Genomic DNA, 144179 nt, shown 5'->3' with positions numbered 1-144179 from the left:
CTTGAGAGTCAGTCCTGGCAGCCTATGTTTTTCCCCAAATAAAGACTTCCATCTCTACCTCAGAGTGGTCTTTGTGGTCCTTGGTCACTCCTGAACCTTACAGTGATAATTTCATAATGTGCATCAGACTATCATCTTGTATACCTTCAGTATTGACAATAAGATTTTAAGAAATAAATCACTATGGGCTGGAGAGATGACTTAGCACTTAAGGCACTTCCTGCAAAGCTGAAGGACCCGGGTTCAATTCCCAGTATCCACGTAAGCCAGATGCCCAAGGTGGCATATGCATGTGCTAGCTCAGTCCAAGCAAAGCTCTTTCTCACCCTCATAAGCCAAACCTCACAGTCCATAGTTTTTTGCTACATTCAGATCTTTCAACTCTGACCAGAATAGTCTATCAAGCTGTACTTACAGCACTGCAAGGCATCTCTTAGGTCAAGGTTTCAAATCCTTCCACATTCCTCTTGAAAATTGCTCCAAAAGGCCAAAGCCACACAGTCAGGTGTCTAGCAGCAACCCCACTCTCGGTACCACTTTACTGTTGCAGTCAGGTTTGCATTTGCTAGTATAAATCACCTGACCAAGATCAGCTTGTGGGAAAAAGAGTTTAATTTTGGCTTACAGGCTCGAGGGGAAGCTCCACAATGGCAGGAGAAAACGATGACATGAGCAGAGGGTGGACATCATGCCCTGGCTCACATAAGGTGTTGCAGTCCGGTTCGCATTGCTGTTAGAAATCACCCAACCAAGAGCAGCTTCTGGGAAAAAGAGATTTATTTTGGCTTACAGGCTCGAGGGGAAGCTCCACGATGGCAGGGAAAAACGATGGCATGAGCAGAGGGTGGACATCACCCCCTGGCCAACGTAAGGTGGAACACAGCAACAGGAGGGTGTGCCAAACACTGGCATGGGAAAACTGGCTATAAAGCCCATAAGCCCGCCCCCAACAATACACTCCCACCAGGAGGCATCAATTCCCAAATATCCATCAGCTGGGAACTTAGCATTCAGAACACCTAAGTTTATGGGGGACACCTGAATCAAACCACCACATTCCGCCCCTGGCCCCCATAAACTGATATCCATACATGATGTAAAATGCAATGCATTCATCTCATTTTAAAAGTCCCCATAGTTTTTAATCAATCTCAATGATGTTCATACATCCCCATAGTTCAAGATCTTTTAACTGAGCCATAATACCAAAATATAACCTCAAAAAACCCAGAATGGCACAGAATAAATATTCACACTGCAATAGATGGCATTGGGCATAGCAAAGAAACATTCAACCAATACACGATTTAAAACAACCGGGGCAAACATCTGTAGCTTCAAGTCCAGCAACTCTAGCCAGTGACAAATCTTCAAGTCCGATAAGTTTAACCAGCAACAAGTCTCTTGCATTCCAATTCCGCCCCTCCAGCTAGGCTACTCACAGTCCTGGGAAACTTCACCGGGGCCGGCAGCTCCTCGGCAGCCATCTCATGGTCCCGGCATCTCCACTGGGTCTCCACTGCAAGCCACGGTTCATCCTCATGGCCCCATGGGGTCTCTATGCAGGCAACCAGCAAACCCGCTTCACACTGCCCATGGCCATTTCCAAAACACAAGATCGTGTTGCAAACTCAATGACCCTCTTTCCAGCATTTTATACTCCATGATACCAGGTAGGTGCCAATTTGTTAATCCAGGGGGGAATAAAGCAGACTTTGAAGAACAGGACACTCCTTGAGCACTCAGGCCCTTTCAAAAGAGTCTACATTCTTCTTGTTGCCCCAGCGCAGGTCAGCTAGCCCAGTCTCAAAAGTTGTTATCTCTCAGTTGCAGCTGAACGGGCAGCAGTTCACCCAAAGATTTTCCTTTCTGTGTCATATCCCTCTGCACACACCAGTTCATTTCTACGCAAAGCAACCCTGCACAACTTCTCAGGACATGGGCACAAGAGCAAGCTTCTCACACAAACTGCTAGCCCAGTCCAGGCAAAGCTTTTTCTCACCCTCATAAACCAAACCTCACAGTCCATAGTTCTTATTGCATTCAGGTCTTGCAGCTCAGACCAGAACAGTCCATCAAGCTGTACTTACAGCACTGCAAGGCATCTCTTAGGCCAGGTTTCAACTCCTTCCACATTCCTCTTGAGAATCAGCTCCAAAAGGCCAAAGCCACACAGTCAGGTGTCTAGCAGCAACCCCACTCCCGGTACCACTTTACTGTTGCAGTCCGGTTTGCATTGCTGTTAGAAATCACCCAACCAAGAGCAACTTCTGGGAAAAAGAGATTTATTTTGGCTTACAGGCTCGAGGGGAAGCTCCACGATGGCAGGGAAAAACGATGGCATGAGCAGAGGGTGGACATCACCCCCTGGCCAACGTAAGGTGGAACACAGCAACAGGAGGGTGTGCCAAACACTGGCATGGAAAACTGGCTATAAAGCCCATAAGCCCGCCCCCAACAATACACTCCCACCAGGAGGCATCAATTCCCAAATATCCATCAGCTGGGAACTTAGCATTCAGAACACCTAAGTTTATGGGGGACACCTGAATCAAACCACCACATAAGGTGTAGAACAGGAACAGGAAGGTGTGCCAAACACTAGCATGGGGAAACTGGCTATAGCACCTATATGCCTGCCCCCAACAATACACCGCCTCCAGGAGGTGTTAATTCCCAAATCTCCATCAGTTGGGAACCTAGCATTCAGAACACCTAAGTTTATGGGGGACACCTGAATCAAACCACCACAACACCCAAAATCCTACCCCCAACAATACACTGTCTCCAGAAGGCATTAATTCTCAAATCTCCATTAGCTGGGAACCTAGCATTCAGGACACCTAAGTTTGTGGGGGACACCTGAATCAAACCACCACAGACCCTGAGCCTTGGAAGATGTGATAGAGATATTTCAGTTCTGAGCACTCCTCTGTCACTTCTTCTCAGCACCATAGTGCCTTCTGAGTCATCCCTAGGTCACTGCCATTTGAAAAGAGAAGCTTCTCTAACCAAAAGTGAGAGTAGCATTAATATGTGAGTATGAATATTAAGAAAAGTGCTTACTGGGCAGTTTGGTGAGCATGGTATATGCATTTAGCCAGACACCAGCATACGTTATACCCCTAGGGCTCATGACTACTCCGGTTGTAGGTTTTAAGTATCAGGGGCATATTTCCTCCCATGGAGTGGGCCTCCAGTCTAATTAGAGAATGGTTGATTCCCTCCATAACTCCATAACATGCCACTGTTGCACCCATTGGCTCATTTGTCCTGGCTGGCCCAACTTAAGGCTTGCAGTGTCCTCTGTTGTTTATCTCCACTGACGACCTCTCTTTCTCTCATGGAGCTACAAGCAGCATAGCCTTTTCCAGCTTTCTGTCAGCTGGTCTACAAGGGAGGGTTTTAGCTCAGCTCTAGCTAGATTTAAAAAAAAAACCTTATTTTTATTTATTTATTCGAGATAGAAAAAGGCATACACACACACACACACACACACACAGAGCGAGTAAGTGAGAAAGAGAGAGAGAGAGAGACAGAGAGACAGAGAGAGCTAGAATGAGAATGGGCACACCAGGACCTCTAGTCACTGCAAACAAACTTCAGATGCATGCGCCACCTTATGCATTTGGCTTATGCGGGTCCTGGGGAATTGAACCTGGGTCCTTTGGCTTTTCAGGCAAGCACCTTAACCACTAGGCCATAGCTTCAGGCCTCTAGCAATATTTCTCAGTGATCTTGCAGTCCAAGCATGTGGAGTCTTCAGCCCTGGTTTTTCTTTGTTATTCTATTTCCTTATTTTTGTCTTGTTTTGACCTCCTTATTTCATTAAATTGGTTTCCTGTGTCTCTTTTGATTCCTTGAACATATTTATGATCATTCTTTTGAAATCCTTCTCAGGCATTTCCTCTAAATTAGTCTCAATGGAGGTCATTTCTGAAGCATTAATACTTTTTGGTGGATTTATAGTGTCTTGATGTTTTTTTTAAGCTTCAGGTATTTTCCTTTTATTTATTTATTTATTTATTTATTTGAGAGTGACAGAGAGAGAGAGAGAGAGAGAGAGAGAGAAAGAAAATGGGTGCACCAGGGCCTCTAGTTACTGTGAATGAACTCCAGACACATGTGCCCCCTTGTGCATCTGGCTAATGTGGGTCCTGGGGAGTCAAGCCTTGAACCGGGGTCCTTAGGCTTCACAGGCAAGCACTTAACCACTAAACCATCTCTCCAGCACTTGTCTTGTTTTTTTGTGTTTCTTATATTATCATGTAGAGAGTTTTTCATCTTGGATTAATTTAATGCTTAGATTTTCTAATTATCTGCAGTATTATTATATGTATCAATCAATCTGATGTTATATATCTTCAGGGTATATAGCAGACAGCTTCAAGTTTCCTGAGATGAACTTCCAGAGCAGGCACAGATGTGGAGTAAGGGATATTTATTGAAGCTTACAGATCCAGGGGAAGTTCCATAATGGCAGAAGAAGCTGGCCTGCTTTCACAGGTCCAAGAAGAGAGAGAGGAGCACAAGCCAAAAAGCCACAGCTACATAGCACAGCACACTTCAGGAACTCCAGCTAGGCACACTTTATATATCTTTAGATTGAAATCTTTACACCTTAAGATCCACCCAGTGACATTGCCTCCAGCCAGGTGGCTGCAGATGCAAAGTACAAAGTAATAAAACACTGAATATATTGGGGGGCATCTATTCAAACTACCACAGGTTAGGAGCTTAAGGTGCTAAATATGGCTTTTAAGTCTCTCAGAGTAATCACAAAAGTAATCCTAGGTATTGGGTTTGCCTGCTATGAGAGTATTCAAGTAGGCTGAGTAGAACAGAATACAGGAAAGTTCTAAAATTTAACTAAACAATGTACATATTCAATGAAAACCAGCACAGAGTATTTATGCAAGAGTAGGTATGAAAACCAGATCTTCTAACAAAGTCACAGTCCCTAAGGATGTGTGTTGCCCTATACCTTTAACCCTGTCGACTGAGAGGCTAAGATTTCTGGTCTTTAGAGGGTTCCAAGTCAGCTTATGACCAAGTGAGACCCTTCCCCAGTGAAGGACAGAAGAGGAAACAAAGGCACTATAAACCAGGAAGCAATAAATGACAAGCCCAAGATATAACTTATTTAATAATGGCAAATCTGACCATCCATCAGCTTTAATGTATAATGTACCCTGACATGGAAGGTGCAATTAGCACTTCTGATTCAATACCAGGCTTGTTTAGTGGGTACTGACCTGGTGTCATCCCAGTTATATTTTGGGATGGCTGTGGTCCCAATTATGCTGCACACCTGCTTGTGTCCCTCTTTGCTGTGCTGTGGGCTCAGGTAGGCTGGCTGGGTTGGTGGGTCACTGCTCTGATTGCCGGTGCTGGATTCTGTTCAGGTGAACTCCTCTCCCCCGATCTCTGGTGTTTGCAGGAGCTTGTGCTGGCAGTGGGGAAGGGAAGGCTGTGGATGGTGGCTGAAGTTTCCCCACTGGTCCTCTCAATCCTCTTCCTCACGAGTTGTTCTGTTCATCCCTGCTCCCTTCACATTTCTTGAGTTTGTGAGGAGGCCGGTATGAGTGGAAAGTCCCCTCACTTGCCTCTTCCTGTGTGTGGTTCAGGCCGAGCTTTGCAAATATGGCCATGCAGATCTGGCGCTGCTGCTGCTGGAGCCACTTCTGCCTGCTTCTGTGGGCTCTAGGTGCTCGGAATCTCTCCTACTTCTCTTCTGCAGTTGATAATTTCTTATATACCTTTCTTTTTAGTAGAAGAGTGTATTTTGCTGTTTATTTATTTATTTTTTTTGTCTTTTTCTTCCCTAAGCTGCTTTGGTGTGGTTCCTATGCTGCCATCTTAACCAGAAATCCCCCTGTTAGATTTTGAAAACCCTTCCCCCACAGTTCCTTTACTCAGTCTCTTCCCCTGATCTCACATAGGCCCTTCCACCAAGAGTAACCTGTTCTACTACTTACATATATACAATACCATCCCTTTAAATCCTTCTTTCTCCTCCCTTCCTTATAGCCCTTTCTAGTTTACTGGCTTCTGTTATTGAGTTTTATTCTAACTTACATACAAAGTCCAAACATTTGTAGCCAGGGTTGACATGTGAGAGAGAACATGTGCCACTTGGCTTTCTGGGCCTGGCTTACCTCACTAAGTATAATCCTTTTCAGGTCCATCCATTTCTCTGCAAATTTCATAATTCCATTTTTCTTTACCACTGAGTAGAACTCTATTGTATAAATGCACCACATCTTCATTATCAACTCATCAGTTGAGGGACATCTAGGCTGGCTCCATTTCCATTTTCATGTCTTCCTATTTAGTTTGTGTGTCTCTTTGTTGGACTATATTAGATATCACCTGGCTTCCAGTTTAGATATTCTGTCCTCTTCTTGATCCACTACTAGTGAGACTTTCTACAGAGTTTTCTATTTGACTTGCTCTGGTTTTCATTTCTAGTATTTCTTTCTTTCTTTCTTTTTTTTTTTTTTGAGGTAGGGTCTCACTCTAGCCCAGGCTGACCTGGAATTCACTATGGAGTTTCAGGGTGGCCTCGAACTCACAGCGATCCTCCTACCTCTGCCTCCCGAGTGCTGGGATTAAAGGCATGCACCACCACACCTGGCATTTCTAGTATTTGTGATTGGTACTTTTTTTATTATTTCCATTTCCTTACTCATGTCATGTATTCACTTCCTTACTTCATTCAGTTGGTTTCCTGTGTTCTCCTTCTGGAGTTTGATTCCTTTGATTTCTTCTTTGATATCTTTGAGCATAGATATAATCATGTTTTTTGAAAATCTTTTTCAGGCATTTCATCTAAAACAGTCTCACCGGAGATCATTTCTGGTGGATTTATAATTTTTTGGTGGGATTGTATTGCCTTGATTTTTTTGTGTTTCTTGTATTATAATGTAGAGATTTTTGTATCTTGACTTAGTTTGATGCTTGGGTTTTCTAATTATCTGCAGTGTTCTTAGCCATGTATATCTGAACTTAGATATCTTCAGTGTAGGAGTTTAAGGTGCCAGGTGTTGCTCTTATGCTCCAAGAGAAACAGCAGAAGTGACCCTAGGTGTTAAGTTTGCCTGCTATTCAAGTATTCTAGTAGACTGGATGGAGCAAAATACTGGCAAATTGCAAAATTCAACTGAACAACATATACATTCAATAAAAATGGGAATTAAAACATATAGATAATCTAATAAAGCCAGAGTCCCTAAGGGTTTGTGTTGCCCCACCCTTTTAATCCTATCAACTGGGAGGTTGAGATTTCTGGTCTGAAGTGGGTCAGCCTGAGGTGGAGTCAGACCCTGCCCCCAATGTTGGCAGAAGAAAAAGACAAAGGCCCTATAAATCATGAAGGAAAGGTAACAATAGTCGACACCAAAATACAGCTTATTTGAAATGGAAAAGCCAACCTAGAATAGATCAATGAGATGTAACACATACCCTGCCCTGGCAAGGCAAGAGTGACGAGCACCTCCAGTGCAGGCCTGGTACCTGGCTCTGTGTAAGGAGGCCCTGTGACCTTTTGGGATGGCTTCCAATCTCATCAGTGCCAAGTGCCCACCTTGATCCCCCTCTGTTGCACTGTGGATTCTGTTAGGCTGCTTGGGCTGCAGGATCTGATGTTCTGATCAGCTCTGTTAGATGCCATGCATCTGGGGGTGAGCGAGTTCACCAATGGTTCCACTGGCAATTGGGGGATGTGAGGCTGGGCAGGATACCTGGTGTTATACCAGAGCTGCTCAGCTGGACCCGGTTGTGTTCTCCTTCAGCAGCTGCTCAGCTGGTCCCTGCTGTCTTCCCCACCAGGTTTCTAAACTTTGTGAGGAGGGTGATGTGAGTGGAAAGTCCCTTCATGTGGTTTCTGCTCCTGCAGTTCTGTGATGGCTGGGCAGATAGGTGCAAGGCTCGGGGATGCTTCAGGCTTTGGTGGCTTTCCTCCTTTCTAGAAGTTCTGAATCTCTCTTGCTTCTCTGCTATGGTTGATAATAACTTATGCACCTTCAGTTTTTGGTAGAAGAGTGTATGTTGCTGTTTATCTGCTTATTTTCCTCCCTAGGCTGCTTTGGCATGGCTACTATGCTGCCATCTTCTCTGGCAGTCCCCCAAAATATTCTTAAAAAGATGTATAAAGCCAGGCATGGTGGCACATGCCTTTAATCTCAGCATTTGGGAGGCAGAGTTAGGAGGATTGCTGTAAGCTTGAGGCCACCCTGAGACTACATAGTGAATTCCAGGTCAGCCTGAATTCCAGTAGAGCGAGATCCTTCCTCGAAAAAAAAAAAACAAAAAAAGATGTATAAATTGGGCTGGGGCAAAGAGGTGGGTATGGTGGCACATGCCTTTAATCTCAGAACTTGGGAGGCAGAGGTAGGAGGATCTCCATGAGTTTGAGACCACCCTGAAACTATATAGTTAATTCCAGGTCAGCCTGGACCAGAGAAAGACCCTACCTTGAAAAAAAAAAAATTGTGCTAGGGAGATTGTTTAGCAGCTAAAGGTGCTTGCTTTGCTTGAAAAGCCTGCTGGCCTGTGTTCTATTTTCCAGCGTCCATGTAAAGCCAGATGCATGTATCTGGCATTCAAATGTAGCACCAAGAGGCCCTGGTGTGCCCATTCTCTCTCTCTTTCGCAGTTAGCCAATAAATAAAAAAAATTTAAAAAGTTTAAAAACTGTATAACTTACCTTGTCTGTTTTGTGTTTATTCAGGTATTATGTTATTACAATACACTAAAATGTTTCAAAATTTCTTCATTTTCATGGAGGGTTTTCTAATCTTTGAGAAACTTTATTAATTATTATTTTCTGCTGAATGGATAAAGTAATTGGCAGTTTCAATTGACCATCAGTTTAAGAATCCAGAATTTTGAACAATACTTTGACTCAATAATTTACTTCATCCCTCCTCAATTCATACTGCAAGTTGGAATCATCTGGCAGGTTGAAAGCAAAACAAAACTGTGCGTAGGCAAGGTACCATCCCAGACTAGTTACAACAAAGTCTCTAGGGTTGGGCAACAGAAAGAGAACAAGAGTAAAGAACACCTTTTCATGTTTTTTAGTTGGCCAGAGTCCAGTTGGGCTAAAGATTAACTTGCACCTCACAAATCTGTCATCCAGGTGCCAGAGAGGCTCCTTTTGAATGAACAGGGAATAGTATAAAAGCTTCGCAGTATATGCTTGAAGTTGTCTCCTTTGAGAAGTCTTCAAATGGATACAGTGGTGATCCTGGTGCTTGGTCTCTCCTGTCTGCTTCTGTTCTCACTCTGGAGACAGAGCTCTGGAAGAGGCAAGCTGCCACCTGGCCCCACTCCTCTCCCAATTATTGGAAATATTCTGCAGATAAATATTAAGGACATCAGCAAATCCTTTAACAATGTAAGTATGTCATGCCTCTCTAGAGGCTTTCAAAAGGTAATTAATCTTTGCTTTTAAATAAATTTATTGCTAGAGGGAAATTTTGATAGAGAAAAATTGTTTTATTGTAAAGCAAACATCCCCTGTGGATTGTTATATTTGGCATGCCTCTGTCAGAATCAGTGGAATGATACAGTACATATTTGCAATATAGAAATACTTAAATTGAGTCAGGAGGTGTGGTGACACATGCCTTTAGTTCCAGCATTCTGGAGGCAGAGGTAGGAGGATCATAGTGAGTTTGAAGGCCACCCTGAGATTATATAGTGAATTCTATTTCAGCCTGGGCTACAGTGAGACCCTATTTTGAATAAACAAACAAATGAACAAACAAACAAAGCCCACAAGAAATACCTAAATTGTTAGATAGTCTCAACATAGTACTGTCCCTTTCACAGGCATCATCTTTGATATTTTGCCTGCAGGTAAATGATTTTGGCAGTATTTTGAGATCAGAGCTTTTACTGAAGAATTCATTTACTATATGTATTGTATATTTTTAGATTAGCTATGAGATTTACATTTCTCCAAAGAAGCAAATGATAGCTGTGCATGGTGGTGCACACCTTTAATCCCAGCACTCTGGAGGCAGAGGTAGGAGGATCATTGTAAGTTTGAGGCCAGCCTGGGAGTACAGAGTGATTTCCAGGTCAGCCTGGCCTACGGTGAGACCCTACCTTGAAACAAACAAGCAAACAAACAAACAAACAAAAAAAGAAGCAAATTATGTTTATGCTGAGGAAGTATCTGTGATTCTTCAATACCCATATATGAATGGAAGGAAGGATTGCTGAGGGACAACTGGGTGGGTGCAGTGTTTCTGGGCTCTGCACAAAGCTGTTGCCAGTGACATATGCACGCTTAGCAGGAAGCAATTCTCCTGCCACGGGATGCTGCGTGTTCTGACACTTCCTGCCCTCTGTCTCTGAGTTAACACCACCAGAGGATCACAGACTGGAATAGCCAGAAGAATCACCTGGGGGATTTAAAATGATGTCATTTTCTAATATTTTTCACAGGCACTCCTAGGAATAGCTCAGGAGGAGATCAATGGCAACTAGTACTTTGTTTTGTGGGCACCAGGGACTGGTAAATTGCTCTGGTATCAGAGAGCCACTAAGAAGGTCTCAGATTTGGATATTCTGTTTATAATCCAGGAGTTATAGAAATGACTTTGAATTTCCTTGAACTTCAGCCTCCTTTCCTGTAAGACAGTGAGTAAACATGGCTTGAGGTATTGATTAGTTGTGACAGTGTGAATCATGTTTCTCTCATAATTTCCTGTCAAATAGGCGTCATCCTGTATGTCATTGGCTTGTCACTGTCAGAAATCATGGAATGATACAACATATATTTATAGGAGAGTAATATTTAAGTTGTAAGGCTCAAAGTGATAAAATACTGCTACCTCTTTTCTAGGCACTTTCTGTAACAATCACCATCTTGTCTGTTCATAAAATCCAGCAACTTTGGCAGTTGTGTTTGACAGAAAAACCAAACTGGTATAGTATCAGCGAGTGATGGTCAGCATGTGAGCAGAATGCTGACTTCCTTTGCTATTACTTACATCTTCTTCCCTGTTTCCAGTTCTCAAAAGTCTATGGCCCCGTGTTTACTCTCTATTTTGGTATGAAGCCCACTGTGGTGTTGCATGGTTATAAAGCAGTGAAGGAAGCTCTGATTGATCACGGGGAGGAGTTTTCTGGAAGAGGAAGCTTCCCAGTGGCTGAAAGAGTGAATAACGGTCTTGGTAAGCATGTGTGTGCAAACGTGTACATGTATGTGTGGGCCGTGCATTGGGTCATGGTCACAAGGATGAGATTTGAAGCTCTCCTTAAGCACATCTTGGCCATCCATGTGGCTGTCACTTGCCAGTTTCTCCTTCCTTATCTGTGATTTTCTTACTCATTTCTATTTCCCACTCTGACAGGAGTTATTTTCAGCAATGGAAAGAGCTGGAAGGAGATGCGACGCTTCTCTATCATGACCTTGCGCAATTTTGGCATGGGGAAGAGAAGCATTGAGGACTGTGTTCAAGAGGAAGCCCGGTGCCTTGTGGAGGAGTTGAGGAAAACCAATGGTAGGTACCTATTAATATCACTGACTGTTCTCTTCTCTAATGACATCCTGCAAAACATCTGAGGACTGGCCACGACTTGCATTGAGGTTAGCCATTGTTAGTCCTCTTGTGAGGGAGGGATGGTATGATACACAGAAGCATGGGAGCTTGTCTCTGCCTTTGGTGTTTGTACACCCACGTACAGTGAGGGTGTAGGCAGTCATCAATTCTAGTCTGTGCTTTGTTTGCAAACAATTATGTCATACAGAAAGAAGGATATAATCTCACTTTTCAAGTTGTTAAAGGGCAATGCTTTTCCTATAGCATAATTTTGGGCTCACTATTTCAGAACATTCCCCTGGAAAATGTCTGCCAGATGGAATGGATGTAATGACTCGCTACTCCCCTCTGGAACATGAAACAAATGATCCAGACTTTCATTTAATTGGTCTGTTTTTCAGCATTAGCCACGCTGGCTAACATGCCTGGTGATTCCTTCAAGGCCAGGCCTCCAGTTTTCACTAGCAATGGTGTTTAGCCCTAATGGGTTTTAGTCCGTAGGCACTGTTAATATTCCCTCAGCAATTATGATTTCCTTATTAATCAATAATTGTTTTTAAAATGTCAGCTGAAAAAAAAAACAATAAAAAAATAGAACTAGAAAGCTGGGTGTGGTGGCGCAAGCCTTTAATCCCAGCACTTGGGAGGCAGAGGTAGGAGGATTGCTGGGAGTTCAAGGCCACCCTGAGATTACATAGTGAATTCCAGGTCAGCCTGGGCTAGGGTGAGACACTGCCTTAAAAAAAAAAAAAAAAAAGAGAAAGAAAAACCACAAACAAAAACAAAAAACCCAAAATGTCAGCTGGAGATAGTTAATGCCACCCATTATACATACTATGTTATTTTACATATATGTTTGCATTTGTGTGTGAGGTCTATATATGTGTGTGCATCTGTTGTTCATATGTGTGTGAATACACAAGTTTTTGTGCATGTGGAGAACAGAGGTTGATATCATGTGTCTTATTTAATCACTTTACACTTTATTTACTTAGGTAGAGTCTGTCACTGAAAGCCAAAGCTTGTTAGGTGTCTGTCTTGTCTTGGAGGTCCCCTATTTCTGTTTCCCAAATGTTATGATTGCAGGTGGCTTGCCATGGCAGCATGGCGTTTACATGAGTGCTGGGAATCTGACTCTGCTTCCCAAATGTGGAGGTTTGATTCAGGTGTCCCCCATAAACTTAGGTATCTGAATGCTTGGGTCCCCAGCTGATGGCAATTTGGGAACTGAAACCTCCTGGAGGCCATGTATTGTTGGGGGCATGCTTATGGGTGTTATAGCCAGCTTCTCCTTGCTGGTGTTTGGCATACTCTCCTGTTGTTGTCCATCTGATGTTGGCTAGGAGGTGATGTCCACCCTTTGCTTATGCCATTTTTTCCTCTGCCATCATGGAGTTTCCCCTTGAGTCTGTAAGCCAAAATAAACCTTTCTTCCCCCACAAGTTGCTCTTGATCGAGTGTTTTCTGCCAGTAATGTGAACCTGACTGCAACATCATACTTGAGCAGCAAGCACTTCATCTATTCAGCCATTTCCCTAGCCACCTGTTGTACATATATTTATAAAAATATTTTCGCTGGGCGTGGTGGCAAACGCCTTTAATGCTAGCATTGGGAGGCAAAGGTAAGAAGATTGCCACCATAAATTCAAGGCCACCCTGAGACTACATAGTGAATTCAAGGTCAGCCTGGGCTAGAGAGAGAGCCTACCTCAAAAAACCCCCACAAAATCCAAAAAACCAAAAGAAATTTTTTTTTATTTGTTTACTTGTAAGGAGAGGGAGAGAGAGAAAGAGAGAGAGAGAATTGGTACACGGGGCTGTTGCCACTGCAAATGAATTCTAGACACATGTACCACTTTATGTATCTGGCTTTACATGGGCACTGGGGAACTGAACCCAGGTTGGCAGGCTTTGCAAACAAGTGCCTTTAATCACTGGGCCATCACTCAAGACCCTGTTTTAGATAGTTTAAGAAAACTTCTAAAATATCATAATCTTCCACATTCCAAATTAGGAAGTTATAAAGTGATTTCTTAAATTAAATTTCAACTATTTTAACTCTTTACACCAATCAAAAAATATTTATTTATTTATTTAAGACAGAGAGAGTGAAAGAGGCAGATAGAAAGAAAGAATGAATGTGCATGCCATGGCCTCCAGCCACTGCAAACAAAGCTGTACTTAGAATTGAAACATTAGTGATATTTTTTTTACTCCTTCCCTACTCTTGGTTTTATTCATCTATGAAGTGTTTTATTATAATAAGTGTAATTTTCAGCTTGGATTCTAATCATCCTGATACTTACATATCTCTTATAAATGAAGTGAAAGGCAAGATTGATCAGTCTTTTGCTGTGTACCTCACCCCCACTCACAAATTAATAAATCCAAATTATCTCCCAACTCCTAGGCTGGAAAGAATTTTCCCAAACATTTAGTACAAAAAAGAAGTGTGGCCTAAGTACAGTTAAGGCTTCTCTTGTGGGATTTCTCATAATTTCCACACAATATGCTTTCAAAATCAATAAATAGGTGGCCAGAATGGTGGAACATGCCTTTAATCCTAGCACTTGGGAAGCAGAATAGGAGGATCACTGTGAGTTTGAGACTACCCTGAGACTACATAGTTGTAGTGGTTTGATTCAGGTGTCCCCCATAAAATTAGGTGTTCTGGGTGCTAGGCTCCCAACTGATGAGGATTTGGGAATTGGTGCCTTCTTGAGGCAGTGTATTGTTGGGGATGGGCTTATGGGTATTATAGCCAGTTTCCCCATGCCAGTGCTTGGCACACTCTCCTATTGCTTTTTTCTACCTGTTGTTGGCGAGAGGGTGATGTCTGCTCTCTGCTCATGTTGTCGTTTCCCTCTGCCAATGTGGAGCTTCCTCTCGACTCTGTAAGCCAAAATAAACCTTTTTCCTCACAAGCTGCTCTTAGGTGATTTCTGCCAGCAATATGAACCTGACTGCAACAGTATAGTTGGTACCAAGAAATAGGGTTGCTGTTAGACACCTGACTATGTGCCTTTGGCCTTTTGGAGCTGATTTTCAAGAGGATTTAAAACCTTGGCCTAAGAGATGTCTTGCAGTGCTGCAAATATAGCTAGGTGGACTATTCTGGTCAGAGTTGCAAGACCTGAATGCAGTCCTGGAGAGTTGGATCCTTTGGCTTTGCAAGCAACCACCTCAACCACTAAACCATCTCTCCAGCCCTTTTTAGCTCTTTAGTTGTCATTCTTAATTACATCTGATGTGAATTTGTGTGCTTTTCACATTGAAATTTTATTAATGATTTAATTAGATCAATTTTGTTTAACATTGGCAAAAAAACACTTTCTCCGCTTTATTAAATTTTTTTTTTTTTTTTTGTTTTTCGAGGTAGGGTCTCACTCTGGCTCAGGCTGACCTGGAATTCACTATGTAGTCTCAGGGTGGCCTTGAACTCACGGCGATCTTCCTACCTCTGCCTCCCGAGTGCTGGGATTAAAGGCGTGCACCACCACGCCCGGCTTTTCGCTTTATTAAATTTTTATGAAGTGATAGAATTGACCAAAATGATAAACTAAAAAAACAGAGCTGAGGAGATAGCTCAGAGTTAAAGATGCTTGTTTGCAAAGACTGCAATCCCTAATTTGAGTTTCCAGTACCCATGTGAAAGCCAGATGTGGTGCATATGTCTGGAGTTCATTTGCAGTAGCAAGAGGCCCTGGTGCACCCATACACTGCTTTTATTTTTTTTGTATTTTTGAGCTAGGGTCTCTCTAGCCCAGGCTGCCCTGGAATTCACTCTGCAGTCTCAGGGTGGCCTCAAACTCACAGTGATCTTCCTAACTCTGTCTTTCAAGTATGCCACCACACTCAACTATATTTTGTTTCTCTTTATATATCTGTCTGTATCTCTCAGATAAATAAATAAATAAATTACAAAACATTTACAACAGTATTCTGCTCAGTTATGTACAGCAATAACCTATAATTCCACTAGAGAGCAGTCTGCATTCAAATAAATTAAAAGTAGGATCTGTTTAGTGATGATAATCACTATTTTCCTGTGGCATGAAATTCTTTATTTTTTTTTCTTTACAGTATTGAAATAAAGAAATGGAAGGACTCTATTTAATTTTTTTGTTTGCATTGTACATAGATTAAATAAGAAATAAACTTGTTTATTTAACTTTTAGGAAATCTATTTTCTAATAATTTATGGTCATTTTCATTTTTTCATGGCATTGAGAACTGAATCTACAGCCTTGCACATGCAAGGCAAATACTCTACCACTGAGCTGTATCCTCAGCCATGTCTTCACTTTTTTTTTTTTTTTTTTTTGCTCAAGGCAGGATCTCACTTTAGCCCAGGCTGATCTGGAACTCTGTAGCTCCAGGCTGGCCTTGAACTTAAAGCCATGCACAACCAAACTGGGCTCTGGCTTTACTTTTTATTTTGAGACAAGGTCCCCATAAGCTGTCCAAGCTGGACTTCAATTCACTCTATCCCAGGCAGGTCTTGAACCTGTAATCTTCTGCCTCAGCCTCCTGAGTCGCTGGGACTACAGGCTTGCACCACTAGAAATGGCTGTTTTTATTTTTATAAGTTTTAAACACATAATATTAATGGCTTCTTACATTTGTTCCAACAAGTACACAAATTTCCTGAGCCCTTTCTCTCTTTAGTCTTTAACTATTCATTATATATAAAAGGTTTTCAGGGTGCTATTTTGTTTCTTATATTAATTGTATAAAGCTTTCTAGAAAGGTATGATTCTATGTTTATAACTATTAATCATTAATTTTTTTTTTTTTTTTGAGACAAGGGCTTTGACATTAGTCCTGGCTAGGCTAGAACTCACTATGTAGTCAGACTGACCTAGAATTCTCAATACTCTTGCCTACCCCTGCCAAGTGCTGTGATTACAGAGGTGGGCCATTTTGCCTAGCAGTATTATGTGTTTTAAAATGGCACTCCTTCACATTTTTTCTCTTGCTCTCAGAAATAACAGTTACTTTGAGCCATAATTGTGCAAACAAAGGCAATGATGTTAACAGAGCATTTGAATCACCATTATAAACCAAAGTAGGATGGAATGATTATGTCAGATCTGAGAAGAGGGAGTGTGTTGATTTTCAGGATACTGAAGTTCTTGCCGAGAGGGAGTTTCCAGGTCATTATTACTATGGGGTTTTAAAATTACCTTTTCATGTGTTTGTCAAAGACAAAATGTTTTATGTGCATAGATTAACAGTAATTTTTAAAATCTGAAGTTTAAAATCTGAAGAGTCACGTTTCTCTTTGCTTCTGTGATGAACAGTAATTTTTAATATTTCCATTCTTTAGGCTCACCCTGTGATCCCACCTTTATCCTGGGCTGTGCTCCCTGCAATGTGATCTGCTCCATTATTTTCCATAAGCGTTTTGATTATAATGACCAGAATTTTCTCAACTTGATGGAAAAATTAAATGAAAACTTCAGACTCTTGAGCACTCCATGGATCCAGGTGAGGTCAAAGGCTCCCTTCCTAATGAAGGGATAGAGGGAGGGAAAATTACCTCCAGACTGGCTCTGTACCAGGATATATCTTACTATATTATTTTTACTTGCTGTTAAGCACAGCCTATAATTCTGCAGAGGCAAAAGCTTGAGGCATTTTCAAATCCTTACTTTTTTCTCTAGGTAGTTTCTCACTCTAGCTGAGGCTGGCCTGGAACTCACTCTGTTGTCTTTCTACCTCTCCAAGTGCTGGGATCAAAGGCACCGCACCTGGCTTTTCAGGGCTTTCCCAGCCTGTGGCCCATCTTAGACATGTTCATAGCTCTTTGAATATACCAGTATGAGTGGACATTTTTCAGGGCTCTGGGCTCCAGCTCAGGCTGCCCAAATTTCCTTAACCTCCTTCCTCATATGTAAGATGTAGATCATAGCAATTCATGCTTTCTGTAGTTTGATTGTAGGTAAAATGAGAGAGTAGACATAAAGGGACTTTAATACTCTAAAATTAACACTTGAATACAGAGTTCTTATCTTTGATCACATGATCAGTTTATTCCAGTCTCTGTCACCATGATGATCCCTTTATATTCATCATATACATTCCCTTGTTCCTCTTTAAGCTGGAGTCTTTTTTACAATTCACCCTATTATTTATTTATTTTCAAAATAGGGTCTCACTCTAGCCTAGGCTGACCTGGAATTCACTCTGTAGTCTCAGGCTGGTCTCAAACTCACAGTGATCCCTTTATCTCTGCCTCATGAGTGCTGGGATTAAGGGAGTGTACCACCATAATTTCGTTTTATTTTATCTTGTGTGGACAGGTACATGTGTTCATGTTGGGACAGAGGATAACTTTGAGTGTTATTTCTCCGAAGCCATCCACCTTCTTCCTTCCTTCCTTCCTTTTGTTCTTTCTTTCTTTTTCTCTCTCATTTTTAAAATTTTTATTTATTTATTTGAGTGTGTGTGAGTGAGAGAGAGCGAGAGAGAAACATAGAGTAAGAGACTGGGCATGTCAGGGCCTCCAGCCACTGCAAACAAACTCCAGATGCATGTGCCACCATGTGCATGTGGCTTACGTGGGTCTTGGGAAATCGAACTGAGGTCCTTAGGCTTTGCAGGCAAGTACCTTAACCACTTAGTCATCTCTCCAGCCCCCCTCTCTCTTTCTTTCCCTCTTTCCCTTCCTTCCTTTCTATCTTTCTCACTCTCTCATTCCTCCCTCTTTTTCTTCTTTCTTCTTTTGTTTTTAGACAGGGTTTCTCACTGGCCTGGAGCTTCCCAAGTAGGTTAGGCTAGCAGGGAAGTGAACCCCAGGGATCTGCCTGTCTCCTCCCTAGTGCTTGGATTACAGTGTTCATCACCATGCCTCGCTTAAAAAAAAAACAAACCTCTTTTATTGGCAATTTTCATACATGTGTATAACATATTTTGATCATAACCCCCTCCTGTTACCGCTTGTCCTCCATTCCCTGTTCCCTTCCATTGAGTCCCTTATTGGTGGGTCCAATATTTTGCAGGTCTTACACAGTAATGACAGACGTTATGAGGTTATGAATGCAACTTCTACTTCATGGCCAGAAGTCAGTGTTGCAAAGTGCTCCTCCCCGTCCTCTGGTTATCCTGGCTTTTACAATGTGGGTTCCAGGGAATTGGACTCAGGCAAGGCAAGCATTTTAGTGACTGAAGTATCTCCTCCATCCTCACTCCAGGTTTTTTTATTTTTTGATAGAACACAGATTTTTATTTTTTTAAAAACTTCTTATTGACAACTTCCATAAATATAGACAAGATTCCATGATCACAGTCCCTTACCACCACTCTCCCTTTCCCCTTCCCAAATCCCTCCTCCTCTGAATTTCTTCTTTCCAGCTAGTCTTTTTTTTTTCTTCTATTTTGATATTATCCCATTCCTCTGTATTATTCAGGTCTTGTGAAGGTAGCATCGGCCACTGAGGTTATGAATATCAAGGCCACTTTGTGTCCGAAAGACAGCATTCTTCCCCTTCCTTTGGTTCTTAAAATTTTTCTGCCACCTCTCCTACAATGGTCCCTAAGATTTGGATGGTGTGATACAGATGTCCCACTTTGTGCTTAACACTCCACTGTCACTTCTTCTCAGCACTATTGTGAGTTTTGGGTCACACTAATGGTCACTGCTATTGGAAAACAAAAGCTTCTTTAACACAAAGTGAGAGTTGCATTAATAAATGGGTATAAATGTAATTGCTTGGAGTGCAATTTTCTTTCTTTTTTTTTAAAATTTTTTTGTTTATTTTTATTTATTTAAGAGTGACAGAGAGAGAGAGAGAGAGAATGGGGGCGCCAGGGCCTCCAGCCACTGCAAATGAACTCCAGATGCATGCGCCCCTTTGTGCATCTGGCTTACATGGGTCCTGGGGAATTGAGCCTCGAACCGGGGTCCTTAGGCTTCACAGGCAAGTGCTTAACCGCTAAGCCATCTCTCTAGCCCTGGAGTGCAATTTTCTAATCCCAGTTTTTAACTAGCAGTGGCTTATAGTATTCACATGTCCTTATTAAATGTTTCAAATTTAATACACTTGTTTATGTTTTATTTATTTATTTGAGAGAGGGAAAGAGGCAGAGGCAGAGTGAGTGAGTGAGAGAGAGAGAGAAAGAGAGAGAGTGAGAAAGAATGGGTGCACCAGGGGGTCTCCAGCCACTGCAAATGAACTCCAGATGTATGTGCCCCCTTGTGCTTCTGGCTTATGTGGGTCCTAGGGAATCAAACTGAGGTCCTTTGGCTTTGTAGGCAAATGCCTTAACCACGAAGCAATCTCTCCAGCCCCAAATTAAATAAATGTTTTTTAATCTTTAAGGTCTGCCATGCTTTCCCTGTTATCATCAAATATTTACCAGGGACGCATAACACAATACTTAAAAATTTTGCCTGTATAAAAAGTTATGTTTTGGAGAAAGTAAAAGAGCACCAAGAATCCCTGGACACCAGTAATCCTCGGGACTTCATTGATAGCTTCCTGATCAAAATGGAACAGGTAACGTGTTAATTGTTAGCTTGCATTTGTTACTTTCTTACTGTGGATGTGCAGCAGGTCAGGAAAGAAACACTTGCTAAAGATTTTAATAACCTAGTGTGTGCATGGCTCTGGACTAACCACCGTGGAAGATTTAAAACTAAATGGTTAAATAGAATTAGTGCATACATGGGCATTTATTTTTAGATACTAACAGTTTATCCGAGAAGGAGAATACATATATCAGGTGAATTAGAAAGTTAACTTCTTATTTCAGATAAAGTTCAGCAGTTGACTGTGATTTAACAAGGCCTTCTCAGGGAGCAATGGCGTCCTTTGACTTCACCCTCTTCTTATGAGTGGATGATAGCTGAAAAGTCCCTGATGTGCTTTTCTCTTGTATTTTAGAAAGATTCTTGGATTTCTTTCACCCCCAGAGTTAGTGAATTTAGAGCCAAACTGTGAGGAGTCTCTAAGTTTGATGTTATAATTGTGATGGCAATCTTCTCTTCCTCTGAACATCGAGGATTCATTTCAGGTTGTGTGGCATAATGTTCAGAATAAGGTTAGGGCCCAGATGAGCAGCAGCTTTTCCCACCTGTCAGATGTGGATGCTTTCTCAGTTGGACACTATTTAGGGACCTCTTCTCTTGCTTCCGAATCTCTCTTAAAGGGAATCAGTATAGGAACAGATTTTTATCTGGTGTACACAATGGTGTGTGTGTGTGTGGGGGGGCGATAGGAATAGGGAGCACCTGAGTCTGTCACATTACTTATATTACACTCCAAGAATGGCACACTTCTCTTTCGTTACCTCCCTCCCTCCCTCCCTCCCTCCCTCCCTCCCTCCCTCCCTCCCTCCCTCCCTTCCTTCCTTCTTTCCTTCCTTCCTTTGTCTCTTTCTTTCTTTCTTTCCTTCTTTCTTTCTTTCTTTCTTTCTTTCTTTCTTTCTTTCTTTCTTTCTTTCTTTCTTTCTTTCTTTCTTTCTCTCTCTCTCTCTCTCTCTCTCTCTTTCTTTCTTTTCTGAGGTAGAGACTAACTCTAACCCAGGCTGACCTGGCATTCACTACATAGTCTCAGGCTGGCCTCAAACTCACAGTGATTTTTCTCCCTCTGCCTCCTGATTGCTGGGATTAAAGGTGTGTGCCACCATGCCTGGATTTTTTGGATTCTGAAGTATAACAACTTTTAAGGTTTTGCTCAAATTTACCCATGTATATTAAATCAAATTGTGTTTGTGTATCATTTGTATTAATTATAATTGTATGTGCATTCAACTAAAGCCCAGTTAGCACTGACTCTGCCATGTGGTGTATTTACTTATCTCACATGCAAGGTGTTTCATGTCCTTTAGCTTAGAGTTAGCACAGTAGTCTTGAAACATCATGGACTCAGGCACTTGTCATTTTTATCATTATGTTTGAAGACATGAATCATCATCTTATATATGTGCATGTATATGGTGCTGGGCTTTAAAGCCAGAGTCATATGTATGCTAGGCGAAATGCTTTACCTCAGAGATACATGTCTACCCTGATATTCATCTGCTTAAAATATTTTTTTTTTGAGGTGGGGTCTCATCTGTAGCCCAGGCTCATCAGGAACTCACTCTAGTTTGAGGTTGGCCTCCAACTCACAGTGATCCTATCTCTGCCTCCTGAGTGCTGGGACTAAAAGTGTGCACCTCCATGTTCAGCTTCTTAAAACATTTTTAACATTGTGTGTGTGTGTGTGTATGGGCATGCCAGAGTCTTACTTTTATTTATTTTTATTTATTTATGTGTATGTATGTGTGTGTGTGAGAGAGAGAGAGAGAGACAGAGAGAGAGAGAGAGACAGAGAGAGAGAGAGAGACAGAGAGAGAGAGAGACAGAGAGAGAGAAAATGGGTGCACCAGGACCTCTAGCCACTGCAAATGAATTCCAGACACATGTGTCACCTTGTGCCTGTGGCTTATGTGGGACCTGGAGAATCGAACTGGCTTCACAGGCATACGCCTCAACTGCTAAGTCATCTCTCCAGCCGCCCCCCCCCCCCCGAGTCTTGCCTTTCTTTTTTTATTTTTTTTTAATATTTTTTGTTCATTTTTATTTATTTATTTGAGAGTGACAGAGAGAGAGAGGGAGAGAGACAGATAGAGAATGGGCGCGCCAGGGCTTCCAGCCACTGCAAACGAACTCCAGACGCATGCGCCCCCTTGTGCATTTGACTAACGTGGGTCCTGGGGAATCGAGCCTCCAACCGGGGTCCTTAGGCTTCACAGGCAAGCACTTAACCGCTAAGCCATCTCTCCAGCCCGAGTCTTGCTTTTCTACAAACAAGTGCCTATCCACTTTTATGTGGGTGCTGGGGAATTGAACCTGGACCAACAGGCTTTGTAAAAAAGTGCCTTTAACCACTGAGCACTTCCCCATCCCCTGTTTCATCTTGACATTCAAATGCGCATGTTCCAAGGTGACATATCTCTACCACTTCTCTTGTAATGTAAGTGTTCAGAGTAGGATGACAGAAAACAGCATTAGTCTGTTACACATATATGTCATTGACAAGAAATAAATTGCACAGGCAACTTAGGCACAAATGTGACTAGAAAATGAACCCTTGAAGCAAGCAGGTGCTGAGGGAGACGGGAAATAAAGATTGGGTATATCCATAGCGAGCAGGAATATCCTGAGGCATGGCTCTCTGCTGCTTCACAGGACTGACTGAGGCCTTCATGATCCTTCAGTGAATACTGTAACCTCACTGAGGAGGGTCTCCAGGGTAACAGGAGTTGGGGCCAGCAGATAAAACAGAGTAACTTGCTATAATAAATATAAAATAAATTTTAATATTAAAAGAAAAGATTATATATAATATATAATATTATAATATATATAATATGTATATATATATATATAATATGTATATAACATTTTCTGTTATACTGTATAGTTGGTATATTTTTAAACTATAGTCTTGTGTATTTTTTAGCCTTTAAATTAAAAAAAATTGTTTATTTTTATTTATTTGAGAATGACAGAGAGAGAAAGAGGCAGATAGAGAGAGAGAGAGAGAGAGAGAGAGAGAGAGAGAATGGGCGCCCTAGGGTCTTCAGCCTCTGCAAACGAACTCCAGACGCGTGCGCCCCCTTGTGCATCTGGCTAACGTGGGTTTTGGGTAACTGAGCCCCGAACCACAGTCCTTAGTCTTCACAGGCCAGCGCTGAACTGCTACACCATCTCTCTGGCCCATTTTTTTTTTTTAATCTTTCAACCTAAGCTATTTTGTCATATATAGTTAAATATGCTGGCAAACTGAAATAATTAGAATGCTACATAATTTCTAGGAAAAGCACAATGGGCAGTCTGAGTTCACTATGGAGAGCTTGCTGGCTACAGTAACTGACACATTTGCAGCTGGCACGGAAACCACCAGCACCACCCTGCGCTACGGGCTCCTGCTCCTGCTGAAGCGCCCGCATGTCACAGGTATGTGAGAGAGAGAGAGAGAGAGAGAGAGAGAGAGAGAGAGAGAGAGAGAGAGAGAGAGAGAGAGAGGGAGAGGGAGAGAGAGAGAGAGGGAGAGGGAGAGGGAGAGGGAGAGAGAGAGAGAGAGAGAGGGAGAGAGGGAGAGAATGGGCACACCAGGACCTCTAGCCACTGCAAATGAATTCCAGACACATGTGTCACCTTGTGCCTGTGGCTTACGTGGGACCTGGAGAATCGAACTGGGGTCATTAGGCTTCACAGGCATATGCCTCAACTGCTAAGTCATCTCTCCAGCCCCCCAGAGTCTTGCTTTTCTTTTTTTTTTAAATATTTTTTGTTCATTTTTATTTATTTATTTGAGAGTGACACAGAGAGGGAGAGAGACAGAGAGAGAATGGGCGCGAGAGCAGCGAAGCCCACAGATGCTGGCAGATGCTACTGCTCCCCTCTCTCCTGGGCGCCTCAGAAAGCCCCATTGTTGAAATTTGTGTGCCCTTGGCTGTAATTCATGTAACTATGATAAAGAAATAAAAAATAAGACAAGTTCATCAAGGACATTAACTGCAGTTAATCTCCCCTCACTTCTACCTTACCTCCTTCTTTTCCTCCCTCCTTTCTCTCTCTCTCTCTCATCCTCATCTGCGTTTAGGTGTCAGTGGAATGCTGGCCACATAGAATGAGCCTGTAAGAATTCCTTCTTGTCATTTTTTTTTTTCCCCAAGAAGAATCATTAAGTGTCTTTTAGGTGTTTGGCATAACAGCATTGATGTCATCTAGCCCTGAGCTTTCCTTTGATGGAATATTATTTTTTAATGACTCAATCTGATTACTTGTTATTGGTCTGTTAAAATTTTTTGTTTGTTGGTTCGTTTTTGATTTTCAAGGTAGGATTTCACTCTAGCTCAGGCTGAACTGGAATACACTATATAGTCTCAGGGTGGCCTTGAACTCACAGCGATCCTCCTACCTCTTGCCTCCCGAGTGCTGGGATTAAAGACGTTTGCCACCATGCCCGGCTTGGTCTATTAAAGCTTTCTGCCTTTTCCATATTCAATCTTGGTGGGTTATATATTTTCTGGATAGTTATTTCTTCTAGATTATCAAATTTGTTGGCATATGATTATTCTTCATAATCTCTAATGATCTCTTGTATTCTGTGGCATCAGTTGCAATGTTTCCCTTTATCATTTTATTTATTTGTGTCTTCTAGAGTTTTAAAAAATTATTTATTTATTTATTTGAGAGAGAAGGAGAAAGAGGGAGAGAGAGAGAGAATGGGTTCATCAGGGCCTTCAGCTTCTGCATATAAACCACCTTGTGCATATGGCTTACATGGATCCTGGGGAATCAAACCTGGGTCCTTTGGCTTTGCAGGCTATTTCACTTACTTCTGATCTTTTATTATTACTTTCCTTCTAGTAATTATTCTTTTTTTTTCTAGTTCTTTTAGATGTAGCAGCAGGTTATTTAACATATTTTCTCTTCCTCTCCCTTCTCTTCCCTTCTCCTCCCTTTCCCTCCCCTCCCCTCCTCTCCCCTCCCCTCCTCCCCCTCCCCTCCTCTCTCCTCCCCTCCCTTCCTCTTCTCCTTCCCTTCCTCTTCTCCTTCCCTTCCTCTTCTCCTTCCCTTCCTCTTCTCCTTCCCTTCCTCTTCTCCTTCCCTTCCTCTTCTCCTTCCCTTCCTCTTCTCCTTCCCTTCCTCTTCTCCTTCCCTTCCTCTTCTCCTTCCCTTCCTCTTCTCCTTCCCTTCCTCTTCTCCTTCCCTTCCTCTTCTCCTTCCCTTCCTCTTCTCCTTCCCTTCCTCTTCTCCTTCCCTTCCTCTTCTCCTTCCCTTCCTCTTCTCCTTCCCTTCCTCTTCTCCTTCCCTTCCTCTTCTCCTTCCCTTCCTCTTCTCCTTCCCTTCCTCTTCTCCTTCCCTTCCTCTTCTCCTTCCCTTCCTCTTCTCCTTCCCTTCCTCTTCTCCTTCCCTTCCTCTTCTCCTTCCCTTCCTCTTCTCCTTCCCTTCCTCTTCTCCTTCCCTTCCTCTTCTCCTTCCCTTCCTCTTCTCCTTCCCTTCCTCTTCTCCTTCCCTTCCCTTCCCTCCCCTTCCCTTCCCTCCCCTTCCCTTCCCTCCCCTTCCCTTCCCTCCCCTCCCCTTCCCTCCCCTCCCCTCCCCTCCCCTCCCCTCCCCTCCCCTTTCCTTCCCTTCCTCTTCCCCTCCCCTCCCCTCTCCTCCTCTCTTCATCTTTCCGTTCTTCTCTCTCTCCTCACTGTTTCTAATTTTCTTTTTTTTTCTGGGGGGAGGTGGAATTTTGGGGATTGTACCCAGGGCAAGCACTCTACCACTGAGCTACACCTTCATGCATTTTTTTTTTTTTTTGCTTTTCTTATGTAGTTGGTTGCTATAAACTTCCATTTTTATTTATTTTACTTTATTTTTTTTTTGAGGTAGAATTTCACAGTACCTCCTCAGGCTGACCTGAGACTCAGTAGTCCCAGGCTGGCCTTGAATTGATCTCCTGAGTGAAGGGATTTATTTGACAGAGAGAAAGAGGGAGAGAAAGAGAGAGAATGGGCGTGCCAGGGCTCCAGTTACTGCAACTGAATTCCAGATGTGTGTGCCCCCTTGTGCATCTGACTTATGTGGCTTCTGGGGAATTGAATCTGGGTCCTTTGGCTTTGCCAACAAAAGCCTTAACTTCTAAGCCATCCCTCCAGCTCCCATTTCAATTTTTTATTTCACCTTCTACCCATTAATTGTTCAAGAATAAGTTCTCTCCCTTGCTTCCTCTTTTTTTTTTGTTTTTGGTTTTTCGAGGTAGGGTCTCACTCTAGCCCAGGCTGACCTGGAATTCACTATGGAGTCTCAGGGTGGCCTCGAACTCACAGTGATCCTCCTACCTCTGCCTCCCGAGTGCTGAGATTAAAGATGTGCGCCACCACACCCGGCTTTGCTTTCTCTTTCATTCTGGGTATCCTTGCACTTGTTAAGCCAGTATTCTACTACCACATTACATTCTCAGCCTATGATTTCAGGTTTTACAAATATGTTGAGATTTATTTTGTGACTAGTCACGTGACCTTTCCTGGTTAATTTTCCATGTGCTGATGAAAAGAATGTCTGTTTTTCAGATATGTTTTGTTAAGGTCTATTGGTATATTTGGTTTGGAGTGCAACTTAACCCTACTCTTCCTTTATTGGCTTTCTGTTTGGATGCTCCAGTGCTGAAAACAGGGTGTTAAAGTCTTCTACTATTGTGCTCTACTCTACCTCTCTCATATTTGTTTTATGTACTCAGGTACCTTGATTTGGGTGCATACATATTGGAGCTGTTATTTCCTCTTACTAAATTGTCCTCTTTATATTTGCATAATCATTTTCCTTGTCTCTTAGTTTATAACTTTTCTTTCTTTCCTTTTTTTTTTTTTTTTTCTCCTGAGGTAGGGTCTCACTCTAGCCCAGCCTGACCTGGAACTTACTCTATAGTCATAGGCTAGCCTTGAACTCACAGGGAAACTTCTACTCCTGAGTGCTGGGGTTAAAGACATCCACCACCACGCCAGGCTCTTTGTTATTTATTTATTTATTGGTTTTTTGAGGTAGGGTCTCACTGTGGCCCAGGCTGACCTGGAATTCACTATGTAGTCTCAGGGTGGCCTCAAACTTACAGTGATTCTCCTGCCTCTGCCTCCTGAGTGCTAGGATTAAAGGCATGCGCCACCACGCTCAGCTCTTTGTTATTTTTTAAATCTTTGTTATTTTATTATTTATTTGTAAATGGAGAGAGGAGAAACACAGAGAGAATGGGCGTGTCAGAGTCTCCAGCCACTGAAAATGAATACAGATGCATGCACAACCTTTTTCGTCTGGTTTATGTCAGTCCTAGGGAATTGAACTTGGGTCCTTTGACTTTGCAGGCAAGTGCCTTTAACTGCTAAGCCATCCCTCCAGCCCTGAATTTGGCTTTATGTGGGTACTTGGAAATAGAACTCAGGTCATCAGGCCCTGCAGGCAAATGTCTCAATCATTAAGCCATCTCTCTAGCCCAGATATATGTATGTATGTGTGTGTATATATTTATATCGGTTTTTTTGTTGTTGTTTTTTGAGGTAGAGTCTCACTCTGGCCCAGGCTGACCTAGAATTCACTATGTAGTCTCAGGGTAGCCTTGAACTCACAGCGATCCTCCTACCTCTGCCTCATGAGTGCTGGGATTAAAGGTGTGTGCCATCACGTCTGGCTTGCCCTAAAATATTTTAAAATAATATTTATTTATTTATTTATTTATTTGCAAACTGAGAGGAGGGAGAGAGAGAGAGAGAGAGAGAGAGAAAGAGAGAGAGAGAGAGAGAGAGAGAGAGAGAGAGAGAGAGAGAGACATGGTGTGCCAGGGCCTCTAGCCACTGCAAACAAACTCCAGACACATTTGCCACTTTGTGCATCTGGCTTTACGTGGGTACTGGGTAATTGATCCTGTAGTCAGGCTTTGCAGCCAAGTGCATTAAGCACTGAGCAATCTGTCAAGCCCAATTTTTTTATTTTTAAAAATATTTTTTAAGCTGGGCATGGTGGCGCACTTCTTTAATCACAGCACATGGGAGGAAGAATTAGGAGGATCACCAAGAGTTCGAGGCAACCCTGAGACTACATAATGAATTCCAGGTCAGCCTGGGCTAGAGTGAGACCCTACCTCAAAATACCAAAATATATATATTTTTTGCAAGGAGAGAGAGAGAGAGAGAGAGAGAGAGAGAGAGAGAGAGAGAATATACCAGGGCATCTTGGTGCTGTAAATGAATGCCAGATACATGTGCCACTTTGTTTATCTGACTTTATGAGGGTACTGGGGAATCAAACCCAGTGTGGAAAGCTATGCAAGAATGCACCTTTAACCACTGAGCCATCTCTCTAGCCCTTACCTCATCTTTCTGAATGCTAGGATTATAAGTGTGAAGTACCATGTCTGGCTCATTAGGGACCTTTAGAAATAGTCTATAAATGCTTCAATCAAGCATTAGAAATGCTCATTATTTACTAATGTGAACATAAATTGCCAAGAAACTTGGCATATTTGGAATATTTAAAAGTGAATGTCTTTGGCATATGAGGAAAATAAAGATACCATCGCAAATTGCACACACACACACACACACAGCAGAAACCCAAATATGCATGTAGCTTTTTTACTAAAATTTAATCCTGACATGTTATGCTAATTTAGTATGATATTCTTTTTTTTTTTATTTCTTTGAGAGTGACAGACACAGAGAGAAAGACAGATAGAGGGAGAGAGAGAGAATGGGCGCGCCAGGGCTTCCAGCCTCTGCAAACAAACTCCAGACGCGTGCGCCCCCTTGTGCATCTGGCTAACGTGGGATCTGGGGAACCAAGCCTCGAACCGGGGTGCTTAGGCTTCACAGGCAAGCGCTTAACCGCTAAACCATCTCTCCAGCCCTAGTATGATATTCTTATTTTCTGTTTTTTTCTAAAGGGAAAATAATTTCTTCAGTTCATATGTATAAAATTTTTATATAAGGAAGCATTTCATCACTTCTATGTGTATTGATGACATATTTGGATTATATATAATATATTTATATTAGTTGTAGGGGAGTTATATGTACCTATAGCAGGTCTATATGTGCTTGGGGCCTTAGTAGTGCTGTTGGGATTCCTTCATTGTGTTCCATGCAGTATTGAATTGATATACCACTTTTCTCTTATTCTATCATTTCTCATTATCTTATCAGCTAAAGTCCAGGAAGAGATCAGCCGTGTAGTTGGCAGAGACCGGAGTCCCTGCATGCAGGACAGGAGTCACATGCCCTACACAGATGCCGTAGTACATGAGATTCAGAGGTACATTGACCTTATTCCCATGAACCTGCCCCATTCAGTGACCTGTGATACTAAATTCAGAAACTACGTCATCCCCAAGGTAAGTGTGGTGGTTTGAATGTAATGTCTCTATAGCCTTAGGTATTTTTGATTAAGGTCAAGCTCCCTACTTAGTCTTCAGCAGGTGGAGCCTTGCTGGAGGAGGTCGCTGGGGTGGATCTGGAGTCCAGCCTTACTAGGTGTGGTGTGTCCTGACTCAGCTTGTGCTGGCTGGTACTGACTCTTTGTTTTATTTCTCCCTGCTGTGGTTGTTTGATGAAGTGAACCAGGTTATTCTGCCATGGTGATGCTTTTCCTAGAATCTGTAAATTTGAAATAAACCATTTCGTCCTATAATCTGCTTCTGGTTGAGTAGTTATCCCATCCATGAGAAGACAACTGTGACAGTAAGCTTGTTTCTTGTGCACTGCATCTCAGTGCACGTGAAGTTCCCAAATTCACAGTCTGGCTCCCCTCTACCAACATGAGGGGAGAGAAGTGGAAAACTTGTATGAATGCTATGTTAATGACATTGTACTGTTTTCACTTTGATGACAGCTTTTACATTTTGAATTCAGTTTTCTTGGTAAATAATCAAGAAATGTTTGGTTCCTTTAAATGTGTTGATTGGCCATTCATGAGTCTTATTTTATTGTGTGTCTGCTCAAATTACATGCTTATTTTTCATGATGGTAATATGCTCTGGTTGAATTATTTCTGTAATGTGTATGAAGTGCCTTTTTAAAACATCTCTTTTGATTACTTTTGGTTTAAAGTTGATTTTGTCAGAAACCAGTACAGCCACCCCTGCCTATTTATTGTTTCTGTTTGCTTGGAATATATTTTTTCCATCCTTTTATACTGGGTCTCTTTTATTTTACTTATTTTTTGTGTTTTTTTTGAGGTTGGATGTACCTTTAGTCCTGGCTTACCTGGAATTCAATATGTAGTTTCAGGCTGGCCTCAACTCACAGTAATCCTCCTACCTTTGCCTCCTCGCTGCTGGCATTAAAGGCGTGTGCCACCACATCTGACTTTATTTCTATTTTTATTGTTATAAATATAAATACATATTAAAAGATTATTTTAGGGCTAGAGAGATGACTCAGTGGTTAAACGCGCTTGCTAAAAAAGCCTGAAGGCTTGGATTCAATTCCCCAGTACCCACATAAAGCCAGCTGCATAAAGTGGCTCACACATCAGCAGTTCATTTGTAGTGGCTAGAGGCCTCAGTATGCCTATTCCATTCTTCCTCTCTCTTGCAGACATGCACATTCTCTCTCACATTTGCTCTACTTGCAAGTAAACAAAAATATATTTTAAAAAGATCATTAGTTGTGTGATATAATTATAGCTTTTACCATGTTATTATTTTTCTTCATAAATATCCATTTGTCCCAGAATCATTTGCTGAAAATATATCTTTGTTTGTATTTTGGAGTAACACTTAAATTTTATTTATTTATGTGCATGCATGTATGGGCATGCTAGGGTCCCTTGCTGCTGAAAACAATGACATTGAAAATTATTTTTTGATTTGAAAGGGAAAATGTGAGTGGAGAGGGAATTATCATGATTTATTGTCTATAATTGTGGAAGCTGTCAATAAAAACGTTAAAGAATTATTTATTGCTGGGTGTGGTGGCACATGCTTTTAATCTCAGCACTTGGGTAGCAGAGGTAGAAGGTTCACTTTGAGTTCCAGGCCAGCCTGAGACTACAGAGTGAATTTCAGGTCAGCCTGAGTTAGAGCAAGACCCTACCTTTAAAAAAAACACTAAAAGAAAGGGCTGGAGAGTGGCTTAGTGGTTAAGGCACTTGTCTGTGAAGCCTAAGGACTCATGTTGGACTTTCTAGATCCCACATAAGCCAGGTGCACATGGTAACACAATCACACAAGGTCATGCATGTGCACAAGATGGCACACACATCTGGAGTTTGATTGCAGTGGTTAGAGGCCCTGGCATGCCAATTCTCCCCACCCCCATAAAAATACAAAACAATCCAACAAAAATCATTTATTTGAGTGCATGTGTGCATGAGCATGCTAAGTTCATTTGCTGCTGATAACAAATTCCTCTCTCTAGCTTTATGTGAGTGGCTTGGGAATTGATCCTGGGCTGGCAGGTTTTGCAAGCAAGTGTCTGTAACTGCTAAGCCATCTCCCTAGCTCAACTTTTTTTTCAAATATTCAAGAAAAAATTTAAGCTAGTAATATGTAAAAGTGCTTTAAAATTAAATTGTACATCTTAAATATCACAAAGTTATAAGCAAGCTGTTTCTCTCCAACTTTTCATTAAGGATACTTTCATATACAATCAAAATATTTAAAATGGATATGTGTATATTCGTGAGTATATAGTATGTATATAATAAGTGAAATTGTTTATACCTAATATATCACATTTCATATCTAAATACTTTATAATGTATCTCCTAAGAACAAAAATTTCCTGCTATATATTAAGAACTGAGAGGCTAGAGGGATGGCTTAGTGGTTAAGGCGTTTGCCTGCAAAGCCAAAGGACCCAGGTTCAATTCCTCTGTAAGCCAGATATACAAGGGGGCTCATACATCCGGAATTCATTTGCAGTGGCTAGAGGCCCTGGTGCACCCATTCTCTCTTTTTCTCTTCTTTCTCTCTCTCTCTGCTTGCAAAAATAAATAAATAAATGAATAAAATTAAATAAAAAAAGACTGGAGGCTGGCAGGATGGCTTAGTGGTTAAGGCATTTGCCTGCAAAGCCAAAGGACACAGGCTCAATTCCCCAGGACCCATGTAAGCCAGATACACAAGGTGGTACATATGTCTGGAATTTGTTTGCAGTGGCTGGAGGTCCTGGCATGCCCATTCTCTCTGTCTCTCCTCTTCTATCTCTTCCTCTCTCTCCCAAATAAATAAATAAATAAATAAAAATAATAAAAAGTTGGTTGTCATAAAAAAAAAAAAAAAGAACTCTGAGAGATGCCTTGTAGTGGTGTAAGTACAGCTTGATGAACTATTGTGGTCCGAACTGAAAGACCTGAATGCAGTAAAAACTATGGACCGTGAGGTTTGGCTTATGAGGGTGAGAAAGAGCTTTGCTTGGACTGTGCTAAAAGCAGTTTTTGTGAGAGGCTTGCTGTTATGCTCATGTCCTGAGAACTTGTGAAGGGTTGCATTGCATAGAAATGGACTGGTGTGAGCAGAGGGATATGGCACAGAAAAAATGAAATCTTTGGGCCCAAACTGCTGCCTGTTCAGCTGCAATTGTATGAGAGATTACAACCATTGAGAACGGGCCAGCTGACCTGCAGTGGGACAACAGAAAGAATGGAGAGTCTTTTGAAGGGGCCTGAATGCTTAAGGAGTGTCCTATTCTTCAAGATCTGACAAATTGGCACCCTACCTGGTATGGTGAAGTATAAGAAATGCAGGAAAGAGAGGTTATTGAATTTGCAACACACTCTTGTGTTTTGGAAATGGCCCTGGGTCGTGGGAAGCAGGTTTGCTGGGTTGACTGCATGGAGACCCGATGAAGCTGTGAGGATGGACTGTGGGTTGCGGTGGAGACCTGGTGGAGATGCCAGGACTACGAGATGGCTACGAAGGAAAGCTTCTGGCCCCAGATGAAGTTTTTCAAGACTGTGAGTAGCCTAGCTGGAGGGGCAGAATTGGAACTCCAGAGACTTGTTGCTGTTTAGAATTAATGGACTTTAAGACTTGTCACTGGCTAGAGTTGTTGGACTTGGAGCTACAGAGTTTGATGTTTGCCCTGTTTAAAACTTGTATTAGGTGAATATTTCTTTGCTATGCCCAATGCCATCTTTTGCAGCGTGAGTGTTTATTCTGTGCCATCAAGGTTTTGTTTTTATTTATTTATGTGTGTATTATGGTTCAGTTAAAAGACCTTGGACTGGGCTGGAGAGATGGCTTAGTGGTTAAGCGCTTGCCTGTGAAGCCAAAGGACCCCAGTTCGAGGGTCAATTCCCCAGGACCCACGTTAGCCAGATGCACAAGAGGGTGCACACGTCTGGAGTTCATTTGAAGTGGCTGGAGGCACTGGTGCACCCATTCTCTCTCTGCCTCTTTCTCCCTCTGTCTGTCGCTCTCAAATAAATAAATAGATAGATAATAAACAAAATAAAAAAAATTTTCTCTAGATATTTTAAGATATATTTTATAGCATTTCTGGTGAGAACTTATAGTGAAATGAAGGAATAAGTCTTCAATTTAATTGCCATATCTCTTTATTTCTTCAAAAGAAATATATTCTCTTTGATTCATTTTGATATGCTGATACTTTTTATTTTATCATTATTTTTATTTCTGAGGTTGGGTCTTGCTCTAGCCCAGGCTGCCCTGAAATTCATTATGTAATCCCAGGCTGGCCTTGAACTCATAGTGATCCTTCTACTTCAGCCTTCCAAGTGCTGGGATTAAAGGTGTGTGCCACCATGCCTGGCATCAGATACTCTTTTTTTTCCCCAAAGACTCAATGGAACTGTCATGTGAACTTTTCCTATGTTTGTTTTTTTTTTTTGTGAAAAATTACCTTGGAGATTAGAATCCAATTATGTGATTTGCACAAGGACATTACATAGATGATATTCAATGTGTTACTTCAGGTTGTGGCTTGAGGCAACTTATTGTTCCACTGTTGATGCTTAGGTTCACATTTTGTACCCGAGTGTTTTCCAGATCATTCCGTTACTGAGACTCAATTTTCAGATGACATATATATGTATATATTAGAATGGAACTTGAAGTTATGAACATGCTATTTTTCGAAAAACTAAACTGGTTTTAGCATTGAAAAATCTTTGCCTAAGCATCCTATTTCCGAATAATTTACTTGAATTGTTCTGAAATTTTTTTTTAAGTTTTGTTTCTCCTGTGCTTTTAAGATAGGATTCATCTGTGATGATGTGTTCCCCATGTTATTTATTTATTTATTTATCTCAATTTTTATTAACATATTCCATGATTATAAAAAGTATCCCATGGCAATACCTTCCCTCAACCCACTTTCCCCTTTGAAATTTCATTCTCCATCACATCCCCGTTCCCCACATTTTTAAAATAAGTATTTTTTATTTGAGAGGGAGTGACAAGGAGGAGAGAATGGGTGCACCAGGGCCTCCTGTCACTGTAAACAATCTCCAGATGCATGTACCACTTTGTGCATCTTGCTTTACAAGCAAGTGGCTTTAACCACTGGGCATTCGCTTCAGTCCTTTAAATTATTTTTTCTGATTTTATTTTATTTATTTATTTGAGATGGTGGGGCGGGGTGGGCACACCAGGGCCTCTAGCTACTGCAAACAAACTCCAGATGCATGTGCCACCATGCACATCTGGCTTATGTGGGACCTGTAGAATTGAACCTGTGTCCTTAGGATTTGAAGGCAAGTGTCTTAACCAGTAAGCCATCTCTCTAGCCCAAGTCCTTTTTTTCTTTAAACATTTCCCCCACATTTTTAAATGATAGGAAGCATATATTACATCTCAATAAGTACTCAATAGGTATTAATCTACCTATTCATATTATTCCAGAAGTTGTCATTACTTACAAAAGATTTTCATATAACAAAAACTTAAATGAAAGTATTCTAAGTTCTCCCAACTTTTCAAGAGTGAACATAGGCTTTCATTTTTAACCATAATTGACATGAGTTGGGTGAAAACTGAGGTAATGAAATACAACAACAGGTGAGGATAGACCCCGGAGTCCAAGCTCAGTGATAACTCTAGTAAATTCAGAAAGTACAACACCAAATTTCCCAAGTGCTCAGTCCTTCAACTGCTAGCAGAAATCATGGTAGCCAAACCAGTGCTTCGGGCCTTAGCCTCATCTCTGTTATCACTCTGCCTAGTTGTGTGGAAATGTCACTGCTCTTCTTTGGACCCGGTAACCCTATCCAGAAATCACAGAGATTAGGCTGGGCAACCTCCAGTATGTCTCACAGTTTCTGTTTTGTCTGTCTGTCTATCCCTGCAGGGTACCACTGTAGTAACATCTCTGTCTTCTGTGCTGCACAATGACAAAGAATTCCCAAACCCAGAGGAGTTTGACCCTGGCCACTTTTTGGACAAGAGTGGCAACTTTAAGAAAAGTGACTACTTTTTGCCTTTCTCAGCAGGTAATATAGCAATTCATTTCTATTTGTACTTTGGAAGACAAAATAACTTCCATGTTGCCTTCTCTGGGGCTGCCGCGTTTGGGCTTTGCACATCATAGGGAGTACCACTTCCATGGCCCCGCACTTTACCTGACTGTGATCCATCCTATTTAGTTGACTACATTAAGGGAGCTTTGCATCGTGTGGATCACAGTTTTTCCAACTCGAGAAAGTCAAGCTGCAGTATATATAGATCGATTGAATTTGACCTCAAGATCTGTAACTAAGCTGTGCAGGTGCTCCTCTTAGAAGTGAACCTCATTTAGAGTTTCCTCACCTACATGACAAAGGTATCTAAGACTATTATTGAATATCCCCTGTGGAGTCCCTCATTCCAAGACAGCCCTGGGAATGCCAGTAACCTACAGAATGTCAGGCACTCTTAAGCGACTCACTCCTAAGTGAGAACACAGCTCACGGCAATCCGGTAGGTCTAGGACTGTGAGAGGAGCAAGTACGGGTTTCTGGGGAGCTCAGAGAGGAAAGTTGCTCACTTTCTTTTATTTATACTCAAATACATTCTAACAAGTTAAGGAAAGTTAACTGGCTCATAGGTAGCAGAGAGCAAGGAAAGCGAAAGCAAGGTACTTTATGGAAGAAATGGAGTACAGGAGAGAGGATATTTTCCATAGACATGGAAGTTCAGACCCTACAAACTACAAGCAGGCTGAGACAGACATTGGGCATGTGGAAGGACACTCTGCAGTGATTCCAGATCACCTCAATCTTCCTCTGCTAGTGACAATTCACCTTGTATTATTCAATCTCACTGCTAAATTGTATGTATTGAGTCTCTGCACACGGAGTCTGTCATCTTCTGCTATAGGGTTTGATTTTGATGTTGGATCTGGAGCTGTACTTATAAAGATGTGCACATGGAGCCTTTCCTTTAAAGAGCTCGTAGTTTAGCAGAGAGGCAAAATAAGTCAGGGCATAGGATTCATGCGATGATGTGAGAGCAGGGTGTGAGGAATGGAAGGTGGGATTGACGTCAGGCATGGAGCAAAATGTGAAGGTGTGTTCAGAACTTATTTCATAGGACAGGCAGGGATCTTGAGCTACAGTCTCAGGTACCCCAGGGTGATCTAAATTGATGATCAACTGCTTCAGGCAACCATGTGCTACCATATCCAGTTTCTGTTTAAAGTTTTCATGTGAGGGAGTGGCATGTGAAGACAGGTGATTCTGAAATACACTAGGGATAAAAAATGTGGCCATTTCTTATGCCAGAGGTACAAAGGACAATGATACCTGTGTCTCTTAAGCCCTGTTCCTTTAACCCGACAGACAAGCAATGTGGACTTATTTCTAGAAACAGGTTAAGGTCAACTTGGTAAGTGAGAAGAGCAGTTTTACTGTGGGGTGGTACTGAAGTTGTGACCAACAACTAACAAGGGTTTGGTGAGGGAAGGGTGCCAGGACATTGAATGATCTCCGGCACATCTCTCTGTCCAACCATCCTTCCAGCTGGGGTGGGGGCTTCCATCTACGTGCCTAGTTAATTACTCATCAACTGTTTATTGCATCTTTTCATTATGGTTCACAGTGTAATGCTTTAGGCATGAATCTGTATTTTTTTTTAATTTCAGGAAAGCGGATGTGTGCAGGAGAGGGCCTGGCTCGTGTGGAGTTGTTTTTGTTCCTCACCACCATTTTACAGAATTTTAGCCTGAAGCCTGTTATTGGTACAGAGAACATTGACATCACCCCAATTTTCAATGGGTTTGGCCATGTGCCACCTCTGTACCAGGTTCGCTTCATTCCTGTGTGAAAGGCAGAATGCCTATCTTGTCACCTGCGACTGTTTCTCCATGAGGACACTGTCCACCTCCTTCCTTGTATTATGAGTGCTTTCTCTCATGTGTCCCCATTCTCTCAATATCCACTGATTATCCAGTGCACATTAGGATGGTTCTGTTGGCCAACGCACAATTCTATCTGCTCTTCTTATATTTAGTAACACTTACTTTGAACACCCAAAGCTAATACTACCTGATGCCATGACTCTAGTATGTAATTTCTGTTAAGAAGCAAAAGGATTAGAATACGATAATTTAGTTATCCCTCTGTATGTTCTAAATAAAAGCCATCATTAATTACTGGGCCAGTTATTAGGCTTTTCTTCTTTTGAGTATAATGCAGGTAAGAAATAAGAGGAAATAGAGTCTCAGGAAGCCATGCTTGTTGTCATAATGATTCTATACATAGAATGGGATTAAGAAGAGAGGGCAGATCAGCTCTTCAGGCTGTCTCATTCAGTTCCTGGAGATGTGTATCTGAAGGAGAATAATTACATCCAGGAGCAGCCCCCGCCCAAGAAAGCACTAAGTGGATATCAGCCACAGGGAGGGTGAGCATTAGGCACCACAACTCATGCCTCTGCTTTGGTGTTGCCATGAACATATAGGGAAAACTTTGAATATTCTTTATTTATTTATTTTTGAGATAGAGTCTCACTGTATCCCAAGCTGACCTGTATCTCACTGTGCAGTCCCAGGCTGGCCTCAAACTCACAGCCATTTTCCTACCTCTGTCTCCCAAATGCTGTGATTGAGTATTTTTGTTGCTTTCTGTTCCAAATTTAGAATTAAGGGGAATTTGTGTGTCCATTGTGGTGATCAAGAGTTCTGAATATGCCAGGCATGGTGGCGCACACCTTTAATCCTAGCACTAAGGAGGCAGAGATGAGAGGATGGCTGTGAGGTCAAGGCCAACCTGGGAATACAGCATAAGTTCCAGGTCAGCCTGGGCGAGAGTGAGACCCTACCTTGAAAACACCAAAAAATAAAAAGAATTCTGAGCCAGGTGTGGTAGCGCATGCCTTTAATCCCAGCATTGGGAAGGCAGAGGTAGGAGGATTGCTGTGAGTTCGATGCCAGCCTAAGACTCCATAGTGAATTCCAGGTCAGCCTGGGCTAAAGAGAGACCTTACTTCAAATGATTGAAAAAAAGAATAAAAGAAAGAAATGGGCCATCAGCATGGCTAAGAAGATTTTTTAAAATACTTTTAAAATTTACAACCTCCATACATAAAGACAGAGTACCAAATCCTCTATCCACTGAATCCCTTGTCTCCAACTAGTAAAACAAAGAGTTCATATGTTATTCTTCTCTTCTAAAAAAGAACAAAATCTCCGAAAAGCCTCACCAAGTTCTATTATTTTTCTACTTCTACAACGTTGTTTAATTATTCAGCATAAATACGATGGCAGCTTGATGATGTGATTCTGAAGTCATGAGCCTCATGACATGTGTAGTGCACAGGTAATTGAACACCTTGTGCACATCAAATTTTAGTCATCTTTTTTCTTTATGCTTTCTTGAATTTTATGATACATGACTGACATTGCCTATTAAGATTTTCCATATCATCTTCCAGAGAAAGCCATTTCTTGCCATGTATTTATAAGATAAATATGTATATACATGGTACATATTCACATGTAATATGTCAAACATATACACCCAACATTACACATATTGGGTTTACAACTTTGATGTTTTAGTCTAAACAGTATTCCAGAAAAAATTCAGGCCACAAAAAAAAGAAACATGATTGATTCAACCATGGTGGTGCATGCCTATAATTTCAGTCTTGGAAGGACTGCAAATTGAGGACCAGCCTAGGCTATATGCTGAGATCTTGTCTCAACCAGGAAGGAGAGGGCAGGAGAGAAGGGAAAAGGACTTGACTTACAGAAGAAGACATAGGAAAACATCCTAAAATCATAGAGTAAAGATTCTATTAACTTCTTAAAAACCTTCCTGATTGGCAAGTGAAGGAATTTTAATATTTTAGATAAATGTGGACAAACAATGATTTACATTTTTCTAATATCTTGTTTCTAATTTCATTGATACAACTATAATCTTAGGAAAGAAATCAATACATATTTATTAGTGTCTTTTAGACTCTTTGAGCCTGACACAGCCAAAATGAGTAATATCAGTAATGAAAAAGATCTCAAAAATATTATAAGGGATGCCTATAAACTTGACATCAATAAATTTACAAAGCTGTGTTCCTTGAAATATTAAATCTAACAGAAATGACATAAGATGGGCTTGGGATATGGCTCAGAAGTCAAAGGTACTTGATTACAAAGCCTGCCTGTCTGGCTTCAATTCCCCAGCAAAGTGGCACATGCATACGTAATCCCCAAACTCCTATGACACTGGGAGGTGGGATAAGGAGAACTGAAGTTGCTAGGCCATCTAATCTGACAGTTTTCAGCCTGGCAGTTAGTTTGCAGTGGCAAGAGGCCCTATCTCAGAGAAGAAGCAAAGACACCTGAAGTGACCTCTGACCTCCACATGCTTGCTTTGGCACAAGCACACACATACAAACACTCTCACACACAAACAAATTTTAAAAAAAAGACACAAGAGCTGGAGAGATGACTCAGTGGTTAAAAATGATTGCTTGCAAAGCCATAAGGCCTCAGTTCCATTCTCCAGTGCCCACATAACATAAAGTCACTTGCACAAAGTGGTGCATGATTTGTAGTTTGAAGTCGTAGGAGGTCCTAGCACATCCATACTCACTTTCCTTCTCTGTCTGCCTCTCTCTTTCTCTCTAATATATATATATATATATATATATATATATATATATATATATATATATATGTATTTAAAAGACACAAGCCAGGAGTGGTGGCACATGCCTTTAATCCCAGAACTCAGGAAGCAAAGGTAGGATGATCACCATGAGTTCAAGGCCACCCTGAGACTACATAGTGAATCCCAGGTCAGCCTGGGTTAGAGTGAGACCCTACTTTGAAAAACCAAAACAAACAGACAAAAAAAGGCACAGGGACTGGAAAGATGGCTTAGTACTTAAGGTGCTTGTCTGCCAAGTCTAAGGACCCAGATTAAATTCCCCAGTTCCCATGTAAAGCCAGATGCACAAATAGTACATGCATCTGGAGTTCATTTGCAGTGGCTGGAGGCCCTAGTGTGTACATTCTCTCTCTTCTCTCTCTCACTCTGTCTCTATCTGATTACAAATAAATAAATTATATATATATGTACATATATACATACATATATACATATACATACATACATATATATATGTATATATATATATATATATATATATATATACACACATGTATATAATTAATTAATTAATTTTTTTGAGGCAGGAACTCACACTAGCCCAGGCTGACCTGGAATTTACTATGTAGTCTTAGGGTGGGCTTGAACTCATGGCGCTCCTCCTATCTCTGCCTCCCTCATTCCTGGCTAATAAAAAATATTTTTTAAGGGCTGGAGAGATGGCTTAGCAGTTAAGGTACTTGTTGGCAAAGCCTAAGGATCCAGGTTGGATTTCCAGACCTACATAAACCAGATGCACATGGTGGTGCCCACAGCTGGAGTTTGTTTGCAGTGACTAGAGGCCCTGGTGCACCTATTTTTTTCTCTCTCTCTAACAAACAAATAAAAAAATAAAATATTAACAATATTTTTTTTAAAAAAGAAGAAAAAAATGATGTTAGATGCCAGACATGGGGGTACAGGCCTTTCATCCTAGCACTTGGGAGGCAGGGGTAGGAGTTTGAGGCCAGCCTAGAGCTAAAGTGTGAATTCCAGGTCAACCTAGACTAGAGTGTGACCCTGCCTCGAAAAACCAAAAATAAAATAAAATAAAATAAAACAAAATAAAAATTGAATATTATGTAAACACTGTCATAAAAGAGAAACAAGAACATTTCCGGATGTCCTGGGCATTTTAGCATAATCCTAGCATCAAAATCTGCAAACGGGGCTCCATGATGCAGCTTCCATGACGTCATCGTCCATGCAGTTGTGGGACTTTGCAGTGATGCAGCAGCATTGCAGTCACCCATGCACATATATTTTGTTCTTGTTTTATTTGACATAGAGTCTCACTCTAGCCCAGGTTGCCCTCAACCTGACAGTGATCAGGCTCCTACCTCTGCCTCTCAAGTGCTGGTATAAAAGGCGTGCACCACTACACCCAGAAGAGTTTCTTTTTTCATATTTTTCATATATATATATATATATATATATATTTAAAAATTTAAGTCTTTTATTGACAACTTTTGTAATTGTAGACAATAACCTATGGTAATTCCCTCCCTCCCTCCCCACTTTCCCTTTTGAAGCTCCACTCTCCATTATACCCCTTCCCCCTCTCAATCAGTCTCCCTTTTATTTTTTTATTTTTTATTTTTTTAAAATTATTTATTTATTTATTTGAGAGTGACAGACACAGAGAGAAAAACAGATAGAGGGAGGGAGACAGAATGGGCGCGCCAGGGCTTCCAGCCTCTGCAAACGAACTCCAGATGCGTGCGCCCCCTTGTGCATCTGGCTAACGTGGGACCTGGGGAACCGAGCCTCGAACTGGAGTCCTTAGGCTTCACAGGCAAGCGCTTAACCGCTAAGCCATCTCTCCAGCCCCTCCCTTTTATTTTGATGTCATCATCGTTTCCTCCTATTATGATGGTCTTCAGTAGGTAGTGTCAGGCACTGTGAGGTCATGGATATCCAGGCCATTTTGTGTCTGGAGGAGCACGATGTAAGGAGTTCTACCTGTCCTTTGGCTCTTACATTTTTTCTGCCACCTCTTCTGCAATGGACCCTGAGCCTTGGAAGATGTGATAGAGATGTTTCAGTGCTGAGCACTCCTCTGTCACTTCTTCTCAGCATCATGGTGTCTGCTGAGTCATCCTAAGGTCACTACCATCTGAAAAGAGGAGCTTCTCTAACCAAAAGTGAGAGTAGCATTAATATATGGATATGAACATTAAGAGAAGTGCTTACCAGGCAGTTTGGTGAGTATAATAGATTCATTTAGCTAGACACCAGCATATATTATACCCCTAGGGCTCATGATTACCCCTGTTATAGGTTTTCAGTATCAGGGATGTATTCCCTCCCATGGAGTGGGCCTCCAGTCCAATTAGAGAATGGTTGGTTTCCCCCATAACAGACATGCCACTATTGCACCTTGTGGTGGTGTGATTCAGGAGTTCCCCCATAAACTTAGGAGTTCTGAATGTCAGGTTCCCAGCTGATGAGTATTTGGGAATTAATGCCTCCTGGAAACAGTGTACTATTGGGGGCAGGCTCATGGGTATTATAGCCAGTGTCCCCTTGCCAGTGTTTGGCACACTCTCCTTTTGCTATTGTCCAACTTATGTTGGCCAGGGGGTGATGTCCACCCTCAGGTAATGCCATTGTTTCCCCCTGCCATCATGGAGCTCCCCCCTTTAGTCTGTAAGCCAAAATAAACCTCTTTTTTCCCCCACAAACTGCTCTTGGTTGGGTGGTTTCTACCAGCAATGTGAACCCGACTGCAATGCACCCTTTGGCTCATTTGGCTTGGCTGGCTAAATTTAAGGCAGGGTCCACTGTTGAGTATCTCCACTGGTGATTTCTCTATCTCCTAATGAATTTCATGCGGTGTAGCTTTTTCCACCTTTCTGCCAGCTGGTCTACATGGAGGAGGTTTTCAGCTCAGCTCCAACAGAATTTCTCAGTGACCTTGCAGCCCACATATGTGGAGTCTTCAGCAATAGAGTCTTACCACATATTTATGGTGGAAAACCAAGAGCCTTGGCAATGGCCTATAGTGTTTTGAGGGTATCACTGACCTCCCTGGCCAACAACTCACTGGAAGGTATCCCATCCCTGGCACTGAAAATTTTCTAGTAACAATCTATGGCTTTTGGGTGTGCCATTGTCCAAAAAAGTACGTTTCCATATGACTTATTCATTCCTCTTAGATTTTTTTTTTTTTTTGAGGCAAAGATGGAAGTTTTTATTCAGGCAGGGAAAATACATGAGCTGCCAGGAATGACTCTCAAGAGTAGAGCAGTCAGCTTTGAGATTATAGTGAGCTATATAGGGCTCTTCAGTTGGGGGAAGGTGAAGAAGGTAAGGAACTCCCTTGTTCTTTATTTTAGCCATAGGGTGTGAGACCAGAAGTGATCAGGTGAGAGATAAGAGGGCAAGAAACCTATACCTGGGGCGTTGATAGGCAAGGAAGGGATAATGGCTGGACAGTTCCTTGAGGAATGTGGATTATCCACTTATGTCTCTGTCACCCTCCTACTCTAACTCCATTTTGTCCTGACCTAACATTTCAGCCATTTGTTACTTACAAGAAATGAAGGTTAATTCTTTCATGCTGACCATAAGGGTGATAAGTTTTTATGGGAGAGGCTGGATAATGCAGTTGATGGGTCTCTCCTCAGGGCAGATGAGGAGGAGGCAGTTTCATGGTAGCTAGAGGTGGCAGAGTGGTGAGACCAATAGTACCAGAGTAGCATGTTGTTCCAACTTGGTCCTGAATGAAACAGACTTCTCTCATACCACTCCTGTATTGAGCTGGCTTCAGGGCAGTCACTGGCAGACACTTGTTATAGAGAAGGTGAGGGAGATGGGTTCTGTGCACGCAAATGCTAGAAGTTCAAGTGTCCCATCATCTCCTGTGGCCTTTTGACATTCTTTCTGCCACCTCTTCTGCAATGGACCTGGTGCCTTGGAGGGTGTGATAGAGATGTTTCAGTCCTGTACTCTCCTTTGTCCCTTCTTCTCAGCACTATGTTGCCTTTGGGTCATCCCAGTGGTCATCGCCATCTTTCTTCTTGCTGTTTTTCACCATCTGAGGTAGAATCCTCTTGGTTTCTCTTTTACCTCCCCATAGGGCAGTTCCAATCTAGTAGCCAATGGAAATGTTTGACTGGTAAGTCCTTGCTGGGTAGTGGCGCGATAACAATGCAGCGGACTGGTACGGGACACACAGCATGCGCTTGACATAGTGCACCGCGTCTTGGCCACCGCCTCCCGTGAGCTCCTTGGGGTCTGGTCAACCCTCTCCCCCTCCCGCGGCTATAGCTGGGAAACCGCGTCTATGCAGGTCGGCTTCTCCCTTCCCCTCTTAGATTTTGATTAGCCCTCCCTCCACCTTTCCTTTACTCAATCTCTTCCCCTGACCTCATTTAGGCCTCTTTACCCCCATTAATCTGTTCTACTACTTACATATGTACAATACCATCCTATTAAGTTCCCCCTCCAGCCCTTTCTATTCCCTTTATATCCCCTTTCTAGTTTACTGGCCTCTGATACTTAGTTTTATTCCTATTCACACAGAAGCACAATCATCTGTAGCTAGGATCCATATATGAGATAGAACATGTGACATTCTGGGCCTGAGTTACCTCACTAAGTATACTCCTTTCCAGATCCACCCATTTTCCTGCAAATTTCATGATTTCATTTTTCTTTACCACTGAGTACAACTCCATTGTTTAAATGTGCCACATCTTCATTATCCACTCATCAGTTGAGGGACATATGGGCTGGTTCCATTTCCCAGCTATTGTGAATAGAGCGGCAATAAACATAGTTAAGCAAGTATCTCTAAGGTAATGAGACGAGTCCTTAGGATATATGCCCAGGAGTGCTATAGCTGGGTCATATGGTAGGTCTATTTTTAGCAGTCTCAGGAACCTTCACACTGATTTCCACAATGGCTGGACCAGATTGCATTCCCACCAACAGTGTAGAAGGGTTATTCTTTTTCTGCATTGTTGTAGTCAGGTTTGCAAATCACCTGACCAAGAGCAGCTTGTGGGAAAAAGAGTTTTATTTTGGCTTTCAGGCTTGAGGGGAAGCTCCACGATGGCAAGGGAAAATGATGGCATGAGCAGAGGGTGCACGTCACCTCCTGGCAAACATAAGATGGACAATAGCAACAGGAGAATATTCCAAACACTGGCAAGGGGAAACTGGCTGTAACACCCATAAGCCCGCCCCCAACAATACACTGCCTCCAGAAGGCATTAATTCTCAAATCTCCATCAGCTGGGAACCTAGCATTCAGAACACCTAAGTTTATGGGGGACACATGAATCAAACCATCATACTCAGCTTTAATATTTGCAAGTTATAAACATGCACTGCTCTATTGCCGTCACATATATAATGTCCCTGTTCTTATTTGTACACTGACAATGTTAAAGTGCTTACCACGCAGAGGCACAATGCCCTAATGCCCAAGTGTCAGCTGTAGGGTATACAAATGCTGCAGTGGGGCTGCTTCTCTGGGAACTTTTTATGGGTTCATCATCAAAACATCCCTTGTCAGGCTGCATATATGGCTTAGCAGTTAAAGCTACAACCTACAAAGTTTATGTGTGTGTGTGTGTGTGTGTGTGTGTGTGTGTGTGTGTGTGTGTGTGTACCAGAGTAGGCAGTTAGATTAATTAGGTGGGATCAGGGCAGCCCTTAAAGGAAGGGATCTTAAGACATCACACCCTCGCCACACCTCTCTCAGCTTGCCCCACCTGCTCCAACTATGGGATTTAGTGTTTTCCCATCTCACCCAGTTAGATCTCTCTCAAGTGCACACCCTGCCCAGGTATGGGTGGCTTTCTCCTCTAAGTCCAGGTCAGTTGGTTAGGACATCTGGTGTAGGTGTGTCCAGATGGGGTGTCTCAAATCCTATATCCCCTGGATCCATGGAGAAAGTGGGTCAAATTTTCCTCTTTCTAGAGCTGGCAGCAATGTAGTTTTGGGTCTTCAGACAGATAACAACTCTCTGTTACCCTGACAGCCATGCTGGGGTGGGAAGAGGCACTTTTTTCCTTTTATTACTGGCTTCATTTTTGACCTTTCTTTGAAGTGTATGTTTTTTAAAATCTCTTCCCATTTTTTCCCCTAAGATCCATGTTGGTTTACATGGGCTCCTGGGCTACATGTGGCCTACATGGGCTTTTGGGATCCACGTGGTGTACTTCTCTTCTCCCCACTTTATCTTCCCTTACCCCCAGTTTTCTCTCTTCCCCACTCCTTTGTAAGATCTGAATAAAATGTGGTATTTTAAAAATCATTTTCTTGAATATGGAATTGTCAATTCTTTGGTTAGTTTGCAGCTATGAAAGCATCCCAGAACTCCAATTCCCCCCACTGCATAAGGACCCAGGTTCAACTTCCAAGAACCCATACTTCCTTTGCCATATTTAGCAGACAGATGAGTCTTTTCTTATATTGTTGAGTTCCCCTTTCTGATCTTAACTCAACACATGACAAAGGATGCCTTCAAAACATTTTATTGTTATTTATTTATGAGAGTGAGGAAGAGAATGGGCAGGCTGGGGTCTTTGGCTGTTGGAGACAGACTAGCGATCCTGTGCCACCTTGTGCATCTGGCTTATATGGATTCTGGGGGATTGAACTTGGGTTCTTTGGCATTGCAGGCACAAGCAATTTCTCCAGCCTGAAGCCAGTTTCTCTTTAAAAATATTTTTATTAGCTGGGCGAGGTGGCACACACCTTTAATCCCAGTATTTGGGAGGCAGAGGTAGGAGGATCACTGTGAGTTTGAGGCCAACCTGAGACTACATAGTGAATTCCAGGTCAGCCTGGGCTATAGTGAGATCCTGCCTCGAAAAACAACAACAAAATATTTATTTGTAAGGAGGAGAGAGAGAGAGAGAGAGAGAGATGAAAGAATGGACACACTAGGGCCCTTTGCCATTGCAAACAAACTCCAGATGCATGTGCCTGGCTTGTCGTGTGCATGTGTGTCTGGCTTTGTGTGGGCAGTGAGGCTTTGCAAGTAATTTTGCCTTTAACCTCTGAGCCATCTCCCCAGCCCCCCCATAGCCACTCTCTAGCTGGGACTTATGACAGAAGCACTAATATGGACAGGAACAGAGAGGCTGCTGAGCTGCTGGCTCATCAAATGTGAGAAGGAAGCCACTCCTTACAAGAAGAACATGAAAAGATTCAGAATGAAGATATGGACTATCACTGATCAGCATGCTACTACTGAACACCCTGGGACTGAGCATGAACTAACATAAAAGCCCATATAGGGATTAAGGGTTCAGTGTGAAGGGTCAGTAAATGTCCTGGAGGAGGCAGAAGTGGGGCAAAGATGAGAGACAGAGAAAAGGATCAGTAGGTCAAGGCCTTCAGGAGTGATTGAATACACTCCTGAGCTCAAGCTATCCTCCATGAGTGATGATCTCATGGATCCTGAAAGAGCAATGACTAGAGGTTGCTTTAGAGGGGCTTGCCAGTGGAAGTGGTAAGTCCCACAGGGATATTGCCCAGGGGGTACACTCATGATCTTTCAGGATCCTGTAGTTTACCAAGCCTTAAGAAAACTACCAGCTCATGCATACTTTTATTTAGTTTCTTATGTATATTGTAATAAATTAGCCTAACCTAGATGGATTAAAGTAACCAATTTATTTTTTATATTTCTGGAGTTTGTAAGTCTGAAATCAGAGTTTCAGCCAGGCCAAACCTTTTCCAAATGCTCCAGAGTACAGCCTGTTGCTGGCATCTTTCAGCTTCTGCTGTTTATCAATGTTCCTTGGCTTGTGGTTACATTTCTAAAGTGTCTGTCTCCATGGACACTTTGTTGTTCCTCTTGTGTGGTTCTTTTCATTTGCATGTCTATCTTCAAACCCTTTTTGGCTCTTCCATATGGGGATGCATGTGACTGTACTTTGAGCCTACAATGTTCTGAATGCCTGTGTCCTCTTAAATTTTGTATGTAGAGATTCCAGTACCCACATTATGATATTAGGGGTTGGGAATTTTGGTAGATAATTACGCCATAGAAGGGAGCTCTATTGCATGGAATATATGCCCCTACTAAAGAGACCCCAGAGGATTCTTTTTTTTTTTTTTTTTTGAGGTAGGGTCTTACTCTAGCTCAGGGTGATCTGGAATTCACTATGTCATCTCAGGGTGGCCTCGACGTCTTGGCAATCCTCCTACCTCTGCCTCCCATGTGCTGGGATTAAAGGCATGAACCACCATGCATGGCCCAGAGAGTGCTTTTGTCCTCTTTCCACATTGTACAAATACAAAACTGAGCTGGTTGTGTGAGTTGGAGGGTTCTTCAGAACCTGAGCATGCTGGTACCTTGACCTTGAACTTTGAACTCCTAGAACTATGAGAAATAAATTTATGTTTTTAATAAGCAAACTAGTCTATGGTACATTGTTATAGCAGTCCAAAGTGGATAAGATAGGGCTCATTTATATAATCTAAGATGAACTCTCCTCCCCAAATCCTTAACTTAATCACATCACATATTAGATAACATTCACTGCTATTACTATATAAGAGCTATATTGTAATTTAAAAGTTTAGTGAGTGGATACATGTTCATGGACCCCCATTTAGCCCACTATAACATCTGCTACATAAAATTGTTCCAACTGGGTAGGTACAAACTGACTATTCTTATTCAGTTGTTGGCACTGGGAGGGGCAACTTGAGCCCTGTTCTTGTTTGGGAACATTTGTTATTTTGATCTTCCTGCTGGTTGTACCTGTAGCTCACAGATGATAGAGAGGGAATGTATATGGTTTATGCCATCTGATTACCCACTGTGTTCAACTCTATGCACTTTTTTTTTCTGTCCACAATGTACCTCTGGGTATCAACTGGTACAGTGACATGCATTCCATTCAGAGAGAAGGACATCCCACGTAAGAGGCTTAACTTAGAACACCAATACCACCCCTTCCTTAGGATGCCGAGCATCCAGGATTAACACATATTGCTGAGGGGAATGCAAATTCAGTTTTTATTAGACCGAAATATATGTTTTCCCTATCACCATCAACCATCTATCAAGTTAGTACACCACATCTACCAAAAGAGGTTTCATGAGGGCTTCTTCATCATTGCCAAACATTGCAAGCCACTCAAGTGTCCATTACTAATAAATTAGGTAAACTGCAGTGTATTTACACAAGATAATTCTACATAGCAATGAAAAAGTACAAATTACTGCTACATGTAACTGCATAAATAAATCTTCCAGACTTAATTTTGAATGAAAAAAAAGCAAGACATAGGATAGTACCTAATACTGCCCATATGGAGTCGATAAAGAACGTCAGTGCATTACGATAGCGTTTGCCTTTGGGAATATCAAGAAGGGAGTCCGACTTCCCTCAGACTCTCAGGGCGCTACCCCCAGCTTCTCTCTTCCTCACCATCCCATCATCTGACCCATTCTTCTCACTGTCTCCAATTCTCCACCAAAGAGCAATTCAATACTGGGCTTGGCGAACTTGATATATTTTATGTTCCAAAGCAGGCTGGTGGCTGTGGGTGCAATAAAGGAACAAAAGGAAGGTGAGGGGCATGTTGCTTCAAACAGAGAATTCGCAGACTGCCAAAAACGGGTTAGAGCAAGGGATATCATTCCACTTGCCATTTGACAAGATCACCACACAGTGTTCCACACTGTCAACGTTGTTGGGTTCACCCGTATTCCAATTAGTGTAGTGTTGTTCTGTTTCTGTTGTATCCACAAAGTGGCCTTCTTGCTTCTCATCTGTGATGCCCAGGAAGGCAACGTCTTTGGCCACATTCTGGATGGCTCTGTTTTCCTCAGCATTCTTGGGGGTGGCAACAGAGGCCTGAAAATTGGCACAGTGAGCCTTCACTTCGTCAAAGCTCATCTTTTTGCCACTGCTCAAGAAGAACTTCTTCCCAACTTCCTCACCTATAGAGAAGGACAACCCTAAAGTACAAAAGCATAGGTGATACTGGTTGATGGTGAGCCAGCACATATTTCTGAATAAAATAATTGCCACATAAAATGCAGATTGAGTTTGAATTTCAGATAAACAATGACTTTTTTTTCAAGGTAGGGTCTGACTCTAGTCCAGGTTGACTTGGAATTCACTATGAAGTCTCAGGGTGGCCTTGAACTCATGGCAATCCTCCTACCTCTGCCTGCCGAGTGCTGGGATTAAAGACATGCACCACCATACCTGGCTACAATGAATTTTTTTTCATGCACAAAAATTCCTGTGAAATATGCAGGGCATACTGATTCAAAATAAAGTTTATTTTTTAACCTTAAAAATCTAATTGGTATCTTACTTTTTTATTTGTTAAAAGTAATAGACAGGGGCTGGAGGGATAGTTTAGTGGTTAAGGCATTTGCCTGCAAAGCCAAAGGATCCAGGTTCAATTACCCAGGACTCACATTAGCCAGATGAACAAGGTAGTGGCACATTGTTTGCAGTGGCTGGAGGCCCTGGCATGCCCGTTCTCTGTCTCTCTCTCTCCACCCTCTTTCACTCTGTCAAATAAATAAATAAAATTCAACTATTTAAAAAAAGTAATAGACAGGCACAAAGCTTTTGTCTCTTTGGATCAGAATTCTATAAAACATATAATTTGGAGTTGTGAATTCTATTATAATGATAACTTGAGAGAACACAAAAATGTCTGACAATATTTGGCCACAGCCTGAAGAAACAAGTTTGGTTCCATTGCCAAACTTAGACATCAGCAGTACAGAGTAATGAAAAGACTGTTGGGAGGATTTCATGAAATCTGAATATGAGAAGTGCCTATTTAGGCAGTCAGAAATTATATGCATTCAATGACTATTTTTTGCTTTCTGCCATTCCCAAACTTTAAGCTGCCTGAAGCATAAGAGAGAAGCTTACACTTTTTGATGCGGTTCAGTTCCGATCGCAGAGCTGCTATTTCCAAGTCCGCCATGCTAGTATCACATTCTAGAAAGGGAAACAGCAAGAAGCCTTGTTAAGATGGAGTCCCAGAGTGGTACATGTTAGGAAGGAGGCTATCTTTTTCAGATAAAAAGTGGTTTACTGATATACCATAAAGGGGGACAAAATCCCTTTTCTAGCCTAAAATACCAATGTATCTGCTAACTGTATCTGAGACAAGCTTTTGGAAGCTGCTTTTGCTAAAAAGTGTTGTCTCCTTACTTGGGCCCACATGGTAGATAAAAAGAGGCTGAAATGCGTCTTTTCTGCCTTAACTTTGTGTTGGCCCCTACTGCTTTTTTTTTTTTTTTTTAATTTCTTCAAATTTGTTACAAAGCAAGTCAGAAGCCACAACCTTTTTTTGAGTTGCCCATTATTCAAGTGGAGAGGCAGGTAGGTGTTAAAATGACTATGATATGGTGTTGCTTCTCATTACGTTTTTTTCTACCCTCCTTGATTATGGGCTGGACTTGTTATGACCAATATAATATGACGCAGGTGACATCTTCAGGGGACCTTGAAGCTTTTGTTCTTAGGAATCCTCTAATTACTACTATGTGATCAAGCCTTGGGTGACCTGTGATATGATAAGAAACCCTTGGCTCAGAGGTTCCCACTTCTACAATAGTGGCATGATTGATATCAGGGTAACTAACTGCTCTCTGGATCTGAGACCTGCTCCATGGGCGAGAATACATGCCTAGTCCTGAAAACCTACTCAAAAGCCTATGGTTGCAAAGGTCACACTATGGGCTGACTAAATGAATATGCTCTGCTCATCTGATTGTCCTCGAAATATTTATGTTATGTTTATCCCCATAGGTTAGTGCTGATCACACCTTGGCCAGAGAATCTTCCTTTTGTACATGGAGGTGGCTACTGGGGAGGCTCAAAACTCCAAAGTGCTGAGAATAAGTTGAGAATAAGGTTGAGTGCTCAGTGCTAATTGAGGCATCTATAACCTCCCTTCCAAGATTCCAGAAACACTGCAGAAGAGCAGGTGGAAACAGTGTAAGAGCCAGAGGATGGGGAGGAGTACTTTGGTTGCTATGTTCCAGACATGAAGTGACCATTTTACATTACGATCCCATAATTGCTGTTGCTACCTCAATGATACTTCCACAAAATTGAGATGGTAAACATTTTGGCTTGGAAAATGGAGAAGGGTGGAAAATAAGTCATCAAAATAGAACAGGGTCTTGATTACCCACCAGAGGTTAATGGTAAGACTCTACTGCTGAAGACATCATACACTGTTGGCACAGATCATGAGAGACCTGGTTGGAATCTGGAAGAGAACCAGTCCCCAGGCAGTTGGCCCATCTGGTGCTGGAAGGCACTACATGAGTTACCAGGGGAAAGTGGCCAACATCTGTATGAGCAACTCAAAGTCTAAGTGACTCAGAAGCAAAGCATCTGACATGATGCTCACACAAGTGCAATAGTGGCACAGCCATGGTGGGTAACCAACTGCTCTTGGATTGGCTAAATGGATCTTCTCAGTGGAAAGTAAACCACATCTGGAACTGGGAACCAAGTCAGAATCATATCCATATAATGATTTTGCTTTCCAATGTCAAGCTCCCACTAATCTTGGGATAGAAGAGGGTCTGTGCCCTTTAAATTCTCTCTAAATTAATAAAGGTTATCCCATTTAACCAGTGCTGACTTCACTCTCCACTGGAGAATCTGCTTCTCTTTTTCAAATGGGAGTAAGACCTGAGGAGATAAATGGCCCATTGCACTCCACCCTGACCCCAGCTGAAACAACAGAGAAATTGGAGAAATTAGCAAGAGTGCTGCTTTTTAGGTGAACCTGATATCAGCACAAGGGTGAAGGAGATAAACACTGAGAACACTCAATACCTACCAAAGCAGAGAACCAGAGGCTCCTAAGAGCCCATCACTGAAGTAAACTTGAAATACACCCAACATGGCTCAGGGAATTTTGTGAAAGAGGGGGAGGAAAGATTGTTAGAGCCACAAGTTCAGACATTTTGCACAGACATTGCCTCTCCCTCATAAGTGACTGCTGTCCCTATAATGCATGACCCATAGTCCCCATGGGATTAATGTGCATCCCCAAGAAGGAGGACCTCTTTGGATAAGGGGCAGGGATAAGGGAAATGATGGTACCAACATGTGTTGTTTACATACTAAGTATGTCCATATCTAGTAAAAATAAATTAAAAAAAAGAGGATCTAGCTGGAAAGGAGTTTAGTGAAGAGGGTTTAGGGGAAACAGAAGAAGGTATTGGGAAGGGATTATGATCAAATTATATTATCTTCATGTGTGAAAATCATCAATACAAAAGTTAAAAAATAGAAATCTGTCAGGCCACCACCATACCTGAAACTGTGCTGACAGCAATTTGTGCAAAGCATAAATCAAGAATGTTTATTATGACAAAGCCAATAAACATTCGCCAATGCAAGTTTGGAACGCAGTGCCTCTTTCTCCAAGGCTGATGAGGAGTTTGTCCTTGTAGCTGCAGGTTGCAAAGCCCTGCTGGGTAACTTACTTCTTTCTCTGTCAACATCTGCTTTGTTTTAAAATAACACAGCAAGTCATCTTGTGAGAAAGTCCTCCTATGATAATCTATGCTAAACTAACAGTTAATAATTAATGAACTTTTGCAAGCTGAAGAATAGAAGCTTAGTGGACTAAGGCTCCAAGCTTCTGTCCTCTGACATAGAGGGCCCTGGTTCCCCCACTTTCAAATTAGCCAAAGTGTCTAGTGTGTTTTCTTAAACCTTGCAGTCAGTCCCCCTGCAGATTTCCTTGGGCCCTGCTGTGCAGGTAATAGCAGAAAACCTTGGCTTAATTACACCTTCTCACCCAAGTTTACACCCAAACAAAAGTCAAATATGTGAATGAGACTATTGGCAAGCCACAGACATAAGTATGACCTGGAAAAACAGAATTCCTATGGCTGTGACTCATGGAACTATATTTGAATAACTGGTTTTGTTTTTAACTTACTGAATTTGTATTGGTTTCTTATGAAGTGAAATATAACTGACATGCTATGTAAATACACTTTGAGTAAAACATACATAGTAAGCCCATGTTTAGATATGACAATTTCTTCTTGGGGCCAGAGCCTCAGCTGAAGATTGTCTCAGATAGGAACCTGTGTTTCCACCTTCTAGAGAGTACCTGGGAAAGAGAGGTCTTGAAGGTTTTGTAAGTCTTTACCTAGGCATTAATGGGAAACTTCCAAGGCTCCAAGTAACCAGAGAATATTTAGGGGCCTTGGTCAGGTAGCAGACTTGGGCATTGTCCCTTGTAGCTCTGAGAGCAAGGGCATATCCTATTTGGTATTCTAGGTTCCAGAGTCCTAGATGCCTTTAGCATAGATGTTCTGAGGTGATCTTCTTACCTGCGTTTTCCCCACTGTCTCCTTTTGGTCCCATTGCTCCTTTTGACCCAGGAATTCCTGGGGGTCCTGGAGGCCCCAACTTTCCAGGAGGCCCCTGCAAGCCTCTGAGTCCTACACCTGTTAGAAGACATAGGAAATATGAGTTAGTATCTGTGTTTGTGTTGTCCTCTTCTAAAAGCTTGATGTCTAATCCCATTCTAGAGAAAGGAGACACAGACCCAGGGCCAGCCTTTCTGAGCTATTGCTTCCAGTGACTCAGAGAAGAGATCATTCCCTTCTGCTCTATGGGACAGCCTAATGAAGGCCAAAACTTCCAGGTGAAAGTCTAGGATGCCAGAGAACCAGAGTTGAATCTTTCTTTTGAGTTATAATATGTAGCTGAGAAAAATGCAGCAAACCTAAGTAGGACATCTCTCTTCTTTCATGTGCAGCAGTTTCCTCTGGAAGGTAAAGATGCCCAGAGGCAGAACAATCCACTGAGTACCTGGCTCTCCCTTTTCTCCCTTGGTACCATCATGTCCATCTTTTCCTGGAAAGCCATTCAGGCCTGGACAACCGCAGGCAATCGTAGGGCAGGTATTTTCAACTTCTTTGGTTACAGTGCTTGCACAAGACGTTATTATACTCAGAAGGAGCAAAAATGGAAACAGGGACATGGTCCTCACCTTGATATAGGGAAACAAAAAAGATTATTTCATCTTTTTCAGTTAGTCACATGAACATGCCATGAGAGACCTTCAGGGGGAGGGACCTGTGTCCTGGCCTCTGGTGATGCTGCTGCTTGGTTGTGGACATGTTTCCCATGTCAGAGAGAGAAACAGGACTTTACGTCACTAGCTCCTTCATGCTCATGGCTGAGGTAGTGTGGCTAGGCAGAGACACAATGTTCTGAAGGAGATCTCTCTCCTGCCTAACCTTTGGCCTCCCATTTGCAACTCAAATCCTATTTTTCCACATCTGGGAAGATGATTTCTCTGTTCTCAAGCACAGCTAGCTATCATTCACTCAGCTTCAGGCACAGAGCTAACAGCTAGTGATTCAGAGGCTAAGAGTCAGATCCCAATCTCAGATGAAGTTTACAAGCTACTAGCTTAGCCCAGAGTTATCTAAAATATTCTTCCTCTTGGAGTTTTATTTCCTACTGCAAGACAGGCTGGTCCAAGAAATCATTTTCTCTGGAAATTTCTCAATTCTTTTGGCTCAGACAGGGACTTAGATCTCTATATATTTCCTGTCAGGTATCCCCCCATAATCTGTTTTCTATAAAACTATTAGCAATTATACAACCTACCTTGAATCCCTCTCCCATTTCTTTTTTTTTTTTAAAGAATTTTTAAAAATTATTTACTTATTTATTTGAGAGCGACAGACACAGAGAGAAAGACAGATAGAGGGAGAGAGAGAGAATGGGCACGTCAGGGCTTCCAGCCTCTGCAAACGAACTCCAGACGCGTGCGCCCCCTTGTGCATCTGGCTAACGTGGGACCTGGGGAACCGAGCCTCGAACCGGGGTCCTTAGGCTTCACAGGCAAGTGCTTAACCACTAAGCCATCTCTCCAGCCCCCCATTTCTTAGTTACAACATTTCAGCAGTATTTCAAGGCTTTCTTCCATCTATTCCTAGGAAATTTCTAGGCCATCTGAATAGCCTAGTCCCAGGAGTCCCATGTTCCATGTCTTGCTTCAGAAACTGTGCCCTTTGCAAATAGATAATTAAGGAAACTCTCAAGTGTGCCAGCAAGCAGAGGAAGAACACCACCAACATGATTTCTGCCTCTCATTTTTCTTTCTCCACCCATAGACTGCCTTCTCCAGGCCTCAGCATAAAGCCAGATCTCCAGACTCTGGATTGAGGAACTCACATCCATTCTCCAGAAATGACTTACAGGTCTTCCACACAGCAAGGATTCAGGGACATGAAAGTGGGCCCTCTAGCCTGGGATTCTGGCAGATGTCTCTGAGTGAGGGAGGAGGCCGAACCTGGTAGGAAGGGATAACACAGGCTGGCCTTCAACCCCAGATTAATAAATAACTCTTTTTTAGGAGTTTCTTAAGGGGAAACTCCATCATGGCAGAGAAAAACATGATATGAGAAAAGGCTAGACATCCCCTCCTGGCCAGCATCAGGTGGACAACAGCAGCAGGAGAGTGCTAAACACTGGCAAGGGGGAGCTGCACATAACACCCAAAGCCTGCCCCCAACAACACACCTCCAGCAAGGCTCTTATTCCCAAATTGTCATCAGTTGGGGATCAAGCAACCAGACCACAAAAGTTTATGGAACACACCTGAATCAAACCACTGCACTATTTATTTTCTATTATTTATCTATTTATTTTTGCCTTCATGAACCCACTCCTTGCCCTCAAAGATAGCTGCTACCTTGTGCTGAAAGGATGGATAAAGGTACTCCAAGTAAATGGAACTAACTAGTAAGCAAGACATCTCTGTTCTAACCAAACCAAAATTAGTCAGAAGAGGTAAAGAATATCACATCTTATTGATTAAGAAACAGTCTATTAAGAGGACATTATAAGGTGGTGCACACCTTTTAATCCCAGCACTTGGGAGGCTTGAGGTAGGAGGATCACTGCAAGTTTGAGGCCAGCCTAAAACTGCAGAGTGAGTTCCAGATAAACCTGGGCTGCAGTGAGACCCTACCTCAAAAAACCGAGAGAGAGAGAGAGAAAGAGAGAGAGAGAAGATATTACAATTCTAAACATATATACACTGAAAACAGCTACACCAAATTTTATAAAACAAATGCCAGTAGAAATGACACTACAGATTAGCTCCAAACAATAAAAATGGGTGATTTCAATACACTGCTCTCACCAGCAGGTAGGTCATTCTGATAAACAACAACAACAAAAACAATAACAACAACAAAAAACATAAGTTAAATGATATTATGGGTCAAATGGACCTAGTTATTATTTATAGACCATCCCATACAAATGGGAAATAGGTATTTTATCTGACCACATGGAATAAAACTAGAAATCAATAGCAAGAGAAACCAATAACAAGAGGAAATACACAAAGCCGTGGAGATTAAACAACACACTATTGAGTGATGGATGGGTCATTGAAAATGTCAAGAAAAGTTTAGGGCTAGAGAGATGGCTTAGTGGTTAAGCGCTTGCCTATGAAACCTGAAGACCCCAGTTAGAGGCTCGACTCCCCAGGACCCATGTTAGCCAGATGCACAAAGGGGCACACGCATCTGGAGTTCATTTGCAGTGGCTGGAGGCCCTGGCACGTCCATTCTCTCTCTCTCTCTCTCTCTCTCTCTGTCTCTCTCTTTCTCTCTGCGTCTGTTGCTCTTAAATAAATAAATAAATAAGTAAAAATAACTTAAAAAAAAAAAGAAAAGTTTAATCCCAGCACTTGGGAAGCTGAAGTAGAAAGATTACTATGAGTTCAAGGCCAGCCTGAGACTACATAGTGAAGTCCAGGTAAGCCTGTGCAAGACCTGACCTCAAAAACAAAAACCAGGGCTGGAGAGATGGCTTAGCGGTTAAGTGCTTGCCTGTGAAGCCTAAGGACCCCGGTTCGAGGCTCGGTTCCCCAGGTCCCACGTTAGCCAGATGCACAAGGGGGCGCACGCGTCTGGAGTTCGTTTGCAGAGGCTGGAAGCCCTGGCGCGCCTGTTCTCTCTCTCCCTCTATCTGTCTTTCTCTCTGTGTCTGTCGCTCTCAAATAAAAAAAAAAAAAAAAAAAAAAAAAACCAAACCAAAACCAAACCAAACCAAACCAAACCAAACAAAGAGTCAATAAAAAGAAAAAAATATATATAATTGATTGAAAATGAAAACACAATCTACTGAAAGTTATGGGAAATGAGAACAATTGTAAAAGAAATATTAAAACTATCAGGGCACACATTAAAAAAAAGACAGATTTCAGACAAACAACAGTGTAACTAATAGCTTTGGAAAAATAAGAACAAACCAAACAAGCCAAGTAGGAGCAAAGGAATAGTTAAGATGAGGGACATAAGTTAAGGTAATACAAATAAAAAAGTCATAAAGAGGGTTGGGAAGATAGCTCAGTTGGTACAAAGCTTGTCTTGTAAGCACGATTACCTGTGTTCAATTCCCTAGAGCTCATGTAAAAAAAAGCTGGGGTGTGGTGGCACACGATTGTAACCTCTGTGCTGGGAGGCCAAGACAGGAGCACCCCTGGGGCTTGCTGGTCAGCCGGAAACTTGACAAGTTGCAGGCCAGGAGAGATCATGTATCCCAAAAGGTAATCCTGAGGAATGACACTGGAGACTGTCCTTGGAATTCCGTATGCATGCATACTCATGTGGACATATGCACACACATGCACATGTGTGAACACACACACAAACACAAGGAATCAATGAAAGGAATAGTTGGTTCTTTGAGAAGATAAATAAGATTGAGATACCTTTTTTCAAACCAAGTGAAAGAGGGATTAAAACCTACATTAACAAAACTAGACAAGAAGAGGGAGATATTACAACTGACACTAATGAAAGTAGCAAATCATAAGGACATACCTTAAAAGCTTATATTGCATTAAATTGGAAAATCTGAAAAAAAATGATAAATTTCTAAATGTATATGTCCTCCTCCAGCAATTACATTCTTGCCTGCTGGGACAAAATGCCTGACCATAAGCAGTTTATGGAAGGACAGGATTTGTTTTAGCTTACTGTTTCCAGAGGAAGATTCATCATGGCAGGGATAAGTATCGCAGAGCAGAGTCTGGGAATCTCATCTTGTCAAATTAACAGGGAATTTTCACCAACAGGACTGATAAATCTCAAGGTCTGCTCCCATCCACATAATGACACACTTCCTCCATTAAGGCTCTACTAGCTGGGGACTGAGTATGAGGCTGAATCACAAACACATGAGGCTAGGAGCAAATTTCACATTCAAACCACCACACCTACAAAAGTTATAGACAATTCAAGCAGTAATAAAACAAAAATTCCCAACTAGGGCTGGAGGGGTTGCTTAGTGGTTAAGGCACTACCCTGTGAAGCCTAAGGTCTAAGGTTCAATTCCCTAGAGTTCACATGAGCCAAATGCACAATGTGGCACAAGCATCTGGAGTTTGTTTGCAGTGGCTGGAGGCCCTGGCATACCCATTCTTTCTCTATCTGCTTCTTCCTCTCTCTCTGTCTCTCAAATACAAACATACGTAAATAAATAAATAAATAAGATATTTGGGGCTGGGTGTGGTGGCACACGCCTTCAATCGCAGCACTTGGCAGGAAGAGGTAGAAGGGTCACCATGAGTTCAAGGCCACCCTGAGACTACATAGTGAATTCCAGGTCAGCCTGAGCTAGAGTGAGATCCTACCTTGAAAAAAAAAAATTCAAAAAAACCTCACAATTGAAAAAGGCTGTGCCCAGATAGATTCACTGCAGAATTTCACTAAATCTTTAAAGAAGAAACTCAACATCAATACTTCTCAAATTATTTCATGAAGTAGCAAGGGGAAAAACATTTTCAAATTCTTTTTATCAAGCCAGTATTACCCTAATATCAAAACTATCTAAAGGGGCTGGAGAGATGGCTCAGCAGTTAAAGGCACTTGCTTATTAAGTCTAACAGCCTGGGTTTGATTCCCCAGTTTCCACATCATACCAGAAGCACAAAATGTCACATATATCTAGAGTTTGTTTGCAGTAGCAATACGTCCTGGTGTATCCATTTTCTCTCTCTCTCTCTCCCTTCCTCACTTCCTTTCTCTTTTTCTTTCTCTCTCTTCCCTTGCTAATAAATATTTAAAAAACTATTTAAGGCTATAAAAAAGAAAATTATAAATCAATCTTCCTGAAGAACATTGATATGAAAATTCTCAACAGAATATGTACAAACCAAATACAAGAACACATCAAAAAATTATTCACCATGATCAGATGGGCTTCATTCAAGAGATGCATGGATGGTTCAATATCTGAATATCAATAAATGTAATGTGTCACATAAGTGGATTCAAGGAGAGAAATCACATGACCTCCTCTATAGACAAAAAACTTTAAAAAAATATTTTATTTTTATTTATTTATTTGACAGAGAAAGAGGGAGAGAGAATGGACATGCCAGGGCTTCAAGCCACTGCAAACGAACTCCAGATGTGTGCACTCCCTTGTGCATCTGGCTTACATGGATCCTGGGGAATCGAACCTGGGTCCTTTGGTCTTGCAGGCAAATGCCTTAACCGCTAAGCCATCCCTCCAGCCCAAGAAAAAGCTTTTGACAAAATGCAACATTCCTTCATGAAGAGACTAGGAATGGAAGGACCACCACAAAATAATTGCCTATATATGACAAAACTATCATAAGCCCTGCAGTAAATGGAGAAATAAAACCTCAAAAAATTTCCCTAAGATCAGGAATAAGACAAGAGTGTCGACTCTCCCCACTTTTGTTCACTATTTTGTTAACTTTTAGCTAGAGAAATAAGATAAGAGAAGGAAATAAAAGGGATACAAACAGGAAAGAATGAAGTCAAAGTATCCTAATTTGCAAATGATGTAATTCTATACATAAGAAACCCTAAAAACTCCATCAGAAAACAGTTAGTATTGATAAACACTTTCAGTAAAGTTTTAGGATCCAAAATTAACATACAAAATCAGTCCTTCTCATACTGACAGATATGCTAAGGAAGAAATCACATTCAATCTCACAACTACCTCAAAGAAAATAACACACTTTGGAATAAACCTAACTAAGAAAAAGAAGAAGATAGTAGAAGATGGAAAAAACCTCCTATGCTCATGAATTGGAAGAAATAATATTGTCAAAATTGCCATCCTACCCAAAGCAATATACAGATTCAATGCAATCCCAATCACAGTTCTAACACTAATCTATATTGAAATAGTAAGAACAACCTTCAATTTACTACTAGAACACAAAAGTCCAAGCAATCCTGTTCAAAAAGAGTAATACTGGATGTATCACCATAGCTGATTTCAAATGGTTCCAAAGAGCCATAGCAACAAAAACAGCCTGGTCCTAGCACAGAAACAGACACATAGATCAACAGAATCAAAATCCAGGTATAAACCCACACAGCTACAGTCACCTGACTTCTTTTATTAAGATGCTGTCATGGTGTCCCCCATAAACTTAGGTGTTCTGAATGCTGGGTTCCCAGCTAATAGGAATTTGGGAATTAATGCCTCCTGGAGGCAGTGCATTGTTAGGGTGGGCTTATGGGTATTATAGTCACTTTCCCCTTGCCAGTGTTTGGCACACTCTACTTTTGCTATTGTCCACCTGATGCAAGGGGTTGATGTCCACTCTTTGCTAATGTCATTGTTTTCCCCTGCCATGATGGAGCTTTTCTTTGAGTCTGTAAGCCAAAATAATCCCCTCTGGGTTTTTTTTTTTTTTTTTTTTTTTGGTTTTTCACTCTAGCCCAGGCTGACCTGGAATTCACTCTGTATTCTCAGGCTGGCCTTGAACTCACAGTGATCCTCCTACCTTTGCCTCTTGAGTGCTGGGATTAAAAGGCGTGACCCACCACGCCAAGCCAAAACAAACCTTTTGTCCCAAAAACTTTTCTTGGTCTGGTGATTTCTATCAGTAATGCAAACCTGATTGCAACAGATACCAAAACTATACACTGAAGAAAAGATAGCTTCTTTGAAAAATGATGATGGGAAAACTGGATGTCCATATGTAGAAGAATTAAAGTAAATCCACATCTCTCTCATTTTGCACAAAATCAACTTCAAGTGGATCAAAGATCTTAACAAAAGACTTGAAATTATAAAACTGTTAAAGGAAAAAGTAGGGAAAGCACTTTAAGATATAGGCATAGGCAAGAACTTTCTCAATAGAAATCCATTCATCATGAAATAAGGCCAACAATTGACAAATGGGACCTCATAAAATTGCAGACAACAAATATATGTTTTCTCTCATCTGAGGTTCCTACATTTTAAAATTTATTTATTTATTTATTTATTTGAGAGCGACAGACACAGAGAGAAAGACAGATAGAGGGAGAGAGAGAGAATGGGCGCGCCAGGGCTTCCAGCCTCTGCAAACAAACTCCAGACGTGTGTGCCCCCTTGTGCATCTGGCTAACGTGGGACCTGGGGAACCGAGCCTTGAACCGGGGTCCTTAGGCTTCACAGGCAAGCACTTAACCGCTAAGCCATCTCTCCAGCCCGTTCCTACATTTTATATAGATAGATAAAATTGTATTATAAATACATTTATTTTTAAATTTTTTTAAATTTATTTTATTTTTATTTATTTATTTGAGAGCGACAGACATAGAGAGAAAGACAGATAGAGGGAGAGAGAGAATGGGCGTGCCAGGGCTTCCAGCCACTGCAAACGAACTCCAGACGCGTGCGCCCCCTTGTGCATCTGGCTAACGTGGGACCTGGGGAACCGAGCCTTGAACCGGGGTCCTTAGGCTTCACAGGCAAGCGCTTAACTGCTAAGCCATCTCTCCAGCCCCTATAAATACATTTTATATATAACATAATAGTAGAAGTAATACTGTCTAGGGCAAAAAGCACTAATGGGAGGGGTGGGGGGGCATGGAGGGGAACATACTGAACATATATACATGTATGAAAAAATTTAAAAAAATATAGTAAAAATTTTAAAAAGATCCTTAGTTCCAATAGAGAAGCATACAGATACACATGAATATATACCTGTGATCTGTGCACATTAACTCTCTACACAGCTACTCATGTGTGCACAGATAGTCATGTATGAAGCCTCGGTAGACCTCTTCCTGCTACTCACATGTGAAGACTGTCCCTTTCTCAGATTCTACATTTAACACCCTGACCATGACATCCCCGCTGTCTGGCATACTTCTAGATTGCTCTTTCTCTTCTATTTGAAGCTTCCTGTTTCAGAGAAACCTTTTGAGATCTTATCAAAATTGTCCAACCCTGTCCTTCTACCTTAGGCTATATTTGTTCATATTAATTGCATGTCATTGTATTACAGCCACATGTAAAATACATATGACATAAAATCTACCATTTTTCTTTTTTTAAATACTATTTATTTATTTGAGAGAGAGCATGAAAGAGAAAGAGGGAAGAAGAGAGACTGGCGAAAGAAAGAGGGAGAGAGAGAGGTCCTCCAGCCCCTGCAAACGAATTGCACACTCATGTGCCACCTTGTGTATCTGTCTTTACTTGGGTACTAGGGAACTGAATTGGGGTTCTTAGGCTCTACAGGCAAGCACCCTAACTGCTGAGCCATCTCCCCAGCCCCATTTTGCACACTATTATGCATACACATCAGTGAGAGTATTCATATTGTCGGGAAACTACTTCATCTCCAGCTATATTTTATCCTTCGACCACTGGTAATTCCAGTTCCGCTTTCTGTTTCTACAAGGTTGTGTGCGTGCGTGAGCTGTGAGCTCTTGGAATCTCTGGTTTCTTCTCTCCTACCGGGACTGGCCTTACAGGGGCGAAGGGCTCCATCCTGCTGTTTATTGGTTCAATTCCAGCCGTCTCGCAAGTCTCCTCAGGCTCTCATGCTTGACTGCTGAGCCATCTCTCTAGCCCAAAGTTAACTACTTGGATGCCTCTCTTCGTTGCAATCTTGCAATAACCAACCATCTTTTGTGTCTGGCTTATTTTGTGTAGTGGAGTGCCTTTAGGTTTCATCTAGGTTGCAGCAGCTTTCATAATTTCATCCCATTTTGAGGACGAATCACTTCCCTCTGCATGTACATAGTATAGTTTGGAAGCTTCAGTTGCTTCCAACTGTGGGATGCGTTTGCCAGCAGAGGCCCAAGTCAAGCGTTGGGTGTCCTTTCAACCCTTCTGCCCGTTCTTACTTGAGCCGCAGTTTCTCATCCCCCAGCTTGCCATTCTTCTGAGTGCTGGAGGTTCTCATGTATCTGCTTCCCTTTGGGATTGGGTTTACAACGTGTGTGACCATGCCCAGCTGTTTATGTGGGTCCTGGTGAAGTAGAGTGGTCTCTCAGGCCTCCTTGGCCCAGGAAATGCTCTGAATTGCTGAGCCATCTCTCCAGCCTGTGTATGGGAACTGTAGTATGTTTTTCAACTTCTGTGTGAGACTAAGATTATCTTAAGAGAAAAAAGTTTTAAATGGGGACAGAATTATCATGATTTATTGTCTATGTTTATAGAAAGTGTCAATAAAAAGTTTTTAAAAAATTAAAGGAAAAGGTTCTAAAAAGAGGTCTCAAGAAAAGTTAGTGAGTGTTTCAAAGACTAACCATGCTGGTCTGGGCTCAGTTAGTAAAGTGCTTATCACACAAGATTAAGGGCATATCTTCTGATCTTCATCATGGTGGTACATGCCTGTAATCCCAGAACTGGGGAGCAGAGACTGGAGGATTCTAGGGGTCTACAGACTAAATAATGTCACCAAATTCGTGAGCTCCAAAGTTCAGTGAGAGACTCTGTCTCAAACAATAAGGTAGAGAGTGATGGAGGAAGACACTGATGTCAATCTCTGGCCTCCACACATACATACACATATGCATGCACACTCACATTCACATATGTATCCACATATACATGAGTATGCATGCACACCCCACTCACATATATATGCAAAAAACAGGCCATCCATGCTTCCTTTAGAGTTTTGTCCAAGTTTCACAGAGTGAGTAACCTGTCCAATTGTTTGAAGGTGGGGAAAAGCCAGAGTGCCATTAGACCAGCCTGCACTCACAGTGAGAGACCATGGGGCATAAGCCCATTCATAGCAAGACCTTGTAAAGAGAGAGATGATGACATTTGAAGTTTGTAAGTATTGTTCTGACTACAATGTGGAGAAAGACTGAGGGAAGAGAACTGGTCAAAAGTAGCACTCAAGGAAAAACTGGCAGATGAAGGCAGCCAGGATTGGGGTAATGGTAGGTAAATTCAGAAAGAAGCACCTAGAAGGTATACGTGCCTAAACTTGGAATTGGTTAGTTGTGAAGTGTAAATGAGGAGATGTTTTAATGGGCATTTGTGTTCCTGAGTTGAATATCTAAGATTTAATGGAAATAGAAAACATAGGCCTAAAGAACAGCATCTGGGGAAGAAGATGAATGTCTTATGGTAAATGGCTTGAATCATGTTCCAGTGGTCAGTGGGACAGTATAGATGAGATGGAGCAATGCTTTTAGAAGCACAGTCCATTCAGTTATGAACTACATTTCTAATGTAGCTGCTTTTCTTGGTTAGCCGGCTTTCCACTATACTGATAACATTCTTAAGATAGTTGAGTTATAAAGAGGAAAAATTTATAATGGCTAGTTGTTTTGGACATTTTAGTCTGTAGTCTGTTTGTTGTCCCTGTTGCTTTCGTGCCGGCAGTGAGGCAATACCTCATGGCAGGAGCTTGTAGTGGAAGAAGACCGTTCACCTCCTGGCCAAGGGTGATAACAAGAGGAAAAGACCAGTGTCCCCCTTGAGAGCATTCCTCCAGGTACCTCAGACTCCCCATCTCGACTTCTTGATGTTTTTGCCATTTCCCAGTGTTGCCATAGGCTGGAGACAGCCTTACATAAGGGCCTTTGGGATACATTCCAGATCTAATTATAGCAGCTGTCATAAAATTGTCTTGTGTGCTTCAAGTACTGAGAAAGCCCCACACGAACTTCACATGGAAGACTCGAGGGCCATGTATCGGATGCGTTGTAGTACCCTCAGACGCCGGAAGGAATAAGAGCGAGGTGCCCATCTAGGCCCCTTTCAACCAGACCTTCTTTAGCTTGTGAAGGGCCTGGTTTCTTCATTTCCTGCCGACTCATTTGTGTATCTGTCACAACGTCCAGGGAGGTCACAGCCACATGGCAAGGGCAGATGATGGCTGTTGCTCCAGGGCATGGAAGAGGCAGCAAGCCCTGGCTGATTTCCTCAGCCCTCTTTCATCTCTCCAGAGCCGCTTTCCCCTGCTCTCGGTCTGCTGACAGCTGGTAAGGTCAGTAATGCCAGGTCACACTGGAGGTGCGGTCTTTGACCTTTGTTTGGTTTTTCACTTTTATTGTGTACTTACTCCCGAGGTCAGGAAACTGACCTCTAGACTCTGACCCTGGAACTGGGCTGTGATTGGGTGGGTGTGTGGATGGGAAGTCAGTATGACAGTTAATGCACAGATGTGAACGCTGGTGCGGCAGGAGCCCAGTTCTGCTCTCCACCTTTTCTGAGAGCCTGGGCTCTTCTCTATATAAACAAGCCCCTGGTTACACTGCGCTCTACACTCACAGATAGGTGACTCCCATGTAGGGTGCATGTGTTCGAAGTTTTAGGACCTTCTCAACACTGCTTCCACTGTGGCAGCCCCACCAAAAATCCATCTCACTTCACTGGGCCACACAGACAATGGTCTTCTGGCCTGCTCCTCACCCCTTTTCTGTATTAAGGCGTGGCATCCCAGCTCTGCAACTTCTTGATTGTGTGACCTGGTTCAAGTTCCCCTGCCCTCATATAGTCACTTCCCTTCCTTTTGGGTCCTCATTCACAGCACATGGCACAGCTCAGGATGACAGCTTGCTTACAGGTGGCCCTTTACCCTCTCCAGGATGATTAAACAGTGCTCTTCTCACTGAGGAAGCACTGTTAACTGACAAGTCATTGGAAAGACACCGCTTGAGATTTGGAATCAGAGGCTTGTTTTTGTTGTTGTTACTTGTTTTTGACTTTTGAAACTCAGTTAACTTTCTGAATAAAAAATTTCTCAAAACTGCACTTAGAATCATGATCCTTTTGTTACAAAAATCACCAGCAGTATTTAACAATACAAATTAAAAATTTTTATTTTAATTTTATAAAAGATTAAACTCTAGATCCCCTCACCTCCCCCCACCCCATACCATACGCCCTTTTCCTGAGGGCCCTCTTCAGTGGGGTTGTTGGTATTCCCTGTGGGGTCATGAAGGCCTCATTTTGTGTGGGATACTGTGCCTCAGGATATTCCTACCCACACTGTAGCTCTTAAAATCTCTCTGCCTCTCTTCTGCAATGTACCCTGAGCCATGGTAGCCTGTTAGCAGTCTGATTTAGTGTTGAGTTTTCTGTGGCCTTTGGGTTTCTGCTTTGATGGGTTTTTTTTTTTTAATTTTAATTCATTTATTTTTGCTTATTTATGAAAGAGATAGAGAGAACAGTTGTGCCAGGGCATCTAGCCACTGAAAATGAACTCCAGATGCATGTGCCAGCATGTGCATCTGGCTTACATGGGTTATGGGGAATCGAACTTGGGTTTGTTAGACTTCACAGGCAAGTGCCTTAACCACTAAGCAATCTCTCCAGCCTATCAATGGTTTTTTTGTAAAGGCATGAAAGATGGGGACTAATGGGGAAGAATGATTATTATGTGATGGAGAGAAGGATATAAGAGGGTAACTATGGAGAAAAATATTAAAATATATCATATATATGACTGGAGGCCCTCTCCATGGGAGGGAATAGATCCCTGATACTGAAAACCTACAACAGGGTATTCATGAGCCCTAGAGGTATAACGTCTGCTGCTGTTTGCCTAAATGTATATACTATGCTCACCAAACTGCCCAGAAAGCACTTCTCTTAATGTTCATACCCTTATATTAATGCTACTCTCACTTTTGGTTCTCTTTTTTTTTTGTGGGAAAAACGAGGTTTATTTTGGCTTACAGGCTTGAGGGGGAAGCTCCACGATGGCAGGGGAAAACGATGGCATGAGCAGAGGGTGGACATCACCCCCTGGCCAACATAAGGTGGACCATAGCAACAGGAGAGTGTGCCAAACACTGGCATGGGGACACTGGCTGTAATACCCATAAGCCTGCCCCCAACAATACACTGCCTCCAGGAAGCGTTAATTTCCAACTGCCATCAGCTGGGGAACCTAGCGTCCAGAACAGCTAAGTTTACGGGGGACACCTGCCTCAAACCACCCCACAGTCATTCCATCGGGCCATCGTTGTTGGAAGAGGACTTCACTGTGGAGGCTAAGCATGGAGGGGAGTGAACTGTTGCTTGCTAATATCAGAACTGGATTCAAACTCAGTGTTTGATGGGTTTTGATTGGCCATTCTGTCGCCATCTTCCTGGTGCTGGTTGTTGAACTAGCAGTGAGAGCAGTATTTATGCTTCTGCTTCCTCTGCAGTGTCTCCTGGGCCACGGGTGATGTGTTAGATGTGTTGTGTGGGCAGTCAGCTATCTTTTCTTGTTGTATTGGTGGATCTTGGATGGCCTCAGTATTCTTTGCCATTTAAAATAAAACAGATTCCCCAACCAAGAGTGACAGCAGCTTGGATTAAAGGGGATATGCAGTTATTTGAGAGACTTTATGGTCTGTGTGCTCACTCTTGATATTCAGAGAGCAGTGGTGAATTTTCTCTGGAGTCTTAGTTTCCTGGCCATGGGATACTGCCCAGGTATGAGTTCTCACCCTCTGTGCATTCATGTTCAATCATAGAGCAGTTGGTTACCCACACAGGCTGTGTGCTGCTTTGCACAGGTGTGTATTCTTGGTTTGTAGCTTGTAGGGCCCCCTGCTTATTTTGCTGTGGGTAGCCATTGTTTCCTGGCAGCTCCCATAGCACTTTCTAGTGCCCTGAGGTCAAGCCAGGAGGGAACTGGCTACCCTTTCAGTTGTAGGATGATGACTCCATGTTCTGTTGCCACAGCCTGTGGTGTCTTCAGCAATAGGGAACAAGACCAGTTTTGACTTTGGGTTTTATTCTTTAAATATATTATAGAGAATACAGAGAAAATAGATTACCTACAGAAAGCAGTATCTGTGCATGTGCTCAGAGGTACAAATATACAGAAAATATACAGAAAAGACTTCAGAATATGTTCCATTCCCAAGTTCTCCATTTCCAGAAAATCTCATTCCCTATTTTGTACAGGGCGTTACAGCAGCATCTGTAATATGGCTGAGGTCTCAGCATATATGTGTGTTTCACCAAAAGGACTCTTACACAGCTGTCCTCATGTTCTGGAATCCAAATCCATTAACTTCATTTCATAATCTGAAACTTTCTCCTGAATTGGTGCTTTAAATACTGGTACCAAGGTATTTGTATTATCTTCAGCCCTTAGCGTAATGATGTCTTGGCATGTTAATACCTTGGACAGTCTAATGAGATTCATGCCTATGGCCAGGTTGTGGTCACAGCAGTAGGTTTGAAGCTTCTGGGGAGCAGGGTGAGCTACACCAAGATGGTATTGAAAGAGTCCATGCTCTGCAGGTTCACTTGAGCTGATGTCTCAGTGGTCCTTGCTGATGAGGTCCTTGGGTACCTCCAGAACCTCCTTCAGTATGGACCCCTGGAGTGGGCATACCCTGAACATGGTCATGGAAGCACGATGAGGGCTACAGACTGGTAAGAAGGAGCAAGGCCTTGTCAGCTTAGGTGTCCCAGGTCTCTAGACAAGTGCAGCTGTGAGGACCTAAGGCTGGAGATGACAGCCAGATTGCTGCGCCTGAAGCCTTTTAACGCTGCACCAGAAGGCTTGCTTTAACTCAACTGAGAGTTTAGACAAGCTGCGTGTGCTGGCAGAACTTCAGTTTTTACATGTGTGAAATAAGATTATGACCCTCATTCTCTTCCATAAGGCTGTTGTACACAGGACAAAGGCAAAGCATGGTGGTCTCATTGCCCTTCTGGTAAAGATCATCAAGATCACATGTGTGCTTAAGCAGTTACTTACCTTTTAATCTTTTTAAAATTTTAAATATTTTTATTTATTTACTTATTTAACAGAGAAAGAGGGAGATTGAGAGAGAGAGAGAGAGAGAGAGAATGGGCAGGCCAGGGCTCCAGCCACTGCAAACAAACTCCAGACATGTGCGCCCCCTTGTGCATCTGGCTAATGTGGGTCCTGGGGAATTGAACCTGTCTCCTTTGGCTTTGCAGGCAAACACCTTAATCACTAAGCTATCCCTCCAGCCCTTTTACTCTTTAAAAAATATTTTTTAAAAATATTTTATTTATTTATTTATTTATTCATGTGTGTGTGTATGTGAGAGAAAGAGAGGGAAAGGGAGATAGAGGGAGAGGGAGATAGAGATAGGCAGCTAAAGAATGGGCACACCAGGGCCTCCAGACACTGCAAACAAACTCCAGATGCATGTGCCACCTTGTGCATCTGGCTTATGTGGGTACTGGGGACTTGAACCTGGATCCTTAGGCTTCATAGGCAAGTGCCTTAACCACTAAGCCATCTCTCCAGCACTAAAATTTTATTTATTTATTTTCAAGGAGAGAGAGAGGAAGAGAAAGGGAGAAAATGATCACACCAGGGCTTCTAACTGCTGCAAACAAACTCCAGACTCATGTGCCACTTTGCACATCTGGCTTTATGTGGGTACTAGGGAATTGGACCTTGATTGTTAGGCTGTGCAGGCAAGTGCCTTAACCACTGAGCAACCAACCTCCAGCCCCTTACTTGTCTTCTAATTTGGTTTTTAGTTTTTTTTATTTTCCCCACTTGATGTAATAGGGACATTGCACATAATGGTATACAATAGGACTTCTCAGCAACAAATGTCAAGAAATGATTTTTATAAAATTTGGGTTTGTGTTAGGTGATTTTAGGTGTAAATTTAAGGAATGGAAGTCTATTCTGAATTGGTACTGAATGGCTGGGTAACTATGGTCTAATATCTAAATTTTATTATAGACTAGCTGTACTGGTGAACTGTGTATTCAGTGAGAGATCCTGTCTCAAGAAATAAGGTGAATTCAAAATTTGGATTTAAACATTTGAAGGCAACTTTCCTACCCTGTCTACTGTTGGCCTGCTACTAAACAAATTTTGATTTTTCTGTGAAGTTAATGATTTACCAAGATGACTTGAGTAAACTATTTTCTTCCATTTTTCTCTTGTGCAGTGTGATTGGGTGGTCCATATCACAATGCAAAAGGGTTCAATACTGTCATAAGCCTCTCCCAAATGTTTAAATCCATTTCATATTAATTTAATTTGAATCTAAATAAGCAAATTCAATAAGTGAATCAAGCCTGCCTACTGGTATGCTACTTCTGTTAGTTTTATCTTCTAGCCATTTTGCTAGAGAAAAATCTACTGGTCAGTTTCCCTTTGGACTCATTTTTCAGATTTTTAGATCAGAACTCTTCTATCTTTGAACTCTGCTAATATTTTTTTAAGTGAATTTTTACACATTCATGTAAACCTCAGCACAGGACTACTGCTTATCTCCTCTTTGGAGGAATAAACTTATTTTAAGTGAAAGGCAAAATTTTTTATTTGTAATTCATTTTACCTACTAATACTCAAGGGTTCTATAAAGATACATCTATAAAGATACAGTACCTTAGAAAGAACTGTAGGGGAGTCCTCAGTATAAGAAAGAAAGTTTGTGTTCTGATGAATGCCCTTCCATATTTTAAAACATAACCAATTAGTGAGTAGTTCTGGGCAATAATAACAAATATAAAGTAATAATGGTGACAATTTCCTATATCTCATTGTCAACTGAGGTACTGTATATTACTTAATTTATTGAGGATACTTATTTATGTCTTTTGGACATTATTGTTTATAAACTATGTTTAAGCCTATACTTGTTTATTTTTCATTATGTCAAAATCAATATATTTTTGTGATTACCTCTATGAATGATGTTGTAAAAAATTAAAACAGATTATTAGAGGGCTGGAGAGATGGCTTAGCGGTTAAGCACTTGCCTGTGAAGCCTAAGGACCCCGGTTCGAGGCTCGGTTCTCCAGGTCCCACGTTAGCCAGATGCACAAGGGGGCGCACGCGTCTGGAGTTCGTTTGCAGAGGCTGGAAGCCCTGGTGCGCCCATTCTCTCTCTCTCCCTCTATCTGTCTTTCTCTCTGTGTCTGTCGCTCTCAAAATAAATAAATAAAAATTAAAAAAAAAGAGATTATTTGTTTCATGAGGAAAATTTTAAGAAACTGATCTGCTGTAGTGAGATGTGTAAGGTTAGAATGAATGTTCTTATACTTTACCTCTGTGTCAGACCACAGAAAATACTGTCTCACTTAAAAATTTTTAAATTTGGGCTAGAGAGTTGGCTTAGTGGTTAAGGCGCTTGCCTGCAAAGCCAAGGGATTCCAGTTCGACTCTCCAGGACCCATGTTAGCCATATGCACAAGGGGACACATGCATCAGGAGTTCATTTGTAGTGGCTGGAAGTCCTGGCCATTTTCTCTCTCTCTCAAATAAATAAATAAAATCTATTTAAAAAATTTAAATTTATTTGTTTATTTAAGAAAGAGTGGGCACACCAGGGCCTCTAACCACTGCAAACAAACTCCAGATGCATGTGCTACCTTGTGCTTCTGGCTTATGTGGGATCTGGAGAATCAAATCTGGGTCCTTAGACTTCACAGGCAAGTGCCTTAGATGGCTAAGACATCTTTTCAGCCCAACACTGTCTCATTGACCTGAACGTGCCACAATGATGGTTTTTAACTCATTTTTGTAGGGCTCGTGAATGCTTTATTAATTCATTCAGACTTAATTTATTGAGAAAATATTATGTGTAAAACACTAGGAATATTTCGTAAATAACTGAAAAATGTGTGTCATAGGAAGATAAAGGACAAATCAATTTGATTAAAGGGAAGTTGCTAAGGGAAACATTTAAAATTTTGTACTAAAAAGGTATAAGATTAAGAAATAGTCAACATTGGGAAAGATTGTATAAAAAATGTTAATTATACATTTGCTAAACAGACAAAGTTGGTTTAATCTGCTGTGTTCAGAATTCAGGCTGTGTTCGTGAATATTTCAGTACCTCAGACAAATGTGTATTTAAATTAACTTATGTAAACTACAAGTCTTGAAACAAATGGTTGTTTATTTTTATACTATTTCAGAATTGAAGAATCTTTTCTAAAAATACATTTTGACTATTTATAAAAAAAAAGAAATAAGGTGAAGAACAATAAAGAGAGACACTCAATACTTGTCTCTGGCCTCTACACACATGTGCGCACACACACACACACACACACACACACACACACACACACACAGCATGTACATATGCACGCATATAAATTGGGCTGGGGAAATGCATCAGCTGTTAAAGGCACTTATTTGCTTGCAGTGCCTTCCAGCCTGGGTTTGATTTCCAGTACCTTCATAAAGCCATATGCAAAAAGTGATGCCATCTGGAGTTTGCCTTGGCAAGAGGCCATGGCCTGCTCATACTCTTTCTCTCCCCCTCAAATAAATATATTAAAATATTTAAGAAACATCCCCAAACCAAAATAAATCACTGTAGGTTATAAGAATATTTTTCTGTGGGCCATATCTCACTGGAAATGGTGTAGTTGAAACCACGTGGATGGCCAAGAATTGCACTGTTTTTCTGGGGAGGAGTGACTCTGAAGTCACGGGACAAGCTGGAGTCAAAGGAACGCAGGGCAGGCAACCTGAAGCCCGTGGCCACAGTGACTGCTCACTGGGACACAGGTGCAGCGGGAGGCCTGGAGGGCAGCTTGCGTTGCCGGAGACCACGGGGAAGTGGCATGAGCAGAGAAATCACAGGCAGTGTGCCAGCAGGAAGCTTTAGGCTGTCACCTTCTTGCAAGGACTAAAGAAAGGTCCTGATGAGACCAGGCCACTGCTGCAGAGAGACTCCCCCGTTGGATCTGAGTTCCAGCTGGTGCTTCACAGGGCACTGTCACCCCACAGGCAAACTCCCCTTCGCCTACCATTCGGAAACTGCGGCAGTGTCATGCATTCACTAGCGCCCTCTATTGGAAAGTTTGTGACGGTGCTCACTCGACAAAGGAATTCTGTGTTCATCAGGGAGCACTTATTGAAGGGGACATTTGCGATCCAGCTAGCCCTCTCCAATATATCCAAGTGGTTGCCCAACCACCAGACTCTCAATCAGAGGAGAGAGGGAGGACAAGGGAAAGAAAATTACACATATCTGATTCTGATAGAGGACAGGAGGGATAGATGGGTACTTCATTAATAGCTTAGCACTAAACATTGTTAATGGTTTGCTCTGAGTTACCCTCCCCGCCCCCCACCTCCCCGCAAACCCCTGGAGGAGAACAAGGTTGAGAGATTGTAAAGGGATATGATGGGTATGAAAAATTTCTGAAAATTATCATAATTTCTAGAAACATGATAAGTGTCACTGTGGGGTTTGGAATTTAGAAAACGGTGGAGACCGCTTCTTTTTGGATCTGTTGTTAGGAGAAAAGCAAGAAAGAATGAGAGGCAAGTCACGGTTGACAGCAGAGACAGGCTTTCTTTGGGAAAACCTGAGAAGGGCTCTGGCCAGGCAACTTCTCTTACAGACTAAAGGATACTTGTAGGGCGGAGAACATTGGAATTCTTTGGTTGCAGGTGATCCACCTTGCCTCTGGGCTTGGGCCACTTCAGGGAAATAATGATGGGACAGATGGTGTGGGTCAATCCAGGAAAGGGATAATTTGGAAGGGTGGTTTGGCTTGCAGAGTCCAAAACTGGAGACATTCTGGATTCTAACATTCTGAATGTTCTAACATACCCAACTATGTCATTACATGGAAAGCTGGGGTAGAAATGTTACAGAGGCAAGTTCTAGTAACAAGGTGTTTTTTTTTTTTAGTTTATTTTTATTTATTTATTTGAGAGAGACAGACAAACAGAAAGAGAAAGAGGCAGATAGAGAATGGGTACGCCAGGGCCTCCAGCCACTGCAAATGAACTCCAGATGCTTGTTCCATCCTGTGCATCTGATTTATCTGGGTCCTGGGGAATCGAGCCTCAAACTGGGGTCCTTAGGCTTCACAGGCAAGTGCTTAACTGCTAAGCTATCTCTTCAGCCTCACAAGGTTTTTTTTTCTAAAATTTTATTTTTATTTATTGATTTATTAGAGACAGAGATGGAGAGAGAGAAAGAGAGAGAGAGAGAGAGAGAGAGAGAGAGAGAGAGAGAGAGAATGGGCACACTAGGGCCTCTAACCACTGCAAATAAACTCCAGATGCCTGTGCCACCATATGTATCTGGTTTACATGGGACTTGGAGAATCAAACCTGGGTTCCTAGACTTTGCAGGCATGCACCTTAACTGCTAAGCCATCTCTGCAGCCCAGGTCACATGGTTTTGATCATGGGGGTGGAGGTGGATGTGTATCTCAGTGCGACTGCAGCAGAAGCATGGGTTCAATCTTATCCCAAGCGGTGGCTCTGGAGGTAAAAATATACTGAAAGGCAGCTGGGCATGGTGGTGCATGCCTTTAATCCCAGTACTCAGGAGGTGGAGGTAGGAGGATCACTATGAGTTTGAGGCCAGCCTGAGACTACAGAGTGAATTCCAGATCAGCCTGGGCTAGAAGTGAGACACTACTTCAAAAAACCAAGAAAAGCAAAATAAAATAGTAAGTCTTAAAGCCGGGTTAGGTTGTGCATGCCTTTAATCCCAGAACTTGGGAGGCAGAGGTAGGAGGATTGCCGAGAGTTCGAGGCCTCCCAGACAGTACATAGTGAATTCCAGGTTAGCCTGAGCTAGAGTGAGACCCTACCTCAAAAAACCAAAAAGAAAAAAAGGAAGGCTTATTCAGAGCTGGAGAGATGGCTCAGTGGTTAAGGCGCTTGCCTGCAAATTCTAACTAACTGGGTTCAGTGGAACAGAACCGAGGACCCAGACGTTAAAGCAGGCAGCTACAACCCTCTGATTTTTGACAAAAATGCCAAAAATATTCATTGTAGAAAAGTCAGCCTCTTCAACAAATGATGTTGGGAAAACTGGGTATTTATATGTAAAAGGATGGAAATTGACCCTTGTCTTTATCCATGGACAAGAGTCATGCCCAAATGGACAGGGACCTTAATATCAGACCTGAAACTCTGAAATTGCTAGAGGAAAAGGGAGGAGAAACTCTTCAACATGCTGGCATAGGCAATGACTTTCTGAATATAACCCCAATTGCTCAGGAAATAAAACCACTAATTAACCAATGGGATCTTAGGAAATTACAAAGCTTACAGCAAAGGACGCTGTGGATAGAGCACAGAGACAACCTACAGAATGGGAGAAAATCTTTGCCAGCTTTACATCTGACAGAGGATTAATATCCAGAATATACAAAGAACTTAAAACAATAAGAAATCAAACAACCCAATTAAGAAAATGGGCTATGTAACTAAACAGAGACTTCTCAATGGAAGAAATACTGATGGCATATAAACATCTAAAAAAGTGTTCTACATCCTTAGCCATCAAGGAAATGCAAGTTAAAACTACTTTGAGATTCCATCTCACTCCTGTCAGAGTGGCTGTCATCAAGAAAACAAATGACAATAAATATTGGTGAGAATGCAGAAAAAGGGGAACCATTCTACATTGTTGGTGGGAATGCAGTCTGGTACAGCCATTGTGGAAATCAATGTGGAGGTTCTTGAGACATCTATAGCACTCCTAGGCATATATTCTAATGACTCTTCTCACTACCTTAGAGATACTTGCACAACCATGTTTATTGCTGCTCTCTTCACAATAGCTAGGAGATGGAACCAGATTAGATGTTCCTCAACAGGTGAATGGATAATAAAGATGTGGTGCATTTACACAATGGAGTTCTATTCAGCAGTGAAGAAAAATGAAATTATGAAATTTACAAGGATATATGGATCTGAAAAGGATTATACTAAGTGAGGTAACCCAGGCCCAGAAAACCAAACGTTGCATGTTCTCTCTTTATATATGGATCCTAGCTACAAATGTTTAGACTTGTGTGTGAGCTGGAACCAAAAATTGGTAGCAGAGGCCCATAAGCTGGAGAAGGCTGTAAGGGATGGAAGAAAGGAAAGGGCTTTAGGGGATGGTATTGTATGTATGTAAGTAGAAGAACTGATTTCAGGGAGGGAAAGGCCTAAGCAAGGCCATGGGAAGAGATTGAGTAAGAGAAGGGTGGGGGAGGGTCAATCAAAATTCAAGATATTCTGAGTAAGACATATGAAAGCCTACTTTTTTGGATAATGGCTCGTCCAGAAGCCATAGATTGCAGTAGAAAATTTTAAGTTCCAGGGATGGGATACCTTCCAGTGAGTTGTTGGCTAGACATGTCCCTGTTGCTTCCAAAACATTACAGACTATTGCCAAGGCCCTTGGTTTCCCATGAAAAGCAGATGGTAAGGCCCTATTGCTGAAGACTTCATATGCCTGTGTGGCAAGGTCCCTGAGAAATCAAGCCTGGGCTGAGCTGAAAACCTTCTCCCTGTCTACCATCCAACTGAAAGCTGGAAAAGCTGCACTGCATGCAGTCCTATGGGGGACAGAAGTCATCAGCGGTGAAAATAGTGGACACTGGAAGCCTCAAATGAGTGCAGTAGTGGCATGTCTGCTATATTGGAGGGAATATATGCCTCATACTGAAAACCTAATCAAAACCTTATGGCAGGGAAAGCCATGAATCTAAGGGGTATAAAGCCTGCTCTTGTCTGGCTAATTGCATATATTATTCTCACCAAACTACCCTATAAGCACTACACTTCATATTCATATTCATATATTAATACTACTCTTACTTTTGATTAGAGAAGCTTCTCTTTTCAGATGGTGGTGACCACTGGGATGACCCAAAGGTAACATAGCGCTGAGAAGAAGTGACAGAGGAGTGTCTGGGACTGCAACATCCTCCAAGGCTCAGGGCCCATTGTGGAAGAGGTGGAGGAAAGAATGTAAGGGTCAAAGGAAGGGTTCCCCTCCTTAAAATGCTGCTGTCCAGAGAGAAATTGCCCTTGATATCCATGAGCTTGCAGTGTTTAACAATACCTTCCCAAGACCCTCATAATAGGAGAAAAAGACAATGACATCAAATTAAAAGAGAGACTAATTGAGAGAGGGAGGGGATATGATGGATAATGGAGTTGTGAAGGGGAAAGTGGAGGAGGGGAGGGAATTATCATAGTTTATTGTCTGTAAATGTAGAAGTTGTTAATAAAAAAAAGAGTGAAAATGGCTGGGGAGATGGCTTAGTGGTTAGGCTGCTTGTCTACAAAGCCAAAGGACCTTGATTAATTCCCCAGGGCCCATGTAAGCCATATGTACAAGGTAGCTCATGTGTCTGGAGTTTGTTTGCAGTGGCTAGAGGCTCTTTCATGCCCATTCTCTCTCTCTCTCTGTCGCTACAAAACAAAAATAAGCCAATATCAAGCTACCATCAATCATGGGGTACAAGAGGGCCTACACCTATTAAATTCTCTATAAAAAAGTAAGGGTTATCTCATTTGTCCTGGTGCTAACTTGCTCTCTGTTGGAGAATCTGCTTCTCTTTTTCAGATAGATGTAGATCCTAAGGAGAGAGCCACCCCATCATACCTCAAAAGGGCCCTGGCTGAAACTAAGGAAAATTGGAGAAACAAGCAAGGGTGCTGTTTTCCTGATGAGCCAAATACCAGCACAAGGGGGAAGGAGACCAACACAGAGAAAAATCAACTCCTACCAAATCAGAGAGCCAGAGCCCCAGAGGCCTCCAACACCTCATCACTGAAGCAGACCAGAAATGAACCAACATGGCTCAGGGAAATTTTGCGGAAGAGGGGATGGAAAGAATGTCAGAGCCACATGTTGGGTCATGATACGCAGAGACATTTATCGTACCAATAACTGTGGGCTAACTCCACAATGCACGACCCATATACCTCAACAAGGAGGGGCCAATGGGGAGAGGGTAGGTCACGGATGAGCCTAATAATGGTACCAAACTGGCTGTATTTGCTGAATACAAAACTAATTAATAAAAAAAAAATTAAAAAATAAAGGCAATGGGACTAAGAAAATAAAAACAAATAAAAATAAGAAATTTAAAAAAGAAAAGAAAATGAATATAAGAACTATAACCTGGAGCAACAGGTGTCTCAGCTAGTCACAGAGATGTCAAGTCATATACAGAAAAAGACAAAGAGCTGCCTATTTACAAAGGCCAACATAACCCAAAATAATTTTGTCTCTGGCCAGGTAACATTGTGAAGAAAGCAGCAATAAACATGGTTGTGCAAGTATCTATAAGGAAGTGAGAAGAGTCATTAAGATATATGCCTAGGAGTGCTCTTGCTGGATCATATGGCAAATCTATTTTTAGCTATCTCAAGAACCTCCACACTGAATTCCACAATGGCTGTACCAGATTACATTCCCACCAACAGTGTAGAAGGGTTACCCTTTTTCTGCATCCTCACTAACATTTATTGTCATTTGTTTTCTTGATGGTAGCCATTCTGACAGGAGAGAGATGGAATCTCAAGGTAGTTTTAATTTGCATTTCCCTTATGGCTAAGGACGTAGAACACTTTTTTAGATGTTTATATGCCATCTATATTTCTTCTGATGAGAATACCACTTAGTTCCATAGCCCATTTTTTGATTGGGTTGTTTGATTTCTTATTGTTCTGTTTTTTGAGTTCTTTGTATATTCTGGATATTAATCCTCTGTCAGATGTGTAGCTGGCAAAGATATTCTCCCATTCTGTAGGTTGTCTCTTAATTCACAGTGTCCTTTGCTGTGTAAAAGCTTTGTAATTTCATGAGATCCCAGTAGTTGATTAGTGGTTTTATTTTCTGGGCAATTGGGGTTATATTCAGAAAGTCATTACCTATTCCAATATGTTGAAGGGTTTCCCCTATCTTTTCCTTTAGCAATTTCAGTTCCAGGTCTTATATTAAGGTCCCTGATCCACTTGGATTTGATTCACATGGCTAAAGACAAGGATTTATTTTTATCTTTCTACATATAGATATCAAGTTTTCCCAACACCATTTGTTGACGAGGCTGTCTTTTCTTAAATGGTTTATCTCATCTTGATTTAACTTTGGTAGGTAATATAAATTAAGGAAATCATCCATTTCTTTCAGATTTTCTAACTTAGAAGCATATATATTCTTGAAGTATGTCCTTATAATTTTCTGAATTTCTTTGATATCTGTTGTAATGTGCCTTTTCATCTGTAATTTTATAAATTTTTGTCTCTTCTCTCTTTCTTCTGGTCAGATTTGCTAAGGGTTTATCAATTTTGTTTATCCTTTCAGAGAACCAACTCTTTTGTTTAACTGATAATTGGAATTATTATTATTATTATTTTTGGTTTCTATTTCATTAGTGTCTGCCCTAATCTTTATTATTTCTTCCCATCTACTGATTTTCTGTTTGCCTTGTTCTTCTTTTTTCAAGGCTTTAAGATGAACCATTAAGTTGTTTACTTTCTAATTTCTTAATATAGGCACTTGAAGCTATAAATTTCCTTTATAGGACTGCCTCCATTGTGTCCCAAAGGTTTTGGAATGTTGTGTTCTCATCATTTGGCTCTGTGAACTCTTTGATTTCCTCATTGACCCATTCATCATTAGTAGTGTATTGTTTAGTTTCCATGATTTTGCATATGCTCTATAGCTCTTCTTGCTATTGATTTGTAGTTTGATCCCATCGTGATCAGATAGAGTGCAAGGAATTATTTAAGTTTTCCTGTATTTGTTAAGATTTGCTTTGTGTCTTAATATATGGTCTGTTTTAGAGAATGTTCCATGTGCTGCTGAAAAAAATGTATTCTGCAGCATTTGGATCTAAGTTCCATGTATATATCTGTTAGGAGGTTCATTTGTTCTATGGTGTCATTTAATCCAGGTGCATCTCTGTTTATTTTTTGCTGGGATGACCTGTCAATTGATGGCAGTGGGGTGTTAAAGTCACCCACTACAACTGTGTTTGGTTATCTGTGACCTTAGGTCAAATAGTGTTTGTTTGATGAAGTTGGGAGCTCCATGTGAGGTGCATATGTGTTTAGGATTGTAATATCCTTCTCTTGGAGTGTGCATTTAAGCAATATATAGTGACCTTCCTTATCTTTCCTAACTAATGTTGGACTGAAACCTACATTGTCAGATATTAGGATAGTGAACCCTGCTTGTTTTCGGGCCCATTTGCTTGAAACACTGTTTTCCAGCCTTTCACCCTAAGATAGTGTCAAGGTGAGTTTCTTGGAGGCAACAAATTGAAAGATCCTGCTCTTTTTTTTTTTTTTTTTTTTGGTTTTTCGAGGTAGGATCTTACTCTAGCTCAGGCTGACCTGAAATTCACTCTGTATTCTCAAGGTGGCCTTGAACTCACGGCGATCCATCTACCTCTGCCTCCCGAGTGCTGGGATTAAAGGCATGCACTACCATGCCCTGCTAAGGATCCTGCTTTTTAACCCAGTCTGCAGACCTATGTATTTTGGTTGGGGAATTGAGACCATTGATGTTAAAAGTTATTATTGAAAGGTGTGTATTTATTTTTACCATTTTTCTTGTTTTGTAGTTCTTCCGGTTTTACCTTTGCTCTCTTGTATTAACTAGTATGTGAGTATGGTTTGTTTTTTCCAGTGTCTTTATATGTGTGCTTTTCTTTCTCTTTAGCATGGAGGATCCTGTCAATATTTTATGTAGAGCTGGTTTTTGTCTTAAAATATTCCTTTAGCCTGCTTTTGTTGTGAAATGTCCTTATTTCTCTGTGTATTTGAATGGATAGCTTTGCAGGATAAGGTAACCTTGGTGGACAGTTGTTATCTTTCAGAACTTGGAATACATCGTTCCAAGCTTTCCTGGCTTTTAAAGTTTGTGTTGAGTAATCTGCTATGAGGCTGATGGGCTTGCCTTTGTATGTGACTTGATTTTTCTCTCTAACTGCTTTCAATATGGTTTCTTTGGTTTGTATGTTTGGTAATTTAATTATAATATGGTGAGAAGAGGTTCTTTCCAGGTTTTGTCTGTGTTCTAAAGGCTTCCTGTATCTGAATTAGCATCTCTTTCCCAATTTGGGGGAAGTTTTATTCTCTGATTTTGTTAAAAATGCCTACTATGCTTTTGGAGTGAAATTCTTCTCCTTCTACTATACCCTGAATTCTTATGTTTGATCTTTTCATAGTGTCCTGAATATCATGAAATTTCCATTCATACTTTCCTATTAGTTTGTCTTTCTCTTTGTTGGACTGTATTAGATCTGCCACCTGGTCTTCTAGTTTAGATATTCTGTCCTCTCCTTCATCCATTGTACTAGTGATATTTTCTAGAGTTGTTTTTTTTTTTTTTTTAAATTGAACTGACTTTATTCTTCATTGCTAGTATTTCTGACTGGTTTTTCTTTATTATTTCTATTTCCTTATTTATGTCTTGTATTGACCTCCTTATTTCATTAAATTGCTTTCCTGTATTTTATTTGATTCCTTTGATTTCCTCTTTAGTTTCTTTGAACACATTTATAATCATTTTTTGAAATCTTTCTTAGCCATTTCATCTATATCAGTCTTATTGTAGGTCATTTCTAATGTACTAATACTTTTTGGTGGATTTATATTGTCTTGATTTTTTGTGTTTCTTGTATTATAATGTAGTGCTTTTTGCCCCTTGGGTTAATGTAATGCTCGGATTTTCTAAGTATCTGCAGTATTATTAGATGTATCAATCAATCTGATGTTATGTATCTTAAGGATGGGATCTTAAGGTGCTAGTTCTGGTACTTAAGACCCTCAGAGTATCTACAAAAGTGACCCTGGATGTTGGGTTTGCCTGCTATGAGAGTATTCAAGTAGTCTGAGTAGAAAAAAATACAGGCAGATTCTAAAATTTAACTAAACAATGTACACATTCAATGAAAAATAGCACAGAGTATTTATGCAAGAGTAGGTATTATGACAACCAGATCCTCTAACAAAGTCACAGTCCCTAAGGATGTGTGTTTCCCCACACCCTTAATCCTGTCAACTGGTCTTTAGAGAGTCCCAAGTCAGCTTGTGACCAAGTGAGACCCTTCCCTAACTGAATGTCAGAGGAAACAAAGGCAGTATAAATCAGGAAGCAACAAATGACAAGCCCCAAATAGAGCTTATTTAATAATGGAAAATTTGACCATCCATCAGATTTAACATATAATTTACATGGAAGGTGCAATTAGTACTTCTGATTCAAGCCTATATACCAGGCTTATTTGGTGGCAGGTACTGACCTGGTATAATCCCAGTTACCTCTCAGGATAGTTTTGGACTCAATTATCCTACCCTCCTGCTTGGGTCCATCTTTGCTTCACTGTGGGCTCATGTAGGCTGGCTGATGTGAGTGGAAATATCCTGACTTGGTTCTTCTTGTGGCTCAGGCCGAGCCTTGTGGCTGTGGCCATACAGACTTGGTTCTGCCACTGCTGGAGCCACTTCTGTCTGCTTCTGTGGGATCTAGACTCTCTGAATCTCTCCTACTTCTCTGCTGCCATTGATAATTTCTTATACACCTCACTTTTTATTCAAAGTGTGTATTTTGCTGTTTATTTTTATTTTTGGACTTTTCTCCCCTAGGCTGCTTTGGCATGGTTCTTATGCTGCCATCTTAACCAGATCTATTTATTTATACTTATTATTTATATTTAATAGCAATCCTAAGTGGGGTGATCTGGACTCTCAGTGTAGTTTTGATTTTCTCTATAATGAAACGTATTAAGAATATTTTTTTTTAAATTTTCTTTTGTTTTTTATTTGAGAGCGACAGACAAAGAGAGAAAGACAGATAGAGGGAGAGAGAGAGAATGGGCGCGCCAGGGCTTCCAGCCTCTGCAAACGAACTCCAGACGCGTGCACCCCCTTGTGCATCTGGCTAACGTGGGACCTGGGGAACCGAGCCTCGAACCGGGGTCCTTAGGCTTCACAGGCAAGCACTTAACCGCTAAGCCATCTCTCCAGCCCAAGAATATTTTCAAACATATATTTGTATGAATATGTCTTCTTTGAGAAAGGTCTATTCTGGTCTTTTGCCTAACTTTTATTGGATTACTTGTTATTTGTGTTTAAGTTTATGGATTGTTTACTTATATTCTCTGGTTTAGTACTGTGTTAGATGAACAAGTAAAAAAATTTCTCCTCCCATTGTAAAGGTTGTTCCTTCATTGTGTTGATTGTTTCTTGAGATGTAGAAAAGCTTTGCATTTTGGAATAATCCTATTTGACATTTCTTTATTTTGAGCAGTTAGATTCCTATCCAGGACATTATTACCTATGTCAGTATGTTGCAATGTTTTTCATCTTCTTCCTTCAAGTAGCTTCAGTTTCAGGTCTTTCAGGAAGGTCTTTGATCCGTTGATCAGTCAGTCTATTGTTTGATTCATTTGATTTTCACAGAGTAAAGATAGGAGTGTGTGTCCGTTTTTTACATAGAGATGTCCAGAATATTGTGGGAAAAGGAACACACATAAACACACAGTGATTTTTTAAAAAGGATAAAAGAAATAGAAATAAAAAGAAAAATTTAAAGGGGGAAAATGAAAACAGCAAGAAAATTTGAATTAAAGAATAAAAATACAATGAAAGACAATTAATGAATGAAATAATAACAGTAAAAAAAAAAAGGAGTCAGATGTTCCTCCACCAGGCTTCTTTTAGTGCGCTATTGATTCCCAAGGTTCTTGACAGCTACTTCCCTCCGTGAGCCACTACATATGTGTTGCTTTATTTCTGTACTGTAGAGGAGAAAACTCATGTTTAGTGTTGAGATCTTCTTGAGCTTTTATACAAATATATATTATGTATTTGTTAATATTAGACACGGGGAACAAATATATTCATCTTCTGTCCATTTATCAATTCAGCTGTCCATTCATCCACCCACCCAAACATTTATCAAAGTTATTATACATTCTCTTTGTGACAGTTAAAAACACAGTGCTTGGGCTGGAGAGGTGGCTTAACAGTTAAAGCCCTTGCCTGAGACGCCTAAGAACCCATGTTCAAACTCTCTCCAGGTCCCATGTAAGCCACAGCACAAAGGTGAGGCAAGCACAAGGATGCACATGCACACGAGAAGACACAAGCATCTGGAGTTCAATTAAGTTGCTGAGGCCCTGGCATGCTAATTCTCTCTGTCTCTCTAAAAAAGAAAAGAAGAAAGAAAGAAAACAGAGCTGGGGAAATGGCTTAACAGTTAAGGTGCTTGCCTGCAAAGCCAAAGGACTCAGGTTCAATTCCCCAGGACCCACATAAGCCAGATGCATAAGGTGGCACATGTGTCTGGAGTTCATTTGCGGTGCTGGAGGCCCTAGCACACCCATTTTCTCTCTCTCTCCTCCCCACCCCCGTCTCTCTCTTTGTCATCTTTCTATCACTTGTCATCTATGTCACAAATAAATAAATAAAAATAAAATACAAATAATTTAAAAATATTTAAAATAATAATAATAAAAAAGAAAATACACACACACAGTGCTTATCAAGTCATATACAAGGGGTTAATTATGCTTTTCTTCTCTTTCATTTGCAGGAACATGTATTTGTGTGGGAGAGGGCCTGGCCTGAACAGAACTGTTTTTATTCCTGACTACCATTATACAGAGCTTTAACCTGGAATCTCTAATTACCCCAGTTGTCAATGGGTTTGTTTCTCTTTCCCCCAAGTACCGGCTCTGCTTCATGGCTGTCTGGAAGTCACCAGCCAGCTCTCTGCATGGCGTTGTGTTTGCATCTGCAAACCCTTCCCCAGGGCATCCACCACCTTGCATGATCAGGTGCACCTTCTTTGACTCTTATTGACTCTTATTATGACTTCTTATTTCCTGAAGTTTCAGGGAGCACTCATCCTCATCTTGGAGAATTTTCTAAGTCACTGCACAAATGTGTCTGCAATTACCTATATTGCAATGATTTATTGACATGTTAATGGCTAATTCTTATCAAATGCTGAATTCCTAACATATAATTACTGTGGTACAGCACAATTATTAAAATGTGAAAATTCATCATAATCTATGTTTTGCATAGTCTAAATAAAATATTATTAATTCTGGGTCTGTTTTCTCCCTTTCTCTCTTTCTCCTTTTTCCTTTCCTCCTCTTTTTCCTCCTCTTTGTTTTTGAGACAAAGTCTAATGTATACCAGTCTGGTCTCAAACTTGCTATGTAGCCAATGATAACCTTGAATTTCCAATCCTCCTGCCTCCACCTCTACGTGCTGACATTATAAGAGTGTGCCATTATGCCCTTTTGACTTTCCTCTTTTGTTCATAATGCACTTAGAAAGGAATTAATATAATGTCTGAAGATGATATTTTGGTCTTCCTGATGATAATGTACAAAGAAACTAAAGGATAAGGTCTAGGAAGGAGCTTTCACTGAGCATCACCGAGAATTACTGGAAATTTGGATGTGAATGAGAGAAATGATGTTCTAAATGAAAATATTGAAAGGCTCCACCGTAGGGAGGAATGGGTGTTAAGTATTATAACTCATGCCCCTGCTCTGGTGCTGCTATTGACACCAAATAACCATTTATGAAGACCTTTACAAAGAACCAAGCATGAATCTATCATGAATATGTGCTTTCATATTGGAAATCATTGTTCTGAACATTTTCTGAATGTTATCCTTCTCTCCCAAAACAAGAGCCATGTTCTTGGAAATTTCACCAGGTTATTTTATTTTTCTAATTCTGACATTCTGTTTTATAGTCAACATAAATAAAATAGCAATTTATTGCTATGTCCCAAAAGTCATTCTTTATTTGATCTCAGAATATACACAAGTTTACATCAAATACTCATCAAATTCTGATCCATGTTCTTCCTTCTTTCCATATTAAAGTGTATAAAATGAAAAGCGACATTTCTCTTTAGCCCTTTTAACTTCATTTCCCAGAGGAAGTCACTTGACATATATTTTAATCTAATGTATTAATGATACATATGGGTATGTAGTTACACATTCATATGTAACATATTATAAATGCATGTGTGCACATGTGCATATATATGGAATTAAATAAGATTGTCAAATTGGGCTCACTAGCATGTATTTTCTACAATTTACTATTTCTTCTACTAATCAGTATGTCAGGAAAACCCTCAAGATAATGGAATGAAGGGAAATTATTTTAAAGGACAGGCATAAAATTAATTTGAAATGCTTATTAAATAAAAATCTTAAGGGCTGGAGATATGGCTTAGTGGTTAAGACACATGCCTGCAAAGCCTACAGACCCAGGTTCGATTCTCCAGGTCCCACACATGCCAGATGCCCATGATGGCACATGTGTCTGGAGTTTGTTGTGGTGGCTAGAGGCCCTGGCACGCCCATTCTCAGTCTCTTTCCCTCTCTCTGTCTCTAATAAATAAATAAATAAAAATAAATCTTTTTAAAAATCTTAAGAGTTAAAAATTAAAGCTTATATTACAAACATTTTAAACTGTTGTGATTGAAAAATGAATATATAGTAAGGCAAGTATTGGCAAATGTACAGTTGAAGCACAAAAGTAGTCAGTTCCCAGTGGAGCTGTGTGAATACGCCATTAAAACTTGGATTCTCCCCTTCAGTAAAACTGCTCCAATGACTTTTCGCAACTGCATTTGCTGTTTTTAAAAGTTATTTGGTCTTATAAACCTAGGAAGATAATAGAATTGTCATTAGTTCCCTTGACTGCTATAAAATTAGCAGAAGTTCACTGGCATAAAACAATTCAGATGAATGTTTTATAAATTTGACATCTAAAAGTTTGATATTAATTAACTGGGTTAAAGGCACATGTGGTTCCTTTGGAAGGCTCTAGAAGAAAATTTACTTCCCTGACTTTCTGCTTCCCCTGACTGTCAGCGTTCCTGAGCTCATGACTTATTTCACATCACTAAAAGGTCTTTCTTGAAATAGTACAGAATCTGTTATTGACTGATCCTCATCTCTCTTGCAAGCAATGTGTAAGGGTCCCTGTTCTTTGAAGCCATTATCAACACTTTTTGTAAATTTTACATATATTAAACCAAATCTCATGAATGTGAGTGGATATTTCATTGTGGGTTGTGTTGCATTTCCTTAAATACCAGTGTTAATAAGCATCTTTTCATATACTATCTCCCATTTGTATATCTTCTTCAGAGAAACATTATTCAAGAATTTTTCACTATTTAAATTTTGTTGTTGTTGTTGTTCATTTTTTATTTATTTATTTGAGAGCTATAACAGAGTGAGAAAGGCAGATAGATATATATATAGAGAGAATGGGCGAGCCAGGGCATCCAGCCATTGCAAACGAACTCCAGATGTGTGTGCCCCCTTGTGCATCTGGCTAACATGGGTCCTGGGTAATCGAACCTCGAACCGGGGTCCTTAGGCTTCACAGGCAAATGCTTAACTGCTAAGCTATCTCTCCAGCCCATTTTTCACTATTTTAAAATTAGATTGCTTGTGTTGTTGTTGAACCATAAAAATTGTTTTTGTATTCTGGTCATTAAATGATTCTTTTAAAAATATATGACACTGGGCTTAGTGGTTAAGGTAGCAGAGTGGTAGGTAGGCTGGCCGATAACTTTAGAGAGGAATGAAGCAGAGCTGGTAATAGGGTGGCAAAGAAGCTAATCCATTCGCAACTGGGGTTGTATTGAGGTCCTTTGGGTCAATCATTGGTTTCAGTTTAAAGTTTTGCAAAATGGTGGTCAGGAATAGAAACAGCTCCATGCAAGCCAGACCCTCTCCTGCACAAATTCGTTTTCCTGCAAACAAAAAAATCCAATCATGTAATTACCCCTTATTCATAAGTGTGCATGTGAGATGTAATGTGATGAATATGAGCAATTGATGAATCACTGGAAGGATCACTGACTTAATGGAAAGTAAAGCTAGTTGGATAAATAGACAAGCAGCAGACAGCTGATAACCAACCTCACATATGATGTTAATAAATATAGCATTCAAAATATTTCTAAGTCAGGTGTGTTGCCATCAACCTGCAATCAGAATACCAGGGAGGATAAGGGAGATTATGAATTGGATAACAAAATCACATCATCAATGAAGAAGTCTCATTGGTTAGAGACACAGCATATACACTTCATGTATGGAGCTCAAATATTCAAAATATATGATTCTGAATGGTAGAAGATCAGCGTACCCTGCAATCAATTCACTAAATCCTTCCACTTTCACAATTTATATATTTATCTGTCAGGTTTCTTTCTTTCTTTCTTTCTTCCTTTCTTCCTTCCCTCCTTCCTTCCTTCCTTCCTTCCTTCCTTCCTTCCTTCCTTCCTTCCTTCCTTCCTTCCTTCCTTCCTTTCTTCCCTCCCTCCCTCCCTCCCTCCCTCCCTCCCTCCCTCCCTCCCTCCCTCCCTCCCTCCCTCCCTCCCTCCCTCCCTCCCTCCCTCCCTCCCTCCCTCCCTTCTTTCTTTCTTTCTTTCTTTCTTTCTTTCTTTCTTTCTTTCTTTCTTTCTTTCTTTCTTTCTTTCTTTAGAGAGATAGAGATAGAGAGAAGGAGAGAGAATTGGTACCAGTGCCTCAACCACTGAAATTGAATTCCAGATGCTTGCATCATCTAGTGGGCATGTGCGACCTTGCACCTGTGTCACTTTTGTGAGTCTGGGTTACATGGGATCTGGAAAGTCAAACTTGGGTCCTTAGGCTTCATAGGCAAGTGCCCTAACCACTGAGCAATCTCTCCAGCCCCTGTCAAGTTGTTTTGATATGCATAACTGAGAGAACATGTCAAGCTCCACTGATACCTTACTTTACTAAGATTGCGTGGCATTAACATTTTCTATGCTTTAGTAGTCAACTCCTTTGGATCACCTAAAATACCATTTTTATTAGAATTTTACTTATATATTTTACATTTAAGGCTGAGGTATGAAGGAGAAACGGTGGTAGTTATTTGTTTCCAAAACCTGCTTTCTCAGTGAAATTCTTTCACCACACTAATCCTACTGTATTACCAGGAGTTATTACTCATCTGATTTCTGAAGTGGGCTTGGGGCCCTTTAGTGTTTTCTTTGTTTTGGGAAACTTGTGTCTGCGTTAGCTGAGACTGGCAGTGACACAGTAAGATGCTATGGCATCAGATTATGATGAGCTCACCTTTTTCATGGTGAAGAAGGTCTGAATAAAGTTTTCTTCCTAGGAATAAATCATTGGTGTTGCTGCAATGTATTTGAAAAATAATGCAAATAGCCAATACTTTAGCTTTTTTAATTTGGAATAAATGGGTGAAGAACTAAAGCTTTGTTTTTAGGACTAACATGGAGGTTGCCTGATTAACAAGGAAAGTGCATGGGCATTAGAAGTGGTACGCCTGATGATGTAAACTGAGCAAATCTTGCAGCCCCACCGAAGCCCATGTGTTGTTAGTTCTTAACTTGATGGAAGAAAACATTAAAACCCTCCAAAGAGATAGTGAAGTTTTGTCCTCCTGATTAATTTTTTCTGTCTTATCTTCCAGGTCAGAGGTTCTGTCTTCCACATGAGTAACTCTGTTGGTGAGTGGTTATAGAGAGGTTTTCATAAATTCTATTTTATTTTTGTTTTCTATTGTGTTGTTTTGTATAATGTCCATCTATTTTTTGAAGTATGATTTCAATTTGAATTCTGATTTTCTTGATGCTTCTTGCAGTTCCTTCTTGCATTTGATCAATTCTTCATTAAGCTTAATCAACCGGTTGTTGAGGTCTTCCATTTCTTCACTTACATTCAATTCATTCATATCTCTTTGGAGGGTTCTAATGTTTTCTTCCATCAAGTTAAGACTACTGTCAAAAGCTGAATACTCTAGGAGATTATTCTGTTCAATTTCATTGATATTGTCTGTTCTTTGATAGTTTGCTTCAAGTTCAGCAATTTTTTTTTTTAAATTAGGGTCTCATTGGTTGTTGGGTTTTCATTTTATAATTTTTTTTATTAATTAGTTTTGTATTCAGAAAATACAGTCAGTTTGGTACCATTATTAGGCTCATCTGTGACCTACCCCCTCCCCATTGGCCCCTCCTTGTTGAGGTATATGGGTCATGCATTGTGGACTTAGCCCACAGTTATTGGTACAATAAATGTCTCTGTATGTCATGATCCAACATGTGGCTCTGACATTCTTTCCATCCCCTCTTCCGCAAAATTTCCCTGAGCCATGTTGGGTTCACTTTTGGTATGCTTCAGTGATGAGGTGTTGGGGGCCTCTGAGGCTCTGGCTCTCTAATTTGGTAGGAGTTGATTTTTCTCTGTGTTGGTCTCCTTCCCCCTTGTGCTGGTATCTGATTCATCAAGAAAACAGCACCCTTGCTTGTTTCACCAATTTTCCTTAGTTTCATCCAGGGCCCTTTTGAGGTATGATGGGGTGGCTCTTTCCTTAGGATCTACATCTATCTGAAAAAGAGAAGCAGATTCTCTAATGGAGAGTAAGTTAGCACCAGGACAAATGAGATAACCCTTACTTTTTTTTTTTATTGAGAATTTAATAGGTGTAGGCCCTCTTGTAGCCCATGATTGATGGTGGCTTGATATTGGAGAGTGGGCTAATGTTTGGATATGGTTCTGACTTGTTTCCCAGCTCCAGCTATGGATCCCATACCACTGAGGGGATCAGTTAGCCAAATCAAGAGCAGTTGGTTCCCCACCATGGCTGTGTGCCACTATTGCACTTTCTGGGCATCACACCAGGTTATTTGCTGCTATGTAGGTTAGACCATGAGTTGCTTGGACAGATATTGATCATTTTCTCCGGTTGCCCATTGTATTAGTCAGGGTTCTCTAGAGGAACAGAACTGCTAAAATGAATTATTTAAAAAGGGGATTTATTGGATAAGCTTACAGTAGTTCAATAGCAGCTGCAGGCCCGAGAATCACCGAACCTGGTAGCTGCTCAGTCCTCGTGTCCAGAAGCCTCAGCAGTCCCAACCTGGCACTGCAGATGGTGCTGGAAAGCCTGGAGGCTTCCTGAGGAGCCACTGGGTTTCAATCCATGCAGGTCTTCAGTTGATGCTGGTCTTCAGTCCGCACTGGTCTTCAATCAACGCTGGAAGGTAGCGAGCAGCTCCAGCAGCCAAGTGGAAGGGAGGAAGGAAGGAACTCTTTTTACCCAGAGCTTCCTTATATCAAGTTCCCCTCTGAGCGGGGCCATCTACTCTGGGGGAAGGGCTCACCCTGGGGGAAAGACTTCTTCCTTTAGTTGATCCTTCCTAGAAGCAACCTGTGGATTACTAAACAGATCAAGTTGACAACACCTTAACTATCACACCCATGTAGCACCTTCTGGCACTAGACTTGCTGAGTGTCTGGGGACTGACTCTCTTCTAGCTTCCAGCCATTCCATTCCATTTTACGTGTCAACTGCATATGGTGTCTTCAGCAGTAGGGTCTTACCACTAACCTTTGGTGGGTCATCAAGTACTCTGACAGAAATCTGTCTGTCTTTTAGGAAACCTTGTAGGTCTCTCTGATCAAAAGCTCATTATGGATGATAGCCCCATACTGGTACTGGGAGTTACAGGTCAGTGCCTACTAAGAAAATGAGGAAAAAGATAACTAATATATAAGAGTTAGAGAGAAGAGAGAGAGGGGGGTGGGTAGAGGGAGAGGGAGGGAAGATGTAGAAGATTAAGTTTAGCCTTGATCCTACCCTTTCCAGTGTCTATAGGATACCAACAGACCCAGTTATTCCCTTATTTGGCATCTACCCTAAAACCTTCAAACCACAGGCCAGAGAGATTTGTTCAACCATGTTTGTAGTGGCTCAATTTGTAATAGCTAAGAGCTGGAATCAACCCAGATGCCCATCACTAGAAGAATGGATAACTAAGATGTGGTATATCTACACAATGGAATTCTATACAGCAGTAAGAAAAAATGACACAATGAAATTTGAGGAAAAATGGTTGAACCTGGAACAGATCAGTCTCAGTGAACTTACCCAATCACAGAAAAAAAATTGCCACATAGTCTCACTCATCTACAGCACCTAACCTGAAACTACCCAAGATACCTTACATATCCAGCAAGCATCTCATGGACTAGACACTAGGATGGATGGGAAGGGAGGGGAGGGCATTAAAGGGGTGGGAAACACAAATCTAGACCCAAACAGCAATGGTACCATAAAATTCTATTTCCTAAAAGGCAGACCAAATGGCTGAACCTTCACCAGTCCCTTACAGGGAACACCTGAACCACAAGACACTGTGTTTTTATTTTGAGAGTGAATTTCTGTTGATTTCTCCATGATTTCATTGGAGGCTTCCATAGTAGGAGTAGGCATACTTGGTAGAGACCTCTGTATTCTGATTTTCACGGTTTTGCCATTTTGTCTAAAATTTCCCTAAAATGGGAAGACTATTTTATTGAAGAGGAAGCAAGTTTGTGTCCTTTGGCCTGTTTATCCTCTGACTCAGGTGAACAGGGATGTTGGTACTTAGTGTCCAGTCAAGATACCAGAGGAAAAGGCCTGATTCCACAGCTTACATAGGGGCCAGGCCTCCTTGAGCAAGGCACAATGGGACCTTCCAGGACCAGGGGACTAGTAAGGGTAAGGGAACAGGGATCTGGCTTACTTCATGCTTCCAGGACATACATCAGTGCAGGCAACCCAGACTTGGGAGGTGGGAGGAGCCCAGATACAGGGGTCTGGTCCACTCACTGATGTGCAAGGAACTCAGTCTTTGGTGGTGGAAGGAGTCCAGATATTGGTCTGGCCTACTCATTCCAGACTGCTGTGCCTGCCCACACACCGACCACACAAGGGATTCAGACCTGGAAGGAGGTGGGAGGAGCTCAGAAATGGGTCTGGCCTACTCACTCCAGACGGATGTGTCTGCCCACACACTGACTACACAAGGAACTCAGACCTGGGATGACAAATAATAAAATATTTTTAAAAAATCAAATTATGGGTATACTTAAACATGTGCTTTATTGAATAATTAAATAATAATAAAATGCTGAATTTATGCCTTGTTCCTAAGTGAATATATCTTTCTCACCAATATCAGACTGGATGGAGACTCTCTCAGACAAACTCAGTTAGGATTTCTAAATACTTTATACTTCAGTGAGGGAAGCTTCCTTTATACTAGGTTGAATTATGAGGATGAGGAAACAAAACTGCAAGAATTTATCTTCTACAAAAACCTGCCTTGGGGAATAATATGAGTATCTCACCCCAGACCTATTTGTGTGGGCCATGCCTGCCACAGCTCATCTCTCAGGAAAATCAGACACTGGTCCAGAATTTATATCTTTCACTACAGCCATGGTCTAATGAAACATAAGTTTAGTGCTGGGCATGGTGGCACATGCCTTGATCCCAGCACTTAGGAGGCAGAGGTAGGTGGATCACTGTGAGGTTGAGACCACCCTGAGACTACACAGTGAATTCTAGGTCAGCCTGGGCTACAGTAAGACCCTACCTTGAAAAACGAAAAAAGAAAAAAAAAAAAAACACCAAAAAACCAAAACCAAAACAAAAGCACAAAACACGCACACACAAAACCCGTAAGTTTAAGTGGTGAGACTTCTCTCAGACGAACGCGACGCAGGACACCGGCAGCGTATTTCCCACATCTCCCTGCAATTCTGCCCTCACCGTCTGTGGCCGTACCTGTGACATGTGGGTGCTTCAGCAGCAGCAGAAGACCGTATCTCAGGGTCGTGCTTGTTGTCTCTGTCCCCGCGGCAAACAAATCAAATACAGTGATTGTCAGATTTTCATGAGAAAATTCCACCTGTTGACTGGGCTTTTCCTAAGAATGATTTGGTGCAATTATCTAATGAATTCCTTGCCAGTGTAATAGATCATGGTGAATCTATGCTATTTCACAGTTATATAAAGTTTAACAACACAGAATCTGAACAGTACACCATGAAGACAAAGTTATATAGCTTTTCAGAGACTGTAGGTCAGCGGATCCAACTTTTATTTCCTGCACCCCTATATCTTGCTTGCTTAAGTATTGGATAAGTGAGAATCTGTATACTTATGTGTGCAATGCAGTATTTTCAATTTATTAAAAGACATAAATAGAAAAGTATTTTATACTTTTACCTTAATCAAAACACATATGAAGGGCTGTTAATGTGCTTGCCTGCAATGCCAAAGAACCCAGGTTTTATTCCCTACGATCCACATAAGTCAGATGCACAAAGTGGCTCATGTGTCTGGCATTCACTTGCAGTGATTAGAGGCCCTGGCACACCCATTTTTCTCTCTCTATCTGCCTCTTCCTCTCTCTCAAATAAGTAAATAAAAATAAAAAAATATATATGAAGAAATAGGCATGGTATTTAATATCTTGCAATATACCATTTCATTTATAAAAGTGAACATTTAGCCAGGTGTGGTGGCACATGTTTTTAATCCCAGCACTTGGGCGGCAGAAGTAGGAGGATCACTGTGAGTTCGAGGCCACCCTGAGACTACATAGTTAATTCCAGGTCAGCCTCGGCCAGAGTGAGACCCTACCTTAAAAAACCAAAAAAAAAAAAAAAAAAAAAAGAACAATTACACAATTAATATAGCACAGAAAAGTACAAGTCATTCTATTGTGTACTCCAAATAGGAGACCACTAGAAACCAGACCTAGGGGCCGAGCGTAGGCATCAGTAGGATGTACAAACTAAGGAGAACCCAAATCATGAAGCCAAGAAACTGACACAGTTCTGAAGTGGAAAAGGAGAGAGCCAGGGTCAAGCAGGCATAAATCTAAGGTATAAGGCTGAGCTGATGATGGGAAATAGAACTGCTAAGTAGGTTGTAGTTTCAATCATTCAGTGTAGAAAAGATGTATAGAATATGTATTGCTTTCTCAATACTTCCTGAGCAAGAATTAAATTGATCATTCTTTTATAATCTATAGGTGCCCTGTAGTGTGTCTAATCAACTCTATTAAAAGATTACCCTTGACCATGTTTGCATTTCTTAAATATTTTTTATTACCTTGTGTCTGTTGGCCACACGCCTTCCCTCTCTCAGCCCCACCACTGTATGTGTTGGACCTGTCCACACTGTGTCTGTTGGTGACCCCCACGCACTGCGTCTGTCAGTGGTCAGTGTCTTCCCAGTCTCCCAGAGGTCCTGCCCCCACTGCTTCTGACCCACGCCTGGTTCCCTCAGGCTGCACCTACTGAGCCCACAGCCCACCGGCCATGCTCCCCTGTCTTGCATCCTTGGTGGGTTGGCCTGAAGGTTGCCTGGGCTCCCCCAATGGAAGACCCTCAACACCTGTGCTGTCTACTGGCACCCTTGTGTGTGTCCCTTGGCCAATGCCGCTGTCTCTCCCATATCAGCCAACTCCCTGATCTGGCCAGGGCCGTGGAACCCAGCAACCCCCACCACCTCTCCAACATGCCATCTCAATCACAGTGACTACTTGGGACTCCACATCAGCCCCAGAAGGGGAATACAGGAAGACCAGGCAACCATCCACCTAGGGAAACCAGTGAGTCTTTCATAACCTGCCCATCTGGGTTCAGTAGGAGAGCAAGGGCTCACTATGGCCCCAGAGACATAAGGAAAGATACAGCTGAGACCAGGTCAAAAGGATCCCAGACCTCCAAACCCACCTTTGGTATTAAGCAACAGCCCAGAGCAGCTGGTGAGCTTATGCCCTTCACAACCTGTGCATCCCAAAATACAAAAACCATCACTAGCCTATTGTATTCAGACATAAAACAGGACACTCCCTGAAGACACCACAAGGGCAAACTCTTGTTTCCTCCTTAATTAAATAAGATTCCCACACTATGATGGGCAGACCGCAATGCAATAGGTAGGCGGTCTCTTGGTGAGCGCCACCAAGCTCTGTTAGAGGGTCTTTAATGGGCATCTGCTGTTTGAAACAGAGCTCAGATGAACCTAACCGCCTTCAGCTTTTGTCAAGCACCCCCTGGAGGCGTGCCATCTGTGTACTCCTATGACCCAGAGGACCTGACAAACCTCAAGGCAATTAACCTGGCTTTTGCAGCTCAGCCAGCCACAGATATACGTAATAAAATCCAAAGGATAGATGGATTTGCAGGTGTTTGACAATAGAGACAGCAAAGATGATCTGCTGATAAAGGAAGTAAATTGGGCCACGATGGCTGCAATGCACACTCCTGACATTTCCAATTCTGGACAAACACATGTCACATACAACAAAAATAGGAAGCTCCTGCTGCCAAACCAGTGTGCTTCCTGCAGAGAACTGGACACTGGAAAATGAATGCCCCTGTTTACGGCCACAGCTGGGGCTGCAGGTCTAGTAAAAGAAGCAGGCGAGCTTACTTTGGGGCAGACTTTAGCCATAACTGCCTCTCATGCAATGGAGGCCCTACTAAGGGATGTCGCCACCCGCTGAGTATCAAATGCCCATCTCCCCCGATACCAGGCTCTGCAAGGACGGACTGACCTTTGGCAGATCCACGGCAGTCAATCTTTCCACCTTGCTGCCTGATGACAACCCTGAAAACGTAGTTCATGACTGCTTGGGGATGTTGGACATCATCCAAGGTACCCAACCAGACCTGACAGGCATGCCTCTCGCTGTCAGAGCTGCAGACTGTACAGGGAGGGCAGCATTTTGTCCGGGATGCAATAAGATACGCAGGGGCAGTAGTAGTTATGGGCCAAAAAGGAATTATTTGGGTGCAGGCTTTGCCCAGGGGCTCACCAGCCCAATAGCAGAGATCATTGTTCTGACACAAACATTAAGGTGGGAAGAAGGCAAACAAGGGAGCATCTACACAGAGAGCCACTGTGCTTTTACTGGAACACATGTACATGGACAGATACATAAACATATGGAAAGACCACCAAACAAAACCAGGAAATCATTCAATGGCTAGAGGCTGTCTGGTTACCAAATAAATTAGTCATTTTCTGCTGTCCCAAACAACATAAAGGCCCAAGGTAAGAATTTGGCTGACCAAACAGCCAGGGATATAGCCCTCGGAGAAGAGACGAACTTCTACTCCTTAATGAGAGCTCAACAAAACCGTCAAGGCTGGTGGATTCTGTCAGGTGGGAAAATTTACAGACTAAAACTATTGGGGGCGGGGGGAGAGTTAACTGACTGTCATCAAACAATGCATTTATCCCCCAAGAAGACTTCAGAACTCATCTCACCCCATGTCTGGCTCCCCGGACATCGAGAGGCACTCCAAGACATCTCAGACCATTGTATGACCTGTGCACGGGCAAGTGCCAAGAAAAATCTCCTTCCACAGGGAAACAGAAGTTAAGGTGCTGTGCCTGCTAAATTTTGGGAACTGGACTGTACTGAAATTAAACCAGGACTATATGGATATAAATACTTGCTGGTTTTTGTCGACCCTGTTTCAGGCTGGGCAAAAGCCTTTCCAACCCGAATGGAGACGACTACTCAGATAGTAGCTAAGAAAGTATTAAAGAGATTATTTTCAGATTTACCCTCCCTTAATTTTGAGGTCTGACAATGGCCTGCCCTTCGTGGCTAAAATGTCTCAATTAATTTCAAAGGTTCTTAACATAAATTTGAAACTATGGTGCATGTACCATCCTCAGAGCTCAGGAAAAGCAGAGAGGATGAATAGAACACTAAAGGAAACTGTGACTATACTTATCCTTGATGTTGGTGGTAAGGTGTCAGTCTTCTGCCTTTTGTCCCATTGAGGAAGGCACCCAAAGAGACCATGGGAGAAGAACTCTGTTGCCAGGGATGGAAAGTAACTTTTAAAATTAAGATTTCTAAGGTTTAATGTTTTGCTACTAATCTCTCTCTTGTAGCATTGTCACAAGCTATTGCTGATACTTGCTCCCTGTCCAGCCCAAATTAGGTGATATACAGGGACAAGAACTATGTATCATGTCCAACCTTTCTAATAACTTGAGATCTCTTTATTCAGATAATTGTGCTTCCATTATACAAAATCTACCTGCCAAGGTAACGAGGAGAAACAATTGTTTCTCCTGGCCCCCTCTGATGCCTGGTGGACAGGCACTGATGGTATTATACAATGCCTGTCAATCTCTTATATTGCACATAGAACATATCCATGGTTCTATATCCTTACTCTCATTCTTCCTCAAGTTTATGTTTATGACAGAAATGCAGGCCACTTACATTCACGATCACATCAGACCACCCCTGATTCGAGCGAGTTCCCATTCTAGTTCTGCTGTTGGTGGGTGCAAAAATAACAGGGTCAGCAGCCTTAAACACATCAGCACTAGTTCTGCAAGACCAAGGGTTCAAAACCCTAAGGTCTCAAGTTAAACAAGATCTAGGATTTTTAGAAAACTCAGTCTCTAGGCTGGAAAGACAGGTAGACTCTTTGGCAAAAGCAGTGTTACAGAGTAAGAGAGGCCTTGACTTTTCATGAAACAAGGAGGGCTATGTGTGGTTTCAGAAAAAAACCTGAGGTTTCTATCAATCACTGTTTAACTGGTCCCCTGGGTAACTACAGTTATTTCAGCTGCTAAGGTCTCCTAATACTCCTCTTGATGTTACTCACAATTTGACCTGTGTTTTCTGATGTGTTACATATTTTTTTCTTGCCAAATAGAAAATGCTAAAATATTTGCTCTCCACCAGCACTAGCAACCTATACAATAGGCAGAAGAACTACCTGTTCCCTATTAAAGATTTGAAGGGGACACATAAGACAAGGGTGGAATGATGAACCAGTCTGAATCTGTTTTAGAGTTAGGGGCCACTTTTTTGTTAAATCAAAATAAGTTTTTTCTCTGCTTACTATGAAACTTAAGTTTCTGTTAGGTCTAACTGCACCTTGACTACCTGCCCAGAACTCCCCACCCTTGGAGTTTCCTGGAACCTGAGTTACTCCTCACTCTGGCAATGCCTTGCCTCATACTCTCCCAAGATGTCATGTCAAGTAATTGTGAACTGCTATTTCCTTCTGTCTTTTGCTTGCCAAGTTCATTATTGGAAATCTCTCAACCTTACAGTTTGTGAATTGTAACAACCTGCCTTCTCTCTTGCTCAGGGCTGCTGTCTTGAGCTCTGCCTTTGGGTGAGACAGCCAGCGGGCCAACTTCTGGGTTCACCATACAACTTGCTTCAGTTAGACCAAATATTTAAGTCTGTGCTCTCTTCTTTGCATCGTGGGTTTAACGATGGGGAACAGTCTTTGAAATAAACTGTACAGTAACTACACAGTTCATGCTGACTGTAGACATCCATTCCCAACCTGCTATTTGTGCAAATGCATTTGAAGCTACACTCAATTAGGGCTTCATGATTTCACCTACCTTTCCCACAGTGCTTCTCTACTTAGACCACTCAGTCCACCTGCAATTCCCTCTCTTAACTACCACTGCAAGCGCTCTCAGGGCAACTGTAATCTATAGGACATGCAAGGAAGCCACGCTGGTTACTTTTCTTTTCCATTCTGCCACAGTGTGTAATGATGACGTCAGTCTTCATATTAGCATAGGATAGGTTATGATTTGTGACTAGTTCGATAATCACTCTCATTTTACCTGTGTACTGTATTTGGATTCATGTACTATATTTTTAATTTAAACATTAGACTATTGTGTCCTAATTATTAGATTAACTTTATATTCCAGGATATATAGTACAGATCAACTCACTTAACAGATACTTGTAGAGACTTTCAAGCATTACTGCCCTATTGAGACATTTTCCTAAGTCTATAACAATTTAATGAACCATGAATCTCAAGAAATCAAATAAATGAGATGATATTTGAATTTTACCTGCATTCCTTTCATTAAGAAATATTCAATAAAGTCCCAGGGATTTTTAGTATCCAGGGATTCTTTGTGTTCTTTTATTTTCTTCAAAACATAATTTTTAATATAATCATAATTTTTAATTACTGTGTTACGACTTCCTGGAAAGTAATCAATGAGAGAAGAGAAATTATTGCAGACCTACAAGATAAAAAAAAAAGATAGCTTATTAAATGAGAAATGCATCTATAATCTATTATAATCCTGATTTGTATTTATAGCTCTAGGTATGAATGTAAAATGTAATCCACCTTAAGAAAGAAGGTTTTGGCTAGGCTTGGTGGTGCATGCCTTTAATCCCAGCACTCAGGAGGCAGAGGTAGGAGAATCGCCATGAGTTTGAGGCCACCCTGAGGCTCCATAGTGAATTCCAGGTCAGCCTGGGCTAGAGTGAGACCCTACCTCGAAAAATCAAAAAAAAAAAAAAAATGAGAGAAGGTTTTGGGCTAGAGAGATGGCTTAGTGGTTAAGGCATTTTCCTGCAAAGCCAAAGGACCCAGGTTAGATTCCCCAGGACCCATGTGAGCATATGCACAAGGTGGCACATGCATCTGGAGTTGGTTTGCAGGGGCTGGAGGCCCTGGCATGCCCATTCTGTCTATTTCTCTTTCTCTCTCCCTCTCAAATAAATAAAATAAAAAATTTTTTAAATAGAACGAAGGTTTTATTGTTTTTACGTAGCAATTCTCACACTATTAAAAGGATTCAAGGGGGGGAATTCTACCAACATAGTAAAATATGATGATTTTCATACTCATGCATCAATTTTGTAGTATAATTCAGGTTATGCCATCATTTTTATAAATTCTCACCAACATGCTTGAAATATAAATGTTATAAAGTACTGCTATTCCAAATTTGGGGATGACAGCAAAAGTTCCTTGAATAACCTGACTCAGAGCAGAAGGCATTATCTGCAACCAGCTTCTGATTAAGCATGAGTATTTTGGAAGTGGGGGGGGCTCACAGATGCCTTGAAACCAATCCTGCACCAGGGTAGTATAGCAGACAGCTTCAGGTTTGCTGAGATGAACTTCCAGACCAGGCACAGTTATGGAGGAAGGGTTTATTGAAACTTACAGATCTAGGGGAAATTCCATAATGGTAGAAGAAGTTGGCCTCTCCTTAAAGGACCAGACAAAGAGAGAAAAAGCCAAAAGCCATGCAGCACAGCACACTTCATGAACTCCAGCTAGGCACACTTTGCATATATTTAGACTGAAATCTCCAATCCACCACCACACCTTAAGATCTGCTCAGTGACACTTCCTCCAGCCAGGTGGCTGCAGATGCAAATGACAAACTAATAAAAAAGTGAATGTAATGAGTATGTTCAAACTACCTGTGGTATTCATGATCAGAAAATTTAATATTTAGGTGGAGAACAGGAGATACCAATTTAGCATGGGAACAAACTGCAGTTTTTATTGTTCACACATTATAAAACCCATCATTTTGCCTAACACAATTACCTCATCAACTAGGATCCCAGCTGAAGCATCAAACACCCTGAAGTACACAGAGAGACCTGTAACCTTTCATTGCTCCAAATATTCTTTATCCTAAAGGAAAATATCCACTTCCCAGTCCAAGGTATGACTGCCAGGTAAAATGATGATGTGTGTAGGAGTTGACAGGAAAACAAGCCTGTGATTAGTGGATGGCATCCTTCTGGAAGTGAATAAAGAACTTTGTACAAAAAGTCCCATGGGAGTCAATGGGGCAACCAATGGATAGGGAACTAATGGACTTAAACCAACCCAGTATTTGAGCACTTCTATTGCCCTAGTTGTAAAGCAAAGGGCTTAATCATTTTTCCTAGATATTTCTCCCTAATGGTACAGGCAGGATTGTGCTGTCCAATACATGGTCCAGGTAGAATTTGGACTTGTCAGAAAAAAAAGACTGTATTTTCTCAAAAAAAAGGGGGTGCTGAAGAGATGGATTGGTAGTTAAGGAACTTGCCTGTGAACCTAAGGACCCAAGTTTGATTTTGTCCCACATAAGCCAAATACACAAGGGGCACATGTGTCTGGAGTTCATTTGCAGTGGCTAGAGGCCCTGGCATGCCTGTTTTCTCTCTGTTTGCCTCACTTCTCTCTTCTCTGCTTGCAAATAAATAAATAAATAAATAGTTTCATAATTTAAAAAATAGACATTCATATCACCTGAATCCATGCAGAGCTCATAATTTGGCATTCTCATTTAATTTTGGCATCAGCTTAAGAAAATCCTGGTCTTTATAATCATAACGGTTCTGGAAAATCATGGAACAGATCACGTTGCAAAGAGCACAGCTCAGGATAAAGGTAGGGTCAAAGGGTGAGCCTGAAGAGTGGAAAACAGTTTTAAAATGTCATTAGCATATATTGTGAAGGCCTTTTTCTTTTTTATTAAGAAAAAGTACTTTAGAAAACTTAAGCAATATCTCACACACAAATCTCTGTAACAGCCAAATATTTAATATTTAGAATCATCAGGTTGACCTACAACTTGAGTTGGTCTACAATATAACTAGTTAAATATTCATTATATACATTTATTATATTAACTTATATGCCATTCACATCAGCTTCTTGCTATATTTTAAGAGAAAGAAGATGGTTATATGGTTAAATTTCAAGATTTGAGAGCAGAATTGCTTCACCTGCAAAGCCTGTGGACTATATAACCTTGAGATAGAAATGAAGAGATTATTGAAGGCCTGGAAGTTCTTTACACATAATGACCAACTGAAAGAATCACATATTGAACCAGTAAAGGGAAACTAAAAGGAGGCATTGGGACTGTACTCAAGTACTTGAGAGAACAAATGTGAAAAATAGAATGCTTGTGGAAAACATAATGTCGAGAACAATAAGCACCATGTGGATTAGTTTATATAAATCAATAACAGCATTTAAAATGTAAGTTCCATTGGAGCAAAGAAAACCAGCGATATGGTAAATGGAGACTGCCTATTCTTATTTTAATGTGTAAAATTGATTAGTTAGAAAATATATAGTTCTAATTTTTAATGTATGTAGGACATGGAAGTAGAAGCAAATCTCTGTGGGGTAATGAACGTCAGTAATAGGAGGGTGACAGGAAATGAGGGAAGGCAGCTATAGTCAATGTAAATGATATACTTATGAAGAATATCTTTTTTTTTTTCTTTTCACAACTTTGGTCTTTTTCTCCCCTAGGCTGCTTTGGCATGGTACCTACTCTGCCATCTTAACCAGAAGTCTCCTCTGCATTGCCCTTCTTTTACACAATTTCTTCCCCTGGACTCTCTTAGGGCTTTCCCCTCCCTATAATCTGTTCTTCTACTTATATATATTCAACACTATCTCCTTAAGTCCTTCCCATTTCTCCCTCCATTATAGCCTTTTTCTAGCTTACTGGCCTCTGATACAGATTTTTGGCTTCCTCTCACACACAATCTATACATTTGTAGCTAGGATCCACATATGAGGTAGGACATGCAACGCTTAGTTTTCTGGGCTTGGGTTACCTCACTTAGTATAATCCTTTTCAGATCAATCAATTTCCCTGAAAATTTCATTTTTATAACCAAAGAATAGAACTCCATTGTGTAAATGTACCACAACATTATTATCCATTCATCTGTAGAGGAACATCTAGGTGGTTCCATTTCCTAGCTATTGTGAATAGAGCAGCAATAAAGATGGTTGTATCTCTATAGTAGTGAGAAGAGTCGTTAGGATATATGCCTAGGAGAGCTATAAGTGGATCATATAGTAAGTTTATTTTCAGGTATCTCAAAGCCTCTGTACTTATTTCCACAATGGTGTACCAGATTACATTCCTACCAACAGTGTAAAAGGGTTCCCTTTTTTTCTGTATCCTCACCAACATTTGTTGTTATTTCTTATCTTTTAAAAATTTTTTTTTTGTTTTTATTTTTATTTATTTGAGAGCAACAGACAGAGAGAGAAAGAGGCAGAGAGAGAGGGAGAATGAGCACCCCAGGACCTCCAGCCACTGCAAACAAACTCCAGACACGTGCGCCCCCTTGTGCATCTGGTTAATGTGGGTCCTGGGGAATTGAGCCTCGAACCGGGGTCCTTAGGCTTCACAGGCAAGCGCTTAACCGTTAAGCCATCTCTCCAGGCGTTATTTCTTGTCTTGATGGTAGCCATTCTGACAGGAGTGAGATAGCATCTCATAATAGTTTTAATTTGCATTTCCCTGATGGCTAAGGATGTCGAACACTTTTTTAGATGTTTATATGCCATCTGTATTTCTTCTTATGAGAACTCTCTATTTAGTTCCATAGCCCATTTTTAATTGGGTTGTTTGGTTTTTTTGAGTTCCTTTTATATTCTGGGTATTAATCCTATGTCAGATATGTAGCTGGATAAGATTTTCTCCCATTCTGTAGGTTGTCTCTTTGCTCTATTCACAGTGTCCTTCCTCTACAATGGTTTTGTAATTTCATGAGATCCCATTGGTTGATTAGTAGTTTTATTTCCTGAGCAACTGGGATTATATTTGAAAAGTCACTGCCTATGCCAATATGTTGTAGGGTTTCCCCTACCTTTTCCTCTAGCAATTTCAGAGACTCAGGTCTGATATTAAGGTCCTTGATCCACTTGGACTTGATTCTTCTGCATGGAAAACAACAAGGATGTATTTTCATCCTTCTACTTATAGATACCCAGTTTTCCCAGCACCCCTTAATGAAGAGGCTGTCTTTTCTCTAGTGAATATTTTTGGCATTTTTTGTCAAAAATCAGATTGATGTAGCTGTCTGGATTAACTTTTTTTTTAAATTTAATTTATTAGTTTTCTTTTCAGTAAATACAGGCAGTTTGGTACCATTATTTAGGCTCATCTGTGATCTACCCCTACCCATTAGACCCTCCTTGTTAATGAAAATGGGTCGTGCATTGTGGCGTTTGAGTCCTCTATTCTGTTCCATTCATGTACATATCTGTCTTTGTGCCAATACCATGCTGTTTTTGTTACTAAGGCTTTGTAATAAAGCTTAAAATTGGGTATAGTGATACCACTAGCCTTATTTTTGTTGCTCAAAATTGTTTTGGCTATTCAATGATTTTTTTGCTTCCAAATGAATTTGAGGATTGTTTTTCTATTTCTATGAAGAATGCCATTAGAATTTTAATGGGGGTTGCATTAAATGTGTAGATTGCTTTTGGTAAGATTGACATTTTCAAAAAATTGATTCTTTCAATCCAAGGACAAGGGATGTCTTCCCATTTCCTTGTGTTTTCTGCAATTTCTCACTTGAGAGTTTTAAAGTTTTCATTGTAGAGATCCTTCACTTCCTTGGTTAAGTTTATTCCAAGGTACTTTTTTTTTTTTTAAAGCAATTGTGAATGGGAGAGATTACTTGATTTCATACTTCTCATGTTTGTTGTTAGTATATAGAAAAGCTACTGATTTCTGTGTGTATATTTTTCATCCTGCTACATTGCTAAAAGTGTTTACCAGCACTTAACAATTTTCTGGTAGAGTAATTTGGGTCCTTTCTGTATAGAATCATACCATCTGCAAATAATGATAGTTTGATCCCTTCCTTTCCAATTTTTGTCCTTTTTATGAGTGTCTCTTGCCTTATTGCTATAACTAAGACTTCAAGTACTATATTAAATAAAAGTAGGAACAGTGGACACCCTTATCTTGTTCCTGAATTTAGTGGAAAAGCTTCAAGTGTTTCCCCATTTAGTATTATATTGGCTGTAGGTTTCTCATAAACAGCTTTTATTATGTTGGGATATGTTCCTTCCATTCCCAGTTTCTGTAATACTTTTACCATGCAGGGATGTTATATTTTGCTGAATGTCTTTTCTGCATCTATTGAGATGATCAGTGATTTTTGTCCTTCAGACCATTTATTTATATTATATATTACATTTATCAATTCACATATGTTGAACCATCCCTGCATCCCTGGGATAAAGCCAACTTGGTCAGGTTGAATAATCTTTCTGATATATTCATGAATTATTTTCCAATATTTTGTTCAGGATTTTTGCATTTATGTTCATGATGGAGATTGGTCTGTAATTTTTTCTTTCTTTTGCTCATCTTTATCTGGTTTTGGTATCAGGGTGATCTTGGCTTCATAGAAGGAGCTCAGTAGAATTCCTTCCTTTTCTATTTTATAGAAAAGTTTGACAGTGTTGTTAGTTCTTCCATGAAGGTTTGGGAAAATTCACCAGTGAATCTATTTGGGTCTGGACTTTTTTGAGTTGGGAGATTTTTTTTCTTTTATAACTCTGAGGATCTCCATACTTTTATTAGTCTATTTAAATGGTTTATCGCATCTTGACTTAATTTTGGTAGGTCATATAAATCAAGGATGTCATCCATTTCTTTCATATTTTTCAACTTAGAGGCATATATTTTTAAAGTATGCCCTATGATTTTCTGAATTTATTTGGTATCTTTTGTAATGGTGCCTTTTTTCATCTCTTATTTTATTAGTTTTTGTCTATTCTCTCTTTCTTCTGGTCAGATTTGCCAAGCATTTATCAATCTTGTTTATCCTTTAAAAAACCCAATTCCTTTGCTTCATTGATTGGATTTTGGGGGGGTTTCTATTTCATTAATTTCTGCCCTAATCCTTGTTATTTCTTCCCATCTACTGATTTTTTTTGCCTTGTTTTTCTTTTTCCAAGGCCTTAAGGTAAAGTATTAAATTTTTTCCTTGTGAATTCTTGAGTTTCTTTCTTTCTTCTTCTTTTTTTTTTCGAGGTAGGGTCTCACCCTAGCCCAGGCTGACCTGGAATTCACTATAGAGTTTCAGTGTGGCCTCAAACTCATGGCAATCCTCCTACCTCTGCCCCCCAAGTGCTGGGAGTAAAGGCGTGCGCCACCACGCCCGGCTTCTAATTTCTTAATATAAGCACTTAGAGCTATAAATTTCCCTCTTAGAACCACCTTCATTGTGTCCCAAAGGTTTTGGTATGTTGTTTTCTCATCATCATTTGAGTCCATAAATTTATTGATTTCCTTTTTCATTTCTTCAATGACCCATTCATCATTCAATAGTGTACTGCTTAGTCCCCATTAATTTCTGTGTGCTCTATAATTTTTGTTGTTGTTGATTTGCAGTTTAATTCTGTTGTGGTCAGATAGAATACAAGGGATTATTTCAATTTTCCTGTATTTGTTGAGATTGGCTTTGGTCCTAATATATGCTCTATTTTAGAGAATATTCCACTATGCTTCTGAGAAAAGTGTATTCTGCAGCATTTGGATGGAATGTTCTGTATATATCTGTTAGGTCCGTTTGTTCCATGACATCATTTAATCCAGATGTCTCTCTGTTTATTTTTTCCCCATGATGACCTGTCAATTGATTAGAGTGGGGTATTGAAGTACTACACTACAACGGTATTTGTTGCTATCTGTGACCTTAAGTCTAATGGTGTTTGTTCGATGAAACTGGGAGCTCTCATGCTAGGTGCATATACATTTATTATTATAATGTCTTCCTGTTGTAGTGCTCCCTTAATCAGTATAAAATGACATTATTTATCTTTCCTCACTAATGTTAGCTTGAAGTCTATCCTGTCAGATATTAGGATAGCATCCCCTGCTTGTTTCCTAGGCCCATTTGCTTGAAATATCATTTTCCATCCTTTCATCCTAAGACAGTGTCTATCTTTTAATTGAGAGATGAATTTCCTGGAGGCAACAAACAGCAGGATCCTGCCTTTTAATCCAGTTTGCAAGCCTGTGTCTTTTGGTTGGGACATTGAGACCTTTGATATTAAGAGTTATTACAGAAAGGTATGCATTTACTCTTGCCATTCTTCTTATTTTGTAGGGCCTCCTGTTTTCCCTTTACTCACTTGTATTAACTGTTTATTCTTATCTATTTCCTCTTGTGTGTGTTTTGCTTTCTCTTCAGTGTGAAGGATTCCTTCAAGCATTTCCAGCATTTTCTATAGAGCTGGTTTAGTCATCATAAATTCCTTTAGCCTGTCTCTGTTGTGGAATGCCCTTATTTCTCCATCAGTTTGGACATATAGCTTTGCAGGATAAAGTAATCTTGGTTGACAGTTCTTATCTTTGAGAACTTGGAATACATATTTCCAAGCCCTTCTGGCTTGTAAAGTTTGTGTTGAGTAATCTGCTGTTATTCTGATAAGCTTGCCTTTGTAGGTGACTTGCTTTTTCTCTCTAACTGCTTTCAGTATATTTTCTTTGGTTTGAGTGTTTAGTAGTTAAATTATAACATGGCAAGGAGAGGTTCTTTCCAGGTTTTGTCTGCTTGATGTTCTAAAGGCCTGGAGTTACTCGTGCAGTCCTGCCTATAACCCTTTCAGTTGCTCCTTAGTTGATCTCAGATGTCTTTCCTTCAGATTTCTTGACCTTGCAAGGAGGGTGATGAGCTTGGAAAATACCCTTGTTTGGTCTCTGCTGCTGCCACTTGGCATGCCCAGCAGGCAGGTAGTGCCAGGCAGGTGAGCAGATTGTACAGATCAGAAGGCCACGAGCTCCTCAGTGGGTTTCTGGATGTTTTCCTCTTTTTAGTGTATCTTGGTCTCTCCTGCTTCTCCACTATGTCTGAGAATAACCTATGCTCCTTCACTTTTAGAAGAAGAGTATATTTTGCTTAAATTCCTTCCTACGATGGTTTGCTATGTCTCCTATGCTGCCATCTTAACCATAAGTCCTCACCTCATTGCTTTTGATAGTTCCATATTCACAGTATAATTCTAGTCCTCTGTCAACACAAGGGAAGAGAAAGACATAATTCTATCACAGAGTGTTTCCTCTTTTATATCTCAAGAAATCTGACATGGTATGCAAACTTCATGTAAAAATTCTGCTATGTCATTCACTCAATTATTTAAATTTTAATTTTTACACTTACCAGAACATACGATCTTGTCTGGGTAAATCATTACTGTTATTTGGGAATGATTTCATCAACTCTGAATCAGAAGATTGAATTATGTACTTTTCCATTGCTTCTCTGAGTGCCATGAGTTCTTCATAATTTGGCTGTCTGTGTCTCTTGTTTCTAGGGCACAACTATAATAACATCACTGTCATCAGTGCTGCACAATGACACAGAATTCTCCGACCCAAAGACCTTTGACCCGAGTCACTTTCTGGATAAGAGTGGCAACTTTAAGAAAAGTGATTTCTTTATGCCTTTTTCAACAGGTAATTAAAATTGATTTTCAAGCCGGGCGTGGTGGCGCACGCCTTTAGTCCCAGCACTCAGGAGGCAGAGGTAGGAGGATCGCCGTGAGTTCGAGGCCACCCTGAGACTCCACAGTGAATTCCAGGTCAGCCTGGGCTAGAGTGAGACCTTAACTCGAAAAAAAAAATTGATTTTCATGCCAAAAGGTGTCTTTTGGGAAGGAGTTGAAACTTATATGATGCCTCCCCTTGGGCTGGTAGACTAGCTCTTTAGATGTGGTTAGGAGCAACCCTCATGATGTCCATGCACTTTCCATGTTCATGAGACATCCTCAGGTTGGTTCAGGTTAGTGGGACTTTAGGAAGCTGGCCTATCTTTTTTACAAATAGGCAAAGCTAGGCCATGGGCTAGCTGAATTATGTCAAGAGACCACAAAATTCCTTCTGGAAGGTAAATTACCTTACATGGCATGAATAAGGCAGCTTGCTTATTGGTATTGCTCAGCCCCTGGGCTCAGCTGTGGGGATCAGAGTCTTCCCAAGCATAGACTGTGCAGCAAAAGGCATCATACCCAGTGATGGAAGCAGGTGCGCAAATAGTCCATTGTACTCCCAGTGCATTAGTGCTGTGAAGGAAGGAAGCACAAGTTGCTAGAGGAAGGGAAGTGGAAGTTATGGGGCATAAAGTACCCATTTCTTGTTTCTCATATTCCACCTTGAAGCATAAAATAGAGTAAGCAACATTTGAATAGCAGAAGATATGCTTGAGCTACCTTAAAGGGCAAAGAGAGAATAAAAAAAAACCCAAAAAACAAATGCACAGTATTTGAAAAGAATGAATCAACAGCAGGATTTCTGGCCTCACTCATGGAGTGTCAGAACCTCTGCCAAATAACCATGTGGATGTGAAAATATTAGGGACGTGGTGGGATACACTGTGATGTTCATAGAATACCTCTGGCTACCTTACCTCCAGTCATGATCATGTGTCTTAAATCTTCGATCTCCACACCTGAGGCATGTGTCATCTCCAGTCATGGAACTCCCTTCCTTGACATTGGCTTTGGATGTCTACTTTATATCTATGGCTGTAGATAACATGAAAACAAATACCAAAGCCTCTCTTTACAAGTGCAAATTTTGACACAATTGAAAAATAAACAGGGCTGGAGTGATGACTCAGTAGTTAAAGGCACTTGCTTGCAAATCCTGCCAGCCTAGGTTTAATTTTCCACTACTAGCATAAAACCAGATGGACAAAGTGACACATGCATTTGGAGTTTATTTGCAGCGGCAGGAGGCCCTATTGTGCCCATACTCACTCACTGTCTCTCAAATAAATTAATAACTTTTTAAAAAAATAAATAAAATAGAGCATTCTAATTCCAGGTTATTCTTGCTCCAATGAAAGCATGACTATAGTTATGATTTGGAGGAAACCCAGAGAGGACAAGATTTTATTTATTCTGCAGATAAGCAGAGTATAGAAAGGAAAGGAAATTTGGCCACTTTTTGAATGTAGTAAAGGTATCTAATTTCAAAAAGTAACAATACAGAAATAGTGAGTACTCATAGCCTTTTGGAGAGCAATGAAGAGTGTGTATAATGGAGCTGATAATAGAAAGTGTGATGAATAGAAGAAAATATCACAGGAAATACAAGCAACATGAGTATATTTCTAGATAAAAATTGTCAGAAACCTAAAATGTCAAGGATAGTTATAATGTGGATGAATGTAACCCAGTGTTTTGAATAAGGCTAATAATCAATAACATATTATGTTATTTTATGTTTATTAACATTGTTAACTGCAGAATAGGGTTCACAGTAACATTTCCAATATACATTGATCAAATTCACCCTACCTTATTTCTTTTCCTCTAGCCTCTGTTATCCCTCCCTTTAGTCCATGTCTTGGTTTCTAATAACCGTCTACTTTTATGTCATCTTTTATTTCTTCATAAATGATACTTATCACTAGGGTCTAGCATGTTGTTTTATCCATTATCCTTCAAATTATAAATCATCATTTTCAAGTTGGGTACTCCGTTGTCTGTGTGCTTCATCTGTTGGTTGATTCAGTTGATTTTCATGGAGTAAAAGGTAGGTGTCTGTGCCCATTTTTTACATGTAGATATCCAGCATATTGTGGGAAAAAGAACACACATAAACACACAGTGATTTTTTTAAAGGAGTAAAAGAAATGGAAATAAGAAGAAAATTTAAAGGGAGAAAATGAAAAGTGCAAGAAATTTTGATTTAAAGAGTAAAATACAATGAAAGACAATGAATGAATGAAATAATAATAGTAAAAGAATAGACAGAAAAAAGGAGTAAAAATTTCCTCCACCAGCCTTCTTTTAGTGCGCTGTTGATTTCCACAGTTCTCAAAAGCTACTTGATCCACTACATATGTGCTGCTTTGTTTCTATACTATGGAGGAGAAAACTTGTGTTAATGTTGAGAACTTCTTGAGCTTTTATATAAATATAAATTATATATTTGTTAATATTAGACATGGAGAACAAATATCTTCATTTTCTGTCCATTTATCAATTCAGTTGTCCATCTATCCACCCACCCAAACATTTATCAAAGTTATTATACATTCTCTTTGTGACCATTAAAACCACAGTGCTTGGGCTGGAGAGATAGCTTAGCAGTTAAGGCCCTTGCCTGAGACGCCTAAGAACTCATATTCAAACTCTCTTCAGGCCCCATGTAAGCCACAGCACAAAGGTGAGGCACGCACAAGGTTGCACATACACACGAGAAGACACAAGCATCTGGAGTTCAATTAAGTTGCTGAGGCCCTGGCATGCTAATTCTCTCTGTCTCTCTAAAAAAGAAAAAAAGAAAAGAAAAGAAAGGAAAGAAAGAAAACAGGGCTGGGGAAATGGCTTAGCAGTGAAGGAGTTTGCCTGCAAAGCCAAAGGACTCAGGTTTGATTCCTCAGGACCCATATAAAACCAGATGCATAAGGTGCTGCATGTGTCGAGTCCATTTGCGGTGGCTGGAGGCCATGGTGCACCCATTTTCTCCCTCCATCTATCTATTATCTATCTATCTATCTATCTATCTATCTATCTATCTATCTATCATCTCTATTACAAATAAATAAAAATAAAACACAAAAGTTTAAAAAATATTTAAAATAATAATAAATAAAAAGAACACACACAGGGTTATCAAGTCATACACAAGAAGTTCATTATGTTGTTTTTTTTTTTTTTTTCCTGTTCCATTTTCAGGAAAACGGGTTTGTGTGGGAGAGAGCCTGGCCCGAATGGAGTTGTTTTTATTCCTGACCACCATTTTACAGAGCTTTAACCTGAAATCTCTAGTTGATCCAAAAGATCTTGATATTACCCCAGTTGTCAATGGGTTTGTTTCTCTTCACCCCAGGTACCAGCTCTGCTTCATGCCTGTCCGAAGTCATCAACCAGCTCTCTTCATGGCATTGTGTTTGCATCTGCAAACCTTTCCCCAGGGAATCCACCACCTTGCATGATCAGATGTTCCTTCTTTGACCTCCCCGTCAAGTCTTATTTCCTAAAGCTCCAGGGAACACTCATCCTCATCTTGGAGAATTTTATAAGTCACTGCACCAATATGTCTTCAATTACCTATATTGAAATGATTTATTGACATGCAAATGGATAATTCTTATCTAATGCTGGATTATTCATATATAATTACTGTGTAACAGCACAATGACTAAAATGTGAAAATTCATCATAATCTCACTCTAGCCCAGGACGACCTACCTAGTCCTCACTCTGTAGCCACCATTGTGCCTCAAACTGACAGTGGTCCACTTCTCTCAGTCTCCCAAATGCTGAGATTATAGGCATGGGCCACCACAACTGGCCATTTCACGATTTTAGTTATGCCTTCAAGTATACACACAAACCAATTTTGATGTGTTTATATAATTGTTCCAACATTATTTGTTTAAGAGACTTTTCCTTACATGAATGGTTTTGGAACTCCCAGTGAAGATAGCTAGGTTATAGAAGTATAGATAAATTTATAAATATCAATTCTATCCCAGTGGTATTTTGAGGTTTTTGTTTATTTGAAGCAAGGTATAGGTATGTAGCAAACCTTGCATCACTGTGTGTTCGACACAGACCAGCTATGGAATAAACCTTGCAGCACTCAAAGATCAGACATGGGCCAACTTTGGAGGAAGCCTTGCACCTCCTGTGGATTAAACACAGGCAAGCTCTAGAACAAACCTCACAGTATCGTGAATTATTCATAGGTCACCTCTGGAGTAAATCTTGCAGTACTGATGCATTAGCCAAGTCAAAGAATATGTACTGCCATGACCTAAGAAGCCTGTCCGTGAGCATGTGAACTTTACACTTTTGAGAACAATGAGTAAGAGGGGCTACTACTCTTAAAGGAAAAGGCTAATGTTGCCATGGCAACGTAACTTATGTTACAGTACCAGACCCTGGGAACAGGAAGTGGCCACTATCCAATTCCAATCTGAAAAGGCAGAACATGCAAATTTTCCATGTTCTATATCAGCCATCTATGCTCTCCCCATAAAACAGTTCAGCAGTGACTCTGGCTCTTACTCCTCCATGCCATGTCCTTATCAAAACATCCTCTGCCTAATAGTAATCAGCAGGCCCATCAGAACAGGGTCAGGAGAGCCACCATGCCAGCCATCCCCTCTTCAGCCTGGAGAGGAGGACCACTGCCAGGGCGGCTCATAGAGCAGTGCAGTGTCTGCCCCTGGCACCTCCTGGCTCTTCCCCATTGGAGGGCACACAAAGAGCCCAATGCCCTCACATAAAGCATGAGAGGAAGGCAAGCCCACCACACCAAGCAACCCCTCAGTGACAGAATCGAGGTCTGAGTTGCCTGAGGAGTCGAAAGACCCCTCCCCATTTCTGAACTGAGTCACTCCCATTCAAGTGAAGCAGAAGAGATCAAGAGCCAAGTAGGTGACACATTCCTTTCAACTCACATGTCCCAGTCGCACACACAGAGAGGGAGCAGCTTAATGTGCAGATAGGTCTGCATGCTCTCGGATGACGAAGTCATGTGCTTCACATACTTAGCACCTCAGAAAGGGAAATCCCTCTGGATCCCAATGGAATCTAAGAAAGCTAAATGAGAAAGGGACCTTATAATACTGCTTACTAGAGTCTGAGTGTAGGAGAGGGGCAGAGGAAGGGAAGGGGAACTGCTGGTGAAATGGCACACTAATTCACAAAAACAGGAGGAATCACATTGGTAACCCTATCATTTATATTCCAAAGTTACTGGTAATATATATTTGTCCTGTCTCTCTGTATTTAAAGGGGAGATCTGAGGTCCCTAAGTTTCAAGGATCCTGGTGTCATTGTGTGGGGCAACAGCCAGGGTATAAGTTCAAGCTATTGTAGGCGAGAGCCATGAAAGAACTCTGCTCTGTGCCATGTATGTCTAGACAGAAGTCTCCAGCCAGCACAGGAGGGAGTTATATAATCTACCACTAGCTCCTTCCTTACGTGAATTCAAGTCAAGATGGGACCAGAACCATAGTGACTTTCCAAAGTACTGCTGGATGAGAAGATGGGATGTCTGATGTTTCCTGGAGAAATGAAGCTTCATTCCCACATGAGAGAAACCTAGAAGAATAGATAATTCTACCCTGGTCTTTACTACCTTATTCCACCTTGTCTAGCACATTAGTTATTATTTATCAGTTAACAATCAGTGTTATTAATTGATTGTTAATTAAAAATGTAAACTTTACCTCTTATTCAACCCTTTTAGTGACAATTTTTGTATTTGTACATAAAATATTTTGATTATAATTCCATCCCATCACTTTTTTGAACTTCTCCCTGATTCCCCTTGCCCTGAGCCCCTTTATCTTTCCAGGTGGTCCCTCTTCTACTTTGTTCAGGAATTTTGCACCTATGTTCATCAGGGATATAAGTCTACAGTTTTCTTTTCTTGTATTTCTATCTGGTTTTGGTTTTAGAGTGATGCTGGCTTCATAGAAGGAGTTGGGGAGCTTTCCCTGTTCTACTAATATGATGAGATGCTGGAGAAAAAGTAGTTTTAGTTCTTCAATAAAGGTTTGTTGGAATTCTGCTGAGAAGCCATCAAGTCCTGGACTTTTCCTTCTGGGGAAGTTTTAATTACATTTTCAATCTCTGTAGAAGTAATAGGTTTGTTTAGGAGATTTTTCTGCTCTGGTTTTAGTTTTGGCAGGTGTTATATGTCTAGGAATTCATCCATTCCTTCCAGGTTATCCAATTTTGTGGAATAGTGGTTTTGGAAATATGTCCTTCTGGTTCTTCCAATTTCATTGGAAACTGTTGTGACCTCCCCTTTTCCTTTCGACTTTTGTTAATTTGAGACCTCTCTTTTTATTCATGTGATCAAATTGTCCAGGAGATTATCAATCTGTTTATTTTTTAAAAGAACAAGCTCTTCATTTCATCAATTCTTAATTGTTTTCTTAATTTCCACTTCATTAATTTCTGCTCTGATCTTAATTATTTCTTTCCATCTGGAACTGTTAGAGTTGGGTTTTCTTGTTTTTCAATTCTTTTAGGTGAACGGTAAAGTTATTAATTTGAGGTCTCTCTGTCATTGCTATGAAAACTTTTATTGCTATGAATTTTCCCTTAGGACTGCCTTGATTGTGTCTCATAAGTTTTGGTATGTTGAGCTTTTGTTATTAATTAGTTCTAGAAATTTTACAATTTCCTTTTTGATGTCTTCCATGAGCCATTCATTATTTAATAGCTTGCTCAGTCCCCAGGAACAGGTGCAATTTCTGCTGTTTCTCTTGTTAATTTCTAGCTTTAACACATTGTGGCCTGATATGATGCAAGAAATAACATAAGTTTCTTGCAGAGAGGGATGGGAAGGAGGTAGGAAAGGCAGGTCCCTAGCTCCTCCCACTATCACCTGTTTGGACTGTCATCACAAGCCATTGTTTGAGATAGTTTCCAGCACCATATCCCAAGACTGGGTTACAAGTAAACTAGCAGTGACGTTAAAAATTTAAAAAACCAGCCAGCCAACCAACCAACCAACCAACCAACCAACCAACCAACCAACCCTGCCTTGCTCCTGAGATTCCCTCCCACAGAATGTGGTAGCTTGTGGTTTGGGTTCATTCATCTGGTCTGGAGCTTTTGTTTCATCCCCTGCCTGGTAGGGGCGATGTTCTACACCCTTCTTCAGAAGGGGAGTAACGTCCCTATCCACGCCACTCTTACAAGCTTGACGTTTGGGGGCTAAAGCGTCAGATAGAGCATGCAGATGCAGGTTCTAAGGTGGTGTCCCCATTCCAAAGCCCTCACTTGCATTTGGATACGGCATGGTTGGAGTTCCTCCCTCCTACACCAAGGGAAGACAGGCTGATGCTGGAAACACCTGCCCAGATACATGGCAGTGCCAGCATCCCCCAAGCCACCCTACCCCACTTTCTCCACTCTGCCGATTGATGGATGCCTTCTTGAAACTTCCTGATAGCAAAAGCACAGCCCACTCCCGTGGATCAATTCTGGGCTTCTGGGGGGCAGGGCGGGGCTGTGGATCTCTTCTTCAATCTCCCGGAAATAAGCGGGCTTTCCCTGGGAGCTGGGGGTCTGCTGGGCCTTCAGCGGGCATGAGGCTACCATATGGTTGATGCTGTGGCAGAATTGGCACTTCTTGGCCTGGGGTGACAGCTTGCATTCCTTGGCATGGTGGTCTAGGCCACCACAGTTGTAGCCCCTGTCTCTTTTGGATCTGCGTTTCTGCACGTTGTTCCCCTTGGGGACCTCTCTCAATCCTAGTACAGAAACCCCACCAGGACCGGTGACGCAATGGATTCCAAGCCCTTGGCTGACTTCTTAAAGGTGACCTCCATGCCTCCCCTTCACGTCGAACCACTTACACAGATGCCGCCTGTGCAGCAGGGCCGCCAGCGCCCCGTCCGCCTGAGCCCCCTGGGGAGCTTTCTCTGCTGCGTTGGCGCAGCCCCCTGCCAATTGCTGGTGGGACACTGAGTGGGTGATCCCGCGGTCCCGGGCCCCCAGTCCACAGGCTGCTGGCCCCAGAGAAGTCCGGAGGCAAAGGGGTGTCGGGGAAGAGTCTGCTACATCTTCCCCACACCTTGCTTAGAGTTTTAATGATGATGTGCCTTGGGGAGTTTATTCTTTGGTCCACTCTGTTTGGAGTTCCGTTAGTTTCTTGTATTTGGATAGGTCTCTCTCTCTTTTTTTTTTTTTTTCATTTTTTTGTTTTTTCAAGGTAGGGTCTCACTCTGGTCCAGGCTGACCTGGAATTCACTATGGAGTCTCAGGGTGGCCTTGAACTCACAAACCTCTGCCTCCCGAGTGCTGGGATTAAAGGCGTGTGCCACCACACCGGGCTAGGTCTCTTTTTTGAGAGGGTAGGAAAGTTTTTTTGTTCAGTAATTTTGTTGAATGTATCTCCATATCTTTGGCCTGGATTCTTTCTCTTCTGGTATACTTATAATTGAGATGTTAGGTCTTTTTAGGGTATCCCACAGTTCCCTCATTTTCTGTTCATGATTTTTTGAACTTATCAAAGTTTTTGGACTCCCACACTCTTTCTTCTGTCTTGTCTTCCACCTCTGAGATTCTGTCCTCTGCATGATTAACTCTATTAGTGAGGGTTTCTAGAGAGGTTTTCATAAGCTCTATTTGGTTTGTATTTTCTGTTGACCTTTTCTTATCATATCCATATACCATCCCTTTGTACAGTTCCAATTTCAGGCCATGGTTTTATTTTCTTGTTTTCGTTGTTTAGACATTTTGCTATGATATGCTTTGGAGAGTTTCTTTCTTGGACCATTGTCTTTGGTGTTCTGTGAGCTTCTTGTATCTGGATGGGTCTCTTTTTGACAAGTGGAAAAGCTTTCTTCAATAATTTTAGTGGATATGTGCTGCATGCCATTGGCCGGAATTTCTTCTTTTTCTGTACCCATGATCTTGAAATTTTAATGTGTTCTACAATTTCCTCACATTCTGTTCACATGATTTTTTGAACTTACTAAAGTTTTTTGGATTATTGAACCCTATTGTTTTGTTTTAAGCAATTGTGAATGGGATAATTTCCCTGTTTACATTCTCAACATGCTTGTCATTGACATAAAATAAAACTACTGATTTCTATATGTTAACTTTGTATCCTGTTCCTTTACTGAACTATAACAGTTTTCGGGTAGTCTTTTAGGGTCTTTTGAATATAGAGTCACATCATCTGCAGTGTGCTCATGGCTGGCAGAAAGATAGCAAATGGGTACATGTCTGCTAAGACATCATTGCTGAGACTTCACATAGCAGTACATGTCACTGGTGCCTTATGAGGCTTCTGTTTCACATTTTTATGTATCAGTTTAAAATAACTTTAAATACAATGTGATTACTCTGTATTTATTTTCCCCATGCCTATTGCCTTGTGAGTTTTCTTGGGATATGTTTTAGTAGAAAAACAGACAACTGTGCAAAATATAAATATTTTGAGTACAATGTTTAAAGAACCACATTTAATTCACATATACTCTACAGATATATTCCATTGTACATTTGAACTTGTAACTGACACTCTAAAATGTCTTGATGAGTATTGTGCCAACAGGCCTTTCTGTACTGCTTCTAAAATACCAAAGAAAGTAGCTGCTTCTGGAGACTGAGAAGAGGAGGGGTAAGGAGTGATGACACTTATCATCTAACATTGTTCATAGCAGAAGGAAAGGAATTTACAACGAAAATTTGTTATACATTTAATGCTCAGTAGTGCACATTTAGGGCATGAAACAGATGATGTGGTGCAAAATTGACCTCAGGTTTGTGTTGCATATAAAATAATGAATACAAAATAGAAAAATAATAGAAAAAAATCATATTTCTGGGAATTTTATTATTGCTGACGAGAGAAGTATAGCATTAAGTATGTGACAACAAATAAGAAAGCATAAATTCATGCTCAGTTACAAGTTTGAAATATCAAGCAAAAACAGTATTTTCAATTTTACATTTAGTTCAAAATAGCACCAAACTCAGGATATGAAAGATATCCTACATGCTTGTTGCTCCCTGTGACTTGTCTTCATGGTGTTTCTCTGCACATTGGAGCTGCTTCTAGATAGGCTCATCTTTCTCATACACAAATAATTCCAGTGATCCCATTGACACTCAAATGGCTATTCAAGCACACTCTCCTTAACACTCCCTATATTTTCATTGTATAGGTAGTCATGTCCTGTTAGGAGACTCTTTTGTGTGTGTGTAAAGAAAGATGAGAATAGTAAGACCAAAAAATGTGTATTACTAAGAACTTGAAGAAGAGAAATTGTAAATTGTCATATTGATAATTTCTTATTTTACATTGAAGCTAGATTGATTACAGATTTTGATACATATTAGCACTTGCATGGTCAGTTAAAGTATTACAGAGAAATTTTTAGATGTATGTGTGCAATGATTCTAGAATTGGCACAGGAAAGGACGACTATTCCAACGGATTGTGAGGGAACGGGTATAGGTGAGAGGGGAGGGCAGGTGAAGCATCCACAAGGGGAAAGGGATGGATGATGTCATGGAGGGGATGACAGAAGGTAGCAGAGTGGTAGGTAGGCTGGCTGATAACTTTAGAGAGGAATGAAGCAGAGCTGGTAATAGGGTGGCAAAGTAGCAAATCCATTTGCAACTGGGGTTGTATCGAGGTCCTTTGGGTCAACCACTGATTTCAGATTAAAGTTCTGCAAAATGGTGGTCAGGAATAGAAACAGCTCCATGCGAGCCAGACCCTCTCCTGCACAAATTCGTTTTCCTGCAAACAAAAAAATCCAATCATGTAATTACTCCTTATTAATAAGTGTGCATGTGAGATATAATGTGATGAATATGAGCAATTGATGAATCATTGGAAGGATCACTGACTTAATGGAAAGTAAAGCTAGTTGGATAAATAGACAAGCAGCAGACAGCTGATAACCAACCTCGCATATGATGTTAATAAATATAGCATTCAAAATATTTCTTAGTCAGGTGTGTTACCATCAACCTGCAATCAGAATACCAGGGAGGATAAGGGAGATTATGAATTGGATAACAAAATCACATCATCAATGAAGAAGTCTCATTGGCTAGAGACACAGCACATACACTTCACATGTAGAGCTCAAATATTCAAAATATATGATTCTGGATGATGGAAGATCAGTGTACCCTGCAATCAATTCTCAAATCCTTCCCCTTTCACAATCCCATACTCATCTGTCAGTTTTGTTTGTTTTTGAGACAAAGTGAAAGAGAATTGGTACCAGTGCCTCAGCCACCAAAATTGAATTCCAGATGCTTGTATCACCTAGTGGGTATGTGTGATCTTGCACTTACTTTTGTGAGTCTGGCTTATGTGGGATCTGGAGAGTCAAACTTGGGTCCTTAGGCTTCATAGGCAAGTGCCTTAACCAGTGAGAAATCTACTGAGCCCCTGTCAGTTTTCTGATATGCATAACTGAGAGAACATGTCAATCTCCACTGATACAGTATTTTGTTAAGAATGCCTGGCAATAATATTTTCTATTCTTTAGTAGTCAACTCCTTTGAGTCACCTAAAATACCATTTATTAGAATGTTGCTGATCTCATTTTACACTTAATGCTGAGGTATGAAGGAGAAACCTTGGTAGTTATTTCTTTCCAAAACTTGCTTTCACAGTGAAATTCTCTCACCACACTAATCCTACTGTATTACAATGAGTTATTACTCATCTGATTTCTGAAGTGGGCTTGGGGCCCTTTAGTGTTTTCTTCGTTTTGGGAAACTTGTGTCTGCATTAGCTGAGACTGGCAGTGACACAGTAAGATGCCATGACATAAGATTATGATGAGCTCACCTTTTCCATGGTGAAGAAGGTCTGAATAAAGTTTCCTTCCTAGGAATAAATCATTGGTGTTGCTGCAATGTATTTGAAAAATAATGCAAATAGCCAATACTTTAGCTTTTTCAATTTGGAAGAAATTGGTGAAGAACTAAAGCTTTGTTTTTAAGACTAACATAGAGGTTGCCTAATTAACAAGGAAAGTGCATGGGCATTAGAAGTGGTACTCCTGATGATGTAAACTGAGCAAATCTTCCAGCCCCACAGAAGTCCATGTGTTAATTCCAACTAATCACAAATGTTACCTAGAGGAAATGAATTTCTATTACCTGTGGAGAAAGGCATGAAGTAGTCACTTTTCTTAAAGTTTCCATTTCCATCAAGAAAGTGGCTGGGGTCAAACACCTCAGGGTTGGGGAATTCCTTGCTGTCATGCAGCACAGATGACAGTGATGTTAATACAGTTGTTCCCTGGAAGCAATGCACACAGATAAACCTAATTACAAAGAAGCCATGGGCTAAAAGACTTCATGCAAATCATTTAATTCAGTCGTCTGGTCCACAGAAAGGAAGTTGAATCCAAAGAAGGGCCAAGACTTCATCACATCAGTTTTCATATACATGGTTACAGCTGCAACTAAAATCCTCTTTTGGAATGGGCAAAGTCTAAAATGTGTATGGTCAGGGGCATGTGATCTATATAACAGAACTTTCCTGGGGTTACAACATGTCAAATCTCCTGTGTAGAATATTTAGTGCTTATGAGTGCCATGAGCTCTTACTTAATTTTAAAATGTATAAGAGATCTTTGTTTATAGGTTAAACTTAATTGAAAAAGTGAAAAGGATGTTAAAAATTGGAAAAATCATCACTTTGTAGAAATTTAAATAAAGAATTTTCATTCAGGTAAAGATCACCACTAAAGCTGAAACAATTGGGCGAATGATTTAGAAAACAGCATTCTGACATGATTTAGGATACAATGCTGTATATTTTCCTTAAAGAAACATATAAAGTAGAACATCTACAGTGGAGAGGTTGTCCAGTATCACCTTATTCCATCAGGAAATTCACAAAGCCAATAATGGCATAAGATATATTAATGTTTCCTCACTAAAGTGACTATATATGTAGCTAATATTAAATATACACATATTTATGTGTATATGTGCATATATATGGCACTATGTAATATTATTACCAAATTAATTAAGGGAATCTCATCTATAGATCCCACAAAGTGATCCCATAAAATCAGCCTGAGGAAGATTTTAAATGATGGCAGTTCTGACTCTTGAGTATATTCAAGGTACTAAGAAGAAACAAACAAGCAAAGAACTAGAACTAGCCACAATACAATGTTGCTTATTTTTACAGCAATTCTATGAAGGGAGTGAATGGATTTTGTAGCTCACTAAACTCAAAGGAGACAAATCACATCATAAGCCACCAGCAGAGGGTTGAGGTACTATGAACCCAGCTGACACAACAGTCCTCTCAAACAGGCATCCATATTCTGATGCAATTGAGCGAGATAAGCCATAGGCTATTTCCAATTTAGTTAGGTATCGAGATACTAACAAGTTTCATTATATTACCTTTAGAGAGAACTAAGTCATATACTGAGAAAGTACTTTGGTGAAAACAGGGTAGACTGACATGATAACCCTTATACTCAATTTGTTCCCACAGACAAAGACCCATTACCACAGAGTAAGTTAATTTCATCATCTCCAAACAATGACATTATTAATCACGACCTTACCAATGAATTTATTTTTTCTTTGCAGATGCAGCTTTTTATAAGAAATATTTTATTTATTTATTTGCAAGCAGAGAGAGAGAGGGAGAAAGAGAAAGAGAGGGAGGGAGGGAGAGAGAGAGAGAGAGAGAGAGAGAGAGAGAGAGAGAGAGAGAGAGAGAGAGAGGCGCATGCTAGGGCTTCTAGACACTGCAAATGAACTCCAGATGCATGTACCACTTTGTACATGTGCTTTTATTTGGATACTGGGGAAATGAACCTCAGTAATAGAGCTTTGCAGTTAAGCACCTTAACCATTAGACAATCTCCCCAGCCCCTGAAAATGTAGCTTTCTATGTTATATTTAATGCAACAATATATACTGGCTTCTGTGAAATGGAAGAGCATGTGCATAGCAACTAGCATGTTCACATAAATAAAGAATGTGTTGGAAAGCACTACAAAGCTCTACTCAAAATGGTTCTCATTACTGCAGAGCAGGGAGAATATCAGACAACTAATTTAATGGCTAGATTCAATATTTGACAGTTTGTATCATATCCAATTTTGAACTAAGGACAGAAATGTTGTATCCCTGACTGACCAATGGTCAGAAAGTGGATGTTTTCTTGGTGAAGGTATCACCTTTTAAAATTATGCATTTTTCATGTTCACTACATGGTACTTAATCCAAAATTATTTTGTGTGTTGTAGATACCATTAAGAAGGCACACAAAAAGGAATGAAATGACAAAAAATAGCCACCATTGGGAATATTTCTAGCTTAATTTTTTTTTTTTTTGGCAGTCAGATTTGTCTCAGTGTCAAAATACTGACAAGACTTTTTTTGTTGTTTGTTTGTTTATTTTTATTTGGGAGTGACAGACAGAGAAAGAAAGAAGCAGAGAGAGAAAGAGAGAGAGAGAGAATGGGCGAGCCAGGGCCTCCAGTCACTGCAAATGAACTCCAGAGGTGTGCGCCCCCTTGTGCATCTGGCTAAGGAGGGTCCTGGGGAATCGAGCCTTGAACCGGGGTGCTTAGGCTTCACAGGCAAGGGCTTAACCACCAAGCCATCTCTCTAGCCTCTGACAAGATTTTTTGAGAAACAAAAATTAGAGACTGGGGTTGAGGAGATAGCACAGTGGTTAAAGGCATTTGCTGGCAAAACCTAGAAACCTGAGTGCAATTCCCTCACTGCCAAGCTAGATACACAAAGTAATGTCACATGCATCTGGAGTTCATTTGCAGCAGAAAGACAGAAGGAGGCCCTGGTGGGCTCATGTCTCTCTCTCTTTCTGTTTCCCTCTCTTCCTCATCCTCCTTCCTTCCCTTTCTCCCTACCTCTCTCTGTCAGCCTGACTTGTGGGCAGGTACAAGTAAATAAAGAAAATATTTTTTTTAATTAAAGGCCACAGTCTCTCATGGTTATAAACCAGAATTAATGAACAATATTAAGCAGTGCAAATGCAAATTTGTGTGTGTGTGAGCACACATTTAATACATATATTTAGTGATGGGAATCTGTTCAGAGAATACATTTGAAGTGATTTGCATATATTTTTATCAACAATATTCATATTAAATAAAAATGATCAGGGACATTTTTCTTAAACTGATAAACAACATCTTTCAAATCTCCTTAACACATCCAATTTGATGTGAGTTTAAACTTGTCCTCCTTACTGCTGACTCTAAAGGAAGCAGGATGTCCACTCACATCAGATCTGGCCAGTGCTTCCCTGGAAATCTTCAACCAGGGCAATAATGCCATAAACATAAATTAAGAGCACAAGTATTAGAAAAGTAGACCATAAAAAAATCAACCTAGAAAGCAGCTATATATAAATCTACAAATAAGTCATCAGAAGTAAATAGTAAAATTTACTACTTTAATAATTCATAGGTCAATAAAATGATTAAATCAATTGTTTACATATGTCAGGTAAAACAGATTGTGAAGGTACTCAGCTCAGGGAAAGAACAAATAAAATATGAAAAGCCATTCCACGGCTGATAAAATACTCTAAGGAAAATAAAGCAAAGTACATATAAGTTGAAAATATAAAATTAAGAATGGAACTAATAATATATAAATCCTATTTACTAATCGATAAATTCTCAGTGACAAATATTTCAGAATTTGTGGAAGTTGACAAACTAAACTTGAATTCATTTGTTATAAAGACATAAGTAAGAATTATCAAAACAATATTTGAGGCAGAACAAAGAAGATTCACTCTACTAGATACCTAATGTATGTTACAGGGTTGCAGGCTCAAACGTAAAATAGAAAAAGTCCATTCTGCAGTGAATTGTAATAACTTTGCCATCTCTCCTCCGGACTTGGTAAAGGACTGGAAACAAAATGAATTTAGAAACATCAAGAATATGAGGGGACAGCAGAGAAGAAGCAGGCTTACCTTGGGAATGAGATAGTTCCGAAACTTAATGTCACAGGTCACTGCATGGGGCAGGTTGGTGGGGATGAGGTCGATGTATCTCTGGATCTCATGCAACGTAGCGTCTGTGTAGGGCATGCGGCTCCTGTCCTGCATGCAGGGGCTCCGGTGTCGGCCAATCACATGGTCAATCTCTTCCTGGACTTTAGCTGATAGGACCAGAGAAATAATGGAATGAGAGAAAGGTGGCACATTTGTCACAACAATAAAGAGCTTCATGGGGCATGATCAAGGTGTTGAACAGCATTACAAATATAACTTGGATATCCAGAAAAACACTTGCACATTTAGAATTGCTATAATATAGGTTCAAACTAATCTCCTACTAATTAGCTATAATAAAACATCAGCATTTATTTATTGCTTAGCAAGCATAATAACTAAGATAAAAGAAGTTATTAAATGCTTTAAAAACAAAAAACACTACAAATTGCATTATCATAATCTTTGTAGATGGTTAAATAGGAATCAGATATTAAATTTGTGTCAAAATAAATTACTGACTTAAAATTTGCGTATATATCTATACATACAAACATATGTATTGGTGTACGCTTATACACTCTATGTGTGTGTAGGTTCAAATGACACTCCAACTATCTTCTCACTTCTCTTCCTCCACGCTGGCTAGCTAGAAAAGTCAACAGTCTCACTCTGCCATGGATCCTGTGGGCTAAAGTACTGACCCGCCAGGCAAGATGTGCTCACTGATGCAATATAGCATGAGTGACTGTTAACTTTTTTCTGATTGGACCTGAGGCCAGCTTCACAAGATGGGATTCGTGTCTGATACTGTAAAACCTGGCAGTTTTTGTTTTCTGAATTCTGATCATTAACCCACTTTCTGAAATGTGCTTAGCAGGCAAGGATTTCTCCCATTCTTTAGGCAAACTTAATTTTTCTGACCATTTCTTTTGCTATGCAAAAACATTTCAGTTGCACATAGTCCTCTATGTTGGTTGTGGTGGTTTGATTCAGGTGTCCCCCACAAACTTAGGTGTTCTCAATGCTAGGTTCCCAGCTGATAGAGATTTGGGAATTCACACCTCCTGGAAGGAGTGTACTGTTGAGGGCAGGCTCATGGTTGTTATAGCCAGTGTCCCCTTGTCAGTGTTTGGCACACTCTCCTGTTGCTATGGTACACCTTATGTTGGTCAGGAGAGGATGTCCACCCTCTGCTTATGCCATCGTTTTCCCTGCCACCAAGGAGCTTCCCCTCAAGCCTGTAAGCCAAAATAAACCTCTTTTTCCCACAAGCTGCTCTTGGTTGGGTGATTTCTACCAGCAATACGGACCTGACTGCAACATTGGTTCTTGGCACTATTTCCTGTACTATTGGAGTTTTGTGCAGAAAATTCTTACTTAAGCCTATACCTTAGCTAAGGTCCCTTACTTTTTCATCTGGCAGTTTTAGTGTTTCGGGTTTTAGATTCAGGTCATTGATCCACTTGGAATTGATATTTGTACTGAGTGGAAGATTCAGGTATAATTTCATTTTCTGAGGGTGGATATCCACTTTTGTCAGCACCATTTGTGGAATAGACTTTTTTTTTTTTTTTTTTCCACAGGAGGTTTTGGCTCCTTTTTCAAAAATTATGTGGCTTGGGCTGGAGAGATGGCTTAGCGGTTAAGCGCTTGCCTGTGAAGCCTAAGGACCCCGGTTCGAGGCTCGGTTCCCCAGGTCCCACGTTAGCCAGATGCACAAGGGGGCGCACGTGTCTGGAGTTCGTTTGCAGTGGCTGGAAGCCCTGGCGCGCCCATTCTCTCCCTCTCCCTCTATCTTTCTTTCTCTCTGTGTCTGTCGCTCTCAAATAAATAAATAAAAAATGAACAAAAGAAATTTTTTTAAAAAAAATTATGTGGCCAAAGCAATTTAGAATTATTTCTAGTCCTCTGTTTTCACTGGTCTTTATGTCTGAATTGATGACCTCAATAGGAAACCTTGTAGGAATTATAGGAATATAGCTGTTTTTCTTATTTCTCCATCTTCTAACATTTATGCCACAATGCCATTTTCCTAGATCCTTTTATTCCTCACTCTTCAATCTAATATGGTGTGTCAAGAGTTTGATGAAGTTTTATTGGCCGTTTACTGCTGTCTTTTCTTCCTGTTCTAAAAGAACTGATTCTCATTCATAATTATACTATTGTCAATTTAGTATATATGGACACAGGACATAAAGTATGTTTCATAAATGCTGAAAAACTGAACATCCTTAAAAAAAATTATAAAGTAGCCAGATGCACCAAGTGGCACACACGTTTGGATTTTGGTTGCAGCAGCTAGAAAGCCCTGGCTTACCCATTGGTTCTCTGTGTGTGTGTGTGTTTCTTTTCTTCTTGTCTCCTCTGCTTGCAAATAAATAAATGAATAGGGCTGGAGAGATGGCTTAGCGGTTAAGCGCTTGCCTGTGAAGCCTAAGGACCCTGGTTCGAGGCTCGGTTCCCCAGGTCCCACGTTAGCCAGATGCACAAGGGGGCGCACGCGTCTGGAGTTCGTTTGCCGAGGCTGGAAGCTCTGGCGTGCCCATTCTCTCTCTCTCCCTCTATCTGTCTTTCTCTCTGTGTCTGTCGCTCTCAAATAAATAATTTTTTTAAAAAAATAAATGAATAGTAACATTTCTTATAAAAATCAAATTATGGAGCTGAAAAGATGGTCAGCAATCAAGGCACTTGCCTTCAAAGCCTAGCAACCTAACCTGGGTTCAATTTTTCAGTACCTACTTAAAGTGTAAAGCCAGATCCACAAAGTTGCTCATATACATCTGGAGTTAGTTTGCAGGGGCTAGAGGACCTGGCATGCCCATTCTGTCTCTCTGCTTACCTTTCTTTTCTCTGTTCCTCTCTGTTTGCAATAAATAAATAAACAATAAAATATTTTTTAAAAATCAGATTATAGGTGTATTTAAACATGTACTTTATTGAATAATAAAATAATGATAGAATGCTCTATTTATGCCTTATTACTAAGTGACTATATCTTTCTCACCAATGTGAGACTGGAGACTCTCTCAAATCAACTCAGCTAACTTTAGAATTTCTAAGTACTTTACACTTTAGTGACGTAAGTTTTCATTATACCATGTTGCATAATGAGGATGAGGAAATGTAACTACAAGAATTTATCTTCCACAAAACCCTACCTTTGGGAATAATATAAGTATCTAATCCCAGACCTATTTGTGTGGGCCATGCCTGCCATAGCTCATCTCTCCCAGGAAAATAAGACACTGATCCAGAATTTATGTCTTTTGCTACAGCCATGGTCTAATGAAACATAAGTTTAGTGCTGGGCATGGTGGCACATGCCTTGATCCCAGCACTTAGGAGGCAGAGGTAGGTGGATCACTGTGAGGTTGAGACCACCCTGAGACTACACAGTGAATTCTAGGTCAGCCTGGGCTACAGTAAGACCCTACCTTGAAAAACGAAAAAAGAAAAAAAAAAAAAAACACCAAAAAACCAAAACCAAAACAAAAGCACAAAACACACACACACAAACCCGTAAGTTTAAGTGGTGAGACTTCTCTCAGACGAACGCGATGCAGGACACCGGCAGCGTATTTCCCACATCTCCCTGCAATTCTGCCCTCACCGTCTGTGGCCGTACCTGTGACATGTGGGTGCTTCAGCAGCAGCAGAAGACCGTATCTCAGGGTCGTGCTTGTTGTCTCTGTCCCCGCGGCAAACAAATCAAATACAGTGGTTGCCAGATTTTCATGAGAAAATTCCACCTGTTGACTGGGCTTTTCCTAAGAATGATTTGATGCAATTATCTAATTAATTCCTTGCATGTGTAATAGATTATGATGAATCTACAATATTTCACAGTTATATAAAGTTTAACAACACAGATTCTGAACAACACAGTACTAAAACAAAATTATATACCTTTTCAGAGATGGTAGGTCAGCTGATGCAAAATTCTTTTCCTGCACCCCTATATCTTACTTGCTTAAGCATTGGACTATTGAGAATCTGTATACTGATGTGTGCAATGAAATATTTTCAATTTACCAAAAGACATAAATAGAAAAGTATTTTATACTTTCTCTTTAATCAAAACACATATGAAGGGCTAGAGAGGTGGCTTAGCTGTTAATGCACTTGTGTGCAAAGCCAAAGGTTCCAGATTTTGTTCCCTATGATCCACATCAGCCAGATGCACAAGGTGCCACATGTGTCTGGCATTCATTTGCAGTGACTGGAGGCCCTGACACACCCATTCTCTCCCTCTCTCTCTCTCTCTCTCTCTCTCTTTCTCTCTCTGTCTCTGTCTCTTTCTCTCTCTCAAGTAAATGAATAAAAATTTAAAAATTAAAAAAACACATATGAAGAAATAGGCAGGGTATTTAACATTTCATTTATAAAAGTGAATGCCTATATAGTTAATATAGCACAGAAAACTGGAAGTCACTCTATTCAGCAGTCCAGATGGGAGATCACTAGAAACCAGATCTAGGGGCAGAGTGCAGGCATCAGTAGGATGTTCAAACTAAGGAGAAACCAAATCATGAAGCCAAGAAACTGACACATCGTTCTGAAGTGGAAAAGGAGAGAGCCAGAGTCAAGCAGGTGCTAAACAAGGCTGAGCTGATGATGGGAAATAGAACTGTTAAGTAGGTTGTAGTTTTAATCATCCAGTGAAGAGAAGATGTATAGAAAATGTATTGTCTTCACGATACTTCCTGAGCAAGAATTAAATTGATCATTCTTTTATAATCTATAGGTGCCCTGTAGTGTGTCTAATCAACTCTATTAAATGATTACCCTTAAGCTGGACGTGGTGGGGCATGCCTTTAATCCCTAGCACTCAGGAGGCAGAAGTAGGAGGATTGCCATGAGTTAGAGGCAACCCTTAGACTACATAGTGAGTTCCAGGTTAGCCTGGGCTAGAGCGAGACCCTACTCAAAAAAATAAAAAAAAAATTACCCTTGACCATGTTTATATTTCTTATTTTTATTACCTTGTGTCTGTTGGCCACACGCCTTCCCTCTCTCAGCCCCACCACTGTATGTGTTGGACCTGTCCACACTGTGTCTGTTGGTGACCCCCACGCACAGCGTCTGTCAGTGGTCAGTGTCTTCCCAGTCTCCCAGAGGTCCTGCCCCCACTGCTTCGGACCCACGCCTGGTTCCCTCAGGCTGCACCTACTGAGCCCACAGCCCACCTGCCATGCTCCCCTGTCTTGCATCCTTGGTGGGTTGGTCTGAAGGTTGCCTGGATACCCTGATCGCACACCCTCAACACTTGTGTTGTCTACTGGCACCCTTGTGTGTGTCCCTTGGCCAATGCCGCTGTCTCTCCCATATCAGCCAACTCCCTGATCAGGCCAGGGCTGTGGAACCCAGCAACCCCCACCACCTCTCCAACATGCCATCTTGATCACAGTGACTACTTGGGACACCACATCAGCCCCAGAAGGGGAATACAGGAAGACCAGGCAACCATCCACCTAGGGAAACCAGTGAGTCTTTCATAACCTGCCCATCTGGGTTCAGTAGGAGAGCAAGGGCTCACTATGGCCCCAGAGACATAGAAAAGATACAGCTGAGACCAGGTCAAAAGGATCCCAGACCTCCAAACCCACCTTTGGTATTAAGCAACAGCCAAGAGCAGCTGGTGAACTTATGCCCTTCACAACCTGTGCATCCCCAAATACAAAAACCATCACTAGCCTATTGTATTCAGACATAAAACAGGACACTCCCTGAAGACACCACAAGGGCAAACTCTTGTTTCCTCCTTAATTAAATAAGATTCCCACACTATGATGGGCAGACCACAATGCAATAGGTAGGAGGTCCCTTGGTGAGCACCACCAAGCTCTGTTAGAGGGTCTTTAATGGGCATCTGCTATGTGAAACAGAACTCAGATGAACCTAACTGCCTTCAGCTTTTGTCAAGCACCTCCTGGAGGCGTGCCATCTGTATACTCCTGTGACCCAGAGGACCTGACAAACCTCAAGGCAATGAACCTGGCTTTTGCAGCCCAGCTAGCCCCAGACATTTGTAAGAAAATCCAAAGGATAAATGGATTTGCAGGAAAAATAGATCAGAACTATTAGAACTATTAGATATAGCCCAAAAGGTGTTTGACGATAGAGACAGCAAAGATGATCTGCTGATAAAGGAAGTAAATTGGGCCACGATGGCTGCAATGCACACTCCTGACATTTCCAATTCTGGACAGACACATGCCACATCCAACAAAAATAGGAAGCCCCTGCTGCCAAACCAGTGTGCTTCCTGCAGAGAACTGGACACTGGAAAATGAATGCCCCTGTTTACGGCCACAGCTGCGGCTGCAGGTCTAGTAAAAGAAGCAGACGAGCTTACTTTGGGGCAGACTTTAGCCATAACTGCCCCTCATGCAATGGAGGCCCTACTAAGGGATGTCACCACCAACTGTGTGTCAAATGCCCATCTCCCCTGATACCAGGCTATGCTTCTAGACAAGGACAGACTGCCCTTTGACAGATCCACGGCAGTCAATCTTTCCACCTTGCTGCCTGATGACAACCCTGAAAACGTAGTTATGACTGCTTGGGGATGTTGGACATCATCCAAGGTACCTGACCAGACCTGACAGGCATGCCTCTCGCTGTCAGAGCTGCCGACCGTACACGGAGGGCAGCATTTTGTCCGGGATGCAATAAGATACGCAGGGGCAGTAGTAGTTATGGGCGAAAAAGAAATTATTTGGGTGCAGGCTTTGCCAAGGACTCACCAGCTCAATAGCAGAGATCATTGTTCTGACACAAACATTAAGGTGGGAAGAAGGCAAACAAGGGAACATCTTCACAGAGAGCCACTGTGCTTTTATTAGAGCACATGTACATGGACAGATATACAAAGGGGACTTTTAACTTCACATGGAAAGACCACAAAAAACAACCAGGAAATCATTCAATGGCTAGAGGCTATCTGGCTACCAAATAAAGTGGCCATTATTCACCAGCCTGGACACCATAAATATAATAATCCCCAGGCCCAAGTTAAGAACTTGGCTGACCAAACAACTGGGAATATAGCCCTCAGAGAAGAGATGAACTTATACTCCTCAATGAGAGCTCAACAAAACTGTCAAGGCTGGTGGACTCTGCCAGGAAAATTTACATGCCAAAACTACTGGGGAGAATATGGTTAACTGACCTTCATCAAAAAATGCATTTATCCCCCAAGAAGACTTCAGAACTCATCTCACCCCATGTCTGGCTCCCCGGACATTGAGAGGTACTCCAAGACACCTCAGACCGTTGTATGACCTGTGCACGGGCAAGCGCCAAGAAAAATCTCCTTCCACAGGGAAACAGAAGTTAAGGTACTGTGCCTCCTAAATTTTGGGGACTGGACTGTACTGAAATTAAACCAGGACTATATGGATATAAATAATGTGCTGGTTTTTTGTTCAACACTCTTTCATGCTGGACCAAAGCCTTTCCAACCCAAATGGAAATGACTGAGATAGTAGCTAAGAAATTAATAACAGAGATTATTCTCAGATTTGCCCCTCCCTTAATTTTGAGGTCCAACTATGGCCTGCCCTTCATGGCTAAAAGAACTCAATTAATTTCAAAGGTTCTTAACGTAAATTGGAAACTATGTTGTATGTACCATCCTCAAAGCTTAGGAAAAGTATTGAAGATGAATAGAACACTAATGGAAACTCTGACTAAATTTATCCTTGAATCTGGTGGTAGCAGTATCAATCCCCTGCCTTTTGTCTTATTGAGGAAGGCACCCAAAGAGACCATGGGAGAAGAACCCAGTTGCCAGAGATGGAAAGTGACTGAACATGGCACTTTTAAGATTAAGATTTCTAAGGTTTAACATTTTGCTACTAATCTCTCTCTTGCAGCATTGCCACAAGCTACTGCTGATGCTTGCTCCTGGTCCAGCCCAAATTAACCTTAGGTGAAATATAGGGACAAGAACTATGTATCATGTCCAACCTTTCCAATAACTTGAGATCTCTTTATTCAGATAATTGTGCTTCCATTATACAAAATCTACCTGCCAAGGTAACGAGGAGAAACAATTGTTTCTCCTGGCCCCCTCTGATGCCTGGTGGACAGGCACTGATGGTATTATAGAATGCCTGTCAGTCTCCTATATTGCACATAGAGCACATCTGTGGTTCTATATCCTTACTCTCATTCTTCCTCAAGTTTATGTTTATGACAGAAATGCAGGCCACTTACATTCACGATCACATCAGACCACCCCTGATTCGAGCGAGTTCCCATTCTAGTTCTGCTGTTGGTGGGTGCAAAAATAACAGGGTCAGCAGCCTTAAACACATCAGCACTAGTTCTGCAAGACCAAGGGTTCAAAACCCTAAGGTCTCAAGTTAAACAAGATCTAGGATTTTTAGAAAACTCAGTCTCTAGGCTGGAAAGACAGGTAGACTCTTTGGCAGAAGCAGTGTTACAGAGTAAGAGAGGCCTTGACTTACTTTTCATGAAACAAGGAGGGCTATGTGTGGTTTTAGAAAAAGCCTGCTGCTTCTATCAAACACTATTCAACTGGTCCCCTGGATGACCACACTTACTTCGGCTACTGCAGGTCCTCTAACATTCCCCTTGATGTTATTCACAATTGGACCTCTGTTTTCTGATGTTTTACATATTTTGTTTCTCTCAATTTCCGGGGAGCTAGACGTGGGGTGAGAAGTCTTAGGAGATAAATGCATTGTTTGATTGTCAGTTAACTATTTTCTCCCCAATAGTTTTGGCATGCAAATATTCCTGGCAGAATCCATCAGCCTTGACAGTTTTGTTGAGCTCCCATTGAGGAGTATAAGTTCATCTCTTCTCCAAGGGCTATGTCCCTGGCTTTTGGTCAGCCAATACAATACAAAAAAACCCATAAAATAGACAGAACTCACTGTTCCCTATCAAGGATTTGAAGGGGACACATAAGACAAGGGTGGAATGATGAACAAGCGTGGAATCTGACTCCGTGTTAGAGTAAGGAGCCATTTTATTGTTAAAACAATTAAAGTTTTGTCTCTGCTTACTATAAAATTTAAGTTTCTGTTAGGTCTAACTGGACGTTGACTACCTGCCTAGAACTCCCAACTCCTGGAGCTTCCTAGAACTCCTCACTCTGGCAATGCCTTGCCTCATACTCTCCCAAGATGTCAAGTAATTGTGAACTGCTATTTCCGTCTGTATTTTGCTTGCCAAGTTCCCTATTGGAAATCTCTCAACCTTACAGTTTGTGAATTATAACAACCTGCCTTCTCTCTTGCTCAGGGCTGCTGTCTTGAGCTCTGCCTTTGGGTGAGACAGCCAGCGGGCCAACTTCTGGGTTCACCATACAACTTGCTTCAGTTTGACCAAATATTTAAGTCTGTGCTCTCTTCTTTGCATCGTGGGTTTAACGATGGGGAACAGTCTTTGAAATAAACTGTACAGTAACTACACAGTTCATGCTGACTGTAGACATCCATTCCCAACCTGCTATTTGTGCAAATGCCTTTGAAGCTACACTCAATTAGGGCTTCATGATTTCACCTACCTTTCCCACAGTGCTTCTCTACTTAGACCACTCAGTCCACCTGCAATTCCCTCTCTTATCTACCACTGCAAGCGCTCTCAGGGCAACTGTAATCTATAGGACATGCAAGGAACCCACGCTGGTTACTTTTCTTTTCCATTCTGCCACAGTGTGTAATGATGACGTCAGTCTTCATATTAGCATAGTATGGGTTATGATTTGTGACTAGTTTGATAATCGCTCTCATTTTACCTGTGCAATGTATTTGGATTCATGTGCTATATTTTTAACTTAAACATTATTGTGTCCTAATTATTAAATTAACTTTATATTCCAGGATATATAGTACAGATCAACACACTTAACAGATACTTATAGAGACTTTCAAGCATCATTGCCCTAATGAGACATTTTCCTAAATTCATAACAATTTAATGAACCATGAATCTCAAGAAATCAAATAAATGAGATGACATTTGTATTTTACCTGCATTCCTTTCATTAGGAAATAATCAATAAAGTCCCGGGGATTTTTAGTGTCCAGGGATTCTTGGTGTTCTTCTATTTTCTTCAAAACATAATTTTTAACATAATCATAATTTTTAAATACTGTGTTATGACTTCCTGGAAAGTAATTAATGAGACCAGGAAAATTATTGTAGACCTACAAGACAAAAATGATAGTTTATTAAATGAAAAATGCATTTATAATCTATTATAATCCTGATTTATATTTATACTTCTAGATATGAGCATAAAATGGAATCCACCTTAAGAGAGAAGGTTGTATTGTTTTTATCTAGCTATTCTCCACACTGTTGAAAGGATTCAAGGGGGGAAAATTCTATTCAGACAATAAAATGTGCTGATTTCCATACTCAGGCCTCAATTTTGTAGTATAAATCATGTTATATCATCATTTCTATAAATTCTCACCAACCAGCATGAAATATGAATGATATAAAGCACCACCATCCCAAATTCGGTGATGACAGCAAAAGTTCCTTGAATAACCTGTCTCAGAGCAGAAGGCATTATCTGCAACCAGCTTCTGATTAAGAATGTGTATTTTGGAAGGGGTGGGGCTCAAAGATGCCTTGAAACCTGTACCTGGGTAGTTAGAACTTATTTATGGTCATAAATTGATTATTTAGATGGCAAACAGGAGATTCCAATTTTGCATAGGAACAAACTTCAGATTTTATTGTCCACATGTTATAAAACCCATCATTTTGCCATTCCTAACACAATTACCTCATCAACTAGGATCCCAGCTAAAGCATCAAACACCCTGAACTACACAGCACATCCTGTAAGTTTTTATTGTTCCAAATATTCGTTCTCCTAAAGGAGAATATCCACTTCCTAGTCTAGGTATGACTGCCGGGTAAAATAATGATGTGTGTAGGAGTTGACAGGAAAAACAACCTTGTGGTTAGTGGATGGCATCCTTCTGGAAGTGAATAAAGAACTTTGTACAAAAAGGGAGTCAATGGGGCAACCAATGGATAATGGACTTAAACCAACCCAGTATTTGAGCACTTCTATTGCTCTAGTTGTAAAGCAAAGGGCTTAATCATCCTTCCTAGATAGCAGGATTGTGCTGTCCAATACATGGTCCAGGTAGAATTTAGGCTTGACAGAAAAAAAAGACTGTTTTTTCAAAAAGGCGGGGGAGATATTCACATTACCTGCATCCATGGTGAGCTTATAATGCTGGTATTCTCATTAAATTTTTGCATCAGCTTAAGAAAATCCTGGTCTTTATAATCAAAACGATTCTGAAAAATAATGGAGCAGATCACGTTGCAAGGAGCACAGCTCAAAATAAAGGTGGGGTCACAGGGTAAGCCTAAAGAGTGGAAGAAGTTTTAAAATGTTATTAGAATATACAGTGAAGGTATTTTTCTTTTTCATTCAGTAAAAGTACATTAGAAAAATTAAGCAATATCATACATACAAATCTCTGTAACAGCCAAATATTTAGTATTTAGAATCAGTTGTTTGTCCTTCTACCTGAGTTGGTCTACAACATAACTAGTTAAATACTCATTATACACATCTATTATATTAACTTATATGCCATTCACATTAGCTTTTTGCTATATTTTAAGAGAAAGAAGATGGTTATAAACTCAAAATTTCAAGAATTGAGAGCAGAATTGCTTTATCTGCAAAGCCTTTAGACTATATAACCTTGAGATAGAAATGAAGAGATTATTGAAGACCTGAAAATTCTTTACACATAATACCAATTGAAAGAATCACATATTAAATGAGTAAAGGGAAAATAAAAGGAGACATTGGGGTTGTATTCAAGTACTAATAGGAACAATTGTGAAAAACAGAATGCTTGCCGAAACATAATGTTGAGAACAGTAAGTACCATGTGGATTATTTTATATATATAAATAAAAGTTTGCATTTAAAACGTAAGTCCCACTGGGGTAAAGAAAACAAGAAACATAATAAATGGAGATTGCCTTTTCTTAATGTGTAAAATTGGTTAGTTAGAAAGTTCATATTTCTAATTTTTAATGTATACAGGACATGGACGTAGAAGAAAATCTGTGGAGCAGTGAATGTCAATAATGGGAGGGTGACAGGAAATGAGAGCAGGCAGCTATAGTCCATGTAAGTGATATAATTATGAAAAATATCTATAATAAGACCATCAGTATGTACAATGAATATAAGTCAATAATTTTTTTAAATGTAAAATTCATTAATCATAGTCATGGCTTTAAATAAACTTGGATACATCACACACAGAAGAGTAGTTTAACAAAGTGAGGTCAAATCTTATCTGGCTTGTGCTTCTTAAATGTTGAAGGCGTCATGGCTCCAAGTTCATCAACTATTCTCTGATGAAACAATAGGAAATAGGAACACTACATTTGCACTAAGGGGAATACTGTTGGCTAACTCATCGAAACATTAACATAAAATCCATGTTGATGATTTCCAATTTGAACATGAAAGAATCAAAAGGAGGTAGAGCAAGCTCAATAGATCTTTCATACCCATACCTAGAGCAGAATGTAAATGTCAGAATATGAAGCTACACCCACCATTGGTTTTTCTCAACTCTTCCACAAGACACTGGGCTTCCTCTTGCACACGGTCTTCAATGGTCCTTTTCCCCATCCCCAGATTCCGCAGGGTCATGAGTGAGAAGCGCCTTATCTCTTTCCATCTCTTTCCATTGCTGAAAATGAGGCCTGAACAAATAAGAGCACAGGCTAGAAAGGAGATGGAGATCTCAGGGAAGGAAGTGGGAACTAACGAGTGGCAGCCATACAGAGGGCTGATGACTAAGTCAAGGCTTGACTTTCCATTTTTCCTGTCCCATTAAGTACTTCACAACACACACAAACACACACACATACATACCAAAACCTTTACTAGTTTTTTCAGTCACTGGCATGTATCCTCTTGCAGAAAACTCCTCCGCATGATCAATCAGGGCTTCCTTCACTGCTTCATATCCATGTAACACAACAGCGGGCTGCCTGCCCATGTACAGAGTGAACACAGGGCCATAGACCTTTGAGAACTAGAAAAAGAAGGAAAGTCTAAATTAGTAAATGAGTCAATTATCCCCCATTGAGTGGGCATGATATGGGTCGATTATCTTTTTACTTTAAGTGTTTTCATTCAGGCATAGAAAGCTTCACATATCTCTGAGGGTTTACATCACATGACAGTGATGATCACTTAAGGATCCACAGTGAGCCATGCATTGGCCTCTGGCAGTTGATGAGTGGATTTCAATTAATAATCATATCAAATCATTCATCACGTACTTGTTATGTTTTGCAACAAAGGAAACATAAAGGAAAATTGCATATTAATTTCCAGGGTCTTATGGCTTGTTAGAAGATTCACATTACAACTTCTGATTATTCAGTATTTATTTATTTATTTATTTTTTAAAATTTATTTATTTGAGAGCAACAGACACAGAGAGAAAGACAGATAGAGGGAGGGAGAGAGAGAATGGGCACGCCAGGGCTTCCAGCCTCTGCAAACGAACTCCAGACGCGTGCGCCCCCTTGTGCATCTGGCTAACGTGGGACCTGGGGAACCGAGCCTCGAACCAGGGTCCTTAGGCTTCACAGGCAAGCACTTAACTGCTAAGCCATCTCTCCAGCCCCAGTATTTATGATTGAGTAACTAAACATTACTCTCCATGTCTCTTCCATACTCAAAATGAAATTAGTATACACATTAATATTGTGCAATCCTGGTATTAAGACCCTGGAAGCCCTCTAAATCTAAAATCTAAAGTTTTAAATCACCACAAATGATTGTAATGCCCAGCAGGTGTGTGGGTGACTGCTGTTACACACACAGAGCAAGCACCTCAGATGTTGCCATGGAACATTCATTATCTCTTGGGCAAACAATTCCTGATACTTCAGTGCGCTTACCTCAGGCTTAGGTTTTGTGTATAGAATAGAAATGGATTGGAGACCACCAAATGTTCCCTAACTCATTGTTTCCTACTTCCATTTCTTGTATTACTCCATGTCCACCAGGATTTTATTGACCTTAGGGATAATTCCTATGAACAAGTAGAAGAATGGCAGAGCAACCCAAAGTTCTCATCCTTCTACAGATAAGTGCATGGAGCACTAGAAGCCCACATATAAGTGTACACACTATGCACTAACACCCATACACCACATCACACATTCACACACATGCAAAAAAACCCAAAAAGAATAAGCAGAAGCATCCACAACTTCTGAACTTTAGGATTTTGATTATAATGTTCCTCCACCACAAAACTCATTGCTCTTCAATCTCTGATGAGGATAACCTAAGAAGTAGAAGGTACATAAATTTTTCAGGAGTCTTACTGATTAGTCATTGTTATGGAGTCAGGTGAACAGGGAAAGCATTGGCTGGAGCAGCAAACACACATCCTTTTTTTAATCAATGCACCAGCAACCTCTTGGTAACTTGGGACCTCTCACCTACACTGAGCTACATATATATATATACCCTCTGCTACAAACAAAAAGCAACTTCTCCCTTTCTCTCATACCCTTATGTGAACATGATTGTGGTCAGTACCGACCTAGTCAAATATGTTCTTAGATCTGGGATCAGAACAGCAGGGGTCTGTCCAGACTGGACTGGTTTTGAGTACAGGCAGCAGTAATGCAAACTGTGTGCTCTAAGTAAAATTTTAAGAGAAATTTCTATGTATCATTTTTTGCTATAAGTACAGCTTAATGGACTATTCTGGTCAGAGTTGAAAGACCCAAATGCAGTAAGAGCTATGGACTGTGAGGTTTGACTTATAAGGATGACAAAGAGCTTTTCTTGGACTGGGTTAGCAGTTTGTGTGAAGCTTGCTGTTATGCCTGTGTCCTGAGAAGATGTGCAGGGTTGCTTTGCATAGAAATGAACTTGTGTGAGCAGAGAGAGATGGCACAGAAAGAAATCTTTAGGCAGAAACTGCTGCCTATTCAGCTGCAATTGAGAGATTACAATCTTTGAGATTGGGCCAGCTGACCTGCATTGGGGCAACAGGAAGAATGTAGACTCTTTTGAAGGGGCTTGAGTGCTCAAGGAGTGTCTTGTTTTTCAAAGTCTGCTTTATTCCCCCCTGGATTAACAAGTTGGCACCCTACCTGGTATTGTGAAGTATAAGAAATGCAGGAAAGAGAGGGTCATTGTGCTTGCAACACAGTCTTATGTTTTGGAAATGGCCATGGGCAGTGTGAAGCAGGTTTGCTGAATGCCTGCATGGAGACCCTATGGGGCCATGAGGATGAACTGTGGATTGCAGTGGAAACCCAGTGGAGATGCCAGGACCACGAGATGGCTGCTAAGGAGAGCTGCCAGTCCTGGATAAAATTTTCTAGGACTGTGAGTAACCTAGCTGGAGGGGCAGATTTGGAAGTCCAGAGACTTGTTGCTGGTTAGTTATTGGACTGGGAGATTTGTCACTAACAAGAGTTGTTGGACTTGGAGCTACAGAGTTTGGTGTTTGCCCTATTTAAATCATGTATTATTTGAGTATTTCTTTGCTATGCCCAATGCCATCTTTTGCAGTGTGAATGTTTATTTTGTGCAATTATAGGTTTGGAGGAGTTTTTGGTGTTATGGCTCAGTTAAAAGATCTTGGACTATGGGGATGTTTGAACATCATTGGGATTGATAACAACTATGGGGACATTTAAAGTTGGACTGAATGCATTGTATTTTATATCATGTATGGATATCAGTTTATTGGGGCCAGGAGAAGAATGTGGTGGTTTGAACCAGGTGTCCTCCATAAACTTAGTTATTGTGAATGCTAGGTTCCCAGCTAATGGAGATTTCGGAATTAATGTCTTCTGGAGGGAGTGTATTGTTGGGGGTGAGCTTATGGGTGTTATAGCCAGTGTTCCTATGCCAATGTTTGGCACACTGTCCTGTTCCTGTTATCTACCTTATATGGGCCAGGGGGTGATGTCCATCCTCTCTCTGCTCATGCCACCATTTTCCTCTCCTATCATGGAGCTTCCCCTTGCACCTGTAAGCCAAAATAAGCCTCTTTTTCCCATAAGCTGCTTCTACCAGCAATGTGAACCTGACTGCAGCAGATGCCTAGGAAGATCTTCCTAGCCACCAAGAGAGAGCACTACTGTCACCACTAAGACACAACTCACTTTAAGTTAAGGGGAGTCATGCTTATACCTCATGAGGAATGCTGGATTTGTCACTAAATGTGGAAAGGCTCATTATCAAAATATCAAAATTCTTTGAAGGCTGACTTCCTTCGAAAGTCTCTGTAACAGTCTTTCATCTCAAGACTGAGAAAAGTCGATATTGTTTTTCTTCCTTCGTTCCTTCCTTCTTCCCTTCCTTCCTTCCTCTGATAGTGCCCCTCCTCACTCTAATTCTCTTGCTTACTTTTGGACTTCCTCTTTTCACTAAACTCATATATTTTCTCCCCAGAGTCCAGTTAATTTAATTGTAAACTGCCCTCCACCAACAGCTGCCAAGGTGAACAACAAAGCAAAATGTTCTTGTAAGGCATGGCCAAAGACCAAAGCAGGGGTGTAGCTGACCAAGAGATTCCTAGAACACTCTGAAGGAGCCCTGGAAGTGTAGAAGCTTTAGAGAGAGAGTATGAGAGATTATTTCTGTCCTGCTAGGTCTAGCCTCTACTTAACATGAAGCAGTTCTAACAAGACTAAACTTTTGCCATCAGCTCCCCCTAAGGAATTGATGAGTGGGCTGGAGAGATGCGTTACTTAAGGTGCTTGCCTGCAAAGACAAAGGACCCAGGTTCAATTCCCCAGGACCTACATAAGCCAGATTAACTGGATGGCACGTTTATCTGGAGTTCAATTGCAGAGGCTGGAGGCCCTGGCATGACAATCTCTCTCTCTCAAATAAAATTAATATAAAAAGAATTGAGGATAAAGGTCTCTCATGGGGAAATTGAGACAGGAAAACCTAGGGAAAACTTTATTAACCCAGGACATTAAAAACATACCCTTCTCCCTATTAGATCTCTGAGACTGCAACCTGTACTGAGCTGTACATACATGCTGCTCTGAACTATGAATTACTTTTCACCAAAATATAGCAGCCATTGACTGCGATCATTACCTACTCTAATATATTCTTAGAAGGATGGGGATCTAAACAGGAGAAGGCTCTCCAGCCTGGAATGTCTTGGAGTGCATGGGCGATAAGCCAAACTATGTTCTCTAGGTGAATTTTCATTGAGAAGTTTCTATTTATTATCTCATCCTTATGTATAAGTGTGCATATGTATGATCAAGCTTGGATGCAACATGGGAAGGAACATGAACTTTAGAAAAAAAATGTTACATGGCCAAAACCTACCAATGAAGCCAGAGAACATCCCAAATTACATCCCTAGCAATTGATCTCTCCTCCCCTACGGGTCCTATGTGAAGAAGCCTAAGTTTACTACCTGTTTTGTTGAGTGCGCCCAACTAAGAAGCCCGCTGCCCCTTTGGCAGTGTATCTCAAACCTCTTAGCATCCCTTTGCTTTAAATAAAGTTCCTGGCTGCTGATCTACTTACACGTGCCTTTCTTGCGTTCTTTGAGTAAGACACCAAGAACCTGGAAATAATCAGCGATCACCAGTGTGCTACATATTAATACTGCCTCAAGCACTTGATTATTATTTAAAAGAAGGTTCCATTTTTCTCCCTTTTGAAGCTATATAGAGGAATAAAAACATACTTACATTGGTCAAGGATTGACGGATGTCCTTAATGTCAATCTGCAAGAAATTTCCAAGAATTGGCAGAGGAGTGGGGCCAGGAGGGAGCTTCCCTCTCCCAGACCTCTGTCTCCAGAGAGAAAGGAGAAGCAGACAGGAGAGGCTGAGCACCAGAACCACAAACGGATCCATGGGAGCCTCCTCTGCTTACAGAGATAGCTGTGAGCTTGCAGTCCAAAGCTTGTACAATGCCACCTGCTGAATTAATATCCAGCTCTTTGGTGCAGTGACCTTTGAACTAGATACACTTTAATCTCACATCTGAGTGAACTTTGTCCCAATAATGGACAAAAATAAGGTGTTCCTTACCCTTTGTTATTTGTGACTTAGCATGTACACTTAGAAAGAGCAT

The 144179-nt window shown here is 40.9% G+C and overlaps 4 protein-coding genes and 3 pseudogenes across 8 annotated transcripts; 2 read left to right on the top strand and 5 right to left on the bottom strand.

Moving 5' to 3' along the window:
* Positions 1–9232: 9232 nt before the first annotated feature.
* On the top strand, positions 9233–37442 carry LOC101611842 (cytochrome P450 2C18). 3 transcript variants are annotated; one of them, XM_045154780.1, is made up of 9 exons: positions 9233–9400; positions 11027–11189; positions 11370–11519; positions 16888–17048; positions 19883–20059; positions 23373–23508; positions 29238–29425; positions 35346–35487; positions 37116–37442. In XM_045154780.1, exons 1-9 carry the CDS (start codon positions 9233–9235, stop codon positions 37295–37297), a joined length of 1467 nt encoding a protein of 488 aa, XP_045010715.1. In that variant the 3' UTR covers positions 37298–37442. The 3 variants fall into 3 exon arrangements, with proteins under 3 accessions (XP_045010715.1, XP_045010708.1, XP_045010722.1); XM_045154773.1 differs by having other exon boundaries at positions 23367–23508; XM_045154787.1 differs by lacking the exon at positions 19883–20059 and having other exon boundaries at positions 23367–23508.
* A 12249-nt stretch (positions 37443–49691) lies between these two features.
* On the bottom strand, positions 49692–55107 carry LOC101612144 (mannose-binding protein C-like). Its single transcript, XM_004653038.2, has 4 exons — positions 54936–55107; positions 54452–54568; positions 51006–51074; positions 49692–50065 (listed from the first exon to the last, which is right to left on the bottom strand). The coding sequence occupies exons 1-4, from the start codon at positions 55105–55107 to the stop codon at positions 49692–49694; spliced, it is 732 nt and encodes a 243-aa protein (XP_004653095.1).
* Positions 55108–69166: 14059 nt separating this feature from the next.
* On the bottom strand, positions 69167–69747 carry LOC123460730 (annotated as a pseudogene).
* An 18945-nt stretch (positions 69748–88692) lies between these two features.
* LOC123460725 lies at positions 88693–103734 on the bottom strand (annotated as a pseudogene).
* A 162-nt stretch (positions 103735–103896) lies between these two features.
* LOC123460712 (cytochrome P450 2C42-like) lies at positions 103897–116578 on the top strand. The gene is made up of 4 exons (XM_045149208.1): positions 103897–103923; positions 109879–110020; positions 113251–113463; positions 116568–116578. Exons 1-4 carry the CDS (start codon positions 103897–103899, stop codon positions 116576–116578), a joined length of 393 nt encoding a protein of 130 aa, XP_045005143.1.
* An 860-nt stretch (positions 116579–117438) lies between these two features.
* Positions 117439–118958, bottom strand: LOC123460687 (annotated as a pseudogene).
* A 1665-nt stretch (positions 118959–120623) lies between these two features.
* On the bottom strand, positions 120624–143959 carry LOC123461597 (cytochrome P450 2C26-like). 3 transcript variants are annotated; one of them, XM_045152695.1, is made up of 9 exons: positions 143792–143959; positions 138957–139119; positions 138635–138784; positions 137255–137415; positions 136051–136227; positions 129669–129810; positions 126020–126207; positions 122188–122329; positions 120624–120805 (listed from the first exon to the last, which is right to left on the bottom strand). In XM_045152695.1, the coding sequence occupies exons 1-9, from the start codon at positions 143957–143959 to the stop codon at positions 120624–120626; spliced, it is 1473 nt and encodes a 490-aa protein (XP_045008630.1). The 3 variants fall into 3 exon arrangements, with proteins under 3 accessions (XP_045008630.1, XP_045008635.1, XP_045008637.1); XM_045152700.1 differs by having other exon boundaries at positions 129669–129804; XM_045152702.1 differs by lacking the exon at positions 136051–136227.
* Positions 143960–144179: the final 220 nt, after the last annotated feature.

This window comes from Jaculus jaculus, chromosome 1, assembly GCF_020740685.1.
Source record: "Jaculus jaculus isolate mJacJac1 chromosome 1, mJacJac1.mat.Y.cur, whole genome shotgun sequence".
NCBI lineage: Eukaryota > Metazoa > Chordata > Mammalia > Rodentia > Dipodidae > Jaculus > Jaculus jaculus.
The sequence above is the reverse complement of the archived record's forward strand: the minus strand, read 5'-3'. Positions and strand labels throughout refer to the sequence as shown.

What these genes read in the sequence shown, in the direction of transcription:
- LOC101611842 (XM_045154773.1), top strand. Translation starts at nt 9,233, where the DNA reads ATGGATACAGTGGTGATCCTGGTGCTTGGTCTCTCCTGTCTGCTTCTG. An exon ending in TCCTGATCAAAATGGAACAG is followed by an intron (nt 20,060 to 23,366) that starts GTAACGTGTTAA and finishes CATAATTTCTAG; the next exon opens with GAAAAGCACAATGGGCAGTC. An exon ending in GAAGCGCCCGCATGTCACAG is followed by an intron (nt 23,509 to 29,237) that starts GTATGTGAGAGA and finishes TTATCTTATCAG; the next exon opens with CTAAAGTCCAGGAAGAGATC.
- LOC101612144 (XM_004653038.2), bottom strand. Translation starts at nt 55,107, where the DNA reads ATGTCCCTGTTTCCATTTTTGCTCCTTCTGAGTATAATAACGTCTTGT. An exon ending in GGGAGAAAAGGGAGAGCCAG is followed by an intron (nt 54,569 to 54,935) that starts GTACTCAGTGGA and finishes GTCTTCTAACAG; the next exon opens with GTGTAGGACTCAGAGGCTTG. An exon ending in ACTGAACCGCATCAAAAAGT is followed by an intron (nt 50,066 to 51,005) that starts GTAAGCTTCTCT and finishes TTTGTACTTTAG; the next exon opens with GGTTGTCCTTCTCTATAGGT.
- LOC123460712 (XM_045149208.1), top strand. Translation starts at nt 103,897, where the DNA reads ATGGAAGTAGAAGCAAATCTCTGTGGG. An exon ending in TAGAAGCAAATCTCTGTGGG is followed by an intron (nt 103,924 to 109,878) that starts GTAATGAACGTC and finishes TCTTGTTTCTAG; the next exon opens with GGCACAACTATAATAACATC. An exon ending in CTTTATGCCTTTTTCAACAG is followed by an intron (nt 110,021 to 113,250) that starts GTAATTAAAATT and finishes TTCCATTTTCAG; the next exon opens with GAAAACGGGTTTGTGTGGGA.
- LOC123461597 (XM_045152695.1), bottom strand. Translation starts at nt 143,959, where the DNA reads ATGGATCCGTTTGTGGTTCTGGTGCTCAGCCTCTCCTGTCTGCTTCTC. An exon ending in AAAAACTAGTAAAGGTTTTG is followed by an intron (nt 138,785 to 138,956) that starts GTATGTATGTGT and finishes TTATTTGTTCAG; the next exon opens with GCCTCATTTTCAGCAATGGA. An exon ending in TAAGCTCACCATGGATGCAG is followed by an intron (nt 136,228 to 137,254) that starts GTAATGTGAATA and finishes TTTGTCTTGTAG; the next exon opens with GTCTACAATAATTTTCCTGG.